General features: G+C 45.2%; 2 protein-coding genes across 3 annotated transcripts; one reads left to right on the forward strand and one right to left on the reverse strand.

Annotated features, from left to right (window-relative positions):
• Nucleotides 1-4863: 4863 nt before the first annotated feature.
• On the reverse strand, nt 4864-95496 carry NARS2 (asparaginyl-tRNA synthetase 2, mitochondrial). Of its 2 annotated transcripts, XM_084646500.1 has the most exons (15): nt 95269-95496; nt 93323-93432; nt 92220-92340; nt 91365-91505; nt 84747-84827; nt 71543-71643; nt 48741-48873; nt 39107-39205; nt 38925-38962; nt 36917-36983; nt 35423-35560; nt 33656-33753; nt 26001-26027; nt 17026-17213; nt 4864-11576 (listed from the first exon to the last, which is right to left on the reverse strand). In XM_084646500.1, the coding sequence occupies exons 1-14, from the start codon at nt 95404-95406 to the stop codon at nt 17069-17071; spliced, it is 1437 nt and encodes a 478-aa protein (XP_084502626.1). In that variant the 5' UTR covers nt 95407-95496; the 3' UTR covers nt 4864-11576; nt 17026-17068. The 2 variants fall into 2 exon arrangements, with proteins under 2 accessions (XP_084502626.1, XP_084502625.1); XM_084646499.1 differs by lacking the exon at nt 4864-11576 and having other exon boundaries at nt 11592-17213.
• Nucleotides 95497-113370: 17874 nt separating this feature from the next.
• On the forward strand, nt 113371-119197 carry LOC311514930 (rano class II histocompatibility antigen, A beta chain-like). The gene is made up of 5 exons (XM_084617652.1): nt 113371-113529; nt 113759-114025; nt 114775-115056; nt 116018-116128; nt 118416-119197. Exons 1-5 carry the CDS (start codon nt 113424-113426, stop codon nt 118496-118498), a joined length of 849 nt encoding a protein of 282 aa, XP_084473778.1. The 5' UTR covers nt 113371-113423; the 3' UTR covers nt 118499-119197.
• The last annotated feature ends 24982 nt before the right edge of the window (nt 119198-144179 follow it).

Genomic DNA, 144179 nt, shown 5'->3' on the forward strand with positions numbered 1-144179 from the left:
AAGCCTAAAATTGGTGTCACCTCCTTTGGCACTACAATGAATGGGAGCCTGTACATGTTGTTTTTATGGTTGATGCTAACAATGCACTTCCCCTTCACTGGTGTACTTGTTCCAGAATAACCAGTTACTTTTATTTTTGTTGGTCCCAGTTTTGCTTTTATTTTCAGTCTCTCATAATCTTGTTCAGACAGAATATTAACATGAGCTCCTGTGTCCAGTTTTATTGGAATAATTGTTCCATTCACTGTCATAGGCAGTATCCAGTCCCTCTCATCAGGCTCGATCCCAGAAAGTCTATGTAAAACTCCTCAACAGGCTGCCTTCAGCTGAATGCGCTTGACTTCTCTGCATTTGGGATCTGCAACATTTTGCAAAATGATTATTTTCCCCACATTCGTAACAGTTTCCGAAAGGCAAAACACGGTTTGGGGCCATGCTGTGATCCACACCTTCCACATAACTGTTGAAACCCAGTCTCCCCACAGCAGTAGTTTTCACAGGGAGTGGTTCCACTTTTTGATTTGATCCTTTTTGACTATATTCTTTTGTACTTAATGCATGGATAAACCTCCCTTCTGGTGAATTCAGCTCTTTGGCTTGTGCTTTCACAGTTTCTGCAGCTCTGCGTATCTGGAGAGCTTTTTCTAAAGTTAAGCATCCGTCAGGGAGCAGTCTCTCTCTTAACACATTGTCTTTAATGCCACAAATGATTCCATCTCTAATCAGAGAAGCTGTCACCTCACCAGAGTCACAGGTTTTACTGAGTCTCCTTCATTCTGTGACATATTGCTCTATGGTGTCTTCAGTTTTTTGCATGCATGTAAAAAATTGTCTCTTTCAAAGGTTTCATTCCTTTTTGACATGCAATGTTCCTCAAATTTAGTCAGTATTTTGCTTAACTTCATGTTTTTATCTTCTTCAAACTTAAAAGTTATTAGGGCTGTCAAGCAATTAAAAAAATCAGTCACGATTAAAAAAATTAATCGTGATTAATCATCCTGTTAAACAATAATAGAATACCATTTAAATATTTTCAGGTGTTTTCTACATTTTCAAATACATTGATTTCAATTACAACACAGAATACAAAGTGTAGTGCTCACCTAATATTTATTTTTGATTATAAGTATTTGCACTCTAAAAAAACCCAAAATAAATAGTATTTTGCAATTCATCTAATACAAGTACTGTAGTGCACTCTCTATCATGAAAGCTGAACTTATAAATTTAGAATATGTACAAAATAAACTGCATTCAAAAATAAAGCAATGTAAAATTTTAGAGCCTGCAAGTCCATTCAGTACTATTTCTTGTTCAGCCAATCACTCAAACAAGTCTGTTTACATTTGCAGGAGATAATGCTGCCCGCTTCTTGTTTACAATGTCACCTGAAAGTGAGAAGAGGCATTCTCATGGCACTATTGTAGCCGGCGTCGCAAGATATTTACATGCCAGATGTGCTAAAGATTCATATGTCCCTTCATGCTTCAACCATCATTCCAGGGCACATGCTGGTGACGGGTTCTATTTGATAACAATCCAAAGCAGTGTGGACTGACGCAAGTTCCTTTTCATTATCTGAGTCAGCTGCCACTAGCAGAAGATTGATTTTCTTTTTTGGTGGTTCGGGTTCTGTAGTTTCCGCATCGGAGTGTTGCTCTTTTAAGACTTCTGAAAGCATCCCTTTCAGATTTTGGAAGGCACTTCAGTTCTTAAACCTTGGGTCGAGTGCTGTAGCTATCTTTAGAAATCTCACATTGCTACCTTCTTTGCGTTTTGTGATATCTGAAGTGAAAGTGTTCTTAAAATGAACATGTGCTGGGTCATCATCTGAGACTGCTGTAACATGAAATACATGGCAGAATGTGGATAAAACAGAGCAGGAGGCATACACTTCTCCCCCAAGGAGTTCAGTCACAAATTTAATTAATGCATTTTTTTTTAATGAGCGTCATCAGCATGGAAGCATGTTCTCTGGAACGGTGGCTGAAGCACAAAGGGATAAACAAATGTTTAGCATATCTGGCAAGTAAATACCTTGCAATGCCAGCTACAAAAGTAGGAGTGTTGCCAGCAGATTGAGGGAAATGATTATTCCCCTCTATTCGGCACTGCTGGGGCCACATCTGGAGTATTGCACCCAGTTTTGGGGGCCCCCCACTATAGAAAGGATGTGGACAAATTGGAGAGAGTCCAGCGGAGGGCAACAAAAATGATTAGGGGGCTGGGGCACAAGATTTATGAGGAGAGGCTGAGGGAACTAGAATTATTTAGTCTGAAGAAGAGAAGAGTGAGGAGGGATTTGATACCAGCCTTCAACTACCTGAAGGGGAGTTCCAAAGAGGATGGAGCTAGGCTGTTCTCAGTGGCGGCAGATGACAGAACAAGGAGCAATGGTCTCAAGTTGCAGTGGGGGAGGTCTAGGTTGGCTATTAGGAAAAACTATTTCACTTGGAGGGTGGTGAAGCACTGGACTGGGTTACCTAGGGAGGTCGTGGAATCTCCATCGTTAGGAAGTTTTTAAGGCCCGGATTGACAAAGCCCTGGCTGGGATGATTTAGTTGGGGTTGGTCCTGCTTTGAGCAGGAGGTTGGACTAGATGACCTCCGGAGGTCTCTTCCAACCCTAATCTTCTATGATTCTAAGAAGAGGGCAGCATTATCTCCTGTAAATGTAAACAAGCTTGTTTGTCTTAAAAAGAAAAGGAGTACTTGTGGCACCTTAGAGACTAACAAATTTATTTGAGCATAAGCTTTCATGATCTACAGCTCACTTCTGAGCTGTAACTCATGAAAGCTTATGCTCAAATAAATTTGTTAGTCTCTAAGGTGCCACAAGTACTCCTTTTCTTTTTGCGAATACAGACTAACATGGCTGCTACTCTGAAACTTGTTTGCCTGAGCAAGGACGACAACTAAGTGGACTTGTGGGCTCTGAAGTTTTACGTTGTTTTGTTGTTGTACACTTTTTTATTTCAATTACAACACAGAATACAATATATGGAAATGTAGAAAAATCCAAAATATTTAATTAATTTCAATTGGTATTCTATTGTTTAACAGTGCAATTAAAACTGATTAATCACAATTAAATTTTTTTAATCGTGATACTTTTTTTTTTTAGTTAATTGCGTGAGTTAACTGCGACTGACAGCCCTAGTTGTTATAAATATCTAATGCTTCCTCCCAACAACATGCAAAAAGATTGATGATGGTACTTTATCATTTTTCTCCTCTGCCCCACAGCAGCCAAATACAATTCAAATCTCTGGGTTCTTTTTCCAATTCTCTGCAACATTGCATAACAGTTGCAGACTGCATGGAGTTCGCAACACATCCATTCTTGGCTTTTTTCCCTTCTTAAGTTAGTCAAGCTACTACTGTGCTCATAAAATTCCTACACAAGTCTTTGTCTTTTCTCTTTGCTGCTCCATGTGCTCCCCTTTCCTCTGCTTTCAGTTTCAAACACAGGAGTTAACCTCACAATTCCTGTAGTCTCCTTCTCACTCAGCACTTCTGACACCATGTGAGACTCTCAGGGTTTGTTAAACAACAAACCAGTGAATGAGAAAGGAATAACACTTCTAATAAAATGAACTAGAGAGCTTCTGTGGTGAACTACTGCACCCAACTACACTTGTTCTCCACCGCGGATAGCTGGGCACATCTCAGAATTCCTATCTTCATAAAATACTGTGCCCCTTATGAGGGAGTGCCTCTAAATTATAATCTTGCACAAACATATCTCTACCCCTCAGCAGAGTTGCACCAATGTTAAAGCAATGTCTGAGATGTGAAGAAAAATGGTTGTGTGAGGCTGAGCTGTGTCTAATTTCTTTAACTGTAAATCACAGATAACAACCCTACTTCACATAGGGGTGTCTGGCTAACCACACCACTTACCACAGGCTCAGCAGCTTCACAGACATTAACTAATTAATGTCCAAAGGCCTCTGAAGGCAAAAGGCACTAGAGAGGTGTCATTACAAAGCCCTGGCTTTTATAAATGTAGTTACTTTCCCTGTGACTTGAATTCCAGAGTGGCTTGGGTATCATGGGGGACTCTAAAGAATAATCCAAGACAGAAAGGATACCAAGGAGGTGAAGGTTTACTCCAATGAGTCATAACAAGTTATAACTACAACTGCCTTATCTTCATAGGATTTTAAAAACAGTTTAAAAATGTGCCCTTTTTTGCTAGTGAAGACATCGCCCAAGGAGCTAGGGGCCAAATCTTAAAGGAATTTAAAATCCTCACTGTGATTAGTTTCAATGGAAGTTAGGAGCCTAAATGCCTTTGAGGATTTGCACCTAGAAGACTAGTTTTCTGGGTTCTGTTCCCGGCTCTGCCCGACTTGCTCTGTGAATTTAGGCAAATTAGCTAGGGCTGAGGGGTAGGAAGCTGGCAGACTCAGACCCACTGCCTCTCGCGTCCACCAGTATTGTCTCAGTTTTCTTGTTCTTGCTCCATCTGTCAGTCTCCACCTGCTGTCTCCTGTCTTATACTCAGATTTTAAAATCTTTGGGGCAGTTCCCATCTTTTTGTGGAGCTTGTACAGCACCTAGCACAGTGGGGTTCTGGTCCATCTCTGGGACTCCTAAATGCAACTGCTCAAGACTCAGAGAGCTCAATACTTTCTGCAAAATCAGGTCATGTTGAGGGGGTCTGATGGTGGGCGCCCACAAAATGAGACACCAAAATCACTGGTGCCTTTTGAAAATATAGGCCTATGCCTTCACAGTACTGTGCAAACGGGAATGTTTGTAAAATGGCCTGAGAGTCTTGAATGAATGGCAATAAATAAATGTATATTAAAATTATTGGTGAACCAAAGAGCAAAAACCACAAAAAACAGACCGCAAATAGATGAAAGTTTACTTTTTATTTTCTTTGCAGCAATTATTCTAAATATTTCATTGTAAGATTAATAAAAAATTATTAAACGTATTGCCACATTCTTATTGAAACAAGAAGAGTCCTGAAGACAAATAATTAAAACGTAGACCAAGAAATTATAATAGGACAAAACACATTTTAAACCAGATCAGTTACAAACATTCAGCATTGCTCCTAGCAGCATAATCAAACCAAAGGTAAATGAAGAGGGATGATCTTGTGGACTAGACACAGGGCTTGTAATCAACTGGTTTTGGCTCAATTCCTGGCTATACCACACATTTCCTCCTTGGGCAAGGTGCTTAGTCTCTATGTGTCTCAGTTCTCCAACTATATAATGGGGACAGTAATACTTGAAAATTTTAAAGTCTGAAGGGACCATTAGGCTCATCTAATCTGACTTCCCGCATAGCACAGACCCAGCAATTTCTGCCTCAAGTCCATAACTTCTGGTGGAGCTAGAGGATGTCTTTCAGAAAGACACCTAATCTTGCCCTTCTCCTACTCTTTGTCTGCCTTGTCTAGTTCGACTGCAAGCTCTATGTGCGCAACGGCTGTCTCCTTACTATGTGCTAGTACAAAATCTAGCACTATGGAGCCCTAATTGCTGATAGGACATCTAGACACAACTGTAATACAAATAATACTTTGAGTAGCAACCACAAAACAGTATCTGAACTCCTGCTCAGACCCATGTCTAGCCTGCTGTGACGGGTTCGGTCACAGAGACCTCCTTGGGACTGTCATCTGACATGCTGAGATTACCTCTGAGCCTGTTTTCCCTGCCAGTTTGGGACTCCAGAACCCTGCCTTGTTGAGCCAGACACACTAGCCTGCTGCTACACAGACCCAGGTGTGGTCCACACCCCGAAAGCTGCAGACTTTAACCAAAAACTGCTCAGCAGGTCACCTATCTCCAGCACCCAGACACCTAGCTCCCAATGGGATCCAAACCCCAAATAAATCTGTTTTACTCTGTATAAAGCTTATACAGGGTAAACTCATAAATTCTCCGCCCTCTAACACTGATAGAGAGATATGCACAGCTGTTTGCTCCCCCAGGTATTAATCACTTACTCTGGGTTAATTAACAAACAAAAGTGATTTGATGAAGTATAAAAGTAGGATTTAAGTGGTTTCAAGTAATAACAGACAGAACAAAGTAAGTCACCAAGCAAAATAAAGCAAAAACTCGCAAGTCTAAGCCTAATACATTCAGAAACTGAATGGTAAAACCTCACCCTCAGAGATGTTCCAATAAGCTTCTTTCATCAACTAGACGCCTTCCTAGTCTGAGCCCAATCCTTTCCCCTGATACAGTCCTTGTTAGTTCTTAGGTGGAAAGCAGGGGCGTTCTCATAATTTGCACCCCCCTTGTTCTATTCCACCCCCTTTTATAGCTTTGGCACAAGGCAGGAATCTTTTGTCTCTCTGGGTCCCCACCGCTCCTTCTAAAAGGAAAAGCACCAGGTTTCAGATGGATTCCAGTATCAGGTGACATGTTCACATGTCCTGTGAGACTCCAGCCTCCATTCCACACGTACCCAGGAAGGTTTCCAGGTAAATAAACCATCTACAACCAACTGTCCTAGTCAATGGGAGCCATCAAGATTCTAAACCACCATTAATGGCCCACATGTTGCATTAATTACAATAGGACCTCAGAGTTATACTTCATATTTCTAGCTTCAGATACAAGAATGATACATGCATACAAATAGGAGAAATATATTCAGTAGGTTATAGCCTTTGTAATGATACCTTACAAGAGACCTTTTGCATAAAACATATTCCAGTTACATCATATTCACACTCATAAGCATATTTCCATAAAACATATGGAGTGCAATGTCACAATCTAGGCACGACTGTAATACAAATAACTATAATAATACTTTTGAGTAGAAACCGCTAAACAGTATCTGAACTCCTGCTCAGACCCATGTCTGGCCTGCTTCTGAAACAACTGGTACAGAACTCTTCAGTGAAATTCAACACATCTTTCTCCCATCTGGATCATACAATCAAACTTTATGATCCTTTGAAAAGTGCAGCTTTGCAAGGAACGATGAAATAAAACAATAAGCTCAGCCTTGAGAAGTAATGATCTCTTGTGGCCTCCACAGCTTTGGGAAGAGCTAGGAAATTATGACTGCCAGTCTTTATATAAAATATCTCCCCTTTCTCCTCCAGTCCAATTTTGTACTGTGGAACCTCAGAGTTAGGAACTGACCAGTCAACCACACACATCATTTGGAATTGGAAGTACGCTATCAGGCAGCAGCCGAGACAAAAAGAAAGAAGAAGAAAAGGAAAGCAAATACAGTACTGTGTTAAATGTAAACGACTATAAAACTAAAGGGAAAGTTTAAAAGAAGATTTGACAAGGTAAGGAAACTATGTCTGTGTGCTTGCTGCATTTAAGTTAAGATGGTTAAAATAAGCATTTTAATTCTGCATAGTAAAGTTTCTAAACTGAGTTAAGCCAAGGTTCAGTTGTAAATTTTTGATAGAACAACCATACCATTTTATTCATAGTTACAAACATTTCAATGTTAGAAACAACCTCCATTCCCAAGGTGTTTGTAACTCTGAGGTTCTACTGTAATTCTCTTTTGGTCTATGGGGGAGGCAAAGACCACAGCCATAACCAATGTTATTGGGTTTTAATGGCACAGAACCGTCGTTTATTATTTATTCAAACCTCACAACCATCCATTAAAAGGGAACGTCTGTCTGTCCTTTGCTCATGACAATTCTCAAACCCCCATGGAACAAATCACTTCTGTAACTCCCCTCCCCCTTCTACAACACCTAATACTAGCCCACAGCCAAACCCATATTTAAGATCTCTGATTAGAGCTTTGCTAGCCCCTCACTCCTGGGGAAAACCAATGGGCCCCAATGGCCTATCAACTATCAGCTATTATGGGCCAAGCAGGGGAATAGGTTCCAAACCCGTGTCCCCTGCCAGCTGCCCTATATGCAAGTGGGACTCTAGTGCAGGTGTTCCTGCCATTGGTAACTGTGGCAGTTTTGCATGGGGAGATTGTCAATATTTGGGGGCCATGGCTGTCTTTTTCGTCCTGTGCTTGTACAGTACCTAGCACAATGGGATCCTGGTCCATGACTGAAGCGGCCAGGCCCTACCATTATACAAATACTAAATAATAATAAATGGAGGAAGTTAATCTTTATGATAGATGGGCCCCAGCTCCCAGGCTGATTACTGGGCCCCTGTAATATTTAGAGGTGAGGAAGTATTTTATTTTTTAAAAGTTAAAACTGAATCTAAAAGTCTCTTTTCTCTAGACAGTTTGGAAGAAACACAGTATCCTCACGTTTGTAGCCTTCTTGGAATCTCCTGATGTTCAATATTCCTATGGAGAAGCTCTTGGCTGCAAGTTTCAGTACATCAGTGTTCAGAATCAACAGCATTTTTATTATTATTGTTATTTGCAGTGCTTCAAAATTCCTCTCCCACAATTCTGTGCCAGTTTCTTTGCATGCAGTTTTTGTGGACAACTAGCAAAGTTTATTAAATGTATCAAGTCTAATCTCAGGCCGCTGGATTGCTGAGAAACCTGAGATGTGGCAGTGATGGCTCGCTGACTGGCTTTGTGGTTGCATGTAGTGTCTGGGCTGGAGACCCAGACATGAGAGCCAATCTCTTTACTGCATTCAAAAGCCCCCAGTTTAACTTGCCTTAGTGTATGTTTACATTAAGAACGGATTGCTAAGTGTAAATAATCAAGAGGATCTTACTTCCAAAAGTGAAAGTCTTTATTTTGCTGCAACCAGTAAATGAAGACAGATTCTAAATGAAGACCCAGCAAGATTCTTGGCATGCTTCACTTACTATACATCCAACAGGAACGACCTTCCCAAACCTCTAAATTAACTTCCTTTTATTCTAGGATAAAATTTGAGGGAAATGCATGACATACCAAATGGAAATCCCAGGGAAAATCAACTCATCCTTGGCAATACCTGCTAGCATTACGTACCTATGGCATGATGCTAACAATGCCAGCCTCAGAAGGGAAAGGACTCCCATACTCACTAGATACCTAGAAAACTGGCTGCAAGGGAGTAGGGACCAGGAGGCCTAACGTGCAGTTCAGCTCTCACAGGAACTTTCAAATGTGCAGGAGTGCCAGTCACAATACTCGCCTCAGGCCTGATCTACACCTGGGGAGGTGGGGGGGAGACTAAGTCTAAGTTACCTAACTTCAGCTATGAAAATAGCGTAGCTGAAGTCAACATACTTAGAGCTACTTACTGCAATGTCTTCCCTGGGGTAGGTCAACTGCTGACACTCCCCCGTCGACTCCGCGTACGCTTCTCACTCCGGTGGAGTACCAGAGTTGATGGGAGCGCGCTCAGTTGTCGATTTATCGCGTCTTCACTCGACGTGATAAATCGACCCCCGCTGGATCGATCGCTCCGGAGGTAAGTGTAGACATGCCCTCAGACAGCACCACCACCCGGGCCTCAATCCTGGTAATGTCCCTCCTTCTTCAACAGCTTTCACAGAGAGATACAGATTGCCCTCAAGGTCAACTGAGCTTTTGATCTTGTTCTCTAGTGAAGAAAGGCAAAACAAGAACCAGAGCCAGACAAAACCAAATGAAAAATAAGGCAAAAAAAAAATTAACAATAAGGGCGCTTAATCATTGAAACAAACTGCCAAGAGAAGTGGTGGATTCACAATCTCCTGAAGTCTTCAAATGAAGAGCAGATGCCTTTCTGGATTATATGCTTTAGAAAAACAAGTTATTGGGCTTGATACAGGGGTAATTGGATTAAACTGGCCTGTGTTATGCAGGAGGTCGGACTAGGTGATCTAATGGTTCCTTCCGGCCACAAAATCTATCAATCAATCTCACGCTTCATCTCAAGCCTTCACCTCTCCCTAGTTTCTCCATCACCATGGACACCACTCACCAGCCTTCAGCCTTAATACGGGCAGCAACTTCGACCTGGCTCTCTCAACAATATGCCCAAATTTTGCTGCTTCAACATACATAATATTTCAAAGGTTTGACCTTTTCTGTTTGTCCAGACTGTCAATGCTCTTGGCTCAGGCCATCAGTATCTTATGCTATTGTGATCTCCTCCTCTTTGGCCTTGGTATTAACCACACTGCTCCCCTTAAGCCCATTCAAAACACTGCTGCCAGAATCATTGTTCCCGGCTTGTCAGGCTGCCTACATCACCCCCTTCTTTGTGTCTTCCACTGCATCAACTGTAAACTCTTTACCTTTGCCTTTAAGGCCCTTCTCCATTTACCCTGCCCTGTCATTCAGATCTGCCTGCTTATTGAGCTGTCAAATCCCCACTTCATTCCTGTCACTTATGGCAGCCCAATAAATGTTAAACAATAACAAACAAACAATCTGTGTACTGGGGAACTAGTTCAAATGCCTCTAAGATTGCAGCTGTGGCAGTGTGGCCATTTTGTGAGTTTAAGTTACTGATAACTTTGGCAAGGATACCATATACTTCTGGAGGCTACTTAGTAATGTTGCAAGTATGGAGCTGTCTGACTGAAGGAGTTTTTCCAAATCTTGCAGCTAACTAAGGGGCAACTACAAAATTAAGGTCTGGCCCAAAGCCGACTGATGTCAACGGGAGTCTTTGAATCAGGCCCTAAATGTAGAGGGATAATTCCCTGGAGTACACTGGGAGCTATATACCAACAAATGCCCACTAAACACTCGTTTAATCAAACATGAAAAGAATGTAGATACAAGAGGGACTTCTCAATGTGTGTGATACATTGAGGGGCACTGGCCTTGGCCTGGAGAAATAGTTTTTGGATACTCAAGGTTTGATAGTGTAAAACTGCTGCACACAACACTGGTGACATCTGTGAGAGAGTAACGTTATCTAATCATTGGTTTTCACTCTCTTTCACCTGCGTGGGAGAAAAATTATTTCAGCTCTGCTGCATTTCCTGCACACTCCATACAGCTATTTACATGGTAGTCATTAAAAATAACCCAATTCTTTTAAAGTCCTTTTCTGTACATATTATTTATTCTACAGCAGTGCTTAGGGTCCGTTGTGGTAGGCATTATACAAATGAGAGACACAAAACCCTGCCCCAGAGAGCTCACAGGTCAGGATTATGACAGTATGTGTAAGGTAAGAAGGGTGGCGCTGTGGACTGGGCCACTGGACTGCAACTCAGGGAGCCTGGGTTTAAGTCCCAACTCAACCACAAGTTTCCTGTGTGACCTTGGACAAGTCACTTAATCTACACACAGTTCCCATCTGCACAGTGGGGAGAAATTCTTCTCTACCTACCTAGGGGCATGAGGAGGAAAAATCTATCAAAAATTGTATCAGATCCTGCAGTGACGAGAGTCATGATATATAACGACTGGGAGCACGTATTGGTTGTAGGGTGGCGTTACAAACACAGGTAAATCTGCTTGGCCAGTTGAACGTGAAATCATTTCTCAATAAAAATGGGAAAGTACACATTGGCTTCAGAGGCTTAAAAGTACTTCCACTTAACCGAACATTTCTTTCTTCCCACGAATTTGCGTTCTCTTTAAGACAGTATGCATAGATCACCTCTTACAGAGCTCTGTGTCTGGTGTAAGGTAAAGGATTCAGGTGCTGAACAGGTTGAAAGAATCACCATTATGATGAACACCAAAATCTTCTGACTGAAAAACAAACCATGAGGGAAAAAGCCAACCATGCATCTTTATTGACTCACAAAATCAACTGCCACCAACTCCCTCACCCCGGCAGTTACAAAGAAGAGACATTTTTCCTGACAAGATTCAGCTGATTAGGATCTACTTTCCAACCTCAACATGTACGTGCTTTTAATTCAGGGCGGGAAAATCTCTCTTTACAACAGCCGTTTCTTAGCCCTGGTCTACACTAGGACTTTAGGTCGAATTTAGCAGCATTAAATCAATGTAAACCTGCACCCGTCCACATGATGAAGCCCTTTATTTCGACTTAAAGGGCTCTTAAAATCGATTTCCTTACTCCACCCCTGACAAGTGGATTAGCGCTTAAATCGGCCTTGCCACGTCGAATTTGGGGTACTGTGGACACAATTCGACGGTATTGGCCTCCGGGAGCTATCCCAGAGTGCTCCATTGTGACCGCTCTGGACAGCACTCTCAACTCAGATGCACTGGCCAGGTAGACAGGAAAAGAACTGCGAACTTTTGAATCTCATTTCCTGTTTGGCCAGCGTGGCAAGCTGCAGGTGACCATGCAGAGCTCAACAGCAGAGGTGACCATGATGGAGTCCCAGAATCGCAAAAGAGCTCCAGCATGGACTGAACGGGAGGTACGTGATCTGATCACTGTATGGGGAGAGGAATCCGTGCTATCAGAACTACGTTCCAGTTTTCAAAATGCCAAAACCTGTCAAAATCTCCCAGGGCATGAAGGACAGAGGCCATAACAGGGACCCGAAGCAGTGCCGCGTGAAACTTAAGGAGCTGAGGCAAGCCTACAAGAAAACCAGAGAGGTCAACGGCCGCTCCGGGTCAGAACCCCAAACATGCCGCTTCTATTATGAGCTGCAAGCCATTTTAGGCGATTCAGCCACCACTACCCCAGCTGTGTTGTTTGACTCCTTCAATGGAGATGGAGGCAACACGGAAGCAGGTTTTGGGGACGAAGATGATGATGATGAGGAGGAGTTTGTAGATAGCTCACAGCAAGCAAGCAGAGAAACCGCTATTCCCGACAGCCAGGAACTGTTTCTCACCCTGGACCTGGAGCCAGTACCCCCCGAACCCACCCAAGGCTGCCTCCTGGACCCAGCAGGCGGAGAAGGGACCTCCGGTGAGTGTACCTTTTAAAATACTATACATAGTTTAAAAACAAGCATGTGAAAGGATTAATTTGCCCTGGCATTCGCGGCTCTCCTGGATGTACTCCCAAAGCCTTTGCAAAAGTTTTCTGGGGAGGGCAGCCTTATTGCGTCCTTCATGGTAGGACACTTTACCACTCCAGGCCAGTACTCAGGAATCATTGTACAACAAAGCACTGCAGTGTATGTTTGCTGGCGTTCAAACAACATCCGTTCTTTATCTCTCTGTGTTATCCTCAGGAGAGTGAGATATCATTCATGGTCACCTGGTTGAAATAGGGTGCTTTTCTTCAGGGGACATTCAGAGGTGCCAGTTCCTGCTGGGATGTTTGCCTGTGGCTGAACAGAAATGTTCCCCGCTGTTAGCCACGGGGAGGGGGGAGGTTGAGGGGGTAGCCACGTGGTGGGGGGTGGCAAAATGCGACCTTGGAATGAAAGCACATGTGCTATGTATGTAATGTTAACAGCAAGGTTTACCCTGAAAGAGTGTAGCGACTGTTTTATAAAATGCGTCTTTTTAAATACCGCTGTCCCTTTTTTTTCCTCCACCAGCTGCATGTGTTTCAATGATCACAGGATCTTCTCCTTCCCAGAGGCTAGTGAAGATTAGAAAGAAAAAAAAACGCACTTGTGATGAAATGTTCTCTGAGCTCATGCTGTCCTCCCACACTGACAGAGCACAGACGAATGTGTGGAGGCAAATAATGTCAGAGTGCAGGAAAGCACAAAATGACTGGGAGGAGAGGTGGCGGGCTGAAGAGAGTAAGTGGCGAGCTGAAGACAGGGCTGAAGCTCAAATGTGGCGGCAGCGTGATGAGAGGAGGCAGGATTCAATGCTGAGGCTGCTGGAGGATCAAACCAGTATTCTCCAGTGTATGGCTGAGCTGCAGCAAAGGCAGCTGGAGCACCGACTGCCACTACAGCCCCTGTGTAACCAACCACCCTCCTCCCCAAGTTCCATAGCCCCCACACCCAGACGCACAAGAATGCAGTGGGGGGGCCTCCGGCCAACCAGCCACTCTTCCACAGAGGATTTCCCAAAAAAAAGAAGGCTGGCATTCAATAAATTTTAAAGTTGTAAACTTTTAAAGTGCTGTGTGGCATTTTCCTTCCCTCCTCCACCACCCCTCCTGGGCTACCTTGGTAGTCATCCCCCTATTTGTATGATGAATGAATAAAGAATGCATGAATGTGAAGCAACAATGACTTTATTGCCTCTGCAAGCGGTGATCGAAGGGAGGAGGGGAGGGTGGTTAGCTTACAGGGAAGTAGAGTGAACCAAGGGGCGGGGGGGTTTCATCAAGGAGAAACAAAGAGAACTTTCACACCGTAGCCTGGCCAGTCATGAAACTGGTTTTCAAAGCTTCTCTGATGTGTACCGCGCCCTCCTGTGCTCTTCTAACCGCCCTGGTGTCTGGCTGCGTGTAACCAGCAGCCAGGCGATTTGCCTCAACCTCCCACCCCACCATAAATGTCTCCCCCTTACTCTCTCAGATATTGTGGAGCGCACAGCAAGCAGTAATAACAGTGGGAATATTGGTTTCGCTGAGGTCTAAGCAAGTCAGTAAACTGCGCCAGAACACTTTTAAACGTCCAAATGCACATTCTACCACCATTCTGCACTTGCTCAGCCTGTAGTTGAATAGCTCCTGACTACTGTCCAGGCTGCCTGTGTACGGCTTCATGAGCCATGGCATTAAGGGGTAGGCTGGGTCCCCAAGGATAACTATAGGCATTTCAACATCCCCAACAGTTATTTTCTGGTTTGGGAATAAAGTCCCTTCCTGCAGCTTTTGAAATAGACCAGAATTCCTGAAGATGCGAGCATCATGTACCTTTCCCGGCCATCCCACGTTGATGTTGGTGAAACGTCCCTTGTGATCCACCAGAGCTTGCAGCACTATTGAAAGGTACCCCTGGCGGTTTATGTACTCGCAGGCTTGGTGCTCCGGTGCCAAGATAGGGATATGGGTGTGGGTTCCGTCTATGGCCCCACCACAGTTAGGGAATCCCATTGCAGCAAAGCCATCCACTATGACCTGCACATTTCCCAGGGTCACTACCCTTGATATCAGCAGATCTTTGATTGCGTGGGCTACTTGCATCACAGCAGCCCCCACAGTAGATTTGCCCACTCCAAATTGATTCCCGACTGACCAGTAGCTGTCTGGCGTTGCAAGCTTCCACAGGGCTATTGCCACTTGCTTCTCAACTGTGAGGGCTGCTCTCATCTTGGTATTCATGCACTTCAGGGCAGGGGAAAGCAAGTCACAAAGTTCCATGAAAGTGCCCTTACGCATGCAAAAGTTTCGCAGCCACTGGGAATTGTCCCAGACCTGCAACACTATGCGGTCCCACCAGTCTGTGCTTGTTTCCCGAGCCCAGAATCGGCGTTCCACAGCATGAACCTGCCCCATTAGCACCATGATGCATACATTGCCAGGGCCCATGCTTTCAGAGAAATCTGTGTCCATGTCCTGATCACTCACGTGACCGCGCTGACGTCGCCTCCTCGCCCGGTATCGCTCCGCAAGGTTCTGGTGCCGCATATACTGCTGGAAAATGCGTGTGATGTTTAATGTGCTCCTAACTGCCAAAGTGATCTGAGCGGCCTCCATGCTTGCCTTGGTATGGCGTCCGCACAGAAAAAAGGCGCGGAACGATTGTCTGCCGTTGCTCTGACGGAGGGAGGGGCGACTGACGACACAGCTTACAGGGTTGGCTTCAGGGAGCTAAAATCACAAAGGGGTGGCTTGACATCAAGGAGTATTTCAGGCAGGACTTCACGGAGGGTTCCAATAAGAAATGGTGCACCTAAGTTATTGTTCTTATTGGAACAAGGAGGTTAGTCTGGCCTCTGATTGATACATGGCTAGATTTACCTCGCTGCACCTTCTCTGTGAGTGACTGCAGTGTGACCTAGAGGAATGAGTCCCCTAGACGGGGGAGGGGAGGAAGCAAATGATTACAAAACAAAGCTGGTCTATTTCTTGTTTTGATACACTCCATCTATCTTTTACATTTTTGGCTGGCAGCAGACGGTGCAGATGGACTGCATGCCATCCACATCTCAGGGCTGCTTGGCAGAAGATGGTACAATACGACTGCTAGCCATCCTCATCTCTTGCCTGCCTGGCAGAAGATGGTACAATACGACTGCTAGCAATCCATATCGCCTGCCTGCTCACCATAAGATGGTTCAATAGGACTGACTGCAGGACTTGAGAGAATGACTTGATCAAGTCACTCCAAATTTAGTCCCTGCGCCCATGTCTGCCCAGGCGCTCCTGGCCGACGTGGCCAGGAGCACCTCAGACATGACGATGATGGCTACCAGTCCTACTGCACCGTCTGCTGTCACAAGGCAATGGGTTGCTGCTACTGTGTAGCAATGCAGTACTGCGTCTGCCAGCACCCAGGAGACATACGGTGACAGGGAGCTGAGCGGGCTCCATGCTTGCCGTGGTATGGCGTCTGCACAGGTAACTCAGGAAAAAAGGCGCAAAACGATTGTCTGCCCTTGCTTTCATGGAGGGAGGGAGGGAACGGGGGCCTGACGATATGTACCCAGAACCACCCGCGACAATGTTTTAGCCCCATCAGGCATTGGGATCTCAACCCAGAATTCCAATGGGCAGCGGAGACTGCAGGAACTGTGGGATAGCTACCCACAATGCAACACTCCGGAAGTCGACTCTAGCCTCAGTACTGTGGAAGCACTCCGCTGAGTTAATGCACTTAGAGCATTTTCTGTGGGGACACACACACTGGAATATATAAAACCGATTTCTAAAAAAACGACTTCTATAAATTCGACCTAATTTCGTAGTGTAGACATACCCTTAAAAGCAAATGTGTCACAGTAATGGTAACACCGTGCAGTTCTATCACACTCAGTCTTCAAAGCACTGTACAGACATGCAATTAAGCCTCATAGCACTCCTGGCTCCCAGTCCTGTCCTTGCGTCGCACCCCTTATTAACAATCTTGCATTAAAAAATATCAGCTCTCAACAATGTTTATTCATTATAGTCCTAACTTTTGTTCCTCCCATGAGGATTTTAACCCCTTAGTTAAGCAAGATTCATTGCTTTGACAATTTAAAGTGCTATATAAATAATACTAAGAAATGGTAGGGTCTAAAATCTCCCAAGAAAAGTCTCGCTCCCAAACTCCCTCCATTAAATTTACCACAAGATTATTTGGTACAAAAATTCTCTCCATCTTTCCCCAATGTCATCACAAGCAGTCATATGCAGACACATTATACATACAAACACTCCAGCGCAGACAGGTCCATGTGAGTCAGCCATGGAGCTACAAAAGACAGGAGTGAGGAAACCTCGGGAAAGGAATAACATCTTTGATATTATCCACTCCCAAGATGCACTGCAGGTAGCGCTCAAACCCCATTCCGAAGCCTCCATGAGGGGCCGATCCAAACTGCCGGAGATCTAGATACCTGCAATTTAAATAGCTACATTCACAACATGGTTATGCTCAGATAATGAAAGCGATTCTTTCCATTTAGAATTTTTCCTCATCTTAATTACTTTGCTTGACCCAGACTCTTGCAACATCAAAAGTATCTGTAGTTAGAAATGGAAGACGTCTAATTAGCTCATTTAGTCCTTCCCGCACTGATGCTGAATTTTGCCCTACAGGGATTCTTTAATTTTCCACCCAGTCCCATTTTAAATGCCCTAAGTGATGGGGTTGCCAAAACGTGCCCTGGCACACTATTCCCTTGCCTAATAGGGCTTGGCATTAAAGGTATGTCTTCACCGTAGAGTTAACTCGGGCACTTCCTCAGGTGTTGCCCCTTGTTCCCCTCCTCTCCCGTTCACACACACACAAAACCCTCTCACATCTGGGGTTGGTAATGTTTTAAACCCAGGCTAGCTGGCCCAGCTCGGAGTACAGGTTAGAGCTTTTGCACAGGCTGTTAACACACCCGCTTTGCAGTGAGGATGCAGGCTAAAACACTGAAGCGCCGGCAGATGTCTAATGCCTTCCCACAATTCTCCCCATGTGCCCGGAAGGACAGACAAGTTCTCCCAAAATTCACTAGGAAAGAATCATACAGCAGCTCAGTGTACTACAGCACAAACCACCCTGGAATATATCCCCAGAAACCGCAGCAACACACACAGACACACACAGGATACAACAACTTGGGTTTGGGTAGGGCTTTGCAATGTGGCTGCTCACACCTGCACTAGGCTAACCTACGCATTCAGACCTGGGCGCTGATCTAGAGCCCATTAAAGTTAATGGAAAGCTCCCACTGCCTTCAATGGGCTTTGGATCAGGCACTTAACCCATTTCTGATGACTGCTATAGGAGCAGCTCTTTCCCTGTCAGCGCATCACCAGTGGTGGAGTTGAGACATTTTCAATACTGCACTGACAAGAGAAAAGGCAGGTTGTGGCAGATACACGGAAAATTTCCTTTATGCTGGAAAATGCTCCTGGAGGATCTCTTTATTCAACAAGCTGCACGCTGCACATTTTCCACCATGAAAGAGCCACAGACTAGCCCAGCATCCTGCCTCTTGCAGTGGCTCACACATGAAGCTTAAGAGGCAAGTGAACTGCTCCCCCTGCACCTGACTGATTGCACAATGTAATTCCATGAAGGGAAATATTTTTCCACGACCCCAGCTGGCAATCAGTTTATGCCCTGCAGCTGAAGAGTTGATAGCCTGTGTAACCTCTGAATCTTGCTAAACTATGTACTGCAATAACATCCCAGGGTGGTGAATTCCAGAAGTTTATTATATACCAAGTTCAAAAAGCATTTCCTTTCATCCATTTCAAACATGTATCCTTTTATCTTTGTCACATGTCCTGTTGCTGTATTACAAGGCACAGCGAAAAGGAGCACCCTCTTCACTACCATTCTCGGTAGGATGTATTTCTACCTTTTCTGTCTCCTTTCCAAACAACATAATCCATTCCTTTTAATCCCCTCATTACACTGAAATATCCTTGCCCTCTGCTGGTTAAAGAAGTGAGCCTGAAAGAACAGAGAAGGAGTACTTGTGGCACCTTAGAGACTAACAAATTTATTTGAGCATAAGCTTTCGTGAGCTACAGCTCACTTCATCGGATGCATGAGGTGGAAAATACAGTGGGAAGATTTATATACATAGAGAACATGAAACAATGGGTGTTACCATACACACTGTAAGGAGAGTGATCAGGTAAGGTGAGCTATTACCAGCAGGAGAGCGGGGGGGGGGCACCTCTTGTAGTGATAATCAAGATGGGCCATTTCCAGCTGTTGACAAGAACGTGGGGGGGGAGGGGGGGAGAGGAGGAATAAACACGGGGAAATAGTTTTACTTTGTATAATGACCCATCCACTGCCAGTCTCTATTCAAGCCTAAGTTAATTGTATCCAGTTTGCAAATTAATTCCAATTCAGCAGTCTCTCCTTGGAGTCTGTTTTTGAAATATTTTTGTTGAAGTATTGCCACTTTTAGGTCTGTAATCGAGTGACCAGAGAGATTGAAGTGCTCTCCGAATGGTTTTTGAATGTTATAATTCTTGACGTCTGATTTGTGTCCATTTATTCTTTTACGTAGACTGTCCAGTTTGGCCAATGTACATGGCAGAGGGGCATTGCTGGCACATGATGGCATATATCACATTGGTAGATGCGCAGGTGAATAAGCCTCTGATAGTGTGGCTGATGTGATTAGGCCCTGTGATGGTGTCCCCGAATAGATATGTGGACACAGTTGGCAACGGGCTTTGTTGCAAGGATAGGTTCCTGGGTTAGTGGTTCTGTTGTGTGGTGTATGGTTGCTGGTGAGTATTTGCTTCAGGTTGGGGGGCTGCCTGTAAGCAAGGACTGGCCTGTCTCCCAAGATCTGTGAGAGTGATGGGTCGTCCTTCAGGATAGGTTGTAGATCCTTGATGACGAGTGGAGAGGTTTTAGTTGGGGGCTGAAGGGGTGACGGCTAGTGGCGTTCTGTTATTTTCTTTGTTGGGCCTGTCCTGTAGTAGGTGACTTCTGGCTAATCTTCTGGCACTGTCCATCTGCTGAACTGAAATTATTTTGCAAACTGGATACAATTAACTTAGGCTTGAATAGAGACTGGGAGTAGATGGGTCATTTACATAAATAGTAAAACTATTTCCCCATGTTTGTCCCCCCTCACCACTGTTCCTCAGACGTTCTTGTCAACTGCTGGAAATGGCCCACCTTGATCATCACTACAAAAGGTCCCCCTCCGCTCTCCTGCTGGTAATGGATCACCTTAAGTGATCATTCTCTCGTTACACTGTGTATGGTAACACCAATTGTTTCATGTTCTCTATGTATATAAATCTCCCCACTGTATTTTTCACTGAATGCATCCAATGAAGTGAGCTGTAGCTCACGAAAGCTTATGCTCAAATAAATTTGTTAGTCTATACGGTACCACAAGTCCCCCTTTTCTTTTTGCGGATACAGACTAACACGGCTGCTACTCTGAAACCTGAAAGAACAGAGGTGTCTGGGCACCCCACGCACCTCAACATTCAAGGTGGGGAAATGCTTTGTAAAACTGAAAGACGTGCTAGTGAAATTACAACAATCCCAAAGAAATCTTGCTTTGTTGACTGATCCAACGCTCCACGAGGGATGAGAGCAGAAAGAAAAAGATTTTGCTCACATCTGGGAAGAAACTGATTTTCTTCCCATTGGAAAAGGCCTTGAACCTTTGGGTTGATCAATGCTGACCTCAAACAACCTCAGTTTTGCATCTCAAAGTTTCTCTCGGTTTCCTATGCTGTTCAGGACCCTACAGGGTGAAATACACATGCAGGAGGCCAGACTGGATGATCAGAGTGGTGGTCCCCTTCTGGCCTTACGTATTTTAAATTGAATATTTCAGTTAATATCCAGGCTCTGTTGCTACGTACTGATGGTAGGTATAATGTCTGCTTCTGTTCCACACAGGACATGCTGTGTTGGAGAGGCAGTCGGATCAAAACTTAGCTCCATGAACCAAAGACAAAGGCTTGAATCAGCACTCCCTGGAGTCAATGGAAAAGTGCCCCTTGCCTTCAATCGGCCAGTTCTGACACTGACTTACTGCGTGCAATTATGGGCAGGTCAGTTCCCCATCGATGAAATAAGGAAGACATGATTTCCCCGCCTCAGAGGGGGATTGTGAGTTTAACATTTGCACTGTGGCTCAAAGAGGAGATGCGGCCTACCAATGCTGCTATTACCCATTGGTTGGAAATGCTAGAACAGATGAAGCTCACCCGCTGCCAGTGAGCACTGCTGTATCTCAGGTCACCTCTGCTGCCCTGCTCCCCACTGTATAATAAAGGAGAGGAGTGGGAGTGAGGAGCCAGTGGGTCGCAAAGGTAGAAAGAAGTTAAAATGACATGGCTTTAGATCGTTTTTACTTCTAATGGCATTACATTCTTTCCTTATTCTGTTGCCACAGAGGGTCACCTCTATCCTATTCAGCATATTGATAGAAAGATCATACTTGCCATTGAGGCTCAGAGGAGTATATTACAACATGGAGATGCCCAGCTTGGCTAGCCCTCCTCCAGTCAAAAGGGGAATGAATTCCAATGGGACAGAACAGACTCCATCTCCAAAGAGCAGATCACATGTACCCATCTGCTCTGTCGCTATCCCACTGAGCGAATGCTAGAAAATCCAGATCCCTGGGCAGAGATGCCAATGGGACAAGTGTGAAGCTACTTTCAACATTTATGTCCACTATGAAAGTCAGAATGAGGAAGCGAGTCCAATATCTAGAGAGTATCTGGGCTGCTACGTGCAGTGTGGGTGGGCACGGTACAAGAACTAGCAGCTCGGGGACAAAGTGTTCCTGTTATTATTATGGTAGCCTCTAAAGGCCCCCATTGTGCTAGGCGCTGTACAAATACATAGCGAGAGACAGTCCTTGCCCCAACAAGTTTACAATCTAAACAGGCAAGATAGACAAAGGGTGGGAGAGGAAACAAAGACACGGCAGAGCCAGAAAACTCAGATCTCCTGATTCCCCCCAGAGTCCAGTGTCCTAGAAACTGGACCACTCTGCCCCTCTGATGCTTATACCGAAATCTGATAACCAGTAGCATTAAAATGAGGTGACCAAGTTCCTTGCAAGTTACAGTGTGAAAGAAAGGACAGTGGAAATAATCTCAATAACTGCACAAACCAATGCTGAACGTCCCTCTCCAATGTCAATCAAAAGGAAAATCTACAACACACACAATGTATCTAACTGAAAGATCAAGATGTGTTCAGGAACTTTACTGTATTTTCTTATTAAAGCCCACTCGTCAGCTGAATAAATGATGGGACTAGGAACACTGTCTGCTTCAGATCACTGATTCTCTCCTTCCACCCTCCTCTCCCAGTGGTACAATGGGTCCATTAGAGGCAAGCCACTCCTTAAATAACACACTGAGGAGCGGCCAGATTGTGATTTCCAAGGTCCCACAATGCTCAGTGGGAGGAAGAGGCAAACAAAGATACTCTGTTCTATGCAGGATCTCAGAAAAGGAGCATTTTAAAGCATTTCCTGTGCAAATATTAGTCAATATCTTACTTTAAAAATCACATAGAAGTTTCAACTACGCTCCAATGAGCTAGTGTGTCGAATTTGGAGACTAAATTCAATCATTAAAATGTAAAGAAAGCAAGTTCCGTCCTGCTGGAATTGTCAGTCTCAGTGCAACTGCAACTCGGGGATTCGCCACTGATCCCGCTGTAATACTGATGGATAATTAGGAGCAGATACAGCGAAGCAGATCAGCTCAATAACTGCCTGCTCTTTGGGTGGACTTTAGAGATCAGGGGTTAGGAGCACTTTTGTGCACTCCTATCCAGGGATTTCCAGCGCACAAGCCCCTGCGGAATCCAGGTACCAAACAAGAAGCTATTACTCTGTTGAGCTGCAAGTGCTACGACAGTGTCAATGGCTCCCTATGCTGTGTCCTGAGGGCACATTTTTCCTGATGGGAGGTACAGTTGATGGGAGGGTGGGGACAGAATAGAAAGTGCCTCCAGAACGTGATGGAAACCCCATGCACCAACACAGACAGGCTGTTGACAATGACTCCTTGTGCTTCCCCAAGGAAAGTTAGAAAGATATGGCACAGCCTTCGTGCTACTGTTGATAGCCATTACATAAATAGCCTGCCACAATCTCCCAGCATGGATCTTCATAGAGCTATTGTTTAAAATCCAGCCAAACAGCAGAACCCTATTCATGCACAATCAGGTTGAATGCTGCAGGGCTTAAGGTGACCTCCTATGGGAAATAGTAAGAAGTTACCCTCCACTCTCCAGACACACTACAGCTGTGTGCAATTAAACTAGGTGCCACATTCTTCAGAAGCACCCGGCACTTCTGAGAGCAGGAGAGCAGCCTAATTGGATCAATCATCTGATGTACTATGACAACTCCTGTGTTCCTGTGATTTGTCTCAATCACCATTCTCAGCTCTATGGGTGCAACGAGTAAGTAAGAGACCGGCTACAGCTATTGAACTTGAGCACCCTCCATGTCCCGAGCCCGTGGCAGCTTTCTGACAACACGTGCAGTGCAGATGAGCTGCTCTCGGCCTGCATTCCTACCTACGGATGTGGAGGATTCTCCCTCACTCGCAATCTTTAAGTCATGACTGGATGTCTCCAAAAGATGCATCTCACACGGACGCTGAAGGGGCTAATATGGGCCCAAGAGGCCAATTAACAGTACCAGGCTGCACCTGGATGAGAAGCCAGCCTTAACTTGGCAGGAGAAAGATGGTTAGTATAAAGAGAGAACGTCTCTAGCAGAAAGGGGCTGACGCCCAGCAGCAGCGGTCATTTTTTCAGACTCAGTTTCAGGCCTTATGGCAATAAGAAAGGGCCTCTCCGAACGCAGAAGTGATTTAATCAATCAAATTATATTTCCAGTGACAGAGTTAATACCGATGGGGAAACATGTAGCTTAGCCTGAATCCCAGTGCATATTGGGGTAAAGAGGGACTGAAAAGGTGGGACAAAGCAGCCAAAAGCACTGTAAGAAATGGAAGGATTGACATAGAAATACCGTGAATAAATGGGAATTCTAAAGTGTAGTACAGAAAAATTTCAAAGAAGGATGGCAAAATCTTTGGATCAACGAAAGAAGAGGTAGAAGATATTTTGAACCGTGCCGTGGAGTTGAGAACAACAACATATTTCAGGGCTTGAATAGGAAAAATCAAGTGATTTTGTTTAGAGTACTGACTGGTCACTGTGATTTAAACAAAACTCTTTTGAAAAAACAAACAAACAAAGATGGAGTATGTGCATTCTGTAGGGTAAAAGAAACAAACTGATCACCTTTTATGGGTATGTCAGAGCTTTGATTAAAAAAAGGGCAAAGCTTTTTGAGGAATTTAAACAACTTAAGGTAACAAAAGTTATATCATGTTACTCAGAAAAATATCAGGGAAATGGGGTCATAACAGAAAGGCACCTGATGGACGCAGAGCAGAGTGAAAGGATATCAGCGGCTGAGTATTTAGCAATTATAGTTGGTGGCTATAGACTATTCAGTTAAGTCTGCTTCACCATGGAGAGAAAGAGAGGAAAAAAGAGTCTGCCATACCTCTCTGGGAATAGAGAGGCAGTGAGGGGTAAGCCCTGGGATCCTAGCTAGATGAGGGGAAGGCTGGGAAGGAAAGCTGGATTGCACGGGAAGGGAACACCCCTGGGCAGCAGGCCCTAAGAGAAGGGCAGGTCTGGGTAAGAAATTTGAAAGAGGGGTTAAGCCCTGAAAGAGGGGCACAGCTAGGAAAGCTGGCAATGGAAGAAGGCCCAGACTAAGGGAAAGGATCAATAGAAGGACCTGCAGGAAGGAGCTGGTACCCTGAGACTGTTCCTGGAGGGAGAGGGCAGCTGTGGAGAAAGAGACTTTCTAAAGCAGGCCTGGGAGAAGACAGGCTCCAGGGCAGAATGAGTGTCGGTGGTTTGGGAGGAGCTGAGCCTCCAGAGAAAGCCCTGGGAAGCAGCTCTCTGTGACAGAGTGAGGAGAAACTCTGCAGAGCCGGGGGTGTACTGACAACTGATTTGGGGAAGCATAGAAGAGTTTTTGTCCCTTTGAGCTGGGACATTATTACCCCGGAAGGGGCGGACTAAATCATGACCTGGCTGAAGGGTGAAATGATGGGCAAAGAGACTACTGCAGCATTGGGGCGACAATCAGGGGGCAGCACTCAGTGAGCAGAGAGCCACTGTGCCATGCCTGGCCACTAGGAGGTGCTCCTGCGGTGAGTGAATTCCTCCACAATATGCCATAGTTCCAAAAGAATTTACGGACTTGACACCAAAATTACTGGGTGAAATTCTATGTCTTGTGCTAAGCAGTACGTCAGACTAGCTCATCATCATGGTCCTTCTGGCCTACAAATCCATGAAAGATGGGAAGAAGTTTCATTTGCCCTGCCTACACATTGCTGATGTAGAGGCTTGTGGTACCTTGTGCTGTGCTATTCCCAAGCAATTTCAGGATGCAGGAGGGAATCCTGCATTCATTACAGCTTCTTAATCCAAGTTATCAGTTTAAAAAGCATTCTTCTCCCTAATGGCTATTCTAGCTACCCAAGTACTTTTTGATAAACTCTCTGACGTTTGAAACACTTTGCAACATTACTCCTCTACCAGATAATTAACAGATACATCCTAAGCATTATTATGATAATACAAATAATTCATAATTTTTCAAAAGGGACACAGTCTGGACAGTCACTTTAATAGGAGAAAACTCAGGGAGCCCATTTTTCCCTTCTTAAATTCAAGGACTGTTCTATTCTATTTCTTTAGGAGGACAACTGTAATTACTTCAACTACTACCCTGCCAATTGCAAGTGGAGTTTTTCATGTGGCCACTAAAGATCAAAAATAGCTTGTGGTTTTTGTGCTCTATTTATCTCATACAACAGCACCTGGGATTTTTTAGTAACGTTCTGGGTTTTTTGCATACAGTTTAAGGATTTCATATTAAAAATTGTTGATGAGCAGCAAGTTAATCCATTTTGTGCAATAATGAAAGGTATGAAAGAGTCAACTCTGGCTGCAACTAAAGAAGTCGGAGGATAAACTTTAAGTAACATAAGGTTAAACTTTGTTCAGGTGAGATGGCCATTTCATTGTTACTGGTTGCAACTCACTGAGGGCCTCAGTGAAAAAGCTTCTTCCGTAACAGTAGTAAGAGAACAGATACTGTTTGTAGACCAAGCTATAGACTTACCATTGGTAGGCATCTGCAAGTCCTAATCTGTGGAATAAACAAACTCTTGTCAATAAATCAGCAGAGCAGATCCGTATCAGCTGTGTGATCTGTTAACAGTTTGGTGCATGGAAATACACAGAGAAAGAAAAGGGAAGATATTACTAATTAATAGGGCTGTCAAGTGATTAAAAAAATTAATTGTGATTAATCACGCTGTTAAATAACAATAGAATACCATTTACTTTAAATATTTTTGGATGTTTACTACTTTTTCAAACATATTAATTTCAACTACAGCACAGAATACAAAGTGTACAGTGCTCAGTTTATTTATTACAAATATTTGCACTGTAAAAAACAATTGTATTTTGCAATTCACCTCATACAAGTACTGTAGTGCAATCTCTTTATCATGAAAGTTGAACTTACAAATGTAGAATTATGTAAAAAAATAAAACCACCTGCATTCAAAAATAAAACAACGTAAAACTTCAGAGTCTGCAAGGCCACTCAGTCCTACTTCTTGTTCAGCCAATCATTAAGACAAACAAGGTTGCTTACAATTTATAGGAGTTAATGCTGCCTGCTTCTTGTTTACAATGTCACCTGAAAGTGAGAACAGGCATTCGCATGGCCCTGTTCATAGATTCATAGATATTTAGGTCAGAAGGGACCATTATGATCTAGTCTGACCTCCTGTACAACACAGGCCACAGAATTTCACCCACTACTCCTGCAAAAAACCTCACACCTATATCTGTGCTATTGAAGTCCTCAAATCATAGTTTAAAGACTTCAAGGAGCAGAGAATCCTCCAGCAAGTGACCCGTGCCCCATGCTACAGAGGAAGGTGAAAAACCTCCATGGCCTCTTCCAATCTGCCCTGGAGGAAAATTCCTTCCCGACCCCAAATATGGCGATCAGCTAAACCCTGAGCATATGGGCAAGATTCATCAGCCAGATACTACAGAAAATTCTTTCCTTGGTAACTCAGATCCCACCCCATCTAATATCCCAGCACAGGCATTTGGCCTATTTACCATGAATATTTAATTACCAAAAAACATGTTATCCCATCATACCATCTCCTCCATAAACTTATTGAGTTTAATCTTAAAGCCAGATAGATCTTTTGCCCCCACTGCTTCCCTTGGAAGGCTATTCCAAAACTTCACTCCTCTGATGGTTAGAAACCGTCGTCTAATTTTTACTCTAAATTTCCTGGTGGCCAGTTTATATCCATTTGTTCTTGTGTCCACATTGGTACTGAGCTTAAATAATTCCTCTCCTTCTCCTGTATTTATCCCTCTGATATATTTATAGAGAGCAATCATATCTCCCTTCAACCTTCTTTTAGTTAGGCTAAACAAGCCAAGCTCCTTGAGTCTCCTTTCATAAGACAAGTTTTCCATTCCTCGGATCATCCTAGTAGCCCTTCTCTGTACCTGTTCCAGTTTGAATTCATCCTTCTTAAACATGGGAGATCAGAACTGCACACAGTATTCCAGGTGAGGTCTCACCAGTGCCTTGTATAACGGTACTAAAACCTCCTCATCCCTACTGGAAATACCTCTCCTGATGCATCCCAAGACCACATTAGCTTTTTTCACGGCCATATCACATTGGCAGCTCATAGTCATCCTATGATCAACCAATACTCCAAGGTCCTTCTCCTCCTCCGTTACTTCTAATTGATGTGTCCCTAGCTTATAACTAAAATTCTTGTTATTAATTCCTAAATGCATGACCTTACACTTCTCACTATTAAATTTCAGCCTATTACTATTACTCCAGTTTACAAGGTCATCCAAATCCTCCTGTAGGATATCCCTGTCCTTCTCTAAATTGGCCATACCTCCCAGTTTTGTATCATCCACAAACTGTATTAGCACACTCCCACTTTTTGTGCTGAGGTCAGTAATAAAAAGATTAAATAAGATTGATCCCAAAACCGATCCTTAAGGAACTCCACTGGTAACCTCCCTCCAGCCTGACAGTTCACCTTTCAGTAGGACTCATTGTAGTCTCTCCTTTAACCAATTCCTTATCCACCTTTCAATTTTCCTATTAACCCCCATCTTATCCAATTTAACTAATAAGTCCCCATGTGGCACGGTATCAAATGCCTTACTGAAATCTAGGTAAATTAGATCCACTGTGTTTCCTTTGTCTAAAAAATCTGTTACTTTCTCAAAGAAGGAGATCAGGTTGGTTTGGCACGATCTACCTTTTGTAAAACCATGTTGTATTTTGTCCCATTTACCATTGACTTCAATGTCCTTAACTACTTTCTCCTTCAAAATTTTTTCCAAGACCTTGCATACTACAAATGTCAAACTAACAGGCCTATAATTACCCGGATCACTTTTTTTCCCTTTCTTAAAAATAGGAACTATGTTAGCAATTCTCCAATCATACGGTACAACCCCTGAGTTTACAAATTCATTAAAAATTCTTGCTAATGGGCTTGTAATTTCATGTGCCAATTCCTTTAATATTCTTGGATGAAGATTATCTGGGCCCCCCGATTTAGTCCCATTAAGCTGTTTGAGTTTTGTTTCTACCTCAAATATGGTAATGTCTACCTCCATATCCTCATTCCCATTTGTCATGCTACCATTATCCCTAAGATCCTCTTTAGTCTTATTAAAGACTTAAGCAAAGTATTTGTTTACATATTGGGCCATGCCTAGATTATCCTTGACCTCCACTCCATCCTCAGTGTTTAGCGGTCCCACTTCTTCTTTCTTTGTTTTCTTCTTATTTATATGGCTTTAGAACCTTTTACTATTGGTTTTAATTCCCTTTGCAAGGTCCAATTCTACTTGACTTTTAGCTTGTCTCATTTTATCCCTACATGTTCTGACCTCAATAAGGTAGCTTTCCTTGCTGATCCCTCCCTTCTTCCACTCCTTGTATGCTTTCTGCTTTTTCTTCTCTTGTAGCTGGTGTTGCAAGATATTTAGTTACCAGGTGTGCTAAAGATTCATATGTCCCTTCATGTTTCAACCACCATTCCAGAGAACATGCTTCCATGCTGATGACAGGTTCTGCTTGATAATGATCCAATGCAGTGCGGACTGACACATGTTCATTTTCATCATCTGAATCAGATGCCACCAGTTTTTCTTTTTTGGTGGTTTGGGTTCTGTAGTTTCTGCATCAATGTTTTGCTCTTTTTAGACTACTAAAAGCATGCTCCACATCTTGCCTCTCTCAGATTTTGGATGGCACTTCAGATTCTTAAAGCTTGAGTCGAGTGCTGTAGCTATTTTTAGAAATCTCACATCGGTACTTTCTTTGCGTTTTGTCAAACCTGCTGTGAAAGTGTTCTTAAAATGAACATGTGCTGGGTCATCATCTGAGACAGCTATGACATGAAATATATGGCAGAATGCAGGTAAAACAGAGCAGGAGACATACAATTCTCCCCACAAGGAGTACAGTCACAAATTTAATTGACAATTTTTTTTTTTTTTTAAACGAGCATCATCAGCATGGAAGCATGTCCTCTGGAATGGTGGCCAAAGCATGGAAGAGGCATACGAATGTTTAGCATATCTGGCATCTAAATACCTTGCAATGCGGGCTACAACAGTGCCATGCAAACACCAGTTTTCACTTTTAGGTGACATTGTAAATAAGAAGCAGGCAGCAGTATCTCCCATCAATGTAAACAAACTTGTTTGTCTTAGCGATTAGCAGAATAAGAAGTAGGACTGAGTGGACTTGTAGGCTCTGAAGTTTTACACTGTTTTGTTTTTGAGTGCAGTTATGCAACCAAAAAAAAATCTGTATGTCTAAGTTACACTTTCAAGATAAAGAGATTGCATTTCTGAACTTGTATGAGCTGAACTGAAAAATACTATTTCTTTTGTTTATCATTTTTACAGTGCAAATATTTGTAATAAAAAATAATATAAAGTGAGCACTGTGCACTTTGTATTCTGTGTTGTAACTGAAATCAATATTGAAAAGGTAGAAAAACACATCCAAAAATATTTAATAAATTTCAATTAGTATTCTATTGTTATAAGTGTGATTAATTGTGATAACTTTTTTTAATCGCGATTCATTTTTTTTGAGTTAATCGCGAGAATTAACTGGGATTAATTGACAGCCCTACTAATTAATACAAAAAGGGGAAGAGAGGAAAGAAGCATAATCAATAGCAGAGGTTTCTGAAATACAAAATAGTTCTTTTTTGGTGGTGTTGAACAATACTCTTCCTAAACGTATTGTACCAATTCTAACGCAGTAAGGTCCCAATCCTGCAAAGACCTGTGCACACGCTTAACTTTACACATATGAATTGTCCTATTGACTTCAACTGGGATACTCAAGTGAATGAAGATAAGCATGCGTGCAAGTCTTTGCAGGATCGGGGCCATAGTTTCTTTATACAGTTGTATTATAAAATCCAACTCTCTCTTAGTTACAATAGCTCTTCAGGGCTAAACATGAGTTAAGACCAATGAAAATTCCTTTACTCAGCAGATCAAGTCAGCAGATCTGACCCTGAATACTCAAAAGGAAGAGATCCCAGAGTAAGATGATGCCGTTTTCACATAGTTGCTGGACTTTAAGCCCATTGAAGTTATACATTTCATTGATTTATAAACCTCTGTTGTATGGGCTCTTACTCCTCAGCATTCCAAATTAAACAGTTCTGGTTTTAATCTCTCCCCACCCAGATCCTGTACCTCTACAGAATGTCAGTGCCCTTCTTTGGTTCATTATGCTGAAGTAGGCTTCACTGTACTTCATTAACTAGACATGTTTCAGCTGAATAGGTGACTGCTCTAAGTACTAAATGCATTTGCCAAATGTAACTAATGTTACACTGGGATTTCCAAAATCCTCCAAAAATGCCTTCTGTATGTGACTGGCCCAAAGGGGCAGGGCTGAACTCTGTGAAGAATCCATTAAAAATGGAGATTGGATCTGAGTTTAACCCTGTGAAGAGGATTTCCCCCCTAAAAAATCACAGGACTGCACCCTCAATGCCAGCTTTGATAATTGGAGACAGTGCTGCTTCCGGATGACTTCAAAGCACCTTGAAATCACACAGACTGCTACAGACCAGGGGGGTGGGGTGGGGTGGAGTCAAAGAGCAGAGATCTGTGACAAACTAACATTGGTTCCACTTCCTAATTAACTTATCAACATCTCTTAGCACAGAACAACACTTTCTGAAATGACAGCACTGAGGTTGCATCTACATTAGCAAAGCTCATAGCTGTAATTCACTGCAGCGTGATTCCTTAGGGTTAGACAATACTGTGGCCACGTCTACACTACCCGCCGGATCGGCAGGTAGTGATCAATCTATCAGGGATTGATTTATCGCGTCTAGTGTAGACATGATAAATCGATCCCCGATCGCTCTGCTGTCGACTATGGAACTCCACCAGAGCGAGAGGCGGAAGCGGAGTCGACAGGTGAGCGGCGGCCGTCGATCCCGCGCCGTGAGGACGCGAAGTAAGTGATTTTAAGTCGATCTAAGATACATCGACTTCAGTTACGCTATTCTCGTAGCTGAAGTTGCGTATCTTAGATCGATCCCCCCCTGCAGTGTAGATCAGGCCGTAGTCAAAGAGACCCACGCCCCATCTACACTACAGCTTCCACCTTTGCTACCACTGGTGGCGAATTACCATGTTGGTGAGTGGGGACAAGGCCTAAGGAGGGAGTCCATGTGCCAGACACAATTACTAGAGCTGTCGATTACTCGTAGTTAACTCATGAGATTAACTCAAAAAAATTAATTGCGACTAAAAAAATTAATAATGATTAATCGCAATTTTAATTGCACTGTTAAACAATAGAATACCAATTGAAATTTATTAAATATTTTGGATGTTTTTCTACATTTTCACATATACTGTATTGTAACTGAAATCAAAATGTATATTATTTTTGTTTATCATTTTTACAGTGCAATATTTGTCAACAAAAGACATAGTATTTTTCAATTCACCTCAGACAAGTACTGCAGTGCAATTTCTTCGTTGTGAAAGTGCAACTTACAAATGTAGATTTTTTTTTTGTTACATCACTGCACTCAAAAACAGAACAGCGTAAAAATACAGAGCCTACAAGTCCACTCAGTCCTACTTCTTGTTTAGCCAGTCGCTAAGACAAACAAGTTTGTTTACACTTACAGGAGATAATGCTGCCCGCTTCTTATTTACAATGTCACCAGAAAGTGAGAACAGGCATTTGCATGGCACTTTTGTAGCTGGCTTTGCAAGGTATTTACATGCCAGATATGCTAAACATTCGTATGCCCCTTCATGCTTCAGCCACCATTCCAGAGGACATGCTTCCATACCGATGCCACTTGTTAAAAAAATTATGCATTAATTAAATTTGTGACTGAACTCCTTGGGGGAGAAGTGTATGTCCCCTGCTCTGTTTTACCCGCATTCCTGCCATACAGTTCATGTTATAGCAGTCTCGGATTATGACCCAGCACACGTGGTTCATTTTAAGAACACTTTCACTGCAGATTTCACAAAATGCAAAGAAGGTACTAACGTGAGATTTCTAAAGATAGCTACAGCACTCGACCCAAGGTTTAAGAACAGAAGTGCCTTCCAAAATCTGAAAGGGATGCTTTCAGAAGTCTTAAAAGAGCAACACTCCGATGCGGAAACTACAGAACCCGAACCACCAAAAAAGAAAATCAATCTTCTGCTAGTGGCAGCTGACTCAGATAATGAAAAGGAACATGCATCAGTCCACACTGCTTTGGATTGTTATCAAATAGAACCCGTCATCAGCAAGGACGCATGTCCCCTGGAATCGTGGTTGAAGCATGAAGGGACATATGAACCTTTAGCGCATCTGGCATGTAAATATCTTGCGATGCCGGCTGCAACAGTGCCATGAGAATGCCTGTTCTCACTTTCAGGTGACATTGTAAACAAGAAGCGGGCAGCATTCTGCCCTGCAAATGTAAATAAGCCTGTTGGTCTGAGCGATTGGCTGAACAAGAAATAGTACTGAATGGACTTGCAGGCTCTAAAATTTTACATTGCTTTATTTTTGAATGCAGATTTTTTTGTACACAATTCTAAATTTGTAAGTTCAACTTTCATGGTAAAGAGATTGCACTACAGTACTTGTATGGGGGGGAATTGAAAAATACTATTTCTTTTGGGGTTTTTTTTTTAGAGTGCAAATACTTGTCATCAAAAATAAATATTAGGTGAGCACTACACTTTGTATTCTGTGTTGTAACTGAAATCAATATATTTTAAAAGGTAGAAAACATCCAAAAATATTTAAATAAATGGTATTCTATTCCTGTTTAACAGTGCGATTAATCACTCGACGGCCCTAACGGTTACAGATCGCTTCCTTGGAGCCCGTGTGATAGGAGAGGTTCTTTCGGAGTAGCATGCAACATTCTTCTGTGGTGAGATGATACAAAGAGGCACTTTGCATGTTTACCCCAGGAGCAAGTCATCATTTGGGGATACAGCTATATTTTGCTTAATAGATCAACAGCTGATTAACAGATACTTCAAAGCCAATAAACATAATGGAACATTTACTGTCTGCACATCTACTCCTTCTCCCACCAAACTCCAGTGGCCTCTGACACTCTCCCTCGCCAGACTGTTCTTCTCCTACTGCAGGTAATCAGCCATAAGTTTTCGCCATACCTCGCTAAGCGTGATTGAAGAAAATGTGGTCGCTCCTCTCTCAGGCTGCCACCACATAACTCCCCTATTCCTGGTACCAGAAGATCAACGGCTGCCACCTTGGGGGAAAAAGAACCATAAACTGAGCCATGCCATTTACCTGTGCAGTCCAACAGTAATCCTAGGGCTGCTAGGAGGAGAAATTCATTCCTGTTTGTGAGGGGCTCCGATACTATGGAGATGGACCCTGTGCAAGTACCTAGACAGTGATCTAATCTATTGGCAGCTGTACATCGTAGTGACTAGCACAAGATAACAGATGGTATAGCTTATATGGTGTACAACAGATCAGGAATCCTAGGGTACGTCTACCCTGGAGCTATGATGTAATTTCCAGATCAAGACCACATAGCCGCACTAATTCTAATCAAGCTAGCGTGCTAAAAAATAAAAGGGTAGCTATGGCGGTGCAAGCAGCTAGCAACCCTGAGTACAATCCTGTCTGAAACCATGTGGTAGAGGTGGCTACACTGCTATGCATGCTAACTTGATCAAAGCCAGACAGGGTATGTCTCCTCGAGCTGGAAGTTACACCTTCCACAGAAGACATATTCTGGCTGGTCATTGGATGCAGGGATTGAACCCAGAACCTCTGGATAGAAAAGCAGGAGCCTCTACTGCCTGAGCTAAAAAACCCAGCTGTGTGAGTCAAAGACTGTAGCAGACTCATGAACTCTTGTTACTAGAGGGGGACAAAGAAGCACACTGAGGAAACATGGGCTTCTACAGAGGTCCTCACAGACCCTTTCCCAAATGCTGCTCCCTCTTGTCAGGTGGGGAGGGCTCTCCCATCCAGTCACTACAGCTGCGACTCAAGCTTCCTCTGTTGAGTCTAGGATACCACTTATGTAAATATATACACACTCCAGAAGAGCTTCTCCAACCATGATTGTTTATAGCAGCAGCAAATGTTTCATTTCGTTACCTCGGACTTGCAGAATGCATGTTGCAGAGGGGCAGGGTCACTAAATGCAGCAGCCATCTGCCAGTGAGGGTAAAAAAATACCAGACTGATACCAAAATCAAATCGAAGTAGGCCCCTTTTGTTCTGAAATAAAAGTGTCCACACCGAAATAACAAACAGTGTGAAATGAAACAGATTCATTTATTTTGGGGTAAGTCTGTGTGTGGCCAAGCCCCAAGGGGTATGAAGAACCCAAGAACAAGCTGTGGGGAGGCAGGCAAACGCAATTATGCCTCGACTGTCCAAGGCACAGAGGAATTCCTCCAGATGGAGTGCCTGGAGTCACACAGCACAGGGACCCCATGCTCAAAGCAGAACCCAGAAGGAGTTTACTTCCTGTCCCCATCTGCTGGTAGGAGGATAAAATACTCACAGACTGGGCTGGGAAGGCAGGAGAACAATGCCAATGAATATTATGTGCATTGGTTGTCATTAAAGAGACTCCTCTTAAAAAAACTTGCTACCTTATTTTATGTTTGAACTTCCCTTAAAAAGAAACTGACTACAGCAAACCTAACTGGCTGCCTTCCAAAGACCTAGGCTGTCCATTCTTCTCTTGACTGACTGGATTCTCTCCTGTTTTGGATCTCTCTCTAAAGGAAGGAAAGGATCTGGACTGGGGCTTAACTGTTGCAATTGATTGATGTATCTTATCTCCTGCTTCCTGACTGGAGACCAGAACAATGATAATCTATTGCTAGGTAGGATGAGGGAGGACAGGGCGTGTGACCAAAAAGTATGGAGATGCACACACACGGACTTACTGTGCGTTGAGGTCCATCTTCATTGTCCCGCATGTAGAAAGGTTTGAGATCATATGGGTAATTAACTACAAACACAGGAATCTCGCCGCAGTGCTTCACCAGGTATTTCTCATGTTCAGTCTGGAGATCGCTGCCCCACTGTAGAGACAACAACATGGAGAGCAAGGGAAGTTGGACCCTGCGTAGTGCAGTGCGTACACTTTAGAAGACACAGTGAGACCCCATACAGTGGAGATGCACCGGTTTCAAAGGCTGGATACTAGGAAGGGCTCCGCCTCTCCCAGGGTCTGTCTGACCTCCTGCATAACATGGGCCAGAGACTCCCACCCAGGGACCCCTGCATCTCTCCCAATAACTCGTGCTTGGAGTAGAGCAGATTGTTATGTTGTCTAAGTGAACAGACTATCTGGACAAAGGTTCCACCTGCCCCCCCGCCCAACAAACCAGGTCAATTATTAGCAACCGGCTAAAGTGAATTTATCTAACCACTGCTTGTATCCATCCTGTTCCCTGTCTCTTCCCTCCCTTCCCAGATGCGCTCTGGTGCATGCCACGCCGTCTCTGCAGCCTCTCGCTTAGGAAAACCAATGCCCCCTGGAAGAGACCATCAGGTGTGTCCGCATCAATTGTGGCAGGAGCGTGAGCCATGAATGATTTGTTGCAGGGGAACTGCTAGTGTAACTGACAGCTGTATCCGGATAGAGGATTTACAACTCTTTATTAATTTATTCGTACCAAAATGGGCTCAGAGTTTATCTGTTGATCTTAGGCTATCTGCGCTGAAGGTGGGCCCAGCCAGACTTATCCTCAAAGCAGTGGACTGAGGACTGTTAAGACTAATGACTATGTATGCGAGATTAGAAGTAGGTGCTCAAGTGAGGACTTTGCCTACTGTGGCATCTGTTAGAAGCAGGGATGAAGTAGGAGTTTTAGGAACACTGTAATTTGTAAACGGCTTTCTCCTTGGCTACAGTCGTCTTTTAGAAGAACAAAGGACTCTCTTTACCTATCTCCGCAATAGTGTTTTGACTCAGTTTTACTTCATTATTCCTAGTTAAACCCTTGGTACAACCTAAATTCCTCTCGCCTATTAGGTGTTCCTGAAGTATACACAATGCACTAGGCACTGTCCATGCACACAGGCAGGGACGGCACCTTCTGCAAAGGGCTTACAATCTAATGGTATTGTGCCACTTCTCTTAAGCCATTGCTTAGCCTCACTGTGCACACTTCACTCTTGTAACAACTTGTTTCCTAAATTATTCCATGCTTCATCTTCTAAGCTACTGTGGTTACACTGGGTTATGGCTGGTTTGCAACCATGCAATAACACAAAAGGACTAACATGTACTGAGTGAACTAACAACTCTGTTGCAACATAAGAAAGAGAAGTGAGGCTTCCCCAGGATTTAGAAATGGAGAGCATTGTGCAGACCCACACCACAGAAGCAGGAACCAGGCATTGGCTCTCTCACAGCCAGGGTACCCACTGACCTTTGGTTGGAAAGTGAACGTCTGAGGAGCTCGCTTTAAAATTTCCACTGCTTCAGTATAGGAAATTCTGTAACAGAAAAAAAACTAAGCATTTGACATTGCAAATGTGAGTACCAAGACGGTCCCTTCCTAAGTATTGCACTGGAAAACGAAAGGGACAGTGCAGCCATGCCACCTTAGGTTGTGATCTCAGATTTCTCAAGCTAAGCAAGGTCAACTCTTATGTACCTTGGATGGAAACCTCTTTCCTAAAGGAACCCTAGAATATCAAAGGAAGAGCTCCTGGTAACTTAGTAGATGGCAGGTTTCTCACTGAGTCAGTCATTGAACCTAGGTCCCAGCTTGGTGCTGCTTATTGCTTTACCACACATGATGCCTTAACAATGAGCACCTGGAGAGATCAAAGATTACATGATACTCTTCTCAAGAGGTGGTGGTGTTGGGTTGGGGCTTAGTCCCAGTGGCCCAGGCAAATTCCAGTTTGGAGGATTATGTTCTGCTTGTCTTCATTTCATATGATGCTTCTTTTATATTGTTACAACACACTGTTAAACAGACTTCATGTTCCACCCTAGAGGTGGCTGCATATCATCTAGGAGTGAAGTGATTCCGTTAGAATCTAGTTTGTATAAGGGGCTCTTCAGGATGAAAGGAACTCCCAACAGCATAGCATCAAACATGTGCTCCACATAGTACTCTACAAGAGGACAGATCATGCCATAAAGCGCTTACATTAATAGAAGGGTTACGATTGTCACAATGTAAAATGCCAGACTTATTTTCATCAACATGTCCATGTCCTCAAAAAGGCAATTCTGGCACCAGATTCTCCACCGCTGTAAATCAATAGAGCAACTGGCAGAGAAAATTGGCATAACAGAGTGGAGAATCTGTCCCAGTGTCTCCTTTGCAACCTGCAAAATGTGACTGGAAATCAAAACCAAACCAAGCAGGCTGCGTGATGGATTTTCCACATACTAGGCTGTAACAACATAAACAAGCCATCACTGGGAAAACTAAATTAGCCTGGTAACAATAATCAAATCTCTGTGTATCACTGGCTAAATCCAGTTCTAGACCAAGCTCCCTAAGGAAGATCCACAAGGATTCAATAACACATTAAAGCTTTCTGAAACAAACAGTTAGTGAGGAATACGCTGTTCCATGTGCTTGGGTTATGTGATTCCATAATAACTTGGCTGGAATCTCACCTACTTTTGCTACCTGAAGCCTTTTGAAGTGGCCCATAGCTCAAATGTGACTCATGTTCTCAGACACACATACACACAGAGACATACACACACATTGCACTTCTCAGCAATGTTTTGTGGTGCTTGTGCAGATGAAAAATAACAACATTGAAAGTTATAGATCACAAATCCATTGTCATTAAGCATGGATGTGGCAGGCTAGCTTAAGTGCAACACCCGGGAGAGTTGTGGTCGGGTGGCCTGGTATGGCTTGGCAGAATGGACGGACAGCCACCAGAAGTCAAGGGCTCAGATGAGAGTGAAGCAAAAAGGAGATGCTTGGAGGCCCAGAATGGGGAATGAAGTCCTCTCTTAACTAAAAGCAGTCAAGGGCTATAGAGCTAATAGAGGACAGCAGGGATTTCGAGGAAAGAGGAGCATCTCACCGCCTAAAGGGGCATGGCTGCAGCCTATGAACTACTATGTATTTTGCAGTAGCACCCAGAGTGGGGGTAAGCACTGCACAGCCATACACCCCACCAGGAAGACAGTCCCTGTGCCAAAGCGTCTGGGAAGACAAAAACAAAGGGGAGGAGAAACAGATGCAACACACAAGCAAAGTGGTCAGGGAGACAGTAACCATTCCTGGGGCAAACAGAACAGCTTAAATACAGGTAGGGAATTGTGATTAGTGCCTTTAAAAGACATTGTGCAGAATTAATAGTCAGTGGCATGACAAGAGGATAGGGGAAAATAACTATCGAGGAGCTCGACCAACAGCAGCATATCGTATGTCAGCAATCAAAAATAGTACTCACGTTATGAATTTGTTCTTCAGCATCTGTTCTAACCTGCCCTTGGTTAAAACAAAAGACAAAAAAAAATGTAAACCTACTCTTAATGGGTAACACAAGAGAACTCTGCTAAATTCAGGCCTACGCACTACCAAGAGTGTTTGCAAGATATAGGGGGATTGCAGTTTTTCTCTCATGTTTATTACCTTTTGGGCAGGAGATACATATTTATGAAAAAGCTCAACATCTTGAGGACATTTGGAGAGCACGATGCTTGTCACGGTCTTGAAAAGATCCTCCATAACCTAACAGGGAAAACACAGAAGAGCATGAAAACTGAGACCACCTATATATCCTAGGCTAGACATAAAACGTGTCACATGCAGACCAAGAGTATCTTTGTCCCCCTCTAGTGGCTGGACTACATAAGAGCCTATCAGCTTGTTCCTGCTTCCAACTAAAGGGCTTAATCTTTTAGCCCAAGAGGCTGAGGCGTGGGCTTTGAGAGCTGCTCCCTTCTGATGACCTGATATTCTTAAGGTTTTGGCAATGAAAGATATGTATTTAAAACACTCAAACAGCAACCCAGGTCAGCAGCAAAGAAAAGTTGTTACCGCCTGTATTTGTTGGTCTCGGGCCAGTTCATGAGGGGTGTTTTGCCCTTTAATGAACAGTTCTTTTTCTGCTTTGTTATTATGAATTGTAATACGGTAGCATTTTGAGGACCCATCCAAGATCAGGACCCCACTGTGCAAGGCACTGTATAATCATAGAGTAAGAGACAGTTTTGGCCCTGAAGAGCTTACAAGCCAAACAGACAGAGGGTGGGAGAAAGAAAAACATTATTCCAATTTTTACAGACAAGGAGGTGCACAGAGAGACTAAGAGACATCTCCACAAAGGTATTTCAGTGGGAGGTAGGTGCCCATATACCTTTCAGGAACTAGGCTGAAGAGCCTTGCCCAGCATGACACAGGGAGTCTGTGGTAGAGTTGGGAACTGAACTCAGAGCTCCTGAGTCCCAGCCCAGTGCACCAACCACAAGCATACCCTTCCTTTGGAATTTTGCTCTTCTGTGGCACATGCAGAGGAGAATGTGATACCGATGGGGTGTGAACATTTGCTAAGCCTCCTGCTTTCTTTCCAACTCACGGCAGTGTCCCAACTCCGCAGGCCTGTGTCAGGGATAGAATGGTGCAGTCGGGCCGCAGCTCAGCTGAAGCAGGGACTAAAGCTTAGCACCTCCCAATAAAAGGGAGGTTTTAACATGTTCTGAGGCATTCTCTCAGATCGCAAGTGGTGATTGTGCCCTCAGTAGCAGAGTCCTGAATCTACTATTTACTCCAGGTTACTAGTAGCCATTGGCTAGCCCAACAGCGACTAACTGAACATTTGAGGTGCAGCAATTCTCGGTCAGTAGAACCTGAGGCAGCAAGGGCTTCTGGGACATACACAGCCTTGCTGCAGAGCTGAGGTGTGTGTGGTTTACACAGGTGTTTCAGGGAGAGCGAACATAGACCTCCAAAAATCTCTCTTCTAGTGCCTCTCCACACTGGGGAAATTTCCTCCCAAACTCCTAACTGGATTTGAAACCAGTTCAGCTAAAGCAGGTTTAAAAGTGGATTGGAATCACAGTATAGACCAGCTTTTAGGCACTCTGTCCAAGTTCTCCAGCTAGTCTCAACCGGAGAAGGTATTTCTTCACCTCCTGTCGCAAACTGTTGAAGCGCTGCTGTGCATTATTAAACACTTGCTGCCTTCTTCCCAAGAGGGGGCTGTATTGCCACCATGGGTAAATGGATTCCTACAGGGCTAAACGCTGCTCTCGGTTACTTCTGTACAACTCCATGGACAGCAATGGGGATGCCTGGATATAAACAACAGAATTTGTCCTCCAGTTTCTAAAGAGTTTGCAGATCCAAATGGCTGAAAGGCCCTACCACATGGAAATAAAGACCGTTACCATTATTGCTACACCTACACGGGATAAATTAAAAGCCAACATTCCTACAGTTGAACTGACGGAGCAGCAAGTGACCCAACAGTTGACTTTGCACTCTCTTTAAACTAGCAAGAAAAAGGCTTATGCAAATGAAATTAGGAAAATTCATTGATAATTACAACAGCCCAGTTTCAAGCAGGCAGCAACGAAGGGATTTTGCATTAAGCTTCCTCTTTCTAGGAAATGAAAGTACCATCTGGTGCATGAAACCAAAACTTTATTTTGTTTAAGTAGCACTATTTTTTGTTTTTGCTTTGTGCTAAAGTAAGAATTAGGTTCCCACAGCATCCAACATAAGCAGCTTTCTTCTTGCGGGAAAAAAAGTGGGTGGTATGGGAAAAAACAAGCTGAGAAATATTTCCAAGCTTGAGACTGAGGTTATATTTTGGAAAAACCAAAACCACATGGTTCACACTTTGTCTCTTCCTAACTGCAGTTACTCTTATTTATATCTGCATTGCCAAGGTACTTTATAAGGCAAAATCAAGAAGAAAGATCTCTGCTCTAAAGGGGCATGTCTTCACTGCAAAGTGAAGGTGTGACTAGCACAGGTAGGCATACCTGTTCTAGCTTTAATCCAGTTAGCACAGGTAACAACAGTAGTCAAGACGTGGTAGCATGAGCTAGCAACCCAAGCCACAAGCCTGTTGGTTACCCTGAGAGCATACATAGGTTGCTAGCCCATAGTGAAGCCCGTGCCACCATGTATACACTATGTTTGTTACCCATGCTAGCTAGATTCAAGCCAGCATGCCTACCCATGCTACAATAAAACCCTCCTTTTCAGTGAAGACATACCAAAAAGGTTATAATTTTAACTGGACAAGATGGAGGGATGGGAAATAGGATATCACAAAAGCAAGTGGAGGAATATAGCCAATGCCTTGTTAATTTCATTTCTGTTAGTAGTTTGGTGATGGGATGGACTGGAGGGGCCAGGTTTATAGACCTCCTGGAAGAAGTGTTACCTGCAAAGGAAATTTTTTTTGTCTGTTCCCTTTATTTCTTAATAAAGGAGGCATAAAAGCTGGGGAGAGATGGAGGGAGGTAGCGGCGGAGTGGTGGTGGTGGTGGTGTAGTTTTAACATCCTCCACCCCAAATTTTTCTCCTGCTTTTTTCTTTTTAAACTTTAAAAGTCTTGACAACATCAAGCCTGGGCTTCCCTGATTTTGCTGGAGGACTTCTTGAAGGTCTCCAACTGGGATTCTGAGCTCAGACCTTAACTTTGTGGTACTCTGCTTGTGACTTTCGATATCCCCAAGCTAAGCCTACATCTGAAATGAAAACAGTAGATATTTCAACAAAGCAGCACTGTATTTGCAACAAAATTGAAGGTTTGAGACAACAGGGCTGCTGTGCGATGGAGAAGAATGTGTGAGCATCTCTGCTGTCAGTCTAAGGCACAATCACTGATACACTCCTGCATGGGATTATTTGTCTTCACGTTCACCCTGAATTATGTCCAATGACGATGATGTAGTCTTCGGTTGATTGCAGGTTGCTACATGTTCAAGCACAATCATGCACTTGTCACGATTCACCCGAGTTTTCATGCACTGATATTCCTATCCTCTTCATGCTTCCTCACACAAAATGGTGAGATTCATGTCAGATACTCACTCACCTCCGCTGTGTGCATAGCTGTTGTGTAAGGAGCGACATTTCTAGAGAGCAAGGGCTGTGCTCATGGTGTGTCACAATAGAACAGTTAGCGGTGTCACCCAGCTGTCTACACTGGTCTGGTGCAAATGAATGATGTAACTGAACACCGTCGTAGGCAAACACATCACCCCGGAAACCAACTCTGGGATCCCACTGGAGCTCTTTCACCATTTTTGTACAGGAAATGTTTGCCTCAAGAAACAATTGCTCCGAAAGACCCACAGAAATAATTTGTCAGTGGAACAGCTGCAAAGAGAATATTTCTCATTGTGTTGACAATGACCTATTTCCTAATGACAAACACAAAACGTACATTAAAGGCACATTATTAAGGTTGCAAAGTCAAGCAATCAAGTTAAGAAGTGCCCAAATCAAAGTTGCCCATGCAACCTTAATTCAGTCCCCTTGTGCACATGCATGATGATCTTTAATTACATCATTACATACTATTTTTTTCCACAAGACCCCTGCCTCATTAAGTGCACAGGATGAACAGTGCTCACTTAATGAGGAGCTACTTAACAGTTTGTTTTCTCCTTGACCACAGCCTTATTTACTACACATGATTCAAATCCTGCTCTGAAGACAGAATTATTAATTTCCTCAAGGGCTTGTCTATGGTGCTCATCATTATGTTATCTGAGCACTTCACAAACATTAATTATCACTACACCCCTTGTGAGGGGAGGGCTATTATTACCCCCATTTTACAGATGGGGAACTGAAGCACACAGAGCTTAACACCAAAAGTATCTACTAATTTTGGGTGCCCAATTTGAGATACCTAGGTTATGATTTTTCGGTGCACTTAGCATAACATATCACTTTATTTGTTGACTTCAATTGCAGCTGTGAGTGCTCTGCACTTCTACATCAGACCCCAGGTGTCTCAAGTTGGGCACCCAGAAAATGAAGAACACAGAATTAGGAGCCACCTGTGAAAAGTGTGGTTTAAGTGGTTTGTCTAGTATCTCACGGAAACTCTATTGCAGAGGCAGGAATTGAATCTAATTCTTCAGGGCAGCATTCAGTTGTACTACAAGACTGTCCTTTCTCTTCCTGAAATGCCCTGTCTCATTCACTATGCACCTTCCGACGTCCGTAACAAATGAGGCAGATAACAGCCTCCCCTATTATATAGCACTGATTCACCCCCAGAGCACCAGCCACAACGTGCACTGAATGAGGCAGGGGTCCTGTGGGAAAATATTATGTAACCATGTAATTAAAGACTGTATCATAATGCATATGGACAAGTGGGTTAAATTAAGGTTGCACAGGCAACCTTAATTCTGGCATTTCCTAATTAATGAGTGTTTGACTTTGCAACCCTAATAATGTTCTTTTAATGTAGTTTTTGTGTGTGCAATTGAGTCGGATTTTATGAAAGCAAGCTGAAATATTCCATCATGGGGTATCATATTAACACCCACATGGGTCATCAGAAGAGTTGGAACCTTTAGGTGCACTGCACAGACCTCTGCCACTTGAGTTAATGGAGTAACTGACAGCAGTAGTAGGTTGTAATTGCCTATGTGGACCAGCACTAGTGGAGGATGGGATGCTTTGCACCAGCAGGGGAACGGAGGACTCATGGACGTTGAGCTCCATGCCAGGTGCTGGAGGGCAGTGTGCTCTAACACGCACAGACTCTTTTGCCCCTTCCCTCCAAGCTCAACCCCTTCTGCCCTAAATAACTCCGCGTCCCTCCACTGGTCCTGGTCTCTTCCCCCACCCTTGGCTCCTCATCCCAGTCCCATTATCACCACCAAGCCAGTCCCAGTCTCCACTCAGGCTTTCCATCCCAGTCCCAGTCCCCTGACCCAGCCAGTCCCAGCTTCGCCCCTCCCCTCTCCTTCTCTCCCCCATCTTTCACTAATGCAGACAAAGGCAATGAAGGTGTACATTCTGGACTATCTCCTGCCCAACCTCTGTGATTAGCTAAGAGATGAGACCATCTCATCTTGCAGGTCATTCATCTTTAACCATTCATACCTTTAACATTACCAAGTCAGTATTTTTGTACGGTTTTTGGAGATCTCACTGAGAGTGACTGATAGCAAGCCAAATCATAGGACTGTGAATGACTAAGTTAACATGTATAAGAGTGGACAACTGCAATACCATTTGTACTACATTACATATTGCGTTCCTTGACAAATGCTTTATGATGATACAAAAAGAAGCTGTTTCCTAAGAAAAAAGAGCGTTCAGTTTTTTCAACATTAACGTTTTATTAAACTATTTTTACATGGAATCATGCCGAGGCAGTATGGGAGTTTGTCTGTGGATACTGATTGTTCAAAGCTACAGTTTGTTTGACTGGTCGGGTCTTTTTGATGCTCTTCCTAAGGTACTTATACAGCCCCCATTAGTGCAATATACAAGTGCCTCAGAGTTGTAATATATTTATCTGCACAACACTCCAAATCAGGAGCACAAAGGCCAAGGACAGAGCATCACAGAAGAAGCCTGGAGCAGAGCAGAGATCTGAACTCTAGTCTCCCAAATCCCAGCCTAGCACACGAACTACTGGACCAGACCCATGATGGGCAAGGAAAAAGTCAATGGGGGGTGGGGGGGGTGGAACTCAGTGCCATTGGAGCGGGGAACGGCATCCGTGGAGGAAGAAAGGGAGGGTCTGCATGAAAGAGTGACATGACTGCTCCTGCCAAGCTGCCTTTTCATCAGCAATCTGTCAAATTTAACCCATCTTCCTGGGTAAAGCCTAACCTCCACCAGCTGCTCAATAGTCCAAATACAGTGTCTAGTGCAGAGCAGCAAAAGGTGGCGTTGGGCCATGAAGTGCTGCTGACAAAGCAACAGAGCGTGGAGAAAATCAGAGGAAGCAGAAGGAATTCAAACTGCCCACGGGACCTCAGAAAGGGTTAACAAAATAACAGAACGGAAAAGGCGTTTGTCTATGAGGAGCTATACTTCCCTCGAGGAAGCGTATGGGGATAATGCTGCTCCCCCAAATAGTGCTAAGGTTTTCTTCATGCAACTATTTATAAATTCTTCAGCCAAACTCTCACAGCTATAATGTCCATATGCATATTAGTGTGCTGTTGGTGCACCTCTCTGGTGGTTAGTAGCGTGTATCCTTCGGCATCATGCCTGTCAATGCACCACAGGCTTCTAGTAGCCTACTCATGTAGCCTGCATAATAGCTTCCTGTTATAATATTTGCTAGCTATTCTGTGACATGGCCCAATGTTCTTCGGAGAGAAGAGGAGATAGAATAACCCACATGTGACACGGTAATCAGGAGACTTGGCTAGAGTGCTCAGCACCATGCAGGATCCCCAATCCACCACAGCACTTAAGGATGTGCTTAACTTCGAGCATGTGAGCAACCCCATTGACTCCAATGGGACTACGACACATTTGCTCAAAAGCAAGCATGTACTTGAGTTTTTTGCTAGATTGGAATCACACTACTCAGCATCTAGCAGGACTGAGCCTTTGTTCTGAGCAGTTCTGGAAGGTGCTCAGATACCATGGTGATGAGGACTGGCTCTGAATCAGAGTAGAATGATGTCATCATATGTCATAATGGATAGGACCAAGGGAGTGGAGTTCCCATCGATGTAGACTTCTTCATTCTGAATTTTCCATCTTGTGTGGTTAAACTCTCGACCTTAAGGCTGCACTGATATAGTGGACATTGACAAGATTTAATTCCATGATATCTTCTTAATCAGGGGATCTGACACAACTCCTTGAATGCGAAACCTCTGTCTTTAAAGAGCCTGCAGCCATCACAGCAGACGAATAAGTGCAAAAGTTGCTATTAAAACATTGCATATATCCCCTTCAGTCTTGGATGTCTGGCATTGTGAATGCAGCACATATAGTGTCAACAATGTTGAGAACACTATTAGCACTCGGGTCCTCAAAAACTCCCCCACACAAAGCCCAGCTCTGTCTGTCTGTCAGTGGCCAGGTGACAGCAACCAGAGCAGCAGGGACCTAGCTTCATCTGCTCTAAAGTGATTCCCTTGCTTGAGCAGAAAGTCATAATTATTCAGAATTAAATACTCACTAACTACCATAAGAAAAACAACTGGGAACAGATGCAGTATTGTCAACCCCAAGCATAAAAAACCATGAGTCAAGACCCACATCATGAGGGTTTATTTTTTTAAATAATACATTTTGGGTGCTTTTTTATTTGGCTTCTGGATTTTGACCCTTCGGGTTAGACTTGGGTCATGTTTTCAAGCTCTTCTCCATGACTTTGAGGACTAGGAACTGACTGATTTTTAAATGAAAGCTGAGAGTCTCATGTAATCATATGACTCCCGCAGCTGGGGCTTTAAGAAAAGAGGCTGAGTACCACAGGACGGGGGATAAAAATCACAAGAGTTGGCAACATTGTGGGACGGCTCTGGGGACTGTGTAATGCAACACAGTACCTTTCATTACAGGATGACAGTAAAAAAACTATCACATCCTGGGAGATACTGAATGAAAAGTGGTATGAGCTATTGGTGGCTTATGCGAAATAAGTTTTGCCATCTCAGTCTGTTTCCTAGTGGGCAGGCGTCTACAGCCCCAAAGCCACCACTCCTGTGCTGGCAATAACTTGTCCTTGTTGCTTGTATCAAAGAGGTCAAGGATAGAATGGACAGAGATCCTGAACTTTTCTCTCTCTCTCTCTCTCTCACACACACGTAGCCCATCTGGGTAAGAGGTCAGCCTCAGTGGCAATAGGGTAGTGTCAGGACTTAGGCCAAAATCTTCAGGCTCCTGCGTGTGAAATAAGGCTTGTGTATTCATGTTGACGCCCCTATACAAATGGCTTGATATCCAATAGAATAGAGCAACCAAAACTCCCAGTCACTGGCATTGATGGGAGGTGCAGGTAGTCCACACTTCGGAAATATCAGGCTGTTTGTATTTTGGTACCAAGACATGGATTTAGACACCTAACTTGAAACACCCACGCATGCAAATTTGGCCATTAGTTGCCAGGGCTTTCAACTGGGCATCCTTTGTAAAGCACTAAACCCAGTGACAACAAACTTTCAACAGAAAAACTGCACGGTGCACTGAGCTGTGCAAGGGTGTTGCATTTAGATCAGTTTCTCTAAAAACATATGGAGAAACAGAAACTTAACTGAGACCTTAGTGCAGCTTTCAGATATTTTTTAATGGCTTGCCCAGTGATTTCAAGAAACAGGAACTCTACTTCTTTAAATAAGAACATCACAAGAATAAGTATTTTGCAATCCCGAATGTGACCTGTAGAATAAACCACTGTGATAGGAAGAAGAATTTCTCTCACAGCTGCTGATGGTGGTCAGAGATTGAGGGGGGAGGGGAGAACCCAGAGAAATTAGGATTTTGCAAGACATTTAACAACAACAACAAAAATTCTCAAAGCCAAAGGGGAAAAGTTCTTTCCTTCCCCCTAAACAGAGCAAAACCCATAAACCTTTCAGAACTTTGAATTATTTTTGAATTGCAGAACCTGAGAAATTCTGAAAGATTCTAATTCTCTATTTCCTCTGGACTGACTCTTCCCCACAAGCCCCAGGAGGTGGGGTCCTCAGAACAACTAGGACAGCAATGTGTAAACTGTGCTTTCTGAGAGCCAGAGGGTGGCATCTGTGCAAAATGGCTCTCATCTCAGCTTTAGTACGCAGGTAAGACCAGCAGTGATTACATGTTCCAGCCTTCTGCTAAAATCAAGGTAGAATATTACACGCTGGGAATAGTAATCTCTGCAGGTTGTTCCTTTGTATTAAAAATTAGCGCTGTCCTGGAGCACGTCATAGCTATCTCTGTTTGGCCAATGGCTCACACAATGGATCAGCCCTTTTCTCCAATCCTTCCTCATTTCCCCTCAATGGCCATTCCTCTGCTCACAGAGAGCTTAAATGCTTAGCTGTCTTCAGTACAACTCCTGATTTATCTAGAGAGATTACAGTAGGTGATAGGAAAAAGAAAAGGAGTACTTGTGGCACCTTAGAGACTAACAAATTTATTTGAGCTTAAGTTTTCATGAGCTATAGCTCACTTCATCGGATGCATTCAGTGGAAAATACAGTGGGGAGATGTATATATATATATAGATAGGAGGTTCAACTCCACTGCCCGTGAGGCTGAACACAGTGAATGGAGGAGAAAGCTCCAATACCTTTAAAATCACACACAAACTGGTACCTACCTGAATGATGTCCTGGAGGCTTTCAGTAAAAGACATCTCTGCTTCTACCATGTAGAACTCTGCCAGGTGCCTGCGACTTTGAGAGTTCTCGGCTCGAAAGGTTGGGCCGAAGGTGAACACCTGTGTAAATGCACTGCAATGCAAAAAGAAACAAGATGCAGTTTAGACACAAGATAAGACGGCAGATTTTGAACGGGGAGCACAGATGGGTACATTCTACCCAAGCTCCACCTACAATCCCATTTTCCTCCCACAATCCCAGAGTAGCTGGGATCTTTCTGTTAAACTGATTAACTGATTCAGCAAAACAGTTATCAGCACTGTCATTTAAAATTGCCATCATTATGCTTCAGAGATAACACACTGAGATAAGTGAGGCAGTTCCCACCTCTTTGTTACTGAGTCAGCCTCATTCAGATAACATATGGCATGTGGATGGGTTTTGCCATCCACATTAGTGCTAGACACATTTTTCTTAGTAAATGAGAGCTAACACTGCAGAAATCAGGGTCTCAGAGACATGCTGGCACATCACAATGCTCAGGACAGACAAAGCTCCAGCTGCCAGACACTATTGTTCGACCATGTTATTCACACCTGCTCTTCAACAGGTTTAACTGACATAGTAGTGGTAAAAATGCCTCAAGCTACTGCAGTCTGGTAGACATGAGGGCTCCCATCACCGATGCAGCTGAACAGGTGCTAGCGGCAACAGGAAATATTTTGTAGTATCGCTGTAACCTTCTCTTACACAGTGTGGCTCTCTGCCGCCCTCTAATGGCTGGTCCACAGAGGTTTACAGGTCTGCAACAGTCTTTGAGATAAATAGACCTGGGTCTTATTCATTTCAGGGAGTAGAGACTCCTTCTTTTAGATCCATAGGTCCCACATTCAATCCCCACTTCCAGTGACCCATCTGGGGCATTGTGTGACTTAAATGTGCTCAAAGCTTGTCTCCTAATTGTTTGGTATTTGCCCAACAGCCTTCCATGGAATCTATTTCATCTCTTCTCTCTCTTATGCCACACTCATTAGCATGGAAACTGAGGGCCTTCCAGATCACCATCTTCCTCCACGAAAATTCTTCCTACCGAAAGTCAACTCCTTTCAGTTTGTTTTTATCCTGGGAAGGTTACATTCAAAGCAGCAAGTTTTCCATTGTGATCTGAAGACTGCCAGATTCATGGAAGTTCTAATTCAGGAGAGAGCTTCACAGCAATAGGCCAGCGGCTTAAACAGCCTTGTCACTCCCACCCCTACACTTCAGTACAGGGGTGGCCAACCTGAGCCTGAGAAGGAGCCAGAATTTACCAATGTACATTGTCAAAGGGCCACAGTAATAAGTCAGCACCCCCCGAATCAGTTCCCTGCCCCCCCGGTCCCAGCACCTCCCACCCACCGGCAGCCCTGCCGATCAGCACTTCCCCCTCCATCCCAACACCTGCTGATGATTCGTGGCATGCAGGAGGTTTGGGGGGGGGGGAGGAGCGAGGGCATGGCAGCCTTAGGGGACAGGGCGGGAAGGGGTGGAGTGGGGGCAGGGCCTGTGGCAGAGCCGTGAGCACCTCCTGGTACATTGGAAAGTTGGCACCTGTAGCTCCAGCCAGGGGTGGCGAGTTATATCTCCACGAGGTGCCTTGGCACCAGCAATATTCAGAGCCCAGGGGCCCAGCTCCACCATATTCGCCCCCCCCCGCACCTCCCCTGAGTGTCCCCCGGCCCCCGCTTGCTGCCCCCGGCCCACCACTGCGAGCCTCCCTGCCTCCGCCTCTGCCCTGCAGCTCCATGCTGCCTCCCTACAGCAATTCCCATCTCCACTGGCAGGGCAGACTGACTCTGAGCCTGCCCTTCCACCTCAGACCCTTCCCTTTTCTGGCGGGACCCTCCACCAGCACAGGGGGCCCCCACGCCGGCAGTCACCACTCCTGCCCCATGCTGGGCAAGGGGCAGCCCCATCCCTCACCCCCAGTGAGACTACAGTCAGGGCAACAGCAGGGGAGGGGCACACAGCACCCCCCGGCACCCACCACGGGGGAGGTGGGGGAGATTCCTGGGCCTGAGAGGGACCCTAGAGCACATGCCGTGACAGTGGTGGGGGTGAGTATGCTGCTGGAGGGGCGGGAAAGGGGGGCTCCTCCCCCAGAGCTCACTGCTGCCATCAGGGAAAGGGCTGGGGGGAGTCCTCCTCTCTGGCCCCTGTCCCGGAGCAGCCTGCCTGCACCCCAAACTCATCCCCAGCCCTGCCCCACCCCAGATCCCACACCCCCAGACAGAGCTTTCACCCCCACACACACCCTCAACCCTCTACCCCCAGCCCTGAGCCCCTCCAACACCCCAAACCCCTCATCTCCAGCCCCAGCCAGAGCCCTCATCCCCCCGCACCCCAACCCTCTGCCCCAGCCCTGAGCCCCCTCCAACATCACAAACCCTTCATCTCCAGCCTCAGCCAGAGCCCTCATCCCCCTGCACACCAACCCTCTGCCCCAGCCCTGAGCCTTTCTAAGCCCCAAACCCCCCCGCTCCAGACAGAGCCCTCACCCCCCACACTCCTACTCTCACCCTGAGCCCCTCCCACACCCCACATTCCCAGCCCCAGACAGAGCCCTCACCCCTACGCTTGCCCTGAGCCCCTCCCATACCCCAAACCCCTCGTCTGCAGCCACACCCCACAGCCCTTACCCCTGCACCCCCTCCCATCCCCAAATTCCCTCCCAGAACCTGCACCCCAATCCCCTGCCCCAGCCTAGGGCCCGCACCCCAGACCTCCTCCCATACCCCAGACCTCCTCCCGCACCCAAACTCCCTCCCAGAGCAGGTGGTGGGTGGCGTTTGGGTGGGGGTGGGTTCTGGGCTCCACCAAAATCTCTACAAACCTGCCACCCCTGGCTCCAGCCCCAGAGTCGGTGCCTGTACAAGAAGCTGCATATTAACTTCTCAAGAGCCGCATGTGGCTCCGGAGCCACAGGTTCGCCACCCCCGCTTCAGCAGAATATAGCTGTGATCACGAACAGTAGAATGGGTCTAGATTAGCTGTGCCATTCGGTTTATTCTTTACCTGCCGCTATCTTTAACGGTAGGCAGCATACAGGAAAACAAACTCTCCTAGTAGAGATTAAGAGTTGCTTGATATTCACGCGAAGCAGTGAAGTGCAGGAGTTGTACATGGAATCCGAGACAAACTCAGTAAGGGTACACACTGAAAGAGGATGTGCAGCTGACAAAAATCTGATCACAAAAGTTTCCATTCATGTTAATTCTGATAAACAGAAGGGTTAAAAAGAAAAAAAAAAACCCAAAAACCCAAGATCACAAAAAATTAAAAAGCTTCAAAAGCGTCATAGGATTCCAAATAAAGGAACATACATGTTATTGATCAGTTAGCTCTTCCTTCTGATCTCCATGTTGCAAAAAGTTTATACAGTACTATTTGGAGGAAAGAGCACTTCCACTGTCCAGTAATGACCAGGAATGAGACAAATGATAATGCTGTTGGAAAAATCATTTTCCTAGCTCATCACTTACAAGATAAGAGACAACCAATGGATACGGACAGCCAGAGGAGCACAAGGAAACAAGACAATATTGGTCAGCATGATAGACAGTACACCAGTGGCCTAACGTATCACAGCAAAGGAAAATTTTAAGGAGACATTTGAAGGAGAATAGGGAACTAGCTTTGCGCATGTTTACGGGGAGCTCCTCCCAAGCACAAGAGGCTGATCCATGACTGGGGTTCTTAGACACTACTGAGATACAATTAATAACATTCCCAGTTCCCTTAAGACCAGTAGCGTATGTTTACACTGCAATAAGAGACTCCTGGCGTGGCTGTGGCTGGCCCATGTCAGTCTACTCTGGCTCGTGGTGCTCAGGCTCCAGAGATATCAAATTGTAGCATAGACTCAGACTTTAAAGTCAGAAAGGACCATCGTGATAAGAACATAAGAATGGCCCTACTGGGTCAGACCAAGGGTCTATCTAGCCCAGTACCCTGTCTTCTGACAGTGGCCAGTGACAGGTGCCCCAGAGGGAATGAACAGAACAGATAATCATCAAGTGATCCATCCCCTGTCGCTCATTCCCAGCTTCTTGTAACAGAGGCTAGGGACACCATTGCTGCGCAGCCTGGCTAATAGCCATTGATGGACCTATCCTCCATGAATTTATTTAGTTCTTTTTTCTTATGGTCTTGGCTTTCACAACACACTCTGGCAAGGAGTTCCATAGGTTGACTGTGTGTTGTGTGAAGAAATACTTCCTTTTATTTGTTTTAAACCTGCTGCCTATTAATTTCATTTGGTGATCCCTAGTTCTTGTGTTATGAGAAGTAGTAAACAACACTTCCTTATCTACTTTCGCTACACCAGTCATGATTTTATAGGTCTCTATCATATCTCCCTTTAGCCGTCTCTTTTCCAAGATGAAAAGCCCCAGTCTTATTAATCTCTCCTCATACGGAAGCCATACCATACCCCTAATCATTTTTGTTGCCCTTTTCTGAACGTTTTCCAATTCCAGTACACCTTTTTTGAGATGGGGCGACCACATCTGCACTCAGTATTCAAGATGTGGGCATACGATGGATTTATATAGAGGCAACATATTTTCTGTCCTATTATCTATCCCTTTCTTAATTATTCCCAGAATTCTGCTCGCTTTTTTGACTGCCACTGCACATTGAGTGAATGTTTTCAGAAAACTCTCCACAATGACTCAAAAATCTCTTTCTTGAGTGGTAACAGCTAATTTAGACCCCATCACTTTATATGTATAGTTGGGATTATGCTTTCCAATGTGCATTACTTTGCATTTATGAACACTGAATTTCATTTGCCATTTTGTTGCCCAGTCACCCAGTTTTGAGAGATCCTTTTGTAGCTCCTCGCAGTCTGCCAAGTCTTAACTATCTTTAATAATTGTGTATCAACTGCAAATTTTGCCACTTCACTGTTTACCCCTTTTTCCAGATCATTTCTGAATATGTTGAATAGGACGGGTCCCAGAACAGACCCCTGGGGGACACCACTATTTACCTCTCTCCATTCTGAAAACTGTCCATTTATACCTACCCTTTGTTTCCTATCTTTTAACCAGTTACCAATCCATGAGAGCACCTGCCCTCTTATCCTGGGGCAGCTTACTTTGCATAGAGCCTTTGGTGAGGGACCTTGTCAAAGGCTTTCTGAAAATCTAAGTACACTATATCCACTGGATCCCCTTGGTCCCTATGCTTGTTGACCCCCTCAAAGAATTCTAGTAGATTGGTGAGGCGTGATTTCCCTTTACTAAAACCATGTTGACGCTTCCTCAACAAATTATGTTCATCTATACGTCTGACAATATTGTTCTTTACTAGTGTTTCAACCAGTTTGCCCGGTACTGAAGTCAGGTTTACAGGCCTGTAATTACCGGGATTATCGAGTCTGACCTCCTGCAAATTGCAGGCCACAGAACCTCACCCACCCACTCCTGTAATGTACCCCTACTCTCTGGCTGAGTTACTGAAGCCCTCAAATCATGATTTAAAGACTTCAAGTTACAGAGAATCCACCATTTATACCAGTTTAAACCTGCAAGTATTCCCTACCCCATGCTGCACAGGAAGGTGAACTCCCTGCACCCCAACATCTCTGCCAATCTGACCTGAAGGAAAATTCCTTCCAAACCATAAATAAGGTGATCAGTTAGATCCTGAGAACGTGGGCAAGACCCACCAGCCAGACACCCTGCGAAAGAGCCCTCCCCATCTAGTATCCCATCACCAGCCGCTGGAGATATCGGCAGCTAGCAGTTGCAGATCGGCCACATGCCATTGTAGGCAGTCTTCTCATACTATCCCCTCCATAAATTTATCAAACTCAGTCTTGAAGCCAGTTAGGTTTCTGCCGCCACAGATCCCCTTGGAAAGCTTTTCCAGAAATTCGTTCCTCTGATGGTTAGAAACCTTCGGCTAATTTCAAGCCTAAATTTATTGATGGCCACTTTATATCTGTTTGTTCTTGTGTCCACATTGGTGCTTAACTTAAATAACTCCTCTCCCTCCCTGGTATTTATCCCTCTGGTGCATTTATAGAGAGCAATCATATATCCCCATAGCCTTCTTTTGGTTAGGCTAAACAAGCCAAGCTCTTTGAGTCTCCTCTCATTAGGTAGGTTTTCCATTCCTTGGGTCATCCTACTAGCCCTTCTCTGCACCTGTTCCAGTTCGAATTCATCTTTCTTAAACATGGGAGACCAGAATTGCACACAGTATTCCAAATGAGGTCTTACTAGTGCTTTGTATAATGGTATAAAGACTTCTCTGTCTCTACTGGAAATACTTCGCCTGATGTATCCTAGGAATGCATTAGCCTTTTTCACATCCACATCACATTGGCAGTTCATAGTCATCCTGTGATCAACCAATACACCCAGGTCTTTGTCCTCCTCTGTCACTTCCAACCGATAAGTCCTTATAGCAAAATATCTTGTTGTTAGTCGCTAAGTGCATGACCTTGTACTTTGCACTGTTAAATTTCATCCCATTTCTTTTACTCAGTTTTCAAGGTCATCCAGATCTTCTTGTATGGTATTCCGGCTCTCCTCAATATTGGCAATACTTCCTAACTTTGTGTCATCCATAAATTTTATTAGCACACTCCCACTTTTTGTGCCAAGCTCATTATGTTAATGTTAAATAAGATTGGTACCGAGACCGATTCCTGAGGAACTCCACTAGTACCCTCCCTCCAGCCTGACAGTTCACCTTTCAGCATGACCCATTGTAGTCTCCCCTTTTAATCAGTTCCTTATCCCCCTTTCAATTCTCATATTAATTCCCATCTTCTCCAATTTAATTAATAATTTCCTATGTGGAACTGTATCAAATGCCTTACTGAAATCCAAGTAGATTAGACCTACTGCATTTCCTTTGTCTAAAAAAAAAAATTACTTTTCTTCTCAAAGAAGGAGCTCACATTGGTCTGGCACAATCTACCTTTTGTAAAATCATGCTGTATTTTATCCCAGTTACCATTTGGGCTTGGGGTGAAGCCCAGACTCTGAGACCTCATGTGCGGGGAGGGTCTTAAGAGCCCAGGCTCCAGCCCAGGCTCAAATGTCTACATTCCTATTTTTAGCTCCACAGCCTGAGCCAGCTGACCCAGTCTCTAGGACTCCATGCCATGAGTTTATCGCAGTACAGACATAACCTTAGCATTTGAAAGTGACATCTGAAAATCAGGAGCTTAATTTTCATAAGATTCATAGATTCCAAGGCCAGCGAGGACAACTGTGACCATCTAGCCTGACCTCCAGTATAACACAGGCCATAGAACTTCCCCAAAACAATTCTTGGAGCAGAGCTTTTAGAAACGGAGCCAATCTTGATTTAAAAATGGTCAGTGATGGAGAATCCCAAGAAGTACTGAGCACCCTCAATCCCAACTGAAGTCAATGGGAGCTGATGGTTCTCAGCACCTCTGAAAATCAGGCCCTTTTATGTCCTCAGATGCAACCGGGGGCGAGGGGGGGGGTAAGATACCAGACAAACCCTAACGTGTGCCAAAGCGTGGCAGCTGGGGCATTATTGTCTGTAATACTGTCCTGATATATGCTACCACAGGAACACAAAATAGGCTTTGAAACAAGACCCTCGGTAGCCAATTTCACACAAAGCAGGACTGAGCCCACCGGAGCCAACTGTTCACATAGCTAATAGACACTATCTGAATGAAAACAGCACTAGCAAAGAGTGCAACGCTACCTTTAATAAACTGCTCTCTCTCCAAAACTGCTATTTGATTTCATTCACTTCTCTTCTCATTCACTCCCAGTCTGGAGCCCAACATTGTAATGTACCACACAAAGCACACATCCTATGGCACCAGCATGTTAAATCCTGTAAGATGCTGAACACTCTGGCCCTGATCCAGCAAAGCGCTGAGGCACATGCTTAATTTTAGGCATGTGACTGGCCCCATCTAAGTCAATGGAACTACTCACATGTTCCACGTTAAGCACGAGCCTAAGTGCTTTGTTGGATTGGGGTCACAGCGCTCAGCACCTTGCAGGACTGAGCCCTTGTGATCCAGGTCTTTGAACTGTACTCAGAGATCATTAGTCGAGTCCGACCTGTATGTATATTCCCAGGACCAAGGGAAACCAAAACACGGGGAAAATGACCATCTCTCTCCACTCCAACACCTCTATTTCCCTTGCTACTCAAATCCTCCTGGTTCTCTCCCATTTGACCCATTTCGTGGGGAGCAGCCAGGCGGCTGATGGCTGGCTATCCCCACTTCCCTTTCTCATGGCTTGTCCACATGTAGAAGTTACGCTGGTTTCACTCAAGTCGATTTAAAAAACAACTATTACAGGAGCATGTTAAATGGTAAGAGCTAGGTTTAAACCAATATAAGAGGCCCAAAGCTACACCACTTTAAACTGGCTTAAAAGCACACCTTTAAACCAGCACAGCAACATTGCAGACTTGGGCTCAGCCACCCAGCTCCATTGATGACTTTTATGCTGCAATTCAACTTTAGTTAACAATTCTGCTAATCACTCATGGGCAAGGAAAGGATCCAGCTCCCCTTCTCACAGCGAGGGCTCTGCAGGAATAATAAAGACTTACTTGTGTCACCGAACTAAGCAAATATACCTCTGAGCCATTTTACACAGTCAGCTTAATAACCATCACGCAGCAAGTTAGTGACAAGGCTGGGAATAGGACCCAGGAGTCCTGACTCAGGGCTAGCTACTAGACCACACATACACATGTTTATTACTTCTTATTTGTTTTGCTGCAGTGCTCCCAAAGTTGCAGGTGCATTGCCAACACAAAGAAATCACTGGAATGGGTCTTTAGGGCAGGTTTGACCCAGAAGGCAACCTGTGCTGAGTGGGAATAAATCCTTTTCTGAAACAAGAGTAAGTGGACACAGAATGTGACCTACAAAGATAGTGTTCTCTTTGCTGATCCTCCACCCCCACAGTTTGTTCCCAGATGAAAGGCCCTTTCTTAAACGTCAGATCAAAAACCTAAAAAGTGTTTCAATCCAAGGGTGGTAAGCAAGACATGACGTCAAGAGAGAGTAGGAGCAGCAGATAAGGATGGGAAAGCACCTGAGGCTGAGCTTCCTCAGCATGCTGTCCTCTCTGGAGGAAGAGGAAGCCGAAGAGGAGTGCAAAAAAGGCTCATTCTTACACAGTTCCATTGTATTTCACCTGACCTTGCTCATTTTGTGAGGCTTTTATCACTGAGGGCCAACCTGCCCCCCAGGCACTTTCCATAAACGGAGGATTTTGCCCCAATGTCCAAGGCCAAGACTCCCCCTCCCTCAACCACTGGGCACCAGCTGGCTGCCACTCTAAACTCAGGGGAGGCTGTCTTTAAGCAATGCAGCGGTTCGCGACAGGCCGTGGGACCTTTCAGGATACAAAGCACTATATGCCGCTGCTCATTCAAGCAGGCAGAGCCAACGCACACAGGGCCAGGCTGTCAGAGAAGCTGAGCACCCACTGATCCTAAGAAAGTCAGTGGGAGGAAAGGAGACAGAACGGGGCTGCTGGCTGGAGCCGGCTCACACTCTAACTGAAACTCCTTTCAAGATGAAAAATGGCCTTTCTTGAAAACAAACATTTACAATGAATATTTGTTTTAAAAAACTTGAGAAAAAGCAAAACACGTGATTTTGCCCCAACTTCTTCCTCGTCCCCACCCTGCCTTCATTTGAAAAACAGACACTGGGGTGACAAAGTCCATTTTTTTATTTTTTATATATATATATTTATTTTCAGGTTTGGGGGATTTTTGTTGAAAAAAATTGGAAAAATTCATTTGAAATAATTTCTGTAAAATATAGTCTTTTTGATCAGCTCTACTGATAACTATAGACGTGGAAAGATACACCTCGACCATTTGCTCATGCAATGCAAGGGTGGCTTTAGGCCTATGCAGGAGATGCTGGTGGCTGCTGTTTCAATACTTGATGTGACAAGGTAGAACTATACTTCCTTCTGTATACAGCCAAAAACAAGCTGCTATCTGAGATGGTTAGACAGGCACGGACTGAGAAGTGCCAAACTTCTGCCACCAGTCAGTCAGATCAGGCAGCAGTCTCCCACACCGTGATTGCCAAGGGGCAAACGGAGCCCTGCACCCGCTGCAGGATGAAGAGTGGGCCCGGAACAATAGCACAACCATACCTAGAGGCCTGGCTCTCTCCAGTTGCAATTTCATCAGTTCTGCACTTGGTGCAAAGAATTGGGGATAAAGACATTGAAGGAGGTACCAAACAAAATTAATATAGGGTCACCCAGGTCAGATTGACACAGATCCAGGCATATTCATATAATCTAATAAATAAATATTAATCATATTCTTTGCATTTCTACAGCCACCTGCCATCCCAGGCCCTCTAAGCACGTGACATACGAATTGAGCCTCACAACACACCTGTGCATTATCCTTATTTTACAGATGGGGAAACTGCAGCACACAGAGGTAAAATGAATTGCTTCAAGCCATACTGCAAGCTTATGGCTGGACCACAAATAGAACTGAGATCTCCTAAGCACTACTCCTCTGCATTTACTATATGATGTCTTATTTTCAGTGGAGTTTTGTTTTTCCCTGGTTTTGATTTTCATCAAATCACTTTATTTTTAAAAAAATCAATAAAGCCTCCAGATTAGCAATGACAGCACACCAGTTTTTAGGCATTAGTTCAAATAACCATTCCCATGTCTTAGCTAACTGGGACATTTCATAGTGGAATGACACAAAATGTTCCACAAACTGAGATAAAATATGTAGCAAAGATCTCATTCAAAACCTGATCATAAGAGGGGCAAAGTACACGACTTTAATGAAAGCAGTTGTGTCCCATCTTTACCCTCTATGCTGGAGAGGATGCACACCCTCCTCAAATTGCAGTGGAGTGGCTTTAAAGAGTTTTTTAAAGCATCAATTTTTTCAAACTATGTGTAGTCCCGGTATTCTACTGATTGCATGCAGCACAAAAACAGTGCTCAAAAATTACGCACACAGCTGCTCCGATGTACGAATGGAAATACGGCTGAGGCCCCTTTAAAAGTCTGGATCCAAGTATTTAAATCCTGCAGGTTTCAAAACCTACAGCATGCAAAACAAATGAACGACTATGCTAAAATCCTGAAAAAAAGTGGTTATGGCAACATTCGCCAGGTAGTGCTGTTACACATCACTTCCACTTTCTTTTTCTTAGGGTGCAAGCACTGTTCATCTTTAAAGAAATGCTTGCTGTTGTTTGTTTTGTGATGCAATCAGTTTGTTTTAAGGGAGGTGTGGAAAGCAGCAAGAGTTTGCTTTCTGCCTTCAGCTAACTACAGTCAGTTCCTGAGATACAGCTGGCACAGGGAGCTGCTCCAGGGGATGTACTGGCAGCCGCTTCCAGCAGTTCCCATTGGCTTGGAGCAGCGAACCGTGGACACTGGGAGCCACGATCGGCCAAACCTGCAGAGGCGGCAGGTAAACAAACTGGCCCGCCCCGCCCGGGGCTTTCCCTAGACAAGCAGCGGAACATGTTTGGGAACCACTGATCTAGACCATCCCTGACAGGTGTTTGTCTAACCTGCTCTTAAAAATTTCCAATGATGGAGATTCCACAACCTCCCTGGGCAATTTATTCCAGGGCTTAACCACCCTGACAGTTAGGAAGTTTTTCCTAATGTCCAACCGAAACCGTCCCCAACAGTTTCAACCCCAGGAGTCCTACTTTTGGCTCAGAGCTAACTATACCCATTTCTTCTTTTCCTTCTCCTCCTCCTCCTCAGTTTGCTTAATTTGCTGCTGTTATCCTGTACTTTAAAACAACTTCACGGGGTTAATTGGTTGCTTTCCACCCCACCCCCTCTTTCACACTTTTGGTTTTTCTGACGTTTTAAACAGAACTTAAGACAGTTAAAGAGAATTTAGTTTGATATCACCCTGTCTGGCAAGAAATCACTTCTCAATGGTTGTGAAACCCTCATTTCTGTACGTTTTATCTTTATGGCCCCCACTTTTCTATTGTTAATCTGTCTGGTTCTCAAATTGTTTCTGTCTGCCGTACAATAAATGTTGCTAGGTGTAAGTTAATTAGGGTAGTGGAATATAATTGGTTAGTTAAATTTCAGTAAAATGATTGGTTAAGGTATAGCTGAGACTATTACTACATAAACAGGAAGTGGGTGGAAGGGAAATTGGACTCATGCTTGCTAAGGGGAGAGAATGGGAATGGGGAACAGGGACACAGGCAAGGCTCTGCGGCATCAAAACTGGGAAGGGGACACGAGGTAAACGCTCTGCAGCATCAGAGCTGGGAAGGGGGACATGGGGTAAACGCTGGGGACAATGGGGAACAGGCTCTATGGCGTATAGAGATAAGCCCGACTGGTGTGAAGGGCTTCGGAATATGCTTGCTTGGAAACTAACCCCAATAAACATCGTGTTGTCTGTGCTTCGGACTTCCGGTCGTTTGCTCCTTACTGTCTGTGTGACAAGAACCAGGGAAGTGGGAGGGTGAAGGGAAAGCCCTCTAAAAATGGAGATTCATAAACCTCCCTAGGTTTTATTTTATTTATTTATTCCAGTGCTTAACCACTCTGACAGTTAGGAAGTTTTTCCTAATGTCCAACCTAAACCGCCCTTGTTGCAATTTAAGCCCACTGCTTCTTGTCCTATCCTCAGAGGTTAAGAACAATTTTTCTCCCTCCTCCTTGTAACAACCTTTTATGTACTTGAAAACTGTTATGTCCCCTCTCAGTCTTCTCTTCTCCAGACTAAACAAATACAATTTTTTCAATTTTCCCTCAGAAGTCATGTTTTCTAAACCTTTAATCATTTTTGTTGCTCTTCTCTGGACTTTCTCCAATTTGTCCACATCCTTCCTGAAATGTGGCACCTAGAACCGGACACAATATGCCAACTGAGGCCTATCAGCACCGAGTAACGCAGAAGAATTGCTTCTCGTGTCTTGCTTACAACACTCCTGCTAATACATCCCAGAAGGATGTTCGCTTTTTTTGCAACAGTGTTACACTGCTGACTCATATTTAGCTTGTGGTCCACTATGACCCTCCAGATTCTTTTCCACAGTACTGTACTCCTTTCTAGGCAGTCATTTCCCATTTTGTATGTGTGCAACTGATTGTTCCTTCCTAAGTGGAGTACTTTGCATTTGTCCTTATTGAATTTAATCCTATTTACTTCAGACCATCATTGCATCAAGCCCAACAGCATGTGCCTCAACTAGAGGACGTCTCGCCATGCTGACCGTCAACCTAGCACATCTCTTGTACTGACTATACCCCCAGGGATGTCACCCCAGTTTACAGATGAGTAGAGAGAGGTCAAACAGCTTGTCCAAGCAAGTTGCAAACCTCTGAGCAGGAGTCCCAATTCCCAGGTCCCCTGCTTTAAACACTAAAATCGCACTCCCATCAAATAAAAAAAAAGTAATTAAAAATCACTAGAGCAATTACAAACAAGACTGTAGTGTGCAGTAATTGAATTAAAACAGACATGTCATGGCTGCTTTTTATAGCTCCAATTAAGTGTCTGTACCAGTCTAATTAATGGAAGTTAGTTTGCCATCTAATTACAAGAGTCTGTGTTATGAGGGTGATTCAGACAAATGTTGCACAAGACACTTCATGAAGAGTTTTGTTTTAAAAGGATCCAAGATAAATTAGCCAATTACGCCTTACACTTGGTAACTCTTAACAGCAGGGGTGCTGAATAGGTCCTATACAGCATTCACGCATCTGCATCCAAACGTATTTAAGACTGTACAAGGCAGAGCAGTGATGTGCATGAAGAGAATACAGGAGGGAATTTCCTTTCATGTGCTGCATAATTGAGAAGCATCGAATTTCATCATTCTTTAAGGCAGCATTTCCCAACCTTCTGAAAGCTAAGCCTTCTTCAGGAAAATGATACCAATTGGAAAACGAAGCCCTGCTCTGTGTTGTTAAAGCCTACCCCAAAACGAATGGTCAGTCCCAGCAGATAGTGTAGATCTTTCTAGTGTGATACTACTCCTTTCTTCCATGTTCGGATGAGCAGTGAAATATTGACATTCAAGTTTACTGACGTCTGAGCAGCCACCAAAAAGAATAGGGCAGTTCACACCTCAGGGCTGTTTTTTTTCAGGCTCTCCGCAAACACAGGCAGACATTGTTCCATTGTTACACATGGGTCACCGTTTTGAGATTCTCTGTGCAGCTAGAACAGCCACAGTCTTAACCTTAAAGCTGGGGCTCTGGAGAATAACTGAGACGCCGATCTGCACCCATCACTGCAGCTAATACTTCGTACCCTCCCGGGGGGCATACCTAGCCTTTTGGGAAAGGGTGCCCTAAGGTGAGCTGCAAATAAAATCTCAGAAGTCCCATCTGCTTTAGTAAGGTCTCTGTTCTTAGGATTACAAAGGGACATAATTTATGACAAATGCTAGTCAGGTTGCTTAATTATGACGACTATTGTGGCACGACCAAGAAGCCTCAGTCATTGACCAGCACCTCATTGTGCTATGTGCTTTACAAACACAGACTACGATAGTGATGAGGGAGAGACATGAACCTGAACAGAAAAATGTGTGAAAAAAACATCCATGCCTCAGAGAAAGTAACTAGCAGGAAATACATAGGAAATTAGGAAAAAAGCTATGGCTAACTATAGCGGGCCGCCTACAGTTAAGGTCTCAACCAGCCTTCTGTTTAAATACAATCAAGAGCCAATTTAAAAATGTTGGTTATAAAGGTTACTTTGCTCTTATACTGAAAAGCAGGCCATTTCTGTGGGATCATACTGAGTGAATAGGGGGCGGTGGTCAACGTCAGTCTTTCTCAAGGGGTAAAAGCAGTTCCTGCAGAATCTGTAGCTCACAAAAGCTTATGTTCAAATAAATTGGTTAGTCTCTAAGGTGCCACAAGTCCTCCTTTTCTTTTTGCGGATACAGACTAACACGGCTGCTCCTCTGAAACCTTTTTTTAAACCAAGTTTCTAGATACTATGGCAGCAAAAGCTAAATACAGTTCCAGCTCTACGCATGACCTTGGGGGTCACTAAAGAATTTGCAATGAGGCACAGGGAAGAAAGAGAAATATCCAAAACTGTTCCCAAAGGCTATTTACCAACAAACTGCCTGCTCATCCCTATGGCTCTATGCTTGGAAAGAGCAGCTGAGGAACCTCTGCTTTTACCCATTCAACCCAACCACACTCTCTCTCATCTTCTCAATAAGCTCTCTTCAATACTCTGCATAAGCCCTGCTTTCCAGAGCTATTTCCGGTCTTCCATCCCCGTTTTGCTCCACCCCAGCTACTAACAGACTTCTGAAGGTGTCTGCCCACTCCTGTTTCCCAAGCAGGTCAGGGCAGGACTTGGCTACATGGGGTAGATGGAACAGGGGTTTTCCTCCAAAACCCTTAGGAACCAGGACAATGCTGATAGCTCAGTGGTTTGAGCATTGGCCTGCTAAACCCAGGGTTGTGAGTTCAATCCTTGAGGGGGCCATTTAGGGATCTGGGGCAAAAATTGGGGATTGGTCCTGCTTTGAGCAGGGGTTGGACTAGATGACCTCCTGAGGTCCCTTCCAACCTTGATATTCTATGATTCTTGGTTTAAAGGTCAATGTACATCCCCATCCTCACCTATGGTCACGAACTTTGGGTAATGACCAAAAGGACGAGATTACAAGTAGAAATGGCAGAAATGAGGTTTCTTCACAGGGTGGGTGGGCTTACTCTCCAAGACAAGGTGAGGGGCTCGGCTATTCGGGAGAGCCTCGGAGTAGAGCCACCACTCCTCCGGATTGAGAGGAGCTAGTTGAGGTAGTTTGGGCACCCGATAAAGATGCCCGCTGGGAGGCTTCCTTTGGAACTCTGCTGAGCACGTCCCACTGGGAGGAGGCCCTGAGGCTGACCCAGCACATGCTGGAGGGATTATATCTCCCTGCTGGCCTGAGAACATTGGGGAACCCCCAGAAGGAGCTGACATCTGTTGTGGAGCAAAGGGAGGTCTAGTCCTCCTTACTCTCCATACTGCCGCCGCTGCCACAACACTCACCAGGAAAAGCAACATAAAGGAAAACGAAGAAAGAAGAAGCAGCTTCTGTACCAGATGACTAGATGGTAGCTAATGTCAGGCCAATTTTTAAGAAGGGCTCAATAGGAGATGCTGGCAATTACAGGCTGGTGAGCCTAACTTCAGTACCGGGTAAACTGGTTGAAACTATAATAAGGAACAGAATTAATGGATATGATTTGTTGGGGAAGTGTCAACACGGTTTTTGTAAAGGGAAATCATGCCTCACCAATTTATGAGAATTCTCTGAGGGAGTCAACAAACATGTGGATAAGGGTGATCCAGTTGATACGGCATACTTGGATTTTCAGAAAGTCTCTGAAAAATTCCATCACCAAAGACTCTTAAGGAAACTAAGCAGCCATGGGATAAGAGGAGAGGTCCTCTCATGAATCAGTAACTGGTTGAACGATAGGAAACAAAGGTTGGGAATCAACAGTCACAATGGAGAGAGATGAACAGCAGGGTCCCCCAAGGATCTGTACTGGGATCCGTGCTGTTCAACATATTCATTAACAGTCTGGAAAAGGGGGTGAAAAGTAAAGTGGAAAAGTTTGTAGATGATAACTATCTTGAATAATTTTGTAAGTCCAAAGCAGACTGCTAGGAGTTACAAAGGTATCTCACAAAACTAGAAAGAAAAGGAGTACTTGTGGCACCTTAGAGACTAACCAATTTATTATAAGCTTTCGTGAGCTACAGCTCACTTCATCGGATGCATACTGTGGAAAGTGTAGAAGATCTTTTTATACACACAAAGCATGAAAAAATACCTCCCCCCACCCCACTCTCCTGCTGGTAATAGCTTATCTAAAGTGATCACTCTCCTTACAATGTGTATGATAATCAAGGTGGGCCATTTCCAGCACAAATCCAGGGTATAACAAGAACGTCTGGGGGGGGAGGGGGGAACAAGGGGAAATAGGTTAACTTGCATAATGACTTAGCCACTCCCAGTCTCTATTCAATCCTAAAATCCATAAACCTGGAAATCCTGGGCGCCCCATCATCTCAGGCATTGGCACCCTAACAGCAGGATTGTCTGGCTATGTAGACTCCCTCCTCAGGCCCTACACTACCAGCACTCCCAGCTACCTTCGAGACACCACTGACTTCCTGAGGAAACTACAATCCATCGGTGATCTCCCTGATAACACCATCCCGGCCACTATGGATGTAGAAGCCCTCTACACCAACATTCCACACAAAGATGGACTACAAACCGTCAAGAACACTATCCCCGATAATGTCACGGCTAACCTGGCGGCTGAACTTTGTGACTTTGTCCTTACCCATAACTGTTTTACATTTGGGGACAACGTATACCTTCAAATCAGCGGCACTGCTATGGGTACCCGCATGGCCCCACAGTATGCCAACATTTTTATGGCTGACTTAGAACAACGCTTCCTCAGCTCTCGTCCCCTAACACCCCTACTCTACTTGCGCTATATTGATGACATCTTCATCATCTGGACCCATGGAAAAGAAGCCCTTGAGGAATTCCACCATGATTTCAACAATTTCCATCCCACCATCAACCTCAGCCTGGTCCAGTCCACACAAGAGATCCACTCCCTGGACACTACAGTGCTAATAAACGATGGTCATATAAACACCACCCTATATCGGAAACCTACTGACCGCTATTCCTACCTACATGCCTCCAGCTTTCACCCTGACCACACCACACGATCCATTGTCTACAGCCAAGCTCTGCGATACAACCGCATTTGCTCCAACCCTCAGACAGAGGCAAACACCTACAAGATCTCTATCAAGCATTCTTACAACTACAATACCCACCTGCGGAAGTGAAGAAACAGATTGATAGAGCCAGAAGAGTTCCCAGAAGTCACCTACTACAGGACAGGCTTACAAAGAAAATAACAGAACGCCTGCACATCCACCAATGTGATATATGCCATCATGTGCAAGCAATGTCCCTCTGCCATGTACATTGGTCAAACTGGATAGTCTCTACGTAAAAGAATAAATGGACACAAATCAGATGTCAAGAATTATAACATTCATAAACTAGTCAGAGAACACTTCAATCTCTCTGGTCACGCGATTACAGACATGAAAGTTGCGATATTACAACAGAAAAACTTCAAATCCAGACTCCAGCGAGAGACTGCTGAATTGGAATTCATTGGCAAATTGGATACAATTAACTTAGGCTTGAATAGAGACTGGGAGTGGCTAAGTCATTATGCAACGTAACCTATTTCCCCTTGTTTTTTCCTACACCCCCCCACCCCCCTTCAGACGTTCTTGTTATACCCTGGATTTGTGCTGGAAATGGCCCACCTTGATTATCATACACATTGTAAGGAGAGTGGTCACTTTAGATAAGCTAGTACCAGCAGGAGAGTGGGGTGGGGGGAGGTATTTTTTCATGCTTTGTGTGTATAAAAAGATCTTCTACACGTTCCACAGTATGCATCCGATGAAGTGAGCTGTAGCTCACAAAAGCTTATGCTCAAATAAATTGGTTAGTCTCTAAGGTGCCACAAGTAGAATCATAGAATCATAGAATATCAGGGTTGGAAGGGACCCCAGAAGGTCATCTAGTCCAACCCCCTGCTCAAAGCAGGACCAATTCCCAGTTAAATCATCCCAGCCAGGGCTTTGTCAAGCCTGACCTTAAAAACCTCTAAGGAAGGAGATTCTACCACCTCCCTAGGTAACGCATTCCAGTGTTTCACCACCCTCTTAGTGAAAAAGTTTTTCCTAATATCCAATCTAAACCTCCCCCACTGCAACTTGAGACCATTACTCCTCGTTCTGTCTTCTGCTACCATTGAGAACAGTCTAGAGCCATCCTCTTTGGAACCCCCTTTCAGGTAGTTGAAAGCAGCTATCAAATCCCCCCTCATTCTTCTCTTCTGCAGGCTAAACAATCCCAGCTCCCTCAGCCTCTCCTCATAACTCATGTGTTCCAGTCCCCTAATCATTTTTGTTGCCCTTCGCTGGACTCTCTCCAATTTATCCACATCCTTCTTGAAGTGTGGGGCCCAAAACTGGACACAGTACTCCAGATGAGGCCTCACCAATGTCGAATAGAGGGGAACGATCACGTCCCTCGATCTGCTCGCTATGCCCCTACTTATACATCCCAAAATGCCATTGGCCTTCTTGGCAACAAGGGCACATACTCCTTTTCTTTTTGCGAATACAGACTAACACAGCTGTTACTCTGAAACCTGTCACAAAACTAGGTGACTGGGCAACAAAATGACAGATGAAATTCAACATTGATAAGTGCAAAGTAATGCGCACTGGAAAAAATAATCCCAACTATGTAAATACTATGATAGGTTATACATTAGCCATTATCACCCAATAAAGAGATCTTGGAGTCACCATGGACAGTTCTCTGAAAACTTTCACTCAATGCGCAGCAGCAGTCAAAAAGGCTAACAGTAAGTTAGGAAAAGGATAGATAATGAGACCAAAAATATCATAATACCACTATATAAATCCATAGTGAGCCCACACCTTGAATACTGTGTCCAGTTCTGGCCATCCCACTTCAAAAAGTATACAGTGGAACTGGAAAAGATTCAGAGAAGGGCAACAAAGATGATCGAGGGTATGGAATGGCTTCCCTACAAGGATACACTAAAAAGATTAGGGCTGCTCAGCTGAGAAAAGAGAATGAAGGGGCATATGATAAAAGTATATAAAATCATGAATGGATGGAAAAAGTGAATAGAGAAGTGTTATTTTCCCTTACCCACAATACAAAAACCAGGGGTCATCCAATGAAATTAATAGGCAGCAGGTTTAATACAAACAAGAGAAAGTAAATTTTCACACAATGCACAATTAACCTGTGGAACTCATTGCCATAGGATGTTGTGATGGCCAAAAGTATAACTGGGTTGAAAAAAGAACTAGGTAAGCTAGATGGAGAATAAGTCTATGAATGGCTATTAGTCAAGATGGTCAGGGATTCAACCACATGCTTGGAGCAACCCTAAACCTCTGACTTCCAGAAGTGGAAGATGAGTGGATCACTCCTTAATAGCTCTGTTCTGTACACCCACCCTGAAGCTCTGGCATAGGCCGCTGATGGAGACAGAATAGTGGGCAAGATGGACCACGGTCTGACCCAGTATGGCAGCGCTTATGTTACAGTTAATATCACAACGAAACTATGATGCATCTCCATGACGGACATTTTTGAGCCCACAGGGACTTCTCACTTGGTCTGTTTTTGAAGCTTGAGCTATTTAATAGCATTTTGGTTATAAACCTCAGAAATATGTCGTTTAACCAAAAAAAAAAAAAAGGAGCAGGTTCTCAGAACAGCTATAGATCAAGAATAAATATAGCTCAGCTAAATTTAGTTGGCGTTTGGTCTATTTAAAATGCTTGGAAAAACAACATGTTATTGCAGAATAAAGCATGAAGCTATAACATCCTGTACTAGGTGCAACAAGGCCCCCCATTTTTTCCCTTTTTAGATAACGAGGAGCATCTGAATGATGCCAGTGGAGTAACATTTAGAAGAAAAGACCTGGTACTTGTTCAGTTAGTTTTCTCTCTAGTCCCAGAGTAGGCGGTGTGCTATTCTGAGAAAAGAGACTAATTTAATGGAGATGTTATTAAGTTAAAATACCATTTCATCCTTATTTGATTTATAGGAGTATGTCCTCCAATAAAGGTCAGGGGGCATGGATGTAATTTCATCACACACACAAATAAAATCCCACCTTTTTCAGAGGTGCAGAAAAACATCTTCCCCCTACAAATTATCAACCTTCTCTCAACTCTCTCATCATCTCATCCTGCAGACAACTGCCCTGGAGGATATAATAGCCTTAGGCTGTCAGTAAGCTCCACTTCTGTCAGAACAGTCAGGGCAGCAAGTTAGAGCGCATGTCAAGGACACCCTGCGAAGCATATCCACTCTCGTGAAAACTTAGCATGAGCACCTCAGCTGACCTTAGGTGCTTTGGTGGGCTGTTAGAGCCCAAGCCAGAGAGAAGTAAAACTTCCACAGCACCTTATATCATCGGTCTCTAGGGGTGAAAGCTTGGCCCAACACCAGCGAGTGGGAGTTCTGCAACTGATTTCACTGAGATCAGGATTTCATCCTTAGCGGTCAATGGATATACGCTACTATACAAGTTTTACTTCTCCCTGGCCTGGACTCTATCAGAGGGAGATTGTTTACTGACAGTCAATTAGCTTTGCAACAGCAGCGTGAAGTAGGTGATTATACCCAGTTCTTCAATGGGCAAACTGAGGCAAGAGTGACTCTTGCCCAGGATCATACAGCAAATATGCACTAGAAACCACACTAGCACCCAAGTCTCTCAACCCTGTTCTCTAACTCAGAGATTTCAGACACCTGACTTGTCTGGCGGTGTATTTCTGAGGATGCCCCTGAACATTCAACTCTGCAGAACCAAGGCTTTCATTAAAAAATAAAGGTTTCTTTCCTCCATGGTTACGAGGATCACCTTCCTAATGTGCACTGCGTGGTAAGCTGACGCACCGCTGTCTTTCTGAGGCTTTTGCTCAGGTTTTACAACAATTTCATTCAATCAGGAGAAGCACAGACTTAACTAGTGCAACCCAGCTGTAGTGAGGGCTTGTCTTCACTACTGGGGTAAATCGGCCTAAGTTACGCTACTCCAGCTACGTGAATAATGTAGCTGGAGTCGACGTAGCTTCGGTCAACTTACCCCGGTGTCTTCACTGCGCTGTGTCGATGGGAGACGCTCTCCGGTCGACTTACCTTACTCTTCTCAGGGACTAGAGTACTGGAATCGATCGGAGAGCACTCTGCCGTTGATTTAGTGGGTCTTCACTAGACCAGCTAAATTGACACCCGCTGCATTGATTGCAGCAGCGTAGATCTCCCCAGTAGTGAAGACAAGCCCCGAGAGAAACACCTTTGTATCAACAGAATGACACCAACATGTGGGGAGGGGGACCCACTCGTTTAATCTAACAATTAAGTTAAATCATTGTGAAAGCTTAGTGTAGACCAGACCCGAGTCTGCAGAGAGACTGAAACAGTGGCACGGATAGGTGTGAATTCTCACATCCCCTACATCTCATGGGGGTGTTAACACTGAAGGCTAATGACAACACTGCAATATCATCAACAACTATTCAATTGCTGATTACTTTCACAGCTGGAAAAGGGGAGGTGTTGGGAGCAAAAGCATAGTAAGCACTGGGAGTTCTGCAGGGAAGGAGATGCAGAGGGAAGAAGAGAGAAAGCACACAAACACCGGGAAAAGGGATAGAAACAGAGAAAGGAGGATGGGGAAGGAAGAGAAACAAAGACCAGGAACAGCATTGGCCTAAAGGGAAGCAGATTTCCCCATTAAGCGATGCTGGATAAGGTCCTGGACAAATAACAGATAATGATAATAACTAAGTTATTACATAAAAGTCACGTCCCAGCCTGGATCTCTGTGATAACCTCTCACTGACCTTCTTCCAGGGGGGACGGAGGAGAGTTTGTATCTTAAATTTACACCCTGACTCGTTCTCCAGAATTCAAATGGAATCCAGCTTTCTTCAAACAGTGATTTGGACTCTATAGCACTGACCACAAAACAATGCCCAACTTGGTGTCTGGCAAGCACATGGAAGGTGGAACATGTGAAACAAAGCCTACTGGACAGAAGCTCTGACCGAGTTTTATGAGACTCCCTTAGGTCAAGAAAAAAGATTTCCATACCCAGCCATCACTTCCAGATGGAGCTGTCCAGAGACGGTCAGGAAGGCAGGAACATTGAAGAAATGGGAGTTTTCCCCAGGTTCCTGTACTTTATTTGATGTCTGTAAGTCAAGAACACACAACATGCCAGACTATTAATCGACAATTAAGGATCCTGGCTCCTAATTTATCATTCATGCCCCTCCTCAGAAAATTACAGGTGCTTCAATCCAAATGAAAAAAAGAACAGGACAAGGTCCCATGATTCCAGGAGTAAAGCCATACACCAGGGGCTTGTCTACACCAGGAGCACTGTCTAATTGGTTTTAAAAGTAGTTCAAGCTAATTCCATTTCAAAACCAGTTTGGGGCCTTTTCTAACTTGGCAATTACCGCCTATTTCAGCATAGCTGCACCATGGAAACCCCTAATGTAGACAGGGAAAGCCATGATATGCATGAGAACCTGGGGCTAATCTCCAGTCTAGACAGGGCCTCAGCGTGATTTAAAATGGTATCACCTGTTGTCACTGAAGTAGCCCACAGAACATCTGGAGGGGGAAGGGGAGAGAAACCAACTCCAAAAGTTGGAAATATACCAAAAAGAGATTCTTAATTGTCTCTTAAGGAGGATTTAGACCAGGGGTGGGCAAACTTTTTGACCCAAGGGCCACATCTGGGTATGGAAATTGTATGGCGAGCCATGAATACTCACAAAATTGGGGGTTGGGGTGCGGGAGGGAGTGAGGGCTCCAGCTGCGGGCTCTGGGGTGGGCCTGGGGATGAGGGGTTGGAGGTACAGGAGGGTGCTCTGGACTGGGACCGAGGGGTTCGGAGGGCGGGAGGGCGATCAGGGCTGGGGAAGGGGGTTGGGGCGAAGGAGGGGGTCGGGGTGCAGGCTCTAGGTGGCGCTTACCTCAAGCGGCTCCCAGAAGCAGCGGCATGTCCCCCCTCCGGCTCCTACACGGAGGCGCGGCCAGGCAGCTCTGCACACTGCCCCGTCCGCACGTGCCGTCCATGCAGCTCCCATTGATCACGGTTCCCGGCCAATGGGAGCTGCAGGGGCCACGCTTGGGCCAGGCGCATTGTACGGATCCCCCTGGCTGCCCCTAAGCGTAGGAGCCGGAGGAGGAACATGCTGCTGCTTCCCGTAGCAGCATGCAGTGCGGCAAGCCTCCAACCCCGCTCCCCGGCGGGATCTCGAGGGCCGGACTAAAACATCTGGAGGGCCGGATGCAGCCCTCGGGCCGTAGTTTGCCCACCCCTGATTTAGACAGTAGTGGCATGTGATTGTATTTAAGTCACTAACTAGTTATAAATTGCATATATGAGAGAGTGGAGAGGGACATACAATTTATGGGTGCCTGCCTAGGTTCCCTGTAAGCTGGGCGGCCGTGCAGCAGACTATTTAAGGCCGCACAGTCACCCGGCCCGGCCTGGCCCAGCCCCTCCGGAGCTGCTGGGGAGAGGAGCCCCACCCCCACCCAGCCCAGCCGGATCTGCCGTGGCAGGGAGCCTCTCTCCCCGCTGTAGCCCCGGGACAGCCTGCACCCCAAACTCCTCATCCCTGGCCTCACATCCCCCCCCATCCCAACCCCCTCATCCCCCACCCCAGAGCCCGCATCCCCAGCCGGAGCCCTCACCCCCCACATACCCCAACCCTCTACCCCCACCCTGAACCCTCTCCCACACTCTGAACCCATCAGCCCTACCCCGCCACATGAATTTTGTTATGTGCCCCAATACGGAGGTGATGTGTCACACATCACCTCCATATTGATACATATAAAATTAATTCTCCACATGGGTGGGAAAAATTAGAGGGAACACTGGACTGCCTGCTTATAAAAGCCATGAAACATGGTTTGTAACAAATACAAATTCCTATTCCCAACCCCCGACCCCAGCAACAGAATTAACTGCATTATAAACAATTTTCTGTAAGACAGCAGTGTGTTCAGCTATTAGAAAAGGACACAGAAAACTATTTCCCTCTCGATCCTGCACATGTCTAAATAGTCACATGAACAGTCCCATCAAAGTCAACGGGACTAGTCAGATGAGTCAATTTATGCATGTGCTTAAGTGTTTACAGGATCGGTGTATTATAACCACATGAGTAGGCCAAATTTTGGTTGAAGGCTGGTTCCCACTGACTTCAATGGTAGCATACACATCAAGTGCAGGATATGGCCCTTAAACTTTGGTGCATACCTAAGGTTATTATATGGCTCTGAAATAATTTACTAATGTGGTAACAGAAAGCAAAAAGACTGACAAGGGAAAAAAGCCATCGAGTCCAGCAGAAAGGAGCTAGGGAGGAAGGTCTTGTGGATAATGCACTGCACTGGGACTCAGGAGAACTGGGTCTAGTTCCCTGGCTCTGCCAAAGACGCCTGGCATGACCTTGGATGAGTCACAATCTCTCTGTGCCTCAGTCTCTCATTAGTGAAATGGGGAGAAAAGCACTTCATTTGTCTTGTAAGACTAAGTTCTTCAGGGCACAGACAATCTCTTACTAAGTGTACAGTACAGTGGGGCCTTGATTGTTGTTGGTGCCTCCAAGCATTACTGTAATGCAAACAGCAATAGAAGAAATTTACTTTGTAACAGAAGTGGGGGATTCACATTTATATGCCACTGTGGGGTCCTTGGAGAAAGCTAAAAATATGCAGCTCTTCTTACTTCAGTTATACAGGCCTATAGGACTAGAAGTGGGTTAGCAACTCTGAATTTTGCTTGAAGTCTATGCAAATGGTCATGTAATTGAAGTGTATGTTATTGCAAGAGAGCATAACTTACATTGTGAGGCAATCAAAGGGCAGGGTTATAATAGGAAGAGCAACTAAAGAGTATAACAAGATGCAATGTAAAGCACAGGGAGGGAGTGCCTCTACTCAACCCGTTTTACAGATAGGGAAACGGGCACAAAGAGGTGGAAGCCTGAATTTTCAGCAGTAACCTAATTTCAGGAGCTCAGACTGGGACACTTAGGGTTTGAATTCCAGAGGAGCTGAGAACACACAGCTAATCAGAGCTGTAAATGTTCAGAACCTCAGGGGGTGGGGAGTGGAAATCAGTTCCTAAGTTTTTAAGAAACTGAGGCATCCAAAATTAAAGGTTTGAATCATTTGAAAAGCAGTACTGGAGAACAAACCCAGACTGTCCAATCTAGTCCTGAACCTTAAGCATTATTTCATTCTTCTCCACAAAGATCATGGAAAATAAAATCTTTAAGAATTTCTGCCAATAGAATATCTTTAGTTTCACACATCACTGCCATAAAGGCTCAATTTTAAGTCTGATAAGAAAGTAGGGGAGGGGATGAATGGGTGTGTTTTTCATCTAAGGCAGGTCGGCTCAAGTTTATTAAAAAAATTTTGATCAGTGCTATTTTTCTTTCACAGGGAAATGAACTTGATTCTATTAGAAAAAGGGTTATGGTAATGAGAAAAAAAGAAAATGGAATATTCTCTCGCTTCTTCATTGTTATTCTATCATTGAAAAAATAAAAGACTCCAGCAATATGGAGATTACACGTTATAGGGGCACAGAGCCACAAATGACCTTTTCTTCTAGCTCTTGTGTATCTTTCCAGGTCATTGGACAATTTGCACACAAAAAAACACCCTGGAACATTTAGCTGGGCATAGACAACATTTTTATTGGGGGAGGGCCTAGAGTTAAAAAGAAAAGAAAAGCTGTTGGATATTGCTCTAATGAGTGGTTTTGTACCATGATTACATATGTCCACTTCTAATAAATGGAGAAATTATAACTGCTTCAAACTCAGTATTTCATTTGTTCATGTAACCCCTAATTTTGGGGGGCGGGGGGCTTGGCAGGGTTGTCTCCACCCTTGTAAAAAATGCAAGGTTTCTTATTAAACATTCTTAGTTAAGATCTTCTCCATCTACCCCCTTCCTCGAGTTTACTCACTAGATCCAGACGGTTTTCTCTCCTATTGCTGAAGTTTATTTCATTCTAAAGTACAATATTCCTTCTCCAAGGTAACTTTAGGATGAGGCACATAAGCTCAACTGCTTGTGGTCATTAACGATTCGAGAGCACTTTTCACAAGATATGGGTGCTCTGGCTGAATTCCCTCGGGGCTAGTAACGTTCTGTTTGACTTCAAATTTCTCCTGTAGCTGGGCATGGTGTTCTACACTTCCTGAACTAAACTGCTTTGTACAGTCACTATGCACCATCCAACAGCTCGCAAGTTTCACCCTAGCAGTGACCGCACTGACAAAGGAAATACAAATACCTGAACTCAGAACCTGACAGCTACGCGCAAGAGGTACAGGCACCAACTTCTCCGCCCCTTCCCCGCCTCCTCCCGAGTGCACCGTGTTTCCGCTCCTCCCCCCTCCCTCCCACAGCTTGTTATGCCTATGGCGAGAGGAACAGATTTTGAACTCAGGGGAGACAGCATGGTCTGCCAGAATGTGCAAAGCAGAGAAAGACAGGACACCTGGGTGTTAAAAGCTGGGCACCTAAATAAATGGCCTGCTTTTCAAAGGATCTGAGCAACCACGATTCCCAGTGCCTTCAAAAGGCGCTCCGGAGGCAGAACATTTCTGAAAACAAAAGTCAGACCACTTATCTGGGTGTAGGATGTGGGTTCAGGTGCCTACAATATCCAGCTCTCAAAATTTAGGCCCCTGCATCTATTCCCAGCTTTGCCAAGGACCTGCCACGTGATCTGTCACTTCCTGCATCAGTTCCCAGCTTGTAAAATAGAAGGACCTCATGGAGCGTTGCTAGGTTGAGCTCATTCAGTGTTCTAGAGCCTTTGAGCTTCTTCAAGTTGCCATTTTTCTTACTAGCTTGGAACCTGTTTTGTTTTTGTTTTTTTAAAGTTCTGCTGTTCACCTCTAAGATATACGGTCAGCTACCTTCATTCTCAGACCAGAGGATAGTTTACCTCCATACAGACCATGCTTCATTACACCATATTTAAACAGCCAGATTCTCGGCGGGTGTAAACCTGCACTGCTCCACTGAAATCAACAGACCTATGATAATTCACATTATTGAGGAGCTGCACCTCAATTCTAGAGGGTTGCCGTTCCAGCAAAATCAGGCCCGTGATATTTTCTTCACGCAAACCAAGTGTTTTACGCTCAGATACAAAATATAAAAAACCACTGCTTTCTTTTAAAAACCTCCCCCACAAACTGGCGCTCTTATACCATGGCAATGGGTTGAGTATAAGAATTCAAACAGGTGAATGCTGTAGGTCACCCATAAGTTACCCAATTTTCATAACAGAACAAAAACTTCAATTCAATTATGTCCCTTGCTCTTTTATGATCCCTAAGGATAAGTAAAGAGAAAAGCCCAACTAAGGCCCAACTTAATTTGGGATATTGTAGCAAATGTGAATACCACAATATTAGGCTTTCACCGCAATTTTGACAGCAGGAACCCTGCTGTGTGTGGGGCTGACAGTGGGAGACCAGTCACTGTCGGCCCCGGGCTCCCACTCTCAGCCCCGGGTGGCCAACAGAGAAAAATCGTGGAAAAGTGGTTATGGACCTTATTACCGCAAATAAGATCCATTATTACTTTTCTGTGATTTTCCATGGCTTGTCTCAGCCACTATTTTTTTTTTTTTTAAATAATCATCCCGCAATTCAAGTAGGGCCTTATATATAATCCTTTTCAGTAGGATATGAGATTTATACCAAGTAGTAACTGGAGGAGAGAGACAGAAAGCCAGAGATGAAATCTCAGAGTGCTCTTCCCTCTCCACAAACAGGATATAGGCATCTCTGCACCTCCAGCGACTGTGATTTGGTTTATTTATAATGATTTCATGTCATTTTCCTTTCTCTTTCTCCACAAATTTAACCACAATTAAGGGAGGGAAGGGGAAAGATGCAGCAACAGCAGCAGATTGGAGGGAGAAGAGTATGGGGGCAGACTACAGAGGTCAAACTATAGTTTCAAAGGGTTTAAATACATACAACCATCTTAGAAAGGAACAAAACTTCCAAGACATGATTGCATGCAGCTAGCAACCATCAGCCTGTATTCCACTGACAATTCAGGCTGAACGCTGCTTCCTCAAGCCCTTCCCAGTGTAAATGCTGGCTACATCCACTTAAACCTCTACAAACAGTTTGCTTCTCCTTCACCCAAATGCTGATTATTTCTCTCCACCCTCTCTTCAGCACTGCGCCCGTTTCTGTTTGGTTCTTTGTTCACATTTTGAAGAAGTTCTTTGATCCCCTGAGTATTTCTGTAAAGCTTTGGGAGTTATCGTGAAGCACCCTAGGCCCAATCCACCTTCCACCGAGGTCAATGGAAAGAATCCCACTTTCTTCAACAGGCGTAAGATTGGACCCTCTGAGCACCTCAGCAAGCAGGTATTTTCGGAGTAGAATTAATGTAACTTAACACTTCACCTCTCCAAAGCTTTGTGAACATTCACTGCCCCTCACACCCTCCACAGGAGCTGGGTGTTATCTTCATTTTAGGGCTTGTCTGCACTACAGAACCTCAGCTGGCATAGCGACGCCAGCAGAGCCCCCTACTGGAGATGTCGCATACCCTGACAGAATCCCAGGGGCAAAGCTACACCTCCCTAACGGACATGAGCTACGCCAGTGGTTCTCAAATTTCTGTACTGGTGACTCCTTTCACATAGCAAGCCTCTGAGTGGGATCTCCCCCCTTACAAATTAAAAACACGTTTTTATATATTTAACGCCATTATAAATGCTGTGGGGTTTGGGGTGGAGGCTGACAGCTCACAACTCCCCATGTAATAACCTCGTGACACCCTGAGGGGTCCTGACCCCCCAGTTTGAGAACCCCCGAGCTACGCCAACAGAAGCACTCTTCTATTGGCACAGTTACGTCTGCGGGGGGAGGGTGGTTGCTGGCAGGATGGACTGATTTAAATAACTGATTTTAATCATGACATAAATCAACTAGCAAGAAACATTAATTCCAATAATCAATTTTAATTTTGGTTTGCATTTGTACTTCCATGAAGACACACTATATTTATGCATATTTACTTAAGCAATTACGTAAATTAACTTACATTTATAGTATTAAAAATGCTGAGCAATGCATTTCTTATTTACTAGATTTATTTATTTAACTAGTAAAAAATGCTGCTGTTGTGCGTTTTTAAATGAATTTGAATTTCCATCCATGGAGAACTTGACACAAATCGCAAGTAAATAAATTAAGGTATCAAATATGGATACACAAGAAAAAAGTTTATCAGAAACTTTGTAACAAAACACCTTCTGCATTTAAAACTAAATGACTTATTAAACAAAGGAAGTATATTATCTGTAGTTAGCAAACTGAACAGATTGTTTCTGGTCACTGTGTCCTTCAAGATTTTAGAACTTTTAGATCTCATCCTCGCACCTAATTTTGATTCATAAGTTGGAAGAGGAAAAACAAACTTTTCTGCTTTTCCAACTCCCAATCAGCTTCTTAATTCTGAATGAACAGGCCATTGAACGGAGTGAATTGAAGACCTGTAGACATTTTCTCTGCACCGGCAGAGGAGGCTACTATTGCCAAAAGTTCATCCAAAGCCTCAACAAACTCTGACTCCAGGTTCTTAGCCCGTGCCTTTTACCAGTTCAGTGGTCTGAACTGCATTAAAATTTGGCAGCAAACATGAATTTTGGAATTTAATTTAAATAATTTTAACAGATTATTATAAACTTAGGCCATAACATATGTTGTCAATTTCATATATTTTTAAAAATAAACCTGTATTTAATTTTAATTAAAAAATCTGATTTAAATTAAAAGAAAATCAATTTTTATTTACCCTGAGACCTTTGGATATATTACTCTGACTAGAGGCTATTTGCTTTAGGAACAATAAAACACTTGATTTTACAATGGACTCCTTACAATTCTAATGGAAGAAGAGGACAGAGAAAAAGAACCGAAGGGACCACAGGAGTCATTCCTCCAGTCCAGAAATGAGATGTTATTAAATCTTGACAAGAGACAGAAATTTTAATCCCTACCTAAATTGCACATCTATCACCCTTTCAGGGTATGTCTTCACTGCACAGCTAACCATGGCTCTAGCTCAAACCCCACTCCTACCCACAAAGAAAACCCTCTCATATATTGCTTTGGAGGTGCTTTAAGTCTGGGCTCATTTATCCAGCTAGGTTTGTGGGTCAGCATTCCAGATCCACTTTAATTAAGATGAGAAGTTTGCAACTTTGCAGGGAGGCTGCAGTCCAAATCACTGGAGTGTTGAGTCCTCCAATGCCATCCTGCAATTCCTCGCCAAAGGACAGATAAGGTCTCCTGCAATTGACTGGAAAAGAATCCTAGGCTGTTTCAACACAGAGAACTATGAGACATGCCTCTAGGCACAGATGAGCGAGTGCAGAAATGGTGTGGACACAGTAACAGGGGTAGGGCTTTGCTGTGGGAATGCTCAGACCTGGGCTAGGCTAGCCCAGAGACTCAGGCCCAGATGCCAGTCACCCAGGTTACCTCTGCAGTGAAGACACTTCCCTATAGTGAAAGCTGAGAGAGTCAGGGCTATTTAAAAAAACAAATAGAGCATGTGAGGCAAGGCCTAACTGACTGAGAGTTGAATCTTACTGCATAACAGTATCCCGTTTGTTCACTGACTTGGCTGAGGTAATCTCTCTAAGGTACCAATTAGATGTATAGGTATAGAGGGGTTAGGCACAGACTACAAGCTTGTGGACCAAGCAGAAATTTTGGTCGTCAGGAATGGTACAGACCAATATGAGCTTGGCATGAGCTCCAATTCACTCCAACCTTTGCTGAAAACCCTCCGACATCCCAGCATGAGGCAACCATAAAGGGTTGTTACAAGGAGGAGGGAGAAAAATTGTTCTCCTTAACCTCTGAGGATAGGACAAGAAGCAATGGGCTTAAATTGCAGCAAGAGTGGTTTAGGTTGGACATTAGGAAAAACTTCCTGACTGTCAGGGTGGTTAAGCCCTGGAATATATTGCCCAGGGATGTTGTGGAATCCCCGTCATTGGAGATTTTTAAGAACAGGTGAGACAATGGTCTAGACAATACTTAGTCCTGCCATGAGTGCAGGGGACTGGACTCGATGACCTCTTGTGGTCCCTTCCAGTCCTGCGAGCCTACGATAATCAAAGAGCTTCACCTCTGGAATCAGTTCCCAACCAGACTGTGTTACAGCTCCACTACTGGCTGGAAGGGAAACATTTGGCAGACACTCACTGCATCCACACTACGCTACTTTTGCTGAGGTTAATCTATTGGGGAAAATTGTGACTATGTTCCCCTCTGGGGTCAATAGGGTTTGTTTTGGATGTACTGAAGGAAAGGTAAGGAGTTAATGTCTAGATCTAGAGTTACAGAGGCATATTTATTATAGGTTTCATCCCATGTTAAGTAAGGACATGCTCATATTGCTAGGAGAATGGGGAAGCGGTTATATGGTGGCTACTTCCTGACAGGACAATACACACTGACAGCATGTAATCTCTGGCCAAGTTCTTGAAATGACCGGTACTTGGATCGTTTATGTGGGTCACAATTAGCTAAATCTCCCTAAGCAATTTATTCCAGTGCTTAACTACCCTGACAGTTAAGAAATTTTTCCTAATGTCCAACCTAAACCGCCCATGCTGCAATTTAAGCCCATTGCTTCTTGTCCTATCCTCAGAGGTTAAGGACAACAATTTTCTCCCTTCTCCTTGTCACAACCTTTTATGTACTTGAAAACTGTTACGTCCACTCTCAGTCTTCTCTTTTCCAGACTAAACATGTAAACAAATCCAAATCCAACAGGATTAAGAAGGTCTAAAAACCCGAAGACTACATGCCTTCAAATTCCTCAGATCTTCTTTCTAAAGCAGGGAGTTATTGTTCCCTTTCTCTAAAAATCTCCCCTACAAATGTATCTATTCTCCCTACCATCTCTGAAAGAATGCACAACCCTAGTCAGCTACCAGACATCATTAGTCAGAGGATTAAACCTCCCAGTTAGAGAAAGATAGATATGAAAGATGGTGAATTGGGAGGTAAAAGCACCCTCCAGTAGAGTCCAGGGGTCACAGCTCCAGTGCCTCCTACCTTTTCCCATGAACAGGAGAGCTAAAGCGATAGGATTTTTGCCAGTTTCAGTGTTGCTCAAGGGATCTAAGCAACAGCAGAGAAATTGAGCAGAATCTAGTCTGTTTTACTTGCCTACTGCTTGAAGACTATGAGCAACAGCAGATGCACTAGAGATGATGGAATGGTCAGGAAGCAAGTTTACATTGGTTTATATCCCAGTCACATGTGGAACATAAATCAAAGACTATGAACTTTCTTTTACTGAAAGATTATATTCTGCAAATGGTTCATCTCTCTATGCTCTTATACAGGAGCCCATCATCATGGTATCTGAGCAGCAGCCACGACTGAGACTTTGTCTACACCAGCACTTTGGTCAGCAAAATTTTTGTCAGTCAGGAGTGTGGGAAAAAAAAACCCACGCCCCCGACCGACAAAAACGTCGCCAACAAAAGCACAACTACGGACAGCTCTATGTCAGTGGGAGATGCTCCCCCGCTGACACAGCTACTGCTGCTCATAGAGGGTGGCTCAATTATGCCCGTAGCAGAGCTCTCTCCTGCCGGCACAGGGCGGCTACACAAGAGACCTTACAGCCATGCCGCTGCAGCAGTACAGCTCTGTCGCTGTAAGGTCTGTAGCGTAGACACACCCTAAAAATCTTGCTCCCTCCCACAGCAAGCGGCAGACAGATGGTTTGTTCACCAAGTTATTACTGAACACAGACGAGTGGGAGTCTGCATTTGAGGTAGAGCGGTGGGAAAGCCTGGGTGAAAGGTTGGATTCTGTGTTTCACTTTAAACTCACTGAGCAATGAAGCAGCTGACCAAAGAGGAGCTGGGATCCTCTGCTCAATGGGGAGCCAGTGCAGAAAGCAGAGAATGAGGGGAAGCTTCCCCCTCTCCAGTGGTGATCAGGGCTTCAGAGCCCCACATTTGTAGCACTGTGCGTCCATATACACTATTTAATAGGCTAATACTTGGCACTCACACAGCACCTTTCAACCACAAATCCCACAGTGCTTTACAGATGGGGAACCAAGGTACAAATGTAAATGACGTGCCCATGGCTTCAGTCAACTAAAATCCAGTTTTCATGAGTTTCCCAGGCCCCATCTGCTAGATCACAGCTACCCATCCCCACCCCAATCAACATTTGCACAAGGGCTTTTGTGACTTAAGACATTCACACTGCAGTCCTACATAATTTAGGTTCTGTGAAGTTTTGGGGTGGTGTGATGGGGTGTGCTCCCCAGACAGGTCCTGAAGGGGCTAATGTGGGACTGAGAGGCCAATTATGTTATCTGGGTGCACCTGGAGAGAGAGCCTGGCTTAACTGACCATGAAACTCAGGAGTAGACTGGTCAGCATAAAGCCAGGAAGTTGAGTGCAGAAGAGGGCTGCAGTGAGGGCATGTGCAATCATTCTCTGGGAGCAGTAAGGTGATGAGTTGGAAACCCAGGGGGGGAGAATAGCCCCTGGAATCCTAGCTTCTGAATAAAGGGTCAAGCCAGAGAAGTTGTGGGGAAGAACACCAGAGAACGTTGAGTCGGAAGAAGCCTAACGAAAGAGCAGGAAGGAATGGCACTGTGCAGACCATGGCTGCTGGTTACAGGGTCCCTGGGCTGGAACCCAGTGTACATGGAGGACCTGGGTTCCCCTACCAGCCACCAGGAAAGTGGCACAGGACCTGGAAACTTGGAACCAAAGACCATCTGAGGCAGAGTCCGGACAGCTAGTCCAGTGGGATTTTGTTACCCTAGCAGGGGATGACTATATAGTGACCTGGCTGGAGGGCCGAGTCATGAAAAGGAAGCACCCCAAGTCCCGGAGAGGGGGGGGGGGAGACACGGTGCAAGCAAGTGATGGAAAGGAGCACCAGACAGGTCAAGAGATAATTCCGAGACCCAACCACAAGGAGGTGCACTTGCAGTGAGCAGAACACTTTAACAGGTAGATATAGTTCATGCAGAAGACTAAACAGAGATATGCTGTAGGACTGAAAACTATACAATGTGTTTACGGTCAAGCGTCACTTGTTTCCACATCTTAATTTGCAAACAACAGCCAGGAGCACACTGTGGTAGCACTAAGGTATTTCAATTAGCCAGGAGCAGTTTAGCTGGGCTGTACTATCAAGAGTAAGTAGAAAGCTGGGGCACACATGTTGCTGTGGACTGGTCTGTGAGGGTGCTGCCAGTGGGGCAGGGCAGGGCAGGTTTTTCAATCCTGAAGAACCAATACTGGAGGTTTCTGACCAGCAGATTAATGAGATACAAGGAGCTGTAGAAATGACACTGCAGCTGTAACTGCACGCTACCTCAACAATTTTTTGCTTAGAGATGATTCACCAGCAAAGCTGTGGCCAATAAGCATAAGTAGACGCAATCATTCTGTGGCCAAAGAATATATTTTTCTTTGTGAAAGGCAAAGGGGCTTATGGGAGTGCACACAATTTTGTGTGCGTGGGGGTTGGGGGTGTTACTGCAAATTTGGGGAATACTGCAGTTTAGTTAGGGTTGCTCTGAAATGCACACAGGAGTTTTTGATGGGGGATAAGAATGATTTCTACAAGTGCTGAAGTCAACAGGATGACAATTTAAAGCACTGAACTTCATTTTGCAACACTGAAGAAAAGGGCCAATAATTACAGCAGGGGCAGCTTTTAGGAAGGGACAAAAGGAAGTGAGAGAGGCAGCAAGAAATAAGAAGCTGGTGGGGGAAAAAACAGGAGTCATTTTGCGGTTTCCAGCAGGAGCCAATTAACATGAAGTCTACTTAGTTTCACAGGAGTTCAGCTGTGCCTGACCCAGGGCCCTCCTCCCACTTTTTTAATTTTACAGCCACATTTTCCTGGTTATGAAGATGTTTGACCCCCTCTCCCCATTTCTCTCTAAATTTTTCCCACACAACTCAGGATAGAGAAATTGATCAATACATATGGTGCTGGGGAAAGTACAGAATAAAAGTGAAATGGATTAAAACAGCTGTTTAATCTATTCCGGTTAGAATCATCACTTTATAAGTATCACAAGAAACAGCTGTAGGTGACAAAACTAAATCTCAGAGAAGTACATAAAAAAATATAGTATACGAAACTGACTGTGTCCCTTTAACACCCAGTAATTACAAAGTTGTTTTGTAAGTACAACTTACCCTGACATGAAAGAGCTCCCCCGCACCTTCACAGTCATTTGACGTAATTATAGGGGTATGAACATGCACATAGCCATTATCCTGAAACAGAAAGCAGATAGAAAGTTGCCAGTCCAAGGATATTATGTGTCAAATCCAAGGAAGATTTCAAAATGCACAAGTCAGGATGCATCTACCAGCCCAGGACCAAAGACAACATGTGTAACATTTTAGAATCGCTTCTACGTTATGTGAGAGATACCATGGCATGTGCTAAACACTAGCTGGATTTCTGGAGCATGCAAATTTAGTGCCTGATGCTTCAGTGTTCACACTATAGAACAAACCCTGCAGAGGGGTCTATAATCACAACAATTCTACCATATGAATAGAGAGCTCCATTACTTACTAGTCCACAGTGCCAAAATCTCTGTAGGAAACAAGTATTTACATCTGAAAGCCTGAGAGAAAAATAAAGGCCACTCAGGCAAATGAGACTATGGAAAGAGCACATTTAGACTGTAGGCAGAAGGGACCACTCTTCCTGTACAGCTCCTAGCACAATGCAGCCCAACTGTGGTTGGGTCTCTTGACACAACAATAATAAAAATAATGTCAGCTCCACATTATTTACATATGCAAACCCCTATGAGTGCACCTATGCAGGGCTCTAGGGGCCTTTCAAAATATAAACAAAAACACACACAGCAACTTCCCTGAAACAGGGAGCAGAATACCCACCCCTCCAGCCATAAATCCCATCCTTCAGCACATCCTTCCTCCCACAAACAGCCTGGGAAAATAAATGGGATTTGCAGCCTGCCCTAAATGTCAGCAAATTGGGGCTATCTGAACCAAAGAATTGGGGGAAGGCAGGGACACGTGAATTCGAAAAGTTCAGGGCTGGTGTACAATACATTTTACAAGAAGACATTTAAAGTAACAGGTAGGGAGTAGAGTTTCTAAAGGCCAGTGTAATTTATGGCAGCTACCACCATTAAGCTGGCAGCAGAGTGCATTTCACCTTAGCAGACTTCCTCCCTGATTTAGGAAATGCCTGAGAAGTAGGGTTCATCATAAGGGTGCCCAGAACCACAGTGTCTCCCCCCCCCACCCCCCAGAGACTTAGCACAGTTTCCATTATCAAACTGCAAAAAATATTATGGTAACATCAGTGGCTCTGCCATGAACGCACAGCAGCAGTGGAATTCAGAGCTCAGAGGAGATATTCATGCTGCATACGCTTCACTGGGTAGGTCTACACTGCAATTAGACACCTGTGGCTGGCCCATGCCAGCTGATTTGGGCTTGTGGGACTCAGGCTGCAGAGCTGTTTAATTAAGATGTAAACATTCCAGCTCAGGGAGCAGTCCAAGCTCTGGGAACCTCCCACTTCGCAGCCTGAGCCTGGACATTTACACCACAATCAAACAGCCCCACAGCCCGAGCCCCATGAACCCAAGTCAGCTTGCAAATGCCAGCTGTGGGTGTCTAATTGCAGTGTAGATATACCCCATGTCTAGGAGCATAGGGTCCTTAAGGCTAGGAGTATTCACATCTCACAGGTACTGAACTACCCAAGGGTAAAGTTAAAGGTGGGTTGCTAGCCTTAGACATCCAAAGCAAAAATTATAGCGTTAATCAGGCACTGTCAGGTGAAAAAGTCCTTGGGATAAGAGCATTTTTAAAAAATGAAAAGAAGCTTGGCCTACTACATGATTAGTTAAAGATCTACTGTTTACATTTTAGCTTTATGCTCTTTTTCATTTTCAGTTTTGCACAATGAAAACAGACTAGTTAGTTTCATTTTCCAGTTCTTGTGCACAATGCTGTAATGTTTGGACTGCAAGTACGGCATGGGAAGATTTGGATTCTTTTTTAAAAAAGGTCATTTCCACTGGATCACAAAGAAATGAAATAAAATAAATTAGACATGTTCTTATTGGTCTGAGCCTTTGCAAAAGCTTATTTTTACAAATGTCTAAGTTTGTGGCCAAATTTAACCTTACGTTCATTGTTTCTTTAAAAATCCATTCAAGTATCATTAAGCATCTAGCTTCAAAATATATATCACGTTAAGCAGAAGAACTCCACATGAAAAATATCACAATATTGAAAATAACTACAGGCGAGGTATTTGCTTTAGCAACAGTAAGATATAAACATCTTACCAGAATTTCATGCTTACTGGTAATTCTAACAGCATTTTCCTATTGCTCTTTAAAACCTCCTTCAGGATAAGATGTTCTTCAACATCCATCCACGTCTTCTGCAACCATCCGAAGTCAAACTATTGTGGGTATTGCCATCAAGTGGGCAAACACCAGTACTGACTTTCCTTAATGAAGTGATGATGTAGCGCTGTTGGTCCCAGGATATGAGGGACAAAGTAAGTGAGATAATATTTTATTGGACCAACTTTTGCTGGTGGAAGAAGAGCTCTGTATAGCTCAAAAGCTTGTACCCGTCCCACAAAAGAAGTTGGTCCAATCAAAGATATAACCTCACCTCCCTGGGCTTTTTCTTAACCAAGTCTGTCCTATAAGTAAGGCCACAAATGTGTCACTGAGGTGATGGAAATCACAGAATCCGTAAATTCCTTTGACCTCCGTGACACTTTCTGCCTGGGGCTGGAGCTCCCAGCCAGCCGCCCCACCCTGCAGTTCCCAGACCCCACCCTAGTGGGGACCCCCTGCAGCTGCCCAGACGCAGCAGGTGGCTGCAGGACCCTACAGCTCCCAGCTGCAGCAGGGGACCACCCTGAGCTACCAGCTGCCCCAGGGAGCCATGGGGACCACGTAGTAGCCCAGCCCCCATGGGCAGGGGAACCCCAGAACTCCCACTCCCCACAGCAACAGGGGACCTGAGAGCCCCAGCAAGAGTGGGTGCTGAATCCACCTCCCCATTTTGTCAGGGATATTTTTAGTGAAAGTCAGGGACAGGTCACAGGCAATAAATAAAAATTCATGGAAGCCTGTGACCTGTCCCTGACTTTCACTAAAAATATCTGTGAGAAAAACTTAGTCTTACCTATAAGCAGCTGTTACAGTACAGAAATTAACAGTAGCTTTAACAGGCACAATATTTTGATGTTAAAGCAATCCTAAAATCCATATGATATTGCACAGTACTCTCTTGAGAAGGCTATGCTTGGCTTAGTGATCTAAGTATCAGATTTGAAATACCAAGGCTCTCTGGAACTATACCTTCAAATTACAGGAGGTCTGATTCATCCTTTTATGACAGTAAACTGCCTAATAATCCACAGGTCTAGTTTTGGAGGAAGAGTGCTTGGCATGTAGTTTTAACTCACTCAAGCCATAGACTTTAAAGCCAGAAGGGATAACCAGATCTCACGTAGACCACAGGCCACTTGCCCATTAACCCAACAACTGAAATGAGACCAAAGTATTACAGCCCACAGGAGACTAGACCATAATGTGCTGCAGACAGACAACAGGAGGGATCCAGGTCCACAAGTGCCTGAGGCACCTGCAATGGGAGGGAAATGATTAAGTGAGATATATCCAGACAATCGTGGCAAATGACCCACGTCTTGGAAAGGAAGGTGAACCCTGCCCCTCCGATCATTGCCAATCTGAGCTGGGGAAGATTCCTTCTTGACCCCACAGATGGTGATGAGTTAGACACCGAGCATGTGAGCAAGAACCAGCCAGCAAAGCACCTGAAAGAGAGAACGTCTGGTGCCCCCTCAGAGCCTGGCCCTCCCCATCCAGTCTCCCATCTCCAGCTTGGGCCAACCCTGCTTGAGAGGAAGGAGATAAACAAAACAAAACCAAATGCATGGGGGGGGGGGGGGGAATCCCCTCCTGAATCCCTCTCATTGGCTCCAAGGAAACATATTGTATGGATCCAAGAGGGAGGCTCATTTTAAGACAGTGCTTTACAGGCAGCGGTAGTGAGAGCTAAGGGAGAACTCAAGAGCTCCAGAAGACTCATCACCCTTTTCTCCACTAACAAAGTAGGAGCTGTGGTCCGAGTTTAGGATTGGGAGCCAGGAGCTGACAAATTCTAACCCCAACATTGCCATTGTTTGTACGTGCTAGGTCACGTCACTAATGGCCACGCTTCCAATGAAGCGACCACCAAATTTGGGTGCCTCAGTTTCTGGGTATCCAAGCTAGGAGAACAGGGGCTTCATTTTCAGAGGTGCTGAGCATCCACAACTACAACAGAAATTCAGGTTAGGAAGCGAAGAACACAGTGGCGTGGCCAGGTGGAAAAAACAGTGGGAGCAAAGATTAAAAAAGGTGCCACCCCCTGGCACTCACCCGGCAGCGCTCCGGGTCTTCAGCAGCACTTCAGCGTCGGGTCCTTCACTCGCTCTGAAGGACCGCCCACTCCGCCACCTCAATGCTGCCGAAGACCGGAGCAAGTGAAGGACCCGCCGCCAAAGTGCTGCTGAAGACCCGGAGCGCCGCCGGGTGAGTACCAGGGCGTGGTGCCTTTTTTTTATCTACACTCCCCCTGACCTGCTGCCGAAGACCCAGAGCGCCGCCAGGTGAGTAAAAATTTAAAAGGCGCTAAGTAATTAAAAAGGCACCACTTGTGCTCGGTGCAGAAGCGGCCGCTGCCCCGCTCCCTGCCTAGCTACGCTACTGGAAGAACAGTGTATCCAACTGAAACTGCACTGACAGCTGAAGTGGAACAATCCATTACAACACAGGGAAAATAGGTTCCTTAGTACACTGTGTGTAGAAATCCGACTATTAGCTTTGAATGCTGCTGTTCCATGGAGGACTCCCAGCTCAAAGGGAACATAAACAAGTCCCATGGTAGAGCTGTAAAAGGAAGCAGTATCTCAAGAGACTGAAATGACTGCTCTTTACTCTGTATTAGCTGCTCTTTGCATGGACCTACCGATTTATTTCCTGAATCTTATTCCAGTTTTCTACAGTCAGGATAGATATAGAGACAAAAGTTTCTACATACAATGCAAGGCAATAATAACTGGAAACGACTGGTATTTGTTAGGAGTTAGTTTTTAAATGGCCTGAGTTCTCCTGCACGTCAATTTCTATCTGTCCTGATACAGTTATTGGATGTGTCTACCGTGACACTGCACCCCATAGCCATCATAGTGGTATGATTATGATATTTTATGACCTATAATTGTCATGTGAGGGGTCATTGGAAAAGTTATGATTTGCTGAATATGTTTATCATATTTGTATGCATGTATCATTTTTGTATCTGAAGTTGTGAATATTGACTAGGTATCCGTATCTCAAATGTGCTTACACCTTGGTGACACCCACTAGGCAAGATGTTTCCAGTCTACACAGCTGGTTGTGAAGGGCCTCTTCAACGTAATGGGCCATGAGAGGAAACAATAGCCCTTAGGAGCAGTTTATCCCCCGGCCTGGTGAGCCTTCCTGTGAACTTTTCAGCTATCTTATAAGTAATGGCTGCTATGACTCAGCAAGGCATGCAACCAGACCACATGACACTGAACTCCATATTGGTACCTGTATTTTTCCACAGACTGGGCTGGGAACTTAGCTGAGAACAAAGGGTTCCAACCATATGGAAAAATTATATAAGGTGGGGAGTGACATCTCAGGGCCTCACTCCCCACGCAAGAGAACACCTGAGGAACAAAGACTGAACTGGGGGAAGTGCTGGTCCTAGGCTAAAGGGATTTCTAGCCTGTGTATAAAAACTTGGTGGACTGCTTGTATCATCAGGCAGGGAGAGAAATTGCTAATTCAAATCCTATCTAGTATATTAGGCTCAGTTTGCGTTTTTGTTTATTTGCTAGGTAATCTGCTTTGATCTGTTTACTATCACTTAAAATCTTTCTGTAGTTAATAAACTTATTTTATGTTTTATCTTAACCAGCGTGTCTTTAAGTAAAATGTCTGGGAAAATCTCAGGTTTGGTTAACACTAGCTTGTTGTGCATATCTTTCCCACATTGAGGGGAAAGCAAACTATACTAATGAGTTTGCGTTACACAGATCCCTGTACAGTGCAAGGTGGTATAATTCTGGGTTTATACACCAGCAAGGGTGCAAGACTGGGGAGCTGGGAAATTGGCAGTTGTCTCCTGTTTGTCCTTGAGTGGCTTAGATAAAGCACTCAGGTAGCTCATTTGGGTGTGTGGCGCCACCTGCTGTCATGTTGGGTGATAACAGGGCCTGGAGATTTAAAATAAAAATGTATTTTATTCAAAAAACCTAGAAAGTGCTCAAAATTAAAACATTTCATTCGACCTGAAATGATTTTCATGACCTCAGGGGTCAAAGTATGTGGGGGAGAAAGAGGGAGAATAGTGGTAACACTTCCGGCCTCTGCCCACAAAACATAGAATCTGGAATAGTAAAGGTATGTCTACTCTGCAGCTGGGAGGCGTAGCGGTTAGGTGAGCGTAAGTACGTCACGCAGGGGTGGGGATTTTTCACACCACTGAGAGACGCAGCTATACTGATATAAGTTCCCAGTGCAGGCCGGTCCTAAGTCAGTGTCAGAACTAGGAACAGAACTTCAGAGACCCGATTCCATGTCTCCCACTGTCACCCATTACATAACTGCAATGGGAAGGTGGGAGTGTTATGTGGCACCATCATTTGTATATGTGAAAACACAAGTAACAAGATCAAGTGAAGAAGCAGAGCACCTTGAAAAATGAGTGGATCGCTGCAGTAGCTTCACTGCGTACCCTCAGCAGGGAGCTCAGTGTGTTGGTCCTGCATCGTAAGTGAGGGAACTGCCGGCTGTATTCCAGAGGTTGCCTCTCTCTTGGTTTAAAAGGGAACATCTAAAGAAAGGACAGGAAAAAACCAACCCTGAGAACCTGCAGTTAGAATAATTTTACAGATATCCATGAAATATTGTCACTGACTATTAAAGTTCAATAAGTGACACAAGTCAGAGGCAAAATAATACTTGTTATTTTTTTTCCAGTTTACTTTGTGGATTTTACAAAGACAGGCAGAAAGAGAATGAACCACAAGGGACAGATGCTGATCACTTTTGGAAAATGCTCAGACACCACCGTGATGGTGTCCATATAAGCACCTATACAGAATTAGAATTTCAACAGGACTGAGTGCCAAAGTAAGTGGCTAGATTTTCAAAAGAGCCCAGCAAGGTGGGTGCCAATCACTTTCTGACATCTTGCTATACATTTCACAGTGGCAGCAGAGCACTTTTGGAGATCTGGTTCCAATTGTGGGTGCTGAGCAGTTGGGAAATCTGGCCCGCAATTCTTTAGCAAATCCAGTCCTTAGTATCCAGTTAGTTTCACAGTTTCCTCCCCATGCCCAGTCTATTAGTCAGTTTCTCCCTTAATGAAAAGGCCCTTGTCCACATCAATGGGAGAGTAGAGAACACCTTAAAAACAGAGATGACTTTAGAAAAAATAGCAGAAAATACAGTTTGAAATGTGCTCTGTCAGAAATGGGAATATTTTGAAATTAGTCATTTTCCAAAAGGCATCCTGTGAGCTTGACTGTTAAGTGCAATAACATACCAGAGTATCACAGGGTCCTACTACACGAATATTTTCAGCTTTCAATTCCACATTTTGCATCCTATGAAGACTTTTTACCAGTTTCCCTTGCACTTCCACCGCGCTTCCAAAAGTCAGATCTCTGGAAAAAACATCAACAACAACAATGTATCACTATGGGCCTGACATAAAGCCCACTGAATTCAAGGAACCCATGCTGACTTATTTGGGTTAATTTAGATCAAGTCCTACGCTTACCGTATCTATTATCACAAATAGGCAGCTTGTTACAATTTGATTGCTATATTTTATTCACATGGCATGCAATATATCCCCCATGGAAAGAATCTGAGCTCAGCATGTGTGTATCTGAACCCCTGATTCCAAAAGTCTGGATATTTTAAATTATTTGATGTATAAACCACCAAGCTGTCCATCATACAAGAAATAAACTGCACAGGATCTTCTTCTGTAGCTGAAAATTAATGACGCCTAAATGTTTATTTTCATTAGAAGCAAGCTCTCCATGACTGATCCAAGATGAGCCCCAATGTCTGTTCATAAGGACAGGCCTCAAGGTTTGCCAGCCCCTTTGTGCTCTGTCTTGCGCTGAGCCTGCAAAAGTGGTGCCTCAGCTCACTGGCGCAAAAGGCAGGAAAAGACTAAGGAGCTTACAGAAGAGATCCGGTTGAGGAAAGGCTAACATGGCAACCCTAGCTTCTGGTAAGGTACAGCCTGACCTACACAGGAAGAATAAGCGGCATGGGAAGCCACACCATGGAAAAAACACTATGAAACCTGGCCCCAATGAATCAATAGGAATTTTGCCACCGATTTCAGTGGAGACAAAATTTCAATTTACAAGTGCCCCCTACTTCCTACTCCCTTCAGAACCAGTTAACCCAGCTCCTTAACTGATAGCTATTGAACCCACCAAGTGCAACACCCTCAGCAACTGCTGAACGCACTGCCCCTGCAGCACTCACATCCCTGCTGCCACCAGGCCTGGGAATCAATGCCCTTAGTCTAAGACAGGGTGCAGCTGAGCCTTACAACCACATCGTCAACCCTTTTCAGCCACGAATCTGCACAGAAATTTCTTTAAATACGTAAAATCTGCAAACCTATGTTCCAAGGTCGGGTCAGCTACAACCTGGAGGCTTTCCAAAGAACTGCCATCATTTATGTGTAGGAACAAAACCTCTTTCTGGGACCGGACAGAACGAACCCAGCCCTGGAGGAGGAAGAAAACAAAAGTTGGTGGTTGCCTTGTTTGAACTCAATCTAGTTATAAGCAGGACCCAACTGACATTGAGCAAGTCATTGCTCAGTGGTTTGAGCACTGGCCTGCTAAACCCAGGGTTGTGAGTTCAATCCTTGAGGGGGCCATTTGGGATCTGGGGCAAAAATTGGGGATTGGTCCTGGTTTGAGCAGGGGGTTGGACTAGATGACCTCCTGAGGTCCCTTCCAACCCTGATATTCTATGATTTCGAGCCTGATCCAACTCCCATTGGAGTCAATGGAAAGATTCCCTTCGGGCCCAATTCCAATGAAATCAGTGGTAGTTTTACTATAGATTTCAAAGCAAGTAGGAGTAGATCCTGAGGGAGAGACACCTCAACATTTCGCCTCAGCACAATAGGGATTCACCTGAGTCACCATGGAGCTGGGAAGATTAAAGTCAGTGACAGACTTTGAAGATGAAAAGCATTCCATAAATGCTATATCATTATGTCCCTTGTAAACACTCCTTATTGCAACAACAGAGACAATCAGAACACCATTCCTTCAAAGGGCAGTGTCATGGTAATTCTTATGTATTGTTATTCTTCACTGCTATGTACAACCATCTGCGGGAAGCCTGAAACTGAAATCTGTTTCCTAATTGGCTATTTGTCCATACCTACTGTGAACACGTACTGCCTTAATAAAGAGGCCAATATCAAGGAGATTAGGTCCAGAACGTAGGCTTTGTTTAAGGGAAAAAAATCAAAACCAATTAATATTACTATTATTTATATTATCATAACACCTCATCATGGACTAGAACCCATTGTGCTACGCACTCTACATATGCAGAATCCATAGAAATGTTTCACTGTTTTGGGTGGTTCTCAAATTAAAACAAAGTTTTCTAGCTGGACTTAAATTTAAAATTAAAAAATTGACAAAACCTTTGTTAGCACAGAGTTAAAGTTGCCTGGTGATAACATGCACCCTTCCAGAATGTCCAGTTCAGCAAAACTCACATTTGTGAAAACAAGGAAATCACAGAATTAAGATAAATGCCCATGAAACCTTGATTCTGTCCCCCTGGAGCTAGCAATAGTCCTTAAGAATTATCTTCATGCACTCCAGCTGCATTCACTGTGTGAGGTGTGGCTGTACTGAGTGGTGAAGGAATAAGATACAGCAGCTTAGAAGAGCTCTAATTGTGATACAAGGTGATCTGGGCCACTGTGGCCCTCTGGGGGTGTACGTGAGCTCCTCTTTCTGAGGCCTGTATGTGTGATCAAAGTTAAAAAATGCATATGAACTTTGGGAGATATATCTCATTTCATCACTGTGTTATATAGGCTGTGTCATTAGAAGAGCCCAAAGATCATTAGCAGTGCAGTGGAGATGAGTGTGGCACGGAAGTTTTATTAAGGGGAAGCAAAAGTAGAGCATTTGATGGTATTCTACAGTTCAAGGTCTTGTAAAATGTAGCAGAGGCGGTGTTCAATTTGTGGAACAGGCTAAGTATAGGGCGCTCCTGTTCCCTATAGGGCAAAGGGAGAATGTGAGTATGTGTTACAGGCTTATTGGGGCACCACTCAAAGCCCCTCCTGCCATTGCCCCACGACTGTTTTTAGTGCACTAGCGAGACCAGAACCAGCATGGGTATGTCTCCTCCAGCTGGAATTTACATCTTCAGTTCAAAGGCAGGCAGGCAGCCGCAGAGCCCAACCAGCTACTCTGGAGAAGCCTCTGCAAGAAGATGATCTTCAGAAACGGCAGAGCTACAGGAGTAAGAAGAACTTCACAGAAATGACTACGTGAATTAACAACATAAAACCCCCCACCGACCTGGACTTTAATATCACGATTCACCTCCTGGGCCCCTAGCGCCTCGCGGACCCTCAGCTTCGCAGCCTGCGCGGGCTTGGGACAAGGAGCAGAGGAGCAAGGGCGAAGAGCCAGGAGCAGACACCGGGCCCCAAACATCGCCGAAGGCCTGCCGCACCTGCCCCGCCGCGGCTAACAGCCGAGACCCGCCTCAGACCGCGCCCCTCCTGCCTCCCGACGCCGCTCCCACGTCGGTCTCCCCGCGCCCCCTGCCGCGCCCGCCCGCCAGCCCCCTGCAGCCACCCCTCCGGGCAACGGAAAGAGACTCCACGCAGCCTCCGCTGCCCTGTTCTCAGATGCCCCCGCCCTACCCCCAGGGCCAGCTGCGCCCCGCCCCGCCGCCGCCCCCTATCTCCAGAGGGCTCCCAGGCCCAGCTGCCCCTACTCGTCCTGTCTCGCGGTGGGCCCTGCCCCGCGGCTCCAGGAGGCCAGGGCCCGCCCAGGCCGCCGCAGCCGCTCTGCCCGGAGGAGGGGGCGGGGGAGGAAGGCCCCGCGTAAAGCGCCCGGGGCCCCGGCCCGCTCTACCCACGTGAGGCCAAAGCAAGCAGGCGGCACCGCGCGCTCACGTGACCCCTCGCGGCCAAGGTCGCCGCAAGGGGCCTCGACGAACCAATCAGGAGGCGAGGCGATGTCCGGAAGTACCTCCCGTGGGCGCAAGGTGCTCTGGGAAGTGTAGTTCGCGGCTCAGAGGCCGGGTTGCGTGCGGGGCGGGGCCGCCTCCTGTGGAGACCCCGGCGCCGGGGGCGGGGGCCAGGGCCAGGCGGGGTCGGGTCAGGTGTTGCCGAGAGGAGACGTATTATACAAATGAGCTACTTTATATGCAAATGATATGTAACGTGGTGAGGCAAAAGAAGGACGCAGGGCTCGGAGGGAAGCGGGCTCCGGACTCCTGGGTCCCAGCCCCAGAGCCCGGGCGCGGGGCGGGGCGGGGCTCCGGACTCCTGGGTCCCAGCCCAGGCAAGGGCGAGAGATCCTGTTGGAGCAGGGCAGGAGTCAGGACCCCTGGGCTCTGTTCTTGCTCCGCCACTAATCCCTGCCTAACCTCTGGGCAAGAAGACCCCATCTCTGTGCCTTCCTTGCTCATCCTAGGCCAGGGAGATAACAATTTTTGACTCTCTACCCCTGTACACTGCTCTGAGTCCCCTGGGGTGAAAGGCAGCTCTCCAGGGGCCAAGTGCTGTTAAGAGGCAGGGGTGGGACAAAGTGGGTTAAATTAACACACGCGCCTCGTGTGTCCGAGCTGCTTGGCTACTTGTTCGGCCCAGTTTGTACTTCCCTCTACAGAAACTTCTTCCTCTGAGTTTTGCAAAGAAGTTCTCATTCTGGGGGGGGGAATCCCAGTGAGACCTAGGTCTTCCTGGCCTCGCTTTTCCTGTATTCTTCCCCTTCTGAGCTGCAGTGGCTTTGGGGGCTGGGAGCTGCTGAGCGGGACCTCTAACAGAGTTACTGATGATGTGCTGAGAAACCACATGCCTCATTGCACAGACCCTCCAGGTGAGAAAAGAGTTGGTGAGCAGAGTCCCCAGCACTGGGAAAGAAGCCCCATTGGGCTCTGAGAAAGGGGAGGAGAAAAGCTTTTAATCTGCCCAGCTTTGATGATTTGCTGTTTCTCTTCTAATGCCTTCACTCACACTAAGTGCCTCTTCTCCCTCCAGCTTCTTCTGCTGCTTTACAGCCCCTCCTCTTAATTTGCCCCCAAATAGCTGATGCGTCCACATGCTACAGAAGGCCCAGGTGAACTCAGGTCTTTGAGTTTCTCTTGAAAGACCAACAAGAGGATATAGGAATCTGGGGCAGGGGAATCAGTCTGGGGCACGCGTAGTATTCTGGTGTAGCCAGTCCTGTGATCTGGCCCAACCAACCTCCCTAAGAGGTCTGTTCTCCAGTTCCACTGAATTTTCTGGGAGAGATACAGGTAATGAACACATTTTTGGATTAAATTGATAAACAGTAATAAGTCACCAGGACCAGATGGTATTCAACCAAGACTTATGGAAGAACTCAAATATGAAATTGCAGAACTACTAACTGTGGTATGTAACATCATTTAAATCAGCTTCTGTACAAGATGACAGGTTTCAGAGTAGCAGCCGTGTTAGTCTGTATTCGCAAAAAGAAAAGGAGGACTTGTGGCACCTTAGAGACTAACCAATTTATTTGAGCATAAGCTTTCATGAGCTACAGCTCACTTCATCGGATGCATAAAGTGGAAAATGCAATGAGGATTTTTTATACACACAGACCATGAAAAAATGGGTGTTTATCACTTCAAAAGATTTTCTCTCTCCCCACCCCACTCTCCTGCTGGTAATAGCTTATCTAAAGTGATCACTCTCCTTACAATGTGTATGATAATCAAGTCATTTCCAGCACAAAATCCAGGGTTTAACAAGAACGTCTGAGGAACAGTGTGTGTGTGTGGGAGGGGAGGTTAGGAAAAAACAAGGGGAAATAGGTTACGTTGCATAATGACTTAGCCACTCCCAGTCTCTATTCAAGCCTAACCTCAGCCTGGACCAGTCCACACAAGAGATCCACTTCTTGGACACTACGGTGCTAATAAGCGATGGTCACATAAACACCACCCTATACCGGAAGCCTACTGACTGCTATTCCTACCTACATGCCTCCAGCTTTCACCCAGACCACACCACACGATCCATTGTCTACAGCCAAGCTCTACAATACAACCGCATTTGCTCCAACCCCTCAGACAGAGACAAACACCTACAAGATCTCTATCAAGCATTCTTACAACTACAATACCCACCTGCTGAAGTGAAGAAACAGATTGACAGAGCCAGAAGAGTACCCAGAGGTCACCTACTACAGGACAGGCCTAACAAAGAAAATAACAGAACGCCAGTAGCCGTCACCTTCAGCCCCCAACTAAAACCTCTCCAACACATTATCAAGGATCTACAACCTATCCTGAAGGACGACCCATCACTCTCACAAATCTTGGGAGTCAGGCCAGTGCTTGCCTACAGACAGCCCCCCAACCTGAAGCGAATACTCACCAGCAACTACATACCACACAACAGAACCACTAACCCAGGAACCTATCCTTGCAACAAAGCCCGTTGCCAACTGTGCCCACATATCTATTCAGGGGACACCATCACAGGGCCTAATCACATCAGCCACACTATCAGAGGCTTGTTCACCTGCACATCTACCAATGTGATATATGCCATCATGTGCAAGCAATGCCCCTCTGCCATGTACATTGGTCAAACTGGATAGTCTCTATGTAAAAGAATAAATGGACACAAATCAGATGTCAAGAATTATAATATTCATAAACCAGTCGGAGAACACTTCAATCTCTCTGGTCACGCAATTACAGACATGAAAGTTGTGATATTACAACAGAAAAACTTCAAAACCAGACTCCAGCGAGAGACTGCTGAATTGGAATTAATTTGCAAATTGGATACCATTACCTTAGCCACTCCCAGTCTCTATTCAAGCCTAAGTCATTATGCAACGTAACCTATTTCCCCTTGTTTTTTCCTACCACCCCCCAACACTGTTCTTCAGACATTCTTGTTAAACCCTGGATTTGTGCTGGAAATGGCCCACCTTGATTATCATACACACTGTAAGGAGAGTGATCTCTTTAGATAAGCTATTACCAGCAGGAGAGTGGGGTAGGGGGAGAGAAAACCTTTTGAAGTGATAAACACCCATTTTTTCATGGACTGTGTGTATAAAAAATCCTCACTGCATTTTCCACTTTATGCATCCGATGAAGTGAGCTGTACCTCACGAAAGCTTATGCTCAAATAAATTGGTTAGTCTCTAAGGTGCCACAAGTCCTCCTTTTCTTTGTACTAGATGACTGGAAGGTAGCTAATGTGACACCAAATTTTTAAAAAGGCTCCAGAGGTGATCCTGGCAATTACTCGTTTGAAACTATAGTAAAGAACAGAATTATCAGAAACATAGATTAACATGATTTGTTGGGGAAGAGTCAACATGGATTTTATAATGGGAAATCATGCCTCGCCAATCTACTAGAATTCTTTGAGGTGGTCAACAAGCATGTGGACAAGGTGATCCAGTGGATATAGTGTACTTAGACTTTCAGAAAGCCTTTGACAAGATCCGTCACCAAAGGCTCTTAAGCAAACTAAGTAGTCATGGGATAAGAAGAAAGATCCGCTCATGGATCAGTAACTGGTTAAAAGATAGGAAACAAAGGGTAGGAATAAATAGTCAGTTTTCAGAATAGAGAGAGGTAAATAGAGGTGTCCCCCAGGGGTCTGTAGGCTACTCACCTGTGTCCTACTGTTACAGAGACCATTCCTGTGATGTCTCTCCAGTGCTCCTGGATGAAAGGCAGGGAAGGTCCCTGCTGGCATATCCTTCATCCGCTCCTCGTGTTGAGGTAGAAGTTTTGCCTCAGCTCAGCCATGGGTCAGGCAGGCAGGCTCAGCACTGACACTGAGTCAGGAGGCAGCAATATTACTGTGACTTTGGGTTTATTAACAGTTTTGCTGGTTAAACCCTGAATAGTTGGATAGTTTGGGGTTTTTTGTTTGTTTTTTTTTTGCTCAGATACCAGAGTGCTGAGTGCACATAAGAAACTATGTACGATGGATGAGCAGCCTTGAGCTGCCTAAAGTCAAAGACAGGGAGCGTATGAGGCATTAACATGAACTTCAGACTCTTGAGTCAGCTCTTCATTCAGTGCAAACGGGCACAGCTCCATTGGCTTCAGCAGAGCTATGCTGACTTCTACCAGCTGAGCATCTGGGCCTTGATCTCCACTGACACTCTCTTGAAGGGGATTGGTCAGTTATACACATAGGGAGACGTGAACTCTCTTCTAGTAACTTCTCTGAACAAGTGCATTAAAGCCGCCTCCAGCTGCTGAATTTCTCAAGAGAAAGTTGGTTTTGATATGAACCCAGAACCCTGAGCGGGGTCACATCCCTTTGTCCATCTGGCAGCTGTTAGTTAGATTGTCTGTGACAGACAAGATTTGCTTACTGCTGAAACCAAGCTGCCTTTCCGCAAACTACTCCAGTTCTCTAGGAAAGTGGCTCTGAACCTTTCCAGACTACTGTACCCCTTTCAGGAGTTTGATTTGTCTTGCCTGCCCCAAGTTTCACCTCACTTAAAAACCAGTTGCTTACAAAATCAGACATAAAAATACAAGTGTCACAACACACTATTACTGAAAAATTGCTTACTTTCTCATTTTTACCATATAATTATAAAACAAATCAATTGGAATATAAATATTGTACTTACATTTCAGTGTATAGTATATAGAGCAGTATAAACAAGTCATTGTATGAAATTTTAGTTTGTACTGACTTCACTAGTGCTTTTTATGTAACCTGCTGTAAAATAAGGCAAATATCAAGATGAGTTGATGTACCCGCGGAAGACCTCTGCATACCCCAGTGGTACATGTACCCCTGGTTGAGAACTACTGCTCTAGGAGAGTCTTGCCATGCATGGGAGTGGGGTGGGAGGAGCACTGGACCATACAGTCTCTCTGCTTTGCAGATGAGCAATAATGTGGCCAGGAAGTGCAGGAGCAGTGGGAGGGACCAGGCAGCAGCAAAATCAAATGGGAAAAGGCAGGAGAGGGCAAGAATTATTTTCGCTTTTAATTAAGCATTGCTCCAACCTTGCACAAGTCTACATTCTCAGCTTTGGGGGAATATTGTCAAAATCCCATCTCAAGATCTGCATAGGTGCTGGGAGGGTTTGTGGTTTTGAGACTCAATCTCCTTGGGCCCCCAAGGGTTAGAACATCCCTCTGTTCCTGCTAGAAATGAATGAAACACGGTTGTCCACTGGCACTTTTTGATGGATCCAGCCCAGAGCAATACATGGGTCAGGAATGGACAAAACCCAAATAGCAGGGGACCTTTCTCTGGGATGAAGGAGGGTCACCTCATCTCTCTCAGCCCTCCTCTGCACTTGTGCCCCTTTGCCAGGTTTCTCCCTCTCTGTCACAGAGAAGCCCCGAGTGAATCCTGCATGAATGACTTCTGTCATAAATATAAAGGGAAGGGTAAACCCCTTTGAAATCCCTCCTGGCCAGGGGAAAGCTCCTCTCAACTGTAAAGGGTTAAGAAGCTAAAGGTAACCTCGCTGGCACCTGACCAAAATGACCAATGAGGAGACAAGATACTTTCAAAAGCTGGGAGGAGGGAGAGAAACAAAGGGTCTGTGTCTGTCTGTAGTCGTCTTGGCTAGGGACAGAACAGGAATGGAGTCTTAGAACTTTTAGTAAGTAATCTAGCTAGGTATGTGTTAGATTATGATTTCTTTAAATGGCTGAGAAAAGAATTGTGCTGAATAGAATAACTATTTCTGTCTGTGTATCTTTTTTGTAACTTAAGGTTTTACCTAGAGGGGTTCTCTATGTTTTTGAATCTAATTACCCTGTAAGATATCTACCATCCTGATTTTACAGGGGGGATTTCTTTATTTCTATTTACTTCTATTTTTTATTAAAAGTCTTCTTGTAAAACACTGAATGCTTTTTCATTGTTCTCAGATCCAAGGGTTTGGGTCTGTGGTCACCTATGCAAATTGGTGAGGCTTTTTATCCAACATTTCCCAGGAAAGGGGGGGTGCAAGTGTTGGGAGGATTGTTCATTGTTCTTAAGATCCAAGGGTCTGGGTCTGTAGTCACCTAGGCAAATTGGTGAGGCTTTTTACCAAACCTTGTCCAGGAAGTGGGGTGCAAGGTTTTGGGAAGTATTTTGGGGGGAAGGACGCGTCCAAACAGCTCTTCCCCAGTAACCAGTATTAGTTTGGTGGTGGTAGCGGCCAGTCCAAGGATAACGGGGGTAATATTTTGTACCTTGGGGAAGTTTTGACCTAAGCTGGTAAAGATAAGCTTAGGAGGTTTTTCATGCAGGTCCCCACATCTGTACCCTAGAGTTCAGAGTGGGGGAGGAACCGTGACATGGTGGCACAGTGGTGGGATTAACCTGAAATCATTTTGAGATCCAGTTGAGATTTTTTGAACTAGAAATACAGATTTTAAAAAGGAATTTTTAGGAAGTCCAGGAAGCAGCTTTGAAACTGAAAGCAGCTTGGTTTCTCTCTGCTTTGTGGCCAAGCAGAGACAAAAGGGGATTATCTTGTGAATTGCAGGTTTTCTTTGCCTGGAGGCAGGGTACTTAACTCCTGCAGGGAAATTCACAGTCTTCCAACCCAGAGGTTTTTTTTTTTTCTTTTCTTCCTAAAAGTAAATAGGGGGTGTGTGCTCTACCCATTTGCCTGGAGACAAAAGTGGCAGGGTTTTTTTTAGGATTTTGATTTTTTTTTTGTTTTACAAGGAGCACAGGTTTGAAAAGAAAATTTTTTTTTCTTTGGGCTGGGTAAGCAGGTTTCCAAGTAGTTGGAGGTTTTTTGCTTTAATTTGGGCCCAGAGCAGAGACAAGGGAATTGTCCTTTTCTGTAGGCTGACAATCACTATCAGAGAATAGGTATTCTATTCCAGCACAGAAAAATTTTACAGCCAAGTTTTGTTTGTTTATTTCTAAACCTCGGGTGTAAAGTTAGTTAAAAACAGAGAGGTTAGAATGGCCAAATCCTCGGCTCGACTACAGCTGGAATTAGCCAAATTTCAGGCTGAGGAAAAACAAAGGGAACATGAAAGACAGATAGAACTCATGCGGCTGGAGAAGGAGGTACAGGAGGCTGCCCACAAGAGGGAAATGGAGGCAAGGAAGCATGTGGAGGAGATGGAGAGGATAAAGGCCCAGCAGAATATACCAACAAACCCTAGCAATCCTTCTCCAGGTACCACTTCCCATCCCAGAAAGTTCCCCACCTACAAGGCAGGTGATGATACTGAGGCCTTCTTAGAAAACTTCGAAAGGGCCTGCCTTGGGTACAACATCTCTACTGACCAATACATGGTAGAGCTGAGGCCGCAGCTCAGTGGACCCTTAGCTGAGGTGGCAGCTGAAATGCCTAAAGAACATATGAACAAGTATGAACTGTTTAAATCCAAGGCGAGAGTCAGAATGGGGATAACACCCGAGCAGTCTCGTCGGAGGTTCCGAGCCCTAAGGTGGAAACCAGACATGTCATTTACCCGACATGCCTACCACATTGTGAAACATTGGGATGCCTGGATATCAGGAGCAAGTGTTGAATCTCCAGTAAATTTGCCCTTCCTAATGCAAATGGAACAATTCTTAGAGGGTGTTCCTGAGGAAATAGAAAGATACATCCTCGATGGGAAACCCAAAACTGTAATCGAGGCAGGAGAGATTGGAGCCAGATGGGTGGAGGTGGCAGAGAAGAAGAAAACTGGTCGCAGTTGGAGCGGAGACGAGAAGGGACCACCCCAGACCACACCCTATTACCGGGGGCCGCCCAAAGCCCCACCTACCTCCCAAAGAACCCTCCAGACCCCTTATCGTCCCACCACCCCGTTCTCCAGCAACCCACCTCGCCCCGGTGACCCTTCCCTTTATATTTATGACAACTTCCGTGCTTTCATTAAAAGTTTCTTTTCTGCACTCAGACTCTGCTTGAGAGAGGGGACGTATTGCCTTTTAGAGGCGTCCAAAGGTGGTGTGTAATTTTCCCAGGTTACTGGGTGGGAGCTCAAGCTGGTTCTGTATTGTATTTTTGAAAAGGAACACCTAGATATTGAATCCAGTCCTGGTTGCTGCCGACTTCACCTGGCAGAAGGATTGCACAGGTTAAAATGCTGGATGCACGTCACACAACATCTCTGAATATTTTTCCAGCCTAAGCATGAATGACTGCCCCATCGTTCCACAAATAAAGAACTGGTTACCCTCCCTGATGCCTTTTCTCCTTTGAACAGTGATTCCTAGACTCTTCTTAAACTGAGTAAAAATGGGGATCGGGGTTGGAATTTTCACCCTACAGGAACTGTCTCTCCAGCTGGCCCAGGGCTCTGACATCCTGCCACCTAGCCTCTAGATAATTTCCAGCTTCCCTCTGCACTCTGTTAATTCCTTCCTACATACAGGAGTGCCTGGCTGAATGTGCTGTAGAGCTGGAGAGAGGAGCAGCAAAGATAAAGTTGTAGCTGGTGTCTCTGCAGCTCCCCTTATACTGGGGCCCTATGCCCCACCATCTGTGGAAATCAGACCCTGGACAGTCAGGTGGAACCTTGATTCGGTACAAGGCAGGAACCACCCAGGGGCTGCTAGAGCAGTGGTTCTCAGATGGTAGGACATGGATTGTTTTGAAGTACAGTATCAACTAAAAATCCATTCTTGATACACCAATTTAAATGATAAAGTTGATCGGCCAAGCAGTTGCGAGATTTAGCTGTGGGATGCTCAGTCTTGAAGTCTGAGAACCACTGTGCTAGAGTACTTCCTGGAGCCTGTAAGAGAAAATTCCCCTTTCCCCCACCTGTCCCCAAGTGCTTCTGTCTCTTCCCTCTCTCTCCCTGCAGGGGTCCTGAGTTAGCTCCTGAGACTTTGGATCACGTCAAGCAAGAATTTCTGATTCTTTACTAATGGAATCTTTCTGAGTCTGTTCAGTGTGGAACTTGGGGATTCATGGGGGCAATACTGTTGATTGATTGCTCTGTAACTAGATCCCTCTACACTCCCTGAAGGGATGTTTGTAAATCTTCCCCTAATTCCCTGAATGCATACAGCAGCCATCATCCTTTGTTAAGAGTCCCTCCCCATCTCAGTCTCCTCCATGCCTTTTCTCCAGAGACAATATGGCTCTGCCTAAGGTTGTCCTCCTGCAGACTCCTCAGTAGTTGAACTTTTCTCTAGGTTAGCCCCAGATAGCTAATGCCACTGCCCTCTGAAACTTTAGAGAAACTGATCTGTGGGAAAAGAAATTGCAGATCCCGGATTGTACCATTTGCTCATTTCACTGGAACCATTGACTTTGGGAAACTGATTTGCCATTGGGGATCCAGCTGTTGCATGGAGACATGGATAGATGGTCAGATACTCCGAGTGCAACACATATCCAGAAGAATAAATAATAGTGACTCTAATTAATATCTGGCAACTTACCTAGGTATCTGAAAGTGTTTGATAATGATGAGTTAACCTTAGCTCTTTGGTAGCCTCCTGTGCTCTCTGTTGCTGTGTGCAGAGGAGGGTGTGATGGTCAGTATTCCTGTGTTCACCCCTTTCACAGGATTATGATAATTTTGTACAAAGTATGCCTTGTGAGGTATCATTTGAAAACTCATAATTCACAGATCATTATTGTCCTGGTAAAATATGTGTGGCAACTCTGTATGTAAAGTTATAAGATTCCGCTGTATGGTATTACTAAGACATGTTTCAAGTCTGGGGATCTGCCATAAACCAGTTCCCCAGAGACAAAAGGCAAGCTGACCCCTCATCCAGGTGTCAACAAAATCAAATGGACCATCACCTGGGTAAGTGGCCATTCTTTGGCAGGAAAGAGGATGTGGGCAAAAATGTACACTTTGACAAAGAAACAGCTGGGGGTTCCCATCCACAGATTTTTCTGTCTCCTGAACCTCAGCTGGAGACCAGGAAAGGCAGAAGCTTCCTAAAAGTATGGGGGGACCCCACCGGTGACCACACTGTGGCCCTGCACCCCGTGCTGCCCCTTCCTCCCAAGGCCCCCACCCCCTGCACCGCCCCTTCTCTCCAAGCCCTCATCCTCATGCCACCCCTTCTTCCCAAACCTCTGCCCTCGAGCTGCCCATTCCACCGAGCTCCCGCCCTTGCACTGCCCCTTCCCTGAGTCCCTGCTCCTGTGCCGCCTCTTCCCCCCCCAAACCCCCCACTGGCTCCTCTCTGCCCCCTCCCCCCAGTCACTTGCCCTTAGAGCCAGTAAAAAGTGGGAAAGCCACCTGTGCCCCCCTGTTTCAGCACCCCTGCAGGAGATGCTTCTTGAAGAAGAGAAAGAACCATAAGAAGGAGGAGCAGATGCCCCAAATTATTCCTACCTTTCTCTCTGCTCACGGCCCGTGACATCGGAAGAATAAAGGAAACAGCACTGGACTGTGGGAGAGATCCTGACTGAAAGAAGTTTAGCCAGTAAGCCCTGGTCTACTCTACAGAATTCCTTTGGTTGAACTATGTCGCTCAGGGGTAAGAATAATCCACACCCCTGAGTGACGTTGTTACACCGACCTATGTGTAGACAGCGCTCTGGGCAGGAGAGCTTCTCTCGCTGATATAGCTACCGCCTCTCGCGGAGGTGGAGTTATTAAGCTAACAGGGGAGCTCTCTCTCATTGCTTGAGGGCATCTTCACCAGAAGCACTGCACCAGCACCGACGCAGTGTCACCAATGCAAGTTTGTAGTGCAGGACTGCCCTAAAACTGGTGAAACGTGTGGTGAGAGAGACCTTTGCTTTGAATTGACTCTAGTTTGTTAAGTTAGGCATTAGTTGTATTTTACTTTTATTTTTCTTGTAACTAATTCTGACTTTTATGCCTCATTATTATATTCCCTTAAAATATATCCCTCTTTTGTAGTTAATTAAACTCGTTTAATTGTTTTATCTAAACAAGTGTGTTCGGGAAACTCCATTTGAGTTAACAGGATTTATATATATATAATTTTTATATTATATATAAACATATAATTTTCTATTAATAAAATGATGGATTTTATATGAGCTTGTATTGTCCAGGAGAGAGCTGGGCAGTACAAGACATAGATTTCTGGGGGAAAGTCTGGGACTGGGAATTAGCTGGTGTTGCTCTGCTGTGTAATTCATGAGTGATTGGGCATGGTGCTCATACATTATAACTGTGAGTAACGTACATGCTGTTGGCTGTGTGAGGAGAGGTAACTCTCACCGTGAATCAGTGTAAAAGGCAACCCAGGTTGGGGAGCTGAGGGGATACAGCTGTTCATCAGTCCAGACTGTATGCTGGATAATGTCAAACCTCATCAACAAAAAAGACCCAATTGCTAAATATGTTCTGGGGGAAAAGCTGGTAGTAGCAGACACTGTCACAGAACCCAGCATCACACTCAATTACCGGTGAGCTCGAAGAGGATGTAAAGATGTGTGTGGATGCTATCAACACATAAGAGACCAGTGTCAGAAAAGAGACTACTCCAGCTACAAAAAGCAACCTTGACACACATGCAACTTCAGGAAGTTCTACGTTACATTAGGGGCGACTGGTCCAAGTATCTAAAAGACACTAAGGAACTGACAAGAGACTATTTTGCAGTGTGTGGACAATTAAGCAAGTCAAATGGACTCATGATTAAAGACAATGGCATCATAATTCCAGATGAAATGAGAAGAGAAATCTTAAGCCTCACCCATGAAGGACATTAATGATTAACTAAATGCCATGAGTGGACCAACTAGCCAACTAGCAGTGCATCAGCAAGGACATAAAGAATAAAGTATCTGTATGTGAATACTGCAGAATTAATAGACCAACACAGCACAAAGAACCTTTAATAACAACACTTCTAACAGGCAGTCCTTGGAAGAGGCTAGCTGAAGATTCATGCATATTCAGAAGACATCATTACTTGGTCGTCATGGACTATTTTTCCAGGTATATAGAAATAACTTAAAAGATATAACCTGTCACAGTGTTATCAAGAAACTGAAGTGCACTTTTGCTCACTTCCGTATTCCAGAACAACTAATAAAGGCCAACGGACCACATTCATTGCAACAGAATTTAAGTCATTCCAAACAAAATATTATTTTCATCGTATTACTAGCACCTACATTACCCATTACCAGCGAATGGAGAGGCTGAGAGAGCTGTACAAACAGCTGAGAAAATCTTACAGTGGGAAGATCCATTCCTTGCTCTTCTGAGTTACAGATCAACATACCAGGAGCTACTGGATATAGTTCAGCACAACTCCTGTTGGGAAGACAACTCAGAACTACTGTTCCAACTTTGGGAAAGCATCTATCTCCAAGGTGGCCAGACATGAAGAGAGTAGCCAAATAGGATAAAAAGGTTAAAAAAAAGCTTATGAACACTTTTACTAAAGATGTCACTCAGAGAATGGCCAGGTCTAGAACCGTGGTGACTGTGACCATGTCAAATAGATGGAGAAAAGGGACAGACAGCCCCAGCTGTCGTAAAGAAAAACAATTCAGCACCCAGATCGTGTGTGATCGAGACCAACAGTGGAGAGTTCAGCAGAAACTCCAGACATCTACAGTTTGTTCTTCAGAAAACAATCAACCGAGAAAACTCTACAGACAGCAGATGCAGAGCAAGAAGAAGAAGACTCAAGAATTCTGAACAAACCACAGCCAGTTGTTGCAACTAATGGACAGCCAGATGACCACTTTGTCATGCGCTTGGGTCATGTAATTAGAAAGCCAGTCCAATTCAGAGACACTTAACAGACTGATACATACTGAACTTCAAAGATAGTGCAATAGTGTAAATATTGTATATGGTAGGAATGTAGAACTTAAAGGGGGAGATGTAATGGGATGCTCATCTCTATTATATTGTTCAGCCACCAGGGAGCGCTGTGTGTAAAATACTTTATTTAAACAAACCTCAGCCATACCTGGCAGAGCTTTGAAGTATCTTATGATGAACAAATCTGGTGTGCATAAGCAAGCTCTGTAGCCTGTCCATATCTGGTACAGGAGCGTTACATAGCAGGCTAAGGAGACAATGAAGAAACTGCCGTGCAGCAATGCCAGATTAAAGAGAGAGAGATCCCAGCACTAAAATGGGGGTGATGGGATTGCTGGGGAGGGGAACTGATGGGGCCCCTCATGGGCCTGGTGATGATGGAAATGGGAATGTTACTGTAATGAGGAGGAGTGTGGGGTGAGGGTTGCTGGGGTGGGGACGGGGTTGTGGTTGTCTCTTGCGCATTTGTCCTGCACTGACAGGGGAGGCAGGTGGTGGGTCTCGCAGAGGGAGAGGCACACGCTTGGCTCACTCCTGGGGAGACTTGACATCGGTTCTTTCTTTCTTTGCAGGTGTCCTGTCATCCGATGTCAAAGCCTCCCGGGGTGAGAGAGCTGGTGCAGCTCCCCATGTGCATGGTATGGGGGAAGATCCTGACGCAGTAGCTGAGCTCAGGTCTGTCCCCGCACAGGGAGTGAGCAACTGGTGAAGCTGGATTCTCCTCCCTGGGGTCTGAGTCTGAAGCTGGGATGGGGCTGTTGGCTGTTATAAGTGATGTGCTTAAGGGCCAATAGTCCCAACCTCTGCCAGCCCTGCCCTGCTGTGACGGCTCCCTGTGCTGTCCAGCGCACAATGGGCTGGGGGCTCTGGTCCTCTCTGGGCTCTTACTACAGGGGAATGGGGGTATAAACCAGCAACTGTGGAATGGGGCACTATCTCTCTAGCCTTCAGCAGTTATTGCCCGCCTGTCCCCACAGCTTCCACATCTCCAGTAGGAAGGACTGGATTCTTCCCTCTTTCATAAGACCATAGGAATGGCCATATTGGGTCACACCAAATGTCCATTTAGCCTAGTATCCTGTCTTCCAATCTTGGCCCATACCAGGTGCTCCAGAGAGAATGAACAGAACAAGTAATCATCAAGTGATCCATTTCCTGTTGCCCATTCCCACTTTCTGGCAAATAGAGGCTAGGGACACCATCCCTGCCAATCCTGGCTAACAGCCATTGATGGAATTGTCCTCCATGAATTTATCTAGTTCTTTTTTGAACCCTGTTATAGTCTTGGCAACCACAACATCCTCTGACAAAGAGTTCCGCAGGTTGACTGTGCGTTGTGTAAAGAAATATTTCCTTTTGTTTGTTTTAAATCTGCTGCCTATTAATTTCATTTGGTGACCCCTAGTTCTTGTGTTATGAGAAGGAGTAAATAACACTTCATTATTTACTTTTTCCACACCAGTCATGATTTTATAGGTCTCTATCATATCCCCCCTTAGTCATCTCTTTTCCAAGCTGAAAAGTCCCAGTTTTATTAATCTCTCCCCAAATGGAAGCTGCTCCATACCCCTAATCATTTTTGTTGCCCTTTTCTGTACCTTTTCCAATTCCAATATATCTGTTTTGAGATGGGGCGACCACATCTGCACTCAGTATTCAAGATGTAGGCATACCATGGATTTATATAGAGGCAACATGATGTTTTCTGTCTTATTATCTATCCCTTTCCTAATGATTCCCAACATTCTGTTCGCTTTTTTGACTGCCGCTGCACATTGAGTGAATGTTTTCAGAGAACTCTCCACAATGACTCAAAGATCTCTTTCTTGAGTAGTAACAACTAATTTAGACCCCATCATTGTATATGTATAATTGGGATTATGATTTCCCATGTGCTTTACTTTGTATATATCAACATTGAATTTCATCTGACATTTTGTTGCTCAGTCAGCCAGTTTTGTGAGATCCTTTTGTATCTCTTTGCAGTCAGTTTTGAACTGAGCTATCTTAAGTAATTTTGTATCATCTGCAAACTTTGCCACCTCACTGTTTACCCCTTTTTCCAGATCATTTCTGAATATGTTGAACGGTACTGGTTCCAGTACAGACCTCTGGAGGACACCACTATTTACCTCTCTCCATTCTGAAAATTGACCAGTTATCCCTACCCTTTGTTTCCTGTCTTTTAACCAGTTACTGATCCATGAGAGGACCTTCCGTCTTATCCCATGACAGTTTACCTTGCTTAAGAGCCTATGGTGAGGGACATTGTCAAAGGCTTTCTGAAAATCTAAGTACACTATACCCACTGTGTCACCCTTGTCCCTGTGCTTGTTGACCCCCTCAAAGAATTCTAGTAAATTGGTTTGGCATGATTTCACTTTACAAAAACCATGTTGACTCTTCCCCAGCAAATCGTGTTCATCTATGTGTCTGATAATTGTATTATTTACTATAGTTTCAACCAGTTTGCCCGGTACTGAAGTTAAGCTTACCGGCCTGTAATTGCCAGGATTGCCTCTGGATTCTTTTAAAAAATTGGTGTCACATTAGCTATCCTCCACTCATCTGGTACAGAAGCTGATTTAAATGACAGGTTACATACCACAATTAGTAGTTCTGCAATTTCACATTTGAGTTCCTTCAGAACTCTTGGGTGAATACCATCTGGTCCTGGTGACTTATTACTGTTTAGTTTATCAATTTGTTCCAAAACCTCTCTAATGATACCTTACTCTGGGACAGTTCCTCAGATTTGTCACCTAAAAAGAGTGGCACAGGTTTGAGAATCTCCCTCACATCCTCAACTGTGAAGACCAATGCAAAGAATTCATTTAGTTTTTCCACAATGGCCTTTTTGTCCTTGAGTGCTCCTTTAGCATCTCGATTGTCCAGTGGCCTCACTGGTTATTTAGCAGGCTTACTGCTTCTGATGTACTTAACATTTTTTTGTTATTACTTTTTGAATCTTTGACTAGCTGTTCTTCAAATTCTTGTTTGGCCTTCCTAATATTATTTTTACATTTCATTTGCCAGAGTTTATGCTCCTTTCTATTTTCCTCAATAGGATTTAACTTCCACTTTTTAAAGGATGCCTTTTTGTCTCCTACTGCTTCTTTTACTTTGTTGTTTAGCCACCGTGGCACTTTTTTGGTCCTCTTTCTACGTTTTTTAATTTCGGGTATACACTTAAGTTGAGCATCTATTGTGTGTCTTTAAAAAGTTTCTATTTAGCTTTCAGGGATTTTACTTTTGGTGCTGTACCTTTTAATTTCTTTTTAACTAACTTCCTCATTTTTGTGTAGTTCCCCTTTCTGAAATTAAATGCTACCGTGGTGGATTGCTGTGGTATTCTCCCCCACCCCCTGGATGTTAAATTTAATATTATGGTCACTGTTACCAAGCAGTTCAGCTATATTCCCTCTTGGACCAGATCCTGTGCCCCATTTAGGACTAAATCAAGAATGGCCTCTCCTATTGTGGATTCCAGGACTAGCTGTTCCAAGAAGTAGTCATTTAAGGTGTCAAGAAACTTTATCTCTGCATCCTGTCCTGAGCTGCTAATCTGGGAATAGTTGAAATCCCCCATTATTATTGAGTTTTTTCTTTTTTATAGCCTCTCAAATCTCCAAGAGCATTTCACAGTCATTGTCACCATCCTGGTCAGGTGGTCGGTAATATATCCCTACTGCTATATTCTTATTATTTAAGCATGGAATTACTATCCATAGAGATTCTGTGGTACAGTTTGGTTCATTTAAGATTTTTATTTCATTTGACTCTACACTTTCTTTCATATATACTGCTATTGCCTCACGAGCACAACCTGTTGTGTCCTTCCGATATATTTTGTACCGTGGTACTGCTGTGTCCCATTGATTATCCTCATTCCACCAAGTTTCTGTGATTCCTGTTATATCAATATCCTCATGTAATATGAGGCACTCAAGTTCATCTAGCTTATTATTTAGACTTCTAGCATTTGTATATAAGCACTTAAAATATTATCACTTTTTAGTTGTCTGACATTATGTGATGTAATTGAATGGGACTCTTTTTCATTTGGCTGTTTCTCCTCAGATCCCACCCTGCCCTTTCCCTGCCCTGACACCCACCCTCAGAAGGGGTCAGACAAATGGACCCTCCCCGTCTGATTATGAGCTTTGAAGCAAAGGTATCTATGCTGCCCCCAGCTGCCTCTCAGCCCCCTTCACCTGTGGGGTCCTTGCTGGTGTAGGGCTGATGCCTGGCATGCTCCAAGCCTGCAGTGGAATAGGTGGCCAGGATGGGCAGGACTGGTCCCAGCAAATAGGACTTTCACCCCTGTCTTCCTGCAGCCCAGTGTGCTCCAAGGTCACGTCTCCTGTCATGGGCTGTGTGGACGGGGAGGGCCTGGAGACATCAGTCCCAGGAGAGAGAGGGCCAGAGCAACAGTCACAGCATCCCAGGTGCTGTGCTGCCCATTCTGCTGTGATTGTGTTCTGGGACACTGGCTGCTGCTGGGACTCTGGGTCTGTCTTGCTCTAGGAAGTTGACTCTACCGCAAAGGAGAAGCTGGCCCCATTGCTGCCTAGTGACCAATGATATGGCCCAGGCCCAAGGCTGGCAGTGGTATTGGCTGGGGGCCACCCAATCGCCTAGGTATTAGGCAACTTCCTGAGTTTTTGTGGTCAGGACTTTGCAGAGAACTTCCATTTTCGAGAGCTGTAGTGAAATATTATTGTTCTCAGCTTTGATCTCCCCATCAACTTCCCCATCTTGAGCAGCAATGGCCCCCGGAGGGATCCCTGGGGTCGCCAGGAACTGCTGGGCTGGGGCTCTAATAGTGGCGATAGCACTGAGAACTCACAGAACTCATTGCACAGACCCTCCAGGTGAGCAGAGACCCCAGTGCTGGGGTGGGGTAGCCCTTTTGGGCTCTCGGGATGGGGAACACAAAAGCTTTCCCCCTGCCCAGCTCAGGGCTCAGAGATTCTCTTACAGGATCAACACAAGGGACTAACAACTGGAGGTGAGAGGGGAGGACTAGCAACTGGAGGTGGGGAAAGGCTGTAGCAGAGGTGGGTGAAGGTGGGTTCCTGACCTGTTCCTCTCTCCTCTCAGAGCATTTCCTGCTGCAGCAGAAGTCTGAGTGTCACTACACCAACAGCACACAGCGGGTGAGGTATCTGAAAAGACTGATCTGGGGCCAGCAGGAGATCTGTTACTATGACAGTGACTTGGGCTTCTCAGTGGCCCTCACGGAGCTGGGTCGGCCGATCGCGGAGTATTGGAACAGGCTGGAGTGGCTGAGCTACTTGTGGGCATCAGTGGAGAAGTTCTGCAGTTATAACCGTAGGAGATTTAAGAACATCACTGTGGATAGGCGAGGTGAGCTGAAGGGGGAGGAGACCAAATTGGAACTGGGAACTTTGAGTCAGCCCCCGATCTGGTGGTGTTATATTTGCCTCCCTCTGCACACTCCCTACCAGGCAGCAATTGAGCATCAGTGGGGCTGGGTTTGATCTTGAAGGGGCAGAGTGGGAGTCGGAGGATGGGACTGGAGAAGACAGAATCTTTAATAGCAAAGGATTGCTCTCAGCTTGAATTAGGCCCCAGATTCCAGTTTTGAGGGAAATTCTCCCAAAACCTGATACTGAAGGAAATAATTTGGGTGAGCCCCACAGACAGGCCAGGACCCCAGAGCTCCACACAGGGTCCTCCCCATCCTGCCAGCCCCTGCAGGCAGTGAGACTGGGACTAAGGGCAGCAGATGAAACCCTCCCACCCATCCCCTACCAAAGCTCTCTGTAGGAGGCACTGAAGTACCACAGGGATCCCTCACCTGGGAGACAGTGATGAGGGTGGGACCAGTGTGACTGGAAGGGGTGTCATGCAGAATACAGTCATGGCTGTGCGTTTCAGGGTCAGGGCTGCTGAAGAAGATGCAAACAGGTGGGTTTCAAGGAGAAATCCAGATGGTGTAGACTTGAGCTGGCCCGCTCTGGGCCCATTCCCACCCATGTCCCAGCAAGGAGCAATTTCTGATAGGACAGAACAGGAGAAGGTATGTGCTTTGGGTCCCCTTTGCCAAGGTCTCTCTCTCTCTCTCTCTCTCTCTCTCTCGCACACACACACAGTTAAGCCCAGAGTGAAAATTTCCACCCTGAAAGCAGAGTCTTCCCACCGCCCCAGCTTGCTGGTTTGCTCCGCAACAGGGTTTTATCCTTCCGAGATAGTGACCAAGTGGTTCAAAAATGGGCAAGAGGAGACAGCTGGAGTTGTATCCAGGGAGCTGCTACATAATGGAGACTGGACTTTCCAGATCCAGGTGACACTAGAAATGAAACCCAGGTGGGGAGATGTCTACACCTGCCAAGTGGAGCACATCAGCCTGCACACGCCCATCACCATGCAGTGGGGTAAGAGACTGACATTGGGGCAACCCCGGAGGATGCCTTGGGGTCACTCCTAGCTCTATGGAGACGACCAGAGGCTGGCCGTGAAGCAGACTGTGATGGGATGTGTGCCCTATACGTGCTGTGAGAGGGTTAATATGTGCCCGAGAGGCCAATTAACCCACCTGCTTGTAACTGTTCAGGTAGGCCAGGCCTAATTGGAGATAAAGCCCAGCTGGGTTCTCCTTCCCCTCTTCCTCCCCCTCCATAAAGAGATGGGTGAGCCCAGTTGAGGGAGACTGGACTGAGTTCACTCTAGGGAGCAGCCTGAAAGAAGGCTGAGCAAAGCAGGTGAACTGGAAGCCTGACTGGAGGCAGGGACACTGCTGGGCTGCAGCCTTCCTGAACCCCTGAGCAGGGGTGCCGGAACCAGGAGCGCTGTGGGAGCAGCAGCATGCCTAACTTGAAGTGGTTTCCACTGTGTACAAGGGTTACAGTTTGGTTCAATGGCTTTCAGCACCCTCACTATAAAAATATTTCCAATGCCACTGCCCCTGAGTGAGGGGAGGAGTGTGCCAGCCCCTGGAGAGTGGGGTTGCTGGAGGCATAGGAACCTGGTGGGGAAAAGACTGTAGCACTCAGAGCATGCCTGGGAGGAAGAGGTGGCCTGCTGAACCCAGCTGGGATGAAGGTTTGGTTGTTTCTTTCACCAAAGTCTAACAAACATGGACTCTGAGGCCCCGGAAGGGACTGGACTCTGTATAGTGGGCTGGCTGGAGGGCCAGGTCACTCCTACAGCTGGAGAAGGCCAAAGGAAGTGGGGGGAAATGGAGGCAACAGGTGCTGCAGGGTAACAACCATCTAGAAGGGGGCACAGTGCCCCACATACCTACTTCCTCACGCGCTTCAGTAAGACAACAAAGATATTGTAAGGGAAATCAGAGTCCAGGCTGAGCCCTAGTCCTCTGTGCTCCTCTTTTGACAGTAGCACAGTCTGACTCTGCCAAGAGCAAGATGTTCATTGGAATTGGGGGCTTCGTACTGGGGTTGAGCCTCATGGTGATGGGACTCCTCATCTACCAGAAGAGTAAGAAAGGTGAGTAGCGGGTGAACGAAGGAGGTGAAATGTGTCCCCAGTAAGATGGCCCGATAGTCTTTAGGATTTCACTATAATTTAGATTTACCAAGTCAGTTAGCTTGAAATTCAAGCACATTTTGGATTCTTAGGATCTATGCCAACACCTATTGAAGTCAATGGCAGTTTTAAATGACTTCTACAGACATTGGATTGGGCCTTCAGTGACTAGAGACCTTTCCAGGAACCATTTGGGCCATCCTTTGTGCCTTGAAAGATCAGTCTCTGACCTGGTATAGCTCTGAAACAGACCATCTGAATTCTGGACTGTGGTGGTGCTCACTTATGGCAAATTCTCCACTTCTTCCCCACAGACTCTAGCAACATCACTTTATTGCAGACAGTTAGTAGACTCTGGATACGGATAAATTCATATTTATGTACAAAAGAATTAAGAAACCTCTCCTTTAAAATCAAAAGAAACCTATGAACTCTTGACCGCAAAGTTTTGGTTGGTTGTTCCTTTTGCCAACTTCTCTCTCATCTCAGTACACTAACATAAATTTAAGTTCTTCCACTTAAAATGAACTAGAATGACCGGTTAAAATCCTGATGGTAGGATCTCTCTCACACAAGCACTCACAAGCTTTCTCCAGCCTAAGCCTGTCCAATGACTCCCCCTTTTCTTAAACAAACAAACTTAGCAGGTTCTTCATTCTTGGTCTATTTCTCTTAAGAACAGGGGTCCTTGGCCAAGGACCAAAATGTTTTGTCATGCCTATTATAGTGTCCCTGAAACTTTTGTTGAAACATAGGCAGGTTTAAATTGGAAAATTACCGAGATTCCAGGGTCCACAGCCCTGACAGGGAGCCTCTGAGCCCCAAGTGGAGCTCTGGAGACTGGCAGGTTCCCTGCAACACAGCAGCCAGCCTGCAAGTGCCCAGTTGGTGCCAGGATTCTGGGGGACGACTGGTTCTCCGCATCTGCAGGCAGGATTCTTGCCACTGCTAGGCTCCAAGTTTCTGGGCAGGGAGGCTACCAGCAATGAAATTGACATTCTTGTCAGTTTCATGGCTGCTATTTCACATTTTGTCTCAGAAATACCATATTTTGCTGTTTTGTCATGAAATTTTCAGGGATCTCCAGTTCCAGTAAATTTGCTTTCCTTCCAGATCAAAATGAAATTAACTTTGTAAATACCAAAATCCCTGAATTTCAGCCAGCTCCAGTTATGACCTCCCTGCCCATCCCAAATTGTTTACTGGGTGGGTGTCTTGGCTAGATGGGACCAGGACCTGTGGGTAGGGTCTCAGTATGGAGAAGGCTGAGAACCACTGCCTTAGAAAATTAGTTCCCAAACACCAGTTTCTCCTTAAATTAAGAGGAATGGGGGAGCAGGGACTGGAGACTTGACCCTGCCAGAACCAGCTCTCTAGCCTGCCTAAGGCTCTGAGCACATTTCTTTCGGTTTTTCAAGGTTCCAAATTACCCAAACTCAAATTAACTGCAGACTTCATTCTGCAACCCATTAAATACTCTCTTCCCCCATCAGAGCCCCCTGGATGAATGTGCTGTAGGGATGGAAAGAGGAGCAGAGAGGATGTTGGTTGAGTGGGTATCGCTTCAGCTGCCCTTATTTGGGGCCCCTATTGTCTCCTCTTATCTCCCCATTTGTTATCTCCAGATCCTTTATATACTCAGACCCATGTCGACACTACAAAATTATGTTGATCTAACTTACGCTGGCATACAGCCACCACAATTATGAAATCGCTTGTGCGTGTGCACACTTGGCTCCTTGTGTTTGTGGTGTGCATCCTCACCAGGAGCGCTTGTATCGATTGTATTGTCAGTGTGGGGGATTGTGGGACAGCTCCTGGAGGCAGTTATAGTCAATGTAAGCAACACATTGTCTACACTGACATCGACCGCGACTATGCTGCTCGGGGAGCTGGGTGTTTCTAATCAGTATAGAGAGGCCCTTATGTCAGCGGGAGTCAAATTTAAGTGGAGATGCTTCCACAGCTAGTTCGACACAAGGCAGCTTACATCGACCTAACCCTGTAGTGTAGAACAGGCCGAACAATATTGAGAGGCTAGAGCTGGTGTGAGAATCAGGCAGATTTTGCTCCCTCCATTGAGGGTGAAGTAGGAGCCTCCCCGAGCAGCAGAATGTCCTGATTCCTGCTAGAGTATTTCACCTCCCTGAGGCTGCCAGGTGGAGTCACTGGGGAATGCCCTGGAGCCTGCAAGAGAAAATTTCCACTTGTCCCCCAGTGGTTATTTCTCTTTTCTCTTTCCCCACAGGGTACCTGTGCTTGGACACTGGAGAATCTCGAGCTGCTGGGAGTGACAGGGATAGCTCTACAAACTTACTGCTCTGTGACTAAATCCTTCCAAGTTCTGTGAAGGGCCATCTCTAAATCTTCCTTTAACTCTCTGCATTCACTCATGAGCCATTACTCTCTCCCTTCCCCTTGCTAGCTGTTTCTCGTGAGCTCTTGCCCAGGTCAAAACTGTGCTGGCGGGGGGAGTCATTGCTTTCCCTCAATCCTAGCAGGTTCCCCTCCTGCCAGTTTTTCCTGCTGCTCTGCCCCAGATTTAACTGCTCTGCAGTTAAAGAACCAAAGCGCTTGTAGATCTGAGATTGTCCCCCAGGGCCTGATTTCATGCAAGCTGTTGACTTGGGGAATCTCCACTAGAAGAGGAGGGCAGGATCCAGCTGTCATATGGAGCTGAGGATGGATGTCCAGCTACTCCAAGTGCAGCACATACCCAGACAGAAAAGAGGAGAATAAATAATAATGTTTCTAACTAATGCTTTGCACTTAGAGAAATTTTGTCTAAGGATCCGAAAGGATTTGATAACTGTGAGTTAATTAAGAGTACTAATTAACCTGGTGTTGATCTTTAATTTCATCTGTTTGGTAACTTTCTGAAGCAGATCTGTGATTCTGTATATCATGACACCCCACCCTTTGGCTAATGGAGATTGTACTGTACTCAGCTGATGAGCAGAACATGAAAACCTATGTAGAACACCAAATTAAAGAGATAAAGCCTTCCCCGGGTAACTAACAACCCATGAGATTATAAACATGGAGAAAATGTTTACACTCTAATTTGCCTTTCACTGTACTGCTGGTTTGTTCTTGCTGCTGCTTTTACTCCTGGCAACCGTCTCAGTCAGCACAGACACTGAAACTAGGCTGCTCAGTCTCAGTTTCTGTCTCTAACTAGGTTCACTGTGTGGTTCTCATGCACTACTCAGGTGCTGTTGTACTTACCTTAGGGTTTTATCCTGACACTCATCATAGATTTCATAGAATTTAATGCCAGAAAGGACCATTAGCTCTTCCAATATGATCTCCTGTATAAATTATGTATATATCCCCCTATGTTGAGCCGAAAGACTTTAGTTGGACCAAAGCATTTCAGTCCTCAGGAGAATAAACTATTAGAGGCCATTGGGAAAAAACAGGAGAGACAGCGGTGCCAAACTCACAGTGATAAACCAGAACCTGGATTTCAGGCCTCAGTGACTTGGCAGTGTCCAAGAAATGAACCAACACAGGATAAAACCCAATGATGCTTTGAAAAGTAGCACCCCCAAGGTTAAACCTACGAGGAGTCCAATGACACCTTAAAGACTAACAGATTTAGTAGGGCATAAGCTTTTATGGGTAAAAACTCACTTCTTCAGATGCATGGAGTGAAAATTACAGAAACAGGCATAAATATATATTGGCACATGAAGAGAAGGGAGTTACCTTACAAGTGGAGAACCAGTGTTGAAGGCCAATTTAGTCAGGGTGTATGTGGTCCACTCCCAATAATTGGTGAGGAGGTATCAACACCAAGAGAGGGAAAATTGCTTTTGTAGTAAGCCAACCACTCCCAGTCCCTATTCAAGCCCAAATTGACAGTGTTAAGTTTGCACATGAATTGTAGCTCTGCAGTTTTTCTTTGAAGTCTGTTTTTGAAGTTTTTTGTTGAAGGATGGCTACTTTTAAATCTGTCATTGAATGTCCAGGGAGATTGAAGTGTTCTCCTACTGGTTTTCATATGTTACCATTCCTGAAGTCTGATTTGTGTGCATTTATCCTTTTACATAGAGACTGTCCAGTTTGGCTAATGTACATGGCAGAGGGGCATTGCTGGCACATGATGGCATATATCACATTAATAGATATGCAGGTGAATGAGCCCCTGATGGTGTGGCTGATTTGGTTGGGTCCCAGGATTGTGTCAGTAGAGTAGATATGGGGACAGAGAAGGCAACAGGGTTTGTTACAGGGATTGGTTCCTGGGTTAGTGTTTCTGTGGTGTGGTGTGTAGTTGCTGGTGAGTATTTGCTTCAGGTTGGGGGGCTGTCTGTAAGTGAGGATTGGCCTGCCTCCCAAGGCCTGTGACAGTGGGGGATTGTTTTCCAGGATAGGTTGTAGATCGTTGATGATGACCTGGAGAGGTTTTACTTCAGGGCTGTTCGTGGTGGCCAGTGGTGTTCTGTTATTTTCCTTGATGGGCCTGTCCTGTAGTAGGTGACTTCTGGGTACCTGTCTCACTCTATCAATCTGAAAAACAGAGCAAGACAGATACCCAGAAGTCACCTACTACAGGACAGGCCCAACAAGGAAAATAACAGAACACCGCTGGCCATCACCATCAATTTGGGCTTGAATTGGGACTGGGAGTGGTTGGCTCACTACAAAAGCAAGTTTCCCTCTCTTGGTATTGACACCTCCTCCTCAATTATTGGGAGTGGACCACATACACCCTGACTGAATTGACCTTCAACATTGGTTCTCCACTTGTAAGGCAACTCCCTTCTCTTCATGTGCCAATATATATTTATGCCTGTTTCTGTAATTTTCACTCCGTGCATCTGAAGAAGTGGGTTTTTTACCCACGAAAGCGTATGCGCTAATAAATCTGTTAGTCTTTAAGGTGCCACCGGACTCCTCGTTGTTTTTGGGGACACAGACTAACACAGCTACCCCTCTGATACAAGGTTAAACCTGGTGTAGAGTGGAATGGAGAAGTGACAGTCATGGTAGGACCCCTGATCACATGTAGGACTTAAATTGTTGTATAGGACTTCAGGACTGATCCTGCAAAACTTTCCTGGTGGGTGGGCTACTTAGCATGAGTAGATCCATTGAAGTCAAGTTAATGGGACTACTTGTTACAAGACTGGGCCCTTAGCTCTGCCACTGTAATAAGTAGTCTTTAAATGCTGATGGGCAGAAACTAACCCGTATTTGCACAGTTCATTAGATTATCCAGTGAAACAAGCTTCTGTGGGAGATGGTGAGATCACCTTAACTGGAAGTATTCAAGGGACAACTGGGCATTCATCAACCTGGGATACATAGGCATAATTAATCCATCCTGCCATGATGCACGGAGTCACAGAGGGAGCAGATGACCCACCAAAGATGTCTTTCAAAATGAACAAATGGATGAATCTATGAAATCTTCAATCCCCCAGGGTCTTTTTGTACAGCTCCACACAGCCTGTGGAGGAAATGGTAACTATATCCAGCAAGCCTGTTTCTAATTAACAAATAATTATCTACAAATTACTGTAATTATTGCCTTGGATTCCAAAGAAGAGAGCCATGACAAGAAGATGAGCATAGTTTCCTTACGAGTGAAATATTTTCCTTGTCTTATCTTGAGTGCCCCGCTGCTGTGAGGCTTGGGGACTTTGCTTAGCTTTCCTTTTGAGAAGTGTGATAAAACTACCCTTGCTGCCTGGGAAGGGAAGTATTGTTTAAAAGGCATGCAAGTGTTTTTCTTGATCTCTCAATTTCTCTTATCTGCTGCTTTAATTCTGGACAGTTTTTTGGGGGTGTCATAAAAATAAAATCTGTACATTAAATACCACAGTGCGAAGCATAATCTAAGCACCTAGACCATATAAGTAAATGAGCAAAATGAACCACCAGGGACTGAGTTGTGCAATGAGGAATAAAATCTAATGCTTGAAAGGAGGGGCCAAAATCTTCGTTCCCACTATTGCTAACCTGGAAAAAAGGATAGGAAAGTTGAATTTATTCTTTGTATTGCAGCAGTGCCTGTAAGCGCCAGTCATGGACCATGACCCCATTGTGTTAGGTGCTGTACAAACACACAACAAAAAGATGATCTGTTGGGTGGTTGACATCATTTTTTTTAGTGTGTGTGTATGTGTGGGGTGTGTGTGTGAGTCAAATCACTTTCTCCCCCAGTCTTAGCACTGGCAAAATCTAGGGCTAGTTGGACCCCTCAGTTTATTTCTTATTACAAACAGGGACCTTGTAACAGGGGGCTTTTAAGGGCCAGAGACATGGGGCCGGCCAGCCAGCATGCTTCACTAATGGATGCAGCTGAGAAGGGGACAGGTGTTCTCTATAAAAAGCTGAGGAGTTGGGGGCCAGAAGCCACATAGGCTGCTGTGGGTGGTAGTCTCTCTCTTGGGCTCTTTCTTGGAGACCTTATTAAAGGGACAGACTTATTCTGTTCATTTCTTTTGGGTTTCCCCCTTGTTTGGATCCTTTACAGGCCCCATTGTGCTAGGCACTGTACAAACCCACTGTAAGAGATGCTGCCTCCTCTGAAGTATTTAATTCTAAAGAGACAGGACTGGCAAAGGGGTTGGGGGAAGAGAAGAAAGGAATCACTCCCATTTTATGGATATAGAACTGAGAGACTGACCTGGCCAAGCTCTCACAGGGAGTCTGTGGCAGACCTAGAAACCAAACCTAAATCTGAATCTTAGTCCAGTGTCTTACTCACAGAATCATGCTTCCTCTCAGCAGTTCTCCACTTTATTCAGTCACTCTTAACTGATTCCCCTAAATGATACTGCTTGCTGCCAGTGTTTCCAGGACAGCCTATACTTTGGATAGTCTGTGCTATGTTTATTATGTTTATGCAGCTGCAGCATATTTGCCTGAAGTTAGTGGCCTGTAGATATGCAGCTATGAAAATGTGGTGTCTTATTATGCAGAAACAAAAGCTGTCGGATCCTGGTCAGAATTAAGGCAATATGGGTCCTAGGCTCTACCCCTATGGCCCTGCCTCCACTCCATGATCCTGCCTCCCCTCATAGATTTGCAGGAGCAGCATAAGACCCCTTTATTCCATCCATAGGCACCAACTTCTCCTGGTGCCAGTGGGTGCTCGGGCCCCCTTGCCCCAGCCCCACCCCCTCTTGCCCCACCCCCATTCCAACCCCTTCCCCAAAGTCCCTGCCCAAACTCCGCCCCCTCCCTGCCCATATTGGACCCCTTCCCCAAATCCCCGTCCATGGCCCCACCTCTTTCCCGCCTCCTCCCCAGAATGTGCCGCATTCCTGCTCCTCCCCCCTCCCTTCCATAGCTTGTTATGCCGTAAAACAGCTGTTTCGTGGTGGCAAGCGCTGGGAGGAGAAACGGGGATGCAATGCGCTCAGGGGAGGAGGTGGAGGTGAGGTGAGCTGGGGAGGGGAGGAAAGGGGAGGGGGCAGGGTGGGGAGCTGTCGGTGGGTGCAGAGCACCCACCAATTTTTCCCTGTGGGTGCTCCAGCCCCGGAGCACCCAGGGAGTTGGCGCCTATAATTTCATCCAAGAATGGCAGCAGACTCCCTTCACGCCTGAAGAAATGGGGAAACACCCCACCATTTACCCCAGCTGCCAGGGAATATCTGCTTGAGTGAGTGGGCCAGGCCTGCTGTTTCTGTCATTCACAGAGTCCTCTGCTGGGATGGCATTGGCAGGCCAGTGGGAGCTTCACGCTCCTCCCACAGATCACTGGGAGTTAACTCCCATGCATCTCAATGGGGTAAATTTAACCCGTTGGAGCTATTGTTTCAGGCTCTTTGTAAACTCACACAGACGTCCCTGAACAGGTTACACGTAGGTCACATTTTCAAGCTTTTCTTTCTGACCATGGGGGATAGAAACTTACTTTTTTTCCCCACCAGTGATAACTGAGATTATGCCCTTATCACATGAATCTGGGAGCTGGGGCCCTAGGCAGAGATTTATAATGCCTATGCCTTAATCCAGCCCTGGTTATACCTAGGCTACCTCCTTTGTTAAGGAGGGGCAAATTGAAGAAAACATTTCAACTCAACTACCTACAGCCAATTTTCATGGTGTTCTCATATGAAGGAGGCCTTCCCGAGGAAGCCGTGATCTGGTGTGGAAGTTCACCATCTACAGAACTCATCTCCCAGGCAGGGGGAGTGAGTGGGGAATGCATGTGGTTGAGAATGAGGTCTTCAGACAAGGGAGTTGAATCAGACCCAAATTGGAACCAGTATTTTTACTTGAACCAGAGCCTGTCCCATAATTTTGTCCTACCTGCTGAACTCAAACTGGCACTAAACTAAATCAAAAACTGGGTTACTGGTTAAAATAAAGTTTCCGTATTTTTTTTTAAGCTCAATATTTAAAAAAAGTCCTGTGATTTTATTTTCATTATAAAACAAGACAACAAAATAACAAATAGGCCATGTGATTGCTACCCACAAGGCCTGCCCCAGTATAATGAGAAGAGAATGAGAATAGAAAGAGGCCAGCCCACCAGAGTAGGGAGGGAGAGGGGATGCTTAGGAGCTGCCTGCACACCAGGGGCCCCAAGAAATACATGCACCATCTCTGAGACTCGCCCCTGGGGAGAGAAGAGGTGGATGCTCCCAGGTCCCAAAATTAACAATAACTTTTCAAGCTCAAGGGAAATGGTAATGGCTCCCCAACATTCTCCCCCTTAGACAGGCCTCTTCCCACCCATCTCCAAACCCTGGTGCAGCTCCTCTCTCCAGTTGCCCCCAAACTCAAATGTATCCTTTCACCACAGAGGTCCTGTATGACAGAGCAAACATTAGAAGATGTTTTTTGAGTTCTCTCAAACAAATCAGTCATAAAAAAATTGTGTTTACATGACACCACAAAAACACTAGGAAAACTTATAGGGTACATCTAGACTGCCACAAAAAAACTCATGGTACCAAGCAATGTTCCCTCTAATTTTTTACATCCATGTGCAGAATGAATTTTGTTATGTGCACCAATATGGAGGTGATGTGTGGTGGAGGTGGGGCCGAGGGGTTCGGAGTGTGGGAGGGGGCTCAGGGCTGAGGCAGAAGGTTGGAGTGCGAGGGGGTTAAGGCTGGGGGTGCACGCTTTGGGGTGGAGCCAGGGATAAGGGGTATGCAGTGCAGGCTGCCCTGGGGCTGCAGTGGGAAAACAGGACTCCCCCCAGCCCTCTCTCATCACAGCAGCCCAGGGACAGGGGAGAGCAGCTTAGAGGGCACTTAGTTACCAAGTTTCAGAGCCCAGCTCAGTTGATTTGGGATCACAGGGCTTGGGTTGCAGGGCTAAAAACTGTATAGACATTCAGACTCGGGCTGGAGACCAGGCTCAAAGATTCACCCCCTTCTGGAGTCTCCTGGGCTCCAGCCCAAACCTGAATGTCTACACTAATTTTATAGTCCCACAGCCCGAGCCCTGTGAGCCTGAGTCAGCTGACCTGGGTCAGCCATGGCCATACTATGGGTCTTTTATTGCAGTGTAGACATATTGATAGACTCAGACTTTGAGGCCAGAAGGGACCATCATAATCATCTAGTCTGACCTCCTGCACATTGCAGGCCACAGAACCACAGCCACCCATTCCTGTAATAGACCCCTAACCTCTGGCTGAGTTACTGAAGTCCTCAAATCTTGAGCTAAAGACTTCAAGTTACAGAAAATCCACCATTTACTCTATTTCAAACCAGCAAGCAACCTGTACCCATGCTGCCGAGGAAGGTGAAAACCCCCCAGGGTCTCTGCTAATCTGACCTGGGGAAAATTCCTTTCTGATCCCAAAACTCATGTAAAATTAGAGTTGAAAATAAGGAAATGGTCACAAATCAAATCAATTTTAAGCTTCCGCTCTCTTTTTTGAACTTCCTTCTATAATAGGAAGAGAGCCTGAGACATAAGCCCTTGTATCAGAGGCCTGGTATGAGGCCTGAGGTTTGAACTAAAGTAGTGGTCAAAGCTTCACTGATATGAAGCAAAATCAGGTTGTGAGCAAGAGGCAGGCCCTGCTCACAGAATTTGGCAAGCACGGGGCTGATATTGCATAAAAACATATTCCTAAGAGGTGCTGGCACAGAGCACTCACGCAAGTGCATTCCAGAAGGGCGGTACCAGAACACCTTGACACCAGTACATTCCCCAAAGAGAACAGGAACACACTGACCCATCCTAAAGATAAGGTCAGGATGACAGCATGATGGATAGAGATGTTTTAATCAAACCAACAGGAACTAGGCAATGCGTGGCAGCCTAATATGTCAGAGGGTGGCACCCTGATATGTCAGAGGCGATATGTACCTTGTTTGTATTGGTGTATAAAGATATACCTCAGAGGGTGTGTCTTTGGCCGGCCTAGGGGGCAGTGGTAAGTCCTGCCACTGACAGAGCTGCGTCCATTGTCCCAGGTATACACGTCTCAATATCCTCGTAGAGTCTGCCAGGGGCTATGACCATGCTTCGTTGACAATAAACCTGGCCGAGTGCCTTTGCTGAAAACCTAGTCTGTGGATTTATTGGGCAGTTTAATTGAGGTCTGGTATCTCTGCTATCTTCACAGAGCTAGGACAGTACACTGAATGAACACACACACACACATGCAGCCAGCATCTCACCACATCTTCCACTAAAACCAGTAGTGAGCTGGAGCCGGTTTGCACCGGTTCACACGAACTGGTTGTTAAATTTTGAAGCTGGTTTAGAACCGGTTGTTAAAGGGGTGGGCAAACTCCGGCCCGCGGGCCGCATACCGTCCTGTCCATCCTGCCTAGCTCTCAGGGAGGTTCCCCTGAGAAGTTTTACTCACCCGGGGGCACTGCAGGCCTTCGGCGGCACTTCGGCAGCAGGTCCTTCAGTCACTCCAGGTCTTCAGTGGCACTTTGGCAACGGGTCCTTCATTGCTGCCGAAGACCCGGAGCGAGTGAAGGATGTGCCACCGAAGGCCCGGAGTGACTGAAGGAACTGGTTCTTCAGCTTCTGGCAGTTCATCACTGACTAAAACATTTGACATTTGATTTGAAACTGTTTGAACCAGTAACTGAACCATGCCTTTTTTTTTTTTTTTTGATGGCTTGAACCAGAACACACTGAATGCAATTGAACCCAAACCTAAGCCAAAGCAAAATAAATATTGGTTTTTGACTCCCTGCTTCCGACTGCTCTCTGGCTCTGGGATTAAGAGGTGTTTTATTGCAGCTGTTCCTCTCCCCCACCCCCTCCAAACAGATGCCGCCTAATGAATGAGAATTGGTTTGCAGATAGAGGAGCTGTCACCAGAAATGATTGGTTGTGTTCCATATTTTATTTTCCCAGATAAAAAAAAATATCTTTGAAATATCCTTTGGGAGATCTGCGAACATAACTGAGTGATTCATAGAGCTCAAGAACAAACCAAGGGTCTGTAACCAACATATTAAATCAGGGAAGTTTTAAAACATTTTCATATTAAATATCCTCTCTCCAAGCACGTTCCAGCAGAGGGGTAAAATCACAGACAGAAAAAATCTCCAGAAACAAAGGGAACCAACAGAATCAGTTTCTAAAGCCGTAATAACACTAAGGAGGGAATCAAGTCCTCTTAACCCTTAGAGCAAGATGATACTCTTGGGGGAGGGAAAAGAGCCCAGTTATTGGTATTCCTTTGTGGGGGGAGTCAATGTCAAAACCTCTGTTGATTTCAGCAGGGACCAGGATTTCACCTCTTCAAGCATTAACTCACAACTCCTCTGCACTCACGTGAGGCAGGCAGTTAAGAACCATTATACCCCATTTTGTAGGGGGGGAAAGAGGGTGATGGATGGGTGCCTTGCCATAAATCACAACACAGTGAGCTGGGGGCACTAGTAGAATTCAGTCTCCCCTCATGTCTCCTCTAATGCATATTCCTCCAGGCCACACATCTCCTGTCTCTCTCCTACTACTCAACCCCTCCCTTCTATAATTGCTAAACAAGCTCTTCCACCTTTGCTAATCACCCCTCACTCATACACCCAAGAAGCCCTTCACCGCATAGACAAGAAGAGCCACCTGCCTACCCTTTGTGATATCCCAGGTCTTGAGCCCAGGTCTAGGCATTCGCAGACAGCCACCATATCCTGGCCTCCACCTAATGGTTGCTGAAAGCTGGTGGGGTGGCCCAAGAAGCCAGCTGGACTACAGGCTCAGCCCAGGCACCACCCATGGAAGCCGTGATTGGGGGATTGCCTGGCTCCACCAATTGGTCCATGCTACTTAAGCCGGAAAGAGGCACAGGCAGTTGTCTGAGCAATAAGGTGGTTTCCTCTTGTAACTGCAATGGACTCTGCTTGCGCCTGCTTCCTTGCACCCAAACACTGTTCCTGACTCCTGCGCTGCTCCTGCCGAACCCCTGCCTTTGCCCCTCTTCCCACCGTGCTCCTGCTCCGTGTCTGATCCTTGCCTCTCCTCCAGTTCCTGCCCTTACCTTGCTTCCGCCACCAGTTACCAGTCCTGGCTCTGACCCCAGCTTCTGACTCTGGCTTGACCCCTTGGCTTTGGTAATTGGCAGTTGACTCTGGTCCTGGCCCTCAGCTTTGTTCCCCAACCTGGACACCTGCTCTGCCCACTAGACATGACTCCTGCTCTGACTACTAGGCCAGACTGCCTACATCCCATCACAACAGCCTTCCCTACAGGCTGGCCACTTTGAGCTCCCCACCTGCTTCTGCTTCCCAGCAAGAATCAGGGACCAGGGATGGAGACAAGGCCAACAGGGGAACAGAGAGGAGGTTCCTTACTTTGCCTAGCAGTCCTGACCTAGTCCCTCCTTCCCAGCCCAGCACCCCGTACTACCTTCCTCACAACCCAGGAGACTGGCCTGCCCAGTTGGCATAAGATGTCTCAGCACAAGACAGTGTCCTAAAAGCTAGAGGAATCCCCCTTTGCCACAGACACCCTGTCCGTTTAGTGGGTGATCAGCTTGAAGGTGTGATGGCAGAGATCCTCTCTCACTGCTGGTAGTTTATTCCACTCCAGCTGTTCACAGCACAGTGGTTTTTTGCTTCCCAACTTCAGTCCCCGGCTCTCACAATAAACCTCTCCTTTCCTTTATCCACACCTGGTCACCTCTCCATTTCCTGTTTTACACATTTCTACACTTCAGCCACCTGGTGCCAGCAGGGCTCCCACCTATGCTACACCAGCTAATAATTCCAAACTCTGATTTCAAATTCGTACCCTACAAATACAGCCAAGGAAATAGCAATTCATGCCTTTGACATCTTGTTAAATGTTAAACGTTGCCTTAGGGATTTGGGATGGCTATTTATTTCTGTTATGGATTATATACGATGAGAACGTGAGCTCCGATTTTGCATTTCATCTATTTTAGCTTTGCTTTCACTACTGACAGGGGCTCCATGTGAAGGCAGTAGACTTACTCCCCATTTTGACCCTTACTTACAGTAATGGAAGCTAATTCTCAATGAAACCAAGACAGTAACAACTACTTTCCATCTAAACAATTGTCTCGCCAATTGACCCATCTTGATCCATGTCCAAGGACACATACGGCCATTGCAAATAGTTGTAGGAGAAAAGCTCAACCAGAGCCTGACATACTGGCCTCAACTGGAACACCTGAAAATAAAGATCTCTTCCCGTACTGCCTCGATACCAAAACTATCTGGAAGCTCATGGGGAGCAGACCTTTCGATACATCTGTATTGGCCCTGGAGTTCGCTCTGTGGTTTGGGGGTGCAGTTGCCACACTCAGCTTGTTGACACGGAAGTGAATTCAGCCACTGGAATTATTTGTGGTTGCTTGAATTATACACCAACCTCCAGTTTGCATGTGCTAGCAGCTCCGCCAGACCTTCAATGAGATGCCAATGCTATTAAGTCTGCTTGGAGAACTGCGACAGATGAAACCAACCTATTATGTCTCCAGTTGGCCGATGCCCCATTCTCAGACAGGAAACCATACACAGCGCCAACTTGACAGTCTGGTCTTATCCAGGGGAGGAATCCCAATATGCAGACCAGAGTGTGACATGACAGCTGACCTCTTGACAGCCCTTTGCTATGGCAGCCCATGCACTCTTGAACAAGAGCGTTACTAGTCCTTTACCGTGCACAGATCATCGGCACCACCAGAAGCTGAAAACTGTGTTCTTAAAGAAGAGAATCATTGGTAGGAAAGAGTCCAACACAAGAGTGTAAATCGAGGAGCCCATTGCTGCACCAGTCTCCTTGTCGATTGTAGGCCTATTTCCTCGATTGTAGATCCTGGCCCAGGCTCAACAGGCTACTCTCTGGCTCATAGAGAGTTGCCACAGCTATGTCCCTGATTGGCCTGTCTTCCTCTCCATTCTGAGACCGTGGGGCAACACTGCAGACAAAAACTCATGTGCTGGAAGAGTGCCCAACCAGAAATCTACAATCCCTAGCCTCCCTTGATACAGAGGCTGCCCTCTGGTTATGGAACTTGGACATTGAGCTCTGATGTTTGCATACAAGGAGAAGAAGTTTATATATAAACATAATAACTGACTCAGAACTGCCTGCTTGTTCTCATAGCTAGTCTATGTAGCCATGTCTTGGTTACCTTCATCTTCCCTGTTCCTTATTTTCTGTTGGTGCATTCTTGTCTTAAATTAGTCCCCTTGGTCTCGACTCAGGATAGCTAAGAGACCACCTAAAGCTCTGGGATGAAGACTGTGATTGACAGCTTCACTCCTCTGGCCCAATGGAACAATAAGAGAAAGGTTGACTGCACGGGAGACAGAACGTTCTCGAGGGCTGGTCTGTAGAATGAACTCCCCCCAGGAACAAAGGATCATAGCAGACCTCACCAACTTCCACTCCAAGAGCAAGGCACATTTCTTTGGCCTGCCTTCTCCAACATAAATACAGAACAACATGTAGATTTAAAAAAATAACCAAACAAACAAACCCCACCCCCCGCAAAAAAAAAAAAACCTAATTCAAATCAAAACCACCCCCACAACCTTCAAAATCAGAACAAGACACTCCACTGCACACACTTCTCTTCCACGGCGTAGAACACTACTGCAAGGTGCTCAGAGACTATGCCGGTAAGTGTGGTGTAAACTTAGTAGCAATGCTCATAGGCATAAAAATTTGCAGTGTCAGAGCTTTAGATTGCAAAGTCTTTCCCTGCAATGGCAGTGTCTTACTGTGTGCATATCTACAGTATCTAGCAACACAGGGCCCTGATCCTGGCTGAGGACTACAGTAGTAGATGCCTCTTGGGGGGATTTCTGCAGTAATCAGGAATCAGTACCTAAATACTACAGTAAGTACCTTAGATAGACAGGCAGATGTATAGGTTTTAGGGCCTGCAGTAATTACCATTTTCACAGTGTTATATGGACTAGTTAATTGAGAGGAGTTAGATAAGTGATCAGACACAGGCTTTTAAAATATTATTTAATTACAAATGATTGGTTTATCAGGAATGCCTTTACCAGGTACAGATAACAAGGAAGAAAAGGTTAGGGTTTTGAAACATGAGTCAATTAACAAGTTGATTCCTGCATCTGGAACGCTATTAAAGTGGGCTCAGCTAAGCCCTGATTTTACCACGAGCTCTGTATGGGCAGACGGGCCTGCCCATGCAGAGATATTTTCTGGCTCAGATCCCCACTCTGTACAGATTCTCCATGTAGGTGATGTGATCTATACTCTTAGCCCTGGTCTACACTAGGAGTTGACGTCGAATTTAGCAGCGTTAAATCGATTTAACCCTGCACCTGTCCACACGATGAAGCCCTTTTTTTTGACTTAAAGGGCTCTTAAAATCGATTTCCTTACTCCACCCCTGACAAGGGGATTAGCGCTGAAATTGGCCTTGCCGGGTCGAATTTGGGGTACTGTGGACGCAATTAGACGGTATTGGCCTCCGGGAGCTATCCCAGAGTGCTCCATTGTGACCGCTCTGGACAGCACTCTCAACTCAGATGCACTGGCCAGGTAGACAGGAAAAGGCCCGTGAACTTTTGAATTTCAATTTCCTGTTTGGCCAGCGTGGCAAGCTGCAGGTGACTGTGCAGAGCTCATCACCAGAGGTGACCATGATGGAGTCCCAGAATCGCAAAAGAGCTCCGGCACGGACCAAATGGGAGGTACGGGATCTGATCGCTGTATGGGGAGAGGAATCAGTGCTATCAGAACTACGTTCCAGTTTTCGAAATGCCAAAACCTCCCAGAGCATGAAGGACAGAGGCCATAACAGGGACCCAAAGCAGTGCCGTGTGAAACTTAAGGAGCTGAGGCAAGCCTACCAGAAAACCAGAGAGGCGGACAGCCACTCCGGGTCAAAGCCCAAAACATGCTACTTCTATGATGAGCTGCATGCCATTTTAGGGGGTTCAGCCACCACTACCCCAGCTGTGTTGTTTGACTCCTTCAATGGAGATGGAGGCAACACGGAAGCAGGTTTTGGGGATGAGGAAGATGACGACGATGAGGTTGTAGATAGCTCATAGCAAGCAAGCAGAGAAACCAGTTTTCCCAACAGCCAGGAACTGCTTCTCACCCTGGACCTGGAGCCAGTACCCCCCAAACCCACCCAAGGCTGCCTCCCAGACCCACCAGGCGGAGAAGGGACCTCTGATGAGTGTACCTTTTAAAATACTATACATGGTTTAAAAGCAAGCATGTTTAATGATTAATTTGCCCTGGCATTCGCAGCTCTCCTGGACGTACTCCCAAAGCCTTTGCAAAAGGTTTCTGAGGAGGGCAGCCTTATTCCATCCACCATGGTAGGACACTTTACCACTCCAGGCCAGTAGCACGTACTCGGGAATCATTGTAGAACAAAGCATTGCAGTGTATGTTTGCTGGCGTTCAAACAACATCCGTTCTTTATCTCTCTGTGTTATCCTCAGGAGAATGAGATATCATTCATGGTCACCTGGTTGAAATAGGGTGCTTTTCTTAAGGGGACTTTCAGAGGTGCCCGTTCCTGCTGGGCTGTTTGCCTGTGGCTGAACAGAAATGTTCCCCGCTGTTAGCCATGGGGGGGGAGGGGGGGGCGGCGCTGGCCACGTGGTGGGGGGAGTCAAAATGCGACCTTGGAACGAAAGCACATGTGCTATGTATGTAATGTTAACAGCAAGGTTTACCGTGAAAGAGTGTACCCATTGTTCTATAAAATGTGTCTTTTTAAATACCACTGTCCCTTTTTTTTCTTCACCAGCTGCATGTGTTTCAATGATCACAGGATCTTCTCCTTCCCAGAGGCTAGTGAAGATTAGAAGGCGAAAAAAAACGCACTTGCGATGAAATGTTCTCTGAGCTCATGGTGTCCTCCCACACTGACAGAGCACAGCAAAATACGTGGAGGCAAATAATGTCAGAGTGCAGGAAAACACAATATAACCGTAAGGAGAGGTGGCAGGCTGAAGAGAGTAAGTGGCGGGCTGAAGAGAGTAAGTGGCGGGCTGAAGACAGGGCTGAAGCTCAAATGTGGCGGCAGCGTGATGAGAGGAGGCAGGATTCAATGCTGAGGCTGCTGGAGGATCAAACTAATATGCTCCAGCGTATGGTTGAGCTGCAGGAAAGGCAGCAGGAGCACAGACTGCCACTGCAGCCCCTCTGTAACCACCCGCCCTCCTCCCCAAGTTCCATAGCCCCCACACCCAGACGCCCAAGAACACGATGGGGGGGCCTCCGGCCAACCAGCCACTCCACCACAGAGGATTGACCAAGCAACAGAAGGCTGGCATTCAATAAGTTTTAAACTTTTAAAGTGTTGTGTGGCCTTGTCCTTTCCTCCTCCACCACCCCTCCTAGTGCTTCTCTCCTCCACCACCCCTCCTGGGCTAACCTTGGTAGTTATCCCCCTATTTGTGTGATGAATGAATAAAGAATGTATGAATGTGAAGCAACATTGACTTTATTGCCTCTGCAAGTGGTGATTGACGGGAGGAGGGGAGGGTGGTTAGCTTACAGGGAAGTAGAGTGAACCAAGGGGCGGGGGGTTTCATCAAGGAGAAACAAACAGAACTTTTACACCGTAGCCTGGCCAGTCATGAAACTGGTTTTCAAAGCTTCTCTGATGCGTACCGCGCCCTCCTGTGCTCTTCTAACCGCCCTGGTGTCTGGCTGCGTGTAACCAGCAGCCAGGCGATTTGCCTCAACCTCCCACACCACCATAAACGTCTCCCCCTTACTCTCTCAGATATTGTGGAGCACACAGCAAGCAGTAATAACAGTGGGAATATTGGTTTCGCTGAGGTCTAAGCGAGTCAATAAACTGCGCCAGCACGCATTTAAACGTCCAAATGCACATCCTACCACCATTCTGCACTTGCTCAGCCTGCAGTTGAAAAGCTCCTGCCTACTGTCCAGGCTGCCTATGTACGGCTTCATGAGCCATGGCATTAAGGGGTAGGCTGGGTTCCCAAGGATAACTATAGGCATTTCAACATCCCCAAGAGTTATTTTCTGGTTTGGGAATAAAGTCCCTTCCTGCAGCTTTTGAAACAGACCAGAGTTCCTGAAGATGCAAGCATCATGTACCTTTCCCAGCCATCCCATATTGATGTTGGTGAAACGTCCCTTGTGATCCACCAGAGCTTGCAGCACTATTGAAAAGTACCCCTTGCGGTTTATGTACTCGCCGGCTTGGTGCTCTGGTGCCAAGATAGGGATATGGGTTCCGTCTATGGCCCCACCACAGTTAGGGAATCCCATTGCAGCAAAGCCATCCACTATGACCTGCACATTTCCCAGGGTCACTACCCTTGATATCAGCAGATCTTTGATTGCGTGGGCTACTTGCATCACAGCAGCCCCCACAGTAGATTTGCCCACTCCAAATTGATTCCCGACTGACCGGTAGCTGTCTGGCGTTGCAAGCTTCCACAGGGCTATTGCCACTCGCTTCTCAACTGTGAGGGCTGCTCTCATCTTGGTATTCATGCGCTTCAGGGCAGGGGAAAGCAAGTCAAAGTTCCATGAAAGTGGCCTTCCACATGCAAAAAGGTTTTGTAGCCACTGGGAATTGTCCCAGACCCGCAACACTATGCGGTCCCACCAGTCTGTGCTTGTTTCCCAAGCCCAGAATCAGCGTTCCACAGCATGAACCTGCCCCATTAGCACCGTGATGCCCACATTGCCAGGGCCCGTGCTTTGAGAGAAGTCTGTGTCCATGTCCTCATCACTCTCGTCACCGTGCTGACGTCGCCTCCTCGCCCGGTATCGCTTTGCCAGGTTCTGGTGCTGCATATACTGCTGGATAACGCGTGTGGTGTTTAATATGCTCCTAACTGCCAAAGTGAGCTGAGTGGCCTCCATGCTTGCCGTGGTATGGCGTCCGCACAGAAAAAAGGCGAGGAACGATTGTCTGCCGTTGCTCTGACGGAGGGAGGGGCGACTGACGACATGGCTTACAGGGTTGGCTTACAGGGAATTAAAATCAACAAAGGGAGTGGCTTTGCAAGAAACAGAATGGCCCCCTCAAGGATAGAACTCAAAACCTCAAGGATAGAACTCAAAACTGGGTTTAGCAGGCCATTGATTTCACAGAGGGAGGGAGGAGAAAATGAATACAAAACAAATCTGGTCTATTTCTTGTTTTGAGCCACTTCATCTATCTTTATACATCTTGCTGGCAGCAGACTGTGCAGTACGACCGCTAGCCGCCATCATCATCTCCTGGGTGCTCGGCAGAAGACGGTACAGTATGACTGCTGGCCATCGTCTTCTGCTGGCTGCTGATTAAAAGACAGTGCACTGCCGGTAGGACTCAATCGCCATGAGAAGAAACTTAAAAGGGAAATGACCTGGCGGAGTCACTCCCATGTTTGCCCAGGCACTCCTGACCTCATCGAGGTAGGTTAAAAGGGCACCCAGGACTACATCGATGACGGTTACCAGTCATACTGCACTGTCTGCTGCCAAAAGGCAATGAGCTGCTGCTGTGTAGCAATGCAGTATCACGTCTGCCAGCACCCAGGAGACATACCGTGACGGTGAGCTGAGCAGGCTCCATGCTTGCCGTGGTATGGCATCTGCACAGGTACCTCAAGAAAAAAAAAAGGCGCAGAACGATTGTCTGCCCCTGTTTTCACAGAAGGAGGGAGGGAACGGGGGCCTGACGATATGTACCCAGAACCACCCGTGACAATGTTTTAGCCCCATCAGGCATTGGGATCTCAACCCAGAATTCAAATGGGTGGCGGAGACTGAGGGAACTGTGGGATAGTTACCCACAATGCAACGCTCCGGAAGTCGACGGTTGCCTCGGTACTGTGGACACACTCCGCCGACTACATGCACTTAGAGCATTTGTGTGGGGACACACACAATCGACTGTATAAAAACGCTTTCTACAAAACCAACTTCTATAAATGCGACCTAATTTCGTAGTGTAGACATAACAGTAGAGGTCCGTCTGGTGGTGATAATGAAACAGAAGGGGAAAAATATCCCAAGACACTATGGAAAAGACACATGAAACTCTGGGCAAATATGCATCACAGGAGATTATGATTTCATAGGAGATTTTGTAGGGAAGGTTTTCATTAAAAAATTCAAAAACCTAAATCCCCAACAACAATTTTTAGGGCCCGCAGCTCTTAGATAAGATCCTGTGTTTTGTTCTTAAGGGGGAAAAGAAAGCACAGTAGAAATTTGAAATCATTTTACAATTTTGCAATATTTTACCATTTTATCCTAGTGCAAGACTGGAGGATGAGGTTCATTCTTCTTATGGGTCACCATTTTTTCCTTGTAGTGTTTGTGGTGTAGCTATGTAATGTTTATGCCTTTCTTTCCTGCGTACTATAACTTTAAATCTCAAGGGGATCAGCTGTCCAGTTCGTGTTCTGTTCAGTGTAGACTGTGCAACTCAGCTCCTCAAAGGCAGTGGTTCTCAACCAGAGGTATATGTATCCATGAAGGTACACAGAGATCTTCCAGGGAGTACATCAGCTCACCTAGATATTTACCTAGATTTACAACAGGCTACATAAAAAGCACTAGCAAAGTCAGTACAAACTAAAATTTCATCCAATGACTTTTTATACTGCTCGATATACTATACACTGAAATGTAAATATAATATTTATATCCCAGTTGATTTATTTTGTATTTATATGGTAAAAATGAGAAAGCCAGCCATTTTTCAATAATAGTGCACTGTGACACTTTTGTATTTTTATGTCTGATTTTGTAAGCAAGAAGTTTTTAAGCGAGGTGAAACTTGTTGGTATGCAGAAAAATCAGACTCCTGAAAGGGGTACAATAGTCTGGAAAGGTTGAGACCCACTGCTCAAAGGTATTTAGTAAGGCTGTCAAGCAATTTAAAAAATTAATCACGATTAATCGCACTGTTAATAATAGAATACCATTTATTTAAATATTTCTGGGTGTTTTCTACATTTTCAAATATATTGATTTCAATTACCACACAGAATACAAAGTGCACAATGCTCACTTTATATTTATTTTTGAATGCAAGTATTTACACTGTAAAAAAAACCAAAAGAAATAGAATTTTTCAATTCACCTAATACAAGGATCATAGAATCATAGAATATCAGGGTTGGAAGGGACCTCAGGAGGTCATCTAGTCCAACCCCCTGCTCAAAGCAGGACCAATCCCCAATTAAATCATCCCAGCCAGGGCTTTGTCAAGCCTGACCTTAAAAACCTCTAAGGAAGGAGATTCCACCACCTCCCTAGGTAACGCATTCCAGTGTTTCACCACCCTCCTAGTGAAAAAGTTTTTCTTAATATCCAACCTAAACCTCCCCCACTGCAACTTGAGACTACTACTCCTTGTCCTGTCATCTTCTACCGCTGAGAATAGTCTAGAACCATCCTCTTTGGAACCACCTCTCAGGTAGTTGAAAGCAGCTATCAAATCCCCCCTCATTCTTCTCTTCTGCAGACTAAACAATCCCAGTTCCCTCAGCCTCTCCTCATAAGTCATGTGCTCCAGACCCCTAATCATTTTTGTTGCCCTTCGCTGGACTTTCTCCAATTTATCCACATCCTTCTTGTAGTGTGGGGCCCAAAACTGGACACAGTATTCCAGATGAGGCCTCACCAATGTCGAATAGAGGGGAACTATCACGTCCCTCGATCTGCTGGCAATGCCCCTACTTATACATCCCAAAATGCCATTGGCCTTCTTGGCAACAAGGGCATGCTGTTGACTCATATCCAGCTTCTCGTCCACTGTCACCCCTAGGTCCTTTTCCGCAGAACTGCTGCCTAGCCATTCGGTCCCTAGTCTGTAGCGGTGCATTGGATTCTTCCGTCCTAAGTGCAGGACCCTGCACTTATCCTTGTTGAACCTCATCAGATTTCTTTTGGCCCAATCCTCCAATTTGTCCACGTCCCTCTGTATCCTATCCCTACCTGCCACCGTATCTACCACTCCTCCTAGTTTAGTATCATCCGCAAATTCGCTGAGGGTGCAATCCACACCATCCTCCAGATCATTTATGAAGATATTGAACAAAACCGGCCCCAGAACCGACCCTTGGGGCACTCCACTTGATACCGGCTGCCATCCAGACATGGAGCCATTGATCACTACCCGTTTAGCCCGACAATCTAGTTAACTTTCTACCCACCTTATAGTGCCTTCATCCAGCCCATACTTCTTTAACTTGCTGACAAGAATACTGTGGGAGACCGTGTCAAAAGCTTTGCTAAAGTCAAGAAACAATACATCCACTGCTTTCTCTTCATCCACAGAACCAGTAATCTCATCATAGAAGGCGATTAGATTAGTCAGGCATGACCTTCCCTTGGTGAATCCATGCTGACTGTTCCTGATCACTTTCCTCTCCTCTAAGTGCTTCAGAATTGATTCCTTGAGGACCTGCTCCATGATTTTTCCGGGGACTGAGGTGAAGCTGACTGGCCTGTAGTTCCCAGGATCCTCCTTCTTCCCTTTTTTAAAGATGGGCACTATATTAGCCTTTTTCCAGTCGTCCGGGACTTCCCCCGATCGCCATGAGTTTTCAAAGATAATGGCCAATGGCTCTGCAATCACAGCCGCCAACTCCTTTAGCACTCTTGGATGCAACGCATCCGACGCCATGGACTTGTGCACATCCAAAATAGTCCCTAACCACTTCCTTCTCCACAGAGGGCTGGCCACCTACTCCCCATGCTGTGTTGCCCAGCGCAGCAGTCTGGGAGCTGACCTTGTTCGTGAAGACAGAGGCAAAAAAGCATTGAGTACATTAGCTTTTTCCACATCCTCTGTCACTAGGTTGCCTCCCTCATTCAGTAAGGGGCCCACACTGTCCTTGACTTTCTTCTTGTTGCCAACATACCTGAAGAAACCCTTCTTGTTACTCTTAACATCTCTTGCTAGCTGCAGCTCCAGGTGCGATTTGGCCCTCCTGATTTCATTCCTACATGCCCGAGCAACATTTTTATACTCTTCCCTGGTCATCTGTCCAATCTTCCACATCTTGTAAGCTTCTTTTTTATGTTTAAGATCCGTAAGGATTTCACTGTTAAGCCAAGCTGGTCGCCTGCCATATTTACTATTCTTTTGACACATCGGGATGGTTTGTCCCTGTAACCTCAATAGGGATTCCTTGAATTACAGCCAGCTCTCCTGGACTCCTTTCCTCCTCATGTTATTCCCCCAGGGGATCCTACCCATCAGTTCACTGAGGGAGTCGAAGTCTGCTTTTCTGAAGTCCACGGACCATATTCTGCTGCTTCCCTTTCTTCCCTGTGTCAGGATCCTGAACTCGACCAACTCATGGTCACTGCCTCCCAGATTCCCATCCACTTTTGCTTCCCCCACTAATTCTTCCTGGTTTGTGAGCAGCAGGTCAAGAAAAGCTCTCCCCCTAGTTGGCTCCTCCAGCACTTGCACCAGGAAATTGTCCCTTACATTTTCCAAAAACTTCCTGGATTGTCTGTGCACCGCTGTATTCCTCTCCCAGCAGATATCAGGGTGATTGAAGTCGCCCATGAGAACCAGGGCGTGCGATCTAGTAGCTTCTGCGAGTTGCTGGAAGAAAGCCTCATCCACCTCATCCCCCTGGTCCAGTGGTCTATAGCAGACTCCCACCACGACATCACTCTTGTTGCTCACACTTCTAAACTTAATCCAGAGACACTCAGGTTTTTCTGCATTTTCATACCGGAGCTCTGAGCAGTCATACTGCTCCCTTACATACAGTGCTCCTCCCCCACCTTTTCTGCCCTGCCTGTCCTTCCTGAACAGTTTATAACCACCCATGACAGTACTCCAGTCATGTGAGTTATCCCACCAAGTCTCTGTTATTCCAATCACGTCATAATTCCTTGCCTTCAACAGGACCTCCAGTTCTCCCTGCTTGTTTCCAAGGCTTTGTGCATTTGTATATAGGCACTTGAGATAACCTGCTGATCGCCCCTCATTCTCAGTATGAGGCAGGAGCCCTCCCCTCCCAGACGTTCCTGCCTGTGCTTCCTCCCGGTATCCTGCTTGCCCACTTACCTCAGGGCTTTGGTCTCCTTCCCCCGGTGAACCTAGTTTAACACCCTCCTCACTAGGTTAGCCAGCCTGCTCGCAAAGATGCTCTTCCCTCTCTTCGTTAGGTGGAGTCCGTCTCTGCCCAGCACTCCTCCTTCATGGAACACCATCCCACGGTCAAAGAATCCAAAGCCTTCTCTCCGACACCACCTGCGTAGACATTCGTTGACTTCCACGATTTGACGGTCCCTACCCCGGCCTTTTCCTTCCACAGGGAGGATGGACGAGAACACCACTTGCACCTCAAACTCCTATATCCTTCTTCCCAGAGCCAAGTAGTACTGTAGTGCAATCTCTTTATCATGAAAGTTGAACTTACAAATGTAGCATAATGTACAAAAATTGCATTAAAAATAAAACAATCTAAAATTGTAGAGCCTGCAAGTCCACTCAGTCCTACTTCTTGTTCAGCCAATCACTCAGACAAATAAGTTTGTTTATATTTGCAGGAGACAATGCTGCCTGCTTCTTGTTTACAATGTCACGTGAAAGTGAGAACAGGCATTTGCATGGCACTGTCGTAGCCAGCGTCGCAAGATATTTACATGCCAGATGCGCTAAAGATTCATATGTCCTTTCATGCTTTGACCACTATTCCAGGGGACATGCGTCCATGCTGATGATGGGTTCTGCTCTATAACAATCCAAAGCAGTGCGGATCGACACATGTTCATTTTTATTATCTGAGTCAGATACCACCAGCAGAAGGTTGATTTCCTTTTTTGGTGGTTCATGCTCTATATTTTCCACATTGGAGTGTTGCTGTTTCAAGACTTCTGAAAGCATTCTCCACATCTTGTCCCTCTCAGATTTTGGAAGGCACTTCAGATTCTTAAACCTTGGGTCGAGTGCTGTAGCTATCTTTAGAAATCTCACATTGGTACCTTCTTTGCGTTTTGTAAAATCTGCTATGAAAGTGTTCTTAAAATGAACAACATGTGCTGGGTCATCATCTGAGATTGCTATAACATGAAACATATGGCAGAATGCAGGTAAAACAGAGCAGGGGACATACAATTCTCCCCCAAGGAGTTCAGTCACCAATTTAATTAACGCCTAATTTTTTTAACACGCCTCATCAGCATGGAAGCATGTCCTCTGGAATGGTGGCCAAAGCATGAAGGGGCATACGAAGGTTTAGCATATCTGGCAAGTAAATACCTTGCAGTGCCAGCTACAAAAGTGCTATGCAAATGCCTGTTCTCACTTTCTGGTGACAATGTAAATAAGAAGAGGGCAGCATTATCTCTTGTAAATATAAACAAATTTGTTTGTCTTAACAATTGGCTGAACAAGAAGTAGGACTGAGTGGACTTGTAGGCTCTGAAGTTTTACACTGTTTTGTTTCTGAGTGCAGTTATGTAACAAAAAAATCTACCTTTGTAAGTTGCACTTTCATGACAAAGAGATTGCACTGCGCTACTTGAATGAGGTGAACTGAAAAATACTATTTCTTTTGTTTATCATTTTTAGCGCAAATATTTGTAATAAAAATAGTATACAATTTGATTTCAATTACAACAGACTACAATATATATGAAAATGTACAAAAACATCCAAAATATTTAATAAATTTCAACTGGTATTCTATTGTTTAATGGTGTGATTAAAACTGAGATTAATTGTGATTAATTTTTTTGAGTTAATCGCATGGGTTAACTGTGATTAATTGACAGCCCTAGTATTTAGGCTCCTAACTTCTGTTTAAGTTAATGGAAATTAGGAGCCTAAATACCACTGATGATTTGGGCTTTAGAGCTTGATAGAGCTCATTGAAGTCAAAACACCCATTGGCATTAATGGTGCAGGATCAGAGCTTTAGCGAGGAGATGCACTGTTAGGGGGCTTATTCCTTCACCCACTCACTTCCTTGGTCCTTCTCGCATGAACAGAGAGCAACAATACCCGAAGTCCAAAGGTGCAAACAATTCGATGTTTATTGGGGTGAACTTCCAGCAAGCATGATTCCAGTTTCCTTCCTTAGTATCCTCCTTCCCAGCTCTGACACCACAGAGCCTTACACCTGTGTCCCTGTTCCCATTCCTGTCCTTAGCCAAACATGATTCCAGTTTCCCCACTCCCATTCCCTGATCCCATTTCCCCCTTTAGCAAAACATGATTCCAATTTCCTTACCCCCCATTCCCTGTTCCCATCTCCCCCACCCACACACCCACCCACTCACTCACTTCCTGATTGACTGCAGACTATATAGTAAAACTTGAGTTCTGCTTTGCTATACCTTAACCAATCATGTTCCTGAAATTTAACTAACCAATCCTAACATATTGTAACATGTTTCAGAGTAACAGACGTGTTAGTCTGTATTCCAAAAAGAAAAGGAGTACTTGTGGCACCTTAGAGACTAACCAATTAATTTGAGCATAAGCTTTCGTGAGCTACAGCTCACTTCATGGATTATGCTCAAATAAATTGGTTAGTCTCTAAGGTGCCACAAGTACTCCTTTTCTTTTTGCATATTGTAACATGATTATGTAACCAATTATATCCCACCACCTTAATTAGTTTACACCCAGCAAAATTAATTAAACAGCAGACAGAAATAATCACAGAACCAGGCAGAGATTATACAGATGAACAATAGCAAAGTGGGAACTATAATGACAAGACAATATAGAAGTGAGGATTTCACATCCCAGCTATTGATAAGTGAGTTCTTGCCAGACAGGATGCTATCAAACTAAGTTTCCTTTTACATTTTCTAGGCACTTCCCTTTCTCTGGAGGCGATAGGCACTATCAGGACAGGACTGTATTCCTAACAGCCCAATAGCACCTTCTTTCAATGTGACCGTTCGCTTCCCAGTTTATGCCTCTGTTGCTTAGCCAAAGGCCTTAATCTAAGCACAGGGCCTCAGACTGTCACAGGAAGAGAAGGACCTTACACCGGCAGACAGTGATTTTCATTCTTTCTTTCTTTTATATCTCTAACTACCCAAGTGATAAGAATACACCTAAATTCTTTGAGTACAGGCCTTTACCGACAGGCCTGAATATCTATACCCTAACATGCACTACAATGAGATATTTTCCTCTCAGCTGACCTGCTCTAGCTCCTCCAACCCACAGCCAAGCTCCTGTGCCATATGGGATGTGGAAGTGAGAATGAATTCTTCTTAAATCACTATACTGCCTCCTGTAAGGATGCAGCACTGTCTGCTCTGCAGCCTGCCTGACCAGCACACTATCAGTCCTGCTTAGTGTTTCATACTGCCACCCATCACCATCGTATCCAGGGCCCAGATTTTGAAAGGTATTTAGGCACCTGAAGTTGCAGATAGGCACCTAGTAGGATTTTCAAAAACACCTACGCAGGGTAGGTGCTAACTCCCACTGAGATCATGGAGAACGATCTGTCCCCAGCTTCCATCCTGGGCTTAGGGGTGGGCATTCTCCCAGAGGAGCACAGCTGTTGTAGGGATTCGTAAGTCACAATTTGGTCTTTGAAGTAGCTGGGGCTTGATCCATTAATTGCTTTGCAGATTAGGACTAAAGCCTTAAACTGGCATTGGTGGCTGA

This window comes from Lepidochelys olivacea (genome assembly GCF_965140295.1).
Source record: "Lepidochelys olivacea isolate rLepOli2 genome assembly, chromosome: 1".
Taxonomy (NCBI): domain Eukaryota; kingdom Metazoa; phylum Chordata; order Testudines; family Cheloniidae; genus Lepidochelys; species Lepidochelys olivacea.

Bases quoted from the DNA above. Each gene is read 5' to 3' on its own strand.
- LOC311514930 (XM_084617652.1), top strand. From the start codon at position 113,424: ATGGCCCCCGGAGGGATCCCTGGGGTCGCCAGGAACTGCTGGGCTGGG. The intron at 113,530-113,758 runs GTGAGCAGAGAC...CTCTCCTCTCAG, and splicing joins TCATTGCACAGACCCTCCAG to AGCATTTCCTGCTGCAGCAG. The intron at 115,057-116,017 runs GTAAGAGACTGA...CTCTTTTGACAG, and splicing joins GCCCATCACCATGCAGTGGG to TAGCACAGTCTGACTCTGCC.
- NARS2 (XM_084646500.1), bottom strand. From the start codon at position 95,406: ATGTTTGGGGCCCGGTGTCTGCTCCTGGCTCTTCGCCCTTGCTCCTCT. The intron at 33,754-35,422 runs GTAAGTCCGTGT...TTTTCCCCCAAG, and splicing joins AAGATGGACCTCAACGCACA to GTGGCAGCCGTTGATCTTCT. The intron at 26,028-33,655 runs GTATGGCGAAAA...TTTATTCCACAG, and splicing joins CTTCAATCACGCTTAGCGAG to ATTAGGACTTGCAGATGCCT.